General features: G+C 48.2%; 1 protein-coding gene across 1 annotated transcript; it reads right to left on the bottom strand.

Moving 5' to 3' along the window:
* Nucleotides 1-8445: 8445 nt before the first annotated feature.
* Nucleotides 8446-103455, bottom strand: IGDCC4 (immunoglobulin superfamily DCC subclass member 4). Its single transcript, XM_082004902.1, has 20 exons — nucleotides 102567-103455; nucleotides 67585-67914; nucleotides 60056-60197; nucleotides 54390-54523; nucleotides 36623-36757; nucleotides 33809-33964; nucleotides 32869-33279; nucleotides 31955-32119; nucleotides 30693-30830; nucleotides 29086-29259; nucleotides 28255-28488; nucleotides 23189-23296; nucleotides 22466-22649; nucleotides 21649-21776; nucleotides 20547-20717; nucleotides 19900-20037; nucleotides 19354-19459; nucleotides 18099-18333; nucleotides 10887-11051; nucleotides 8446-9071 (listed from the first exon to the last, which is right to left on the bottom strand). Exons 1-20 carry the CDS (start codon nucleotides 102670-102672, stop codon nucleotides 8541-8543), a joined length of 3891 nt encoding a protein of 1296 aa, XP_081861028.1. The 5' UTR covers nucleotides 102673-103455; the 3' UTR covers nucleotides 8446-8540.
* Between the last annotated feature and the right edge of the window lie 273 nt (nucleotides 103456-103728).

Here is a 103728-nt window from a genome sequence, read left to right as displayed (position 1 = left end):
CCTGGCTGGCCCCGCCATGCCCAGGGGATGGCAGCCAGCACCAGGTCTGCCTTCCCGAGCTCGTGGTAACGATAGTGGAAGAAGTTTCCTTGCTCTCTGCCCAAGGGCCTCTCTCCTGCCCGTCACTGCTCAAAGCGACCCGGGCGCAGGCCATCCCTGAGCCCGTGCGGCTGTGCCCCGGGCCGCGGAGCTGCCCTTAGGGATGGGACCAAAAATCTGGCATTAAAACGAGGTAAAACACTGATGAGACAGCACAACTTCTGGTTGGTTCCACCAAGCGTTTCGCTTTCGGGCTTTGTTTTGAAGACCAAAACCACCCACCACAGCAGCCGGCAACGCCCGGAGGTGACCGGTGTCCCCAGGAAGCAGGGTAGCAGGATGGCAGAGCGATGGCCATGAGGGAATCCCACATCCGGGCAGCCCCTCAGGACAGGAACGAAGAAGAGCTTGGCTTGTCCCACCTCAGTGCTCCTTATTTTAAACGCTATTACAAGGTGACTTACCTGGGTCAGTCACACAGATGTTGGACCAACCAGCTCACCCCTGAAGAGGCCCCAGGGAGGAAGGACCTGGTAAGGGATGAGTCTGCTCTGAAATCCTGCCACAGCCCTCAAGATGATTTTGTCTGCCCTGCTGGCATGAAATACAGGTAACGCGTCCCCCCGCAGCAGACAGCCCTACCACCCACGTGGTATTTTTCTGCCTCCAGCTGATCCTACCCAGTCCCTCCATCCACGTTCTCCGCCAACACAACCCCTATCACCACCATCAGCAGCAAAAGTCACCCCTGCAATGGCAGTTCAGTGTCTTGTGGTGTTTGCTGGTCGAAAAAACAAGTAAAAAGAAAAAAAGTGGATCCTAACTAACTTCTTTTTTCAGAATAAAAATAGAGCTTGATGGACTCCGTTACTAAACCCTGTAACCATGCCCAGAAACCTGGTGCAAAACCCTTTGTAAAGAGGAGCAACGCGTGGCTCCCCTGGATGGTGCAGCCTGAGCACATTGGAGTCAGCTAAGGAGGAAAGAAGACGTCACTACATCTGCTCCACATTAAAGCTTCCCTCATTTAGCAGAGGGCTGAGCTGTGCGAGGTTGCTTTCAGCCGAGGAAGAATTTGCTCTGGCTCCATCAGCCTCTCAGGAACATCTGAATTTCTGCGCTGTCCCTGACCTTTTGGCACCAGCCTTGCTCCGGTTCCCCAGCCGTCTCCCCGGCTCCTGCCGCGGGGCCCCACCAGCGTTTCTGTAATGCTCGCAGCCATCGTGGGCTCGTGGCAGCTCCCGGGATGTCACCGGTACCGAGGATGGCTTGTGGGAATTAATAACTCCAAGGGAATGAAGCGCCATGTGTTTTACAGGGCTTGTTTACCCTGGGAACCACAGATTTGGGGTGCTTTTGCTCCCATGTGCAGTGGCAGGACCCAAGAGCCAGGGGAAGCAGCTACATGTTTAGGGCATCACCAAGTTCAGCCCAGCATCTTGCAAATGACACTGGCAACGTCGCCAGTGTCGCATTCAAAAATCACAAGTGCGGGTGGTCCCGCCAAACAACGGGACTCACCTGAAAAGGCATGAGACTTTTTTAAAGAAAAAGTCAGGTTTGGGGCTCTTAGAGGCACCTGAGAGCAGGAATCCAGAGCACTCATGTTTTTCTGCGCTCCTCTGTAACCATGAGGGCTTAAAAAAGTTGCTTTGTACTGGAGACAGGAATTTGCTTATCACACTGCGAGCAGAAATTGGAGCCCTTTGAAAAGCAGCGGGGTTACAGGAGTGATGGTGCCCAGCCCCAACCGAGGCTCCAAGCCCCTTCCCTGCGGAGTGGTTGTGTGCTCCATCCCTCCTCCGTCCCACAGGGGGCACAGGGTCTGTCTGTCCATCTGTCCTCCCTCCCCACAAGGTTTTCCTCCACGAGAGCTCACCCACCACTCCTTGCACAGCGAATTTCCATCTGCTCCAATAGTGCTCCTGATTTACACCAATTAACTGCAAACTGAGGTCCCCAAGACACCATTAGTAGTTTCAGCAGATGAAGTGGGGCATTAACTTGTCTGAATTCAGTCCATTTGTTATTCTATGTGTAATTGTGGTTTCCCTGTCTTCTAACAGCCTGGGAGTTTTTCGTTTACGTATATACACACAGGGTTTTAGCATCTGTTTCGTGGTCAGTGAGCAACAGGGAGGGGAGCCAAAATTGTGGTACCCACCTCGATGCACCGAGCTGCGAGCCATCCCAACAGTGGTGGGACACCCCGGGACATGCTCCTGGAAGCTGCTTTTCCCAGCAGAACTCCTTTTCCACGCACTTTTGGCTGTATAAGGGTGCTGGTGTCGTGGTGGCAGGGGCAAGCACTCGTCACCACACCGAGGGGATGCCACTTGGCTGCCTGGCTGAGGAGAAGCATTTCAATTAATTGAGAACATTCACACCACTGATCCGGCAGTTTTGCCATCAGTGGAAATGAGTGTAGGGAACCAGTGCAAAAGATGAAACCCACACAATTGTACCTGCCATGCAAATCATGAAGTCTTGTGTGCTTTGCCGGAGGGGAGGCGGTCGGAGGAGTCCCCACAAAACACAGCTTCCGCCACTGGTGTCCGCAGAGCATCCGTGGAGCATCCCTGGCTGCCTTGCTGCATCACACAGCCCATCGTCTCACACTGCGTCGTTTCCCAGAGAGTTGAGCTGGGCAACGCGCCACACCGGGTGCTTGTAACTCACAGAGTTACCCGAGACCACACGAGACCCCAGCCCCTTGTAGTCATAGTGCCAGCTGCATCATAGCACAGCGTCCTGGGGCGATAAAGCCTGGGAAGAGAAAGAAACGCAAACAAATGCCTCATTTTTATCTCCACTCCCCCATGGCCCCGGCTCCCCTGCAACTGCTGTGTCCGTCCCTCTGCTCTGTTCACCCACGTGCTGCCCTGTTTACAGCCTCCCACCAGCGCCTCATGCTGCAAACTGGGAGCTGGAGTGGGATTTGCAGTCACCCGTGTCCCCCCAGGTCCTTCCTCGCTCATTTGTGGAGTTACCTATCATTAGGAGAAAGACTCATCAGTCTGACAGAGTTCCCTTTAACCACTATCGGAGAACACTATGCTAAGTGCAGATTTATTACCTCTGTAATGCAGATAAAATGAGATTTTATGGCTCCGTAGTCCTGGCAGCATAACGTAATAATGGAAACTATCTACTCAAGCGGGGAATGCATCCTAGAAAGAAAGGGAGATGCATGGGAGGTTAATAGAGTGTCCTCGGGCACTGCCAGATATCCTCTCGCCAATCTTGCTGGACGCAAGCCACCGAGCGTCCAGCCCACAGCGCCATCCAAGAGAAGTCTCACCATTCATTTGCTAGATGCTTCTGCTTATTTTTCACGTTAAAAAATTCCCCAGAAAGATAAAGCACGCAACTGCTCAATTTTTTTTTTCTTTTTCTTATAAGAATCAGTTCAAAACTGAGAAATGATCAAGCATCAAGAAATGCCTAACGAACCCAAACTCTGCCCACACCTGAAACCCGCAAAGTGATGTCCAAGGAACCAGGCACACCCCATCGCCCCCCATTCCCAACCTCCACGGTTATGAGCTCAGGCACTGAACTGGCACGAGCGTGAATCCCGGGTCCTGCTGCCGCCGCTGCTTCCCGCCAGCGAGGTACCACCTTGCCGTGGAAGGTGCTCCACCAGGCAGCCCCGGGTCTGTCAGCTGCAAGGTCTTGTTCAGATCCACCCAGAAGTGAGTTACTCAGGATAAGGACGAGGCTGGATTGCAGCGGTTCGGCTGGCACTGCCTTGCAGGTCCGTCTCTAGCAAACCCGCGCAGGCAGAAAGCTCTCCAGCCATCCTCCCCGTGTTCTGAGGGGCAGCGAACAGCCCGGCACCTAACAGCAGATTTCCCCGGGTCCAGCCTGCCATGACAACTGTCCTTCAGAGCAAGAGCTGTCACAGACTGAACCGTGAGACAAATTCCACTCTTCTTTTAAAATGTTTTATTAATAACCCATTAGTTAAGGAATATAAGGACAATGTCTTCTTACACTTTAACACTAAAGAGTATTTGTGGAGTAAGAACAGTCTCTGAAGAAAGTAAGTTATAATTAAGTACAGCATGGAACCAAATACAGACACACTCTTCAAACGAGATCAATTTCTGGTTACACATCCTTATGCACTGTGTAGAAAATGAAGTGAAATTTAATTTTAAAATATTAGCAAGGGAATACAATAACAGAACTAGATGGTAGATTTCTGCAGGACTAAACACCTCTTTTCTAACAAAGGTATTGATTAGAAAAGACACGATGATGCCTTCAGAACATCTATTTCTAATGAGATCAAAAACATAGAGTGCTCTATTAAAATGGTTGTTTCCTTACACAGCGTATTTCATGGGCTAATCTCAGACTGTTAGCTAGTAATCTAAAAAGTCCTCAAAGCCTAGACTGTAAGTTATCTCATTTGAACTATTTAAACCAGAACTTTGCTGTCCGCTAAGTAAGAAACCAAATCAACTAAAAGTTGAAGAGATTTTTATCCGAGTCATGTGTTTCATGTAACAAGGAATTAAAAGAAATAAAAGGATGAGAATTGTGACTCTCACAGCAGCACGGGGAATATACAGTTGTGTAGCCAAACGATAACATTAATACTACAAAATTATGCCAGTGAGACAGACCTGACATTTTAACAATGTAAAACAATATACACCAGCAAAAAGTTGAACAGGAATAATCTTTAGTGTTACGGAAAGGCAGAAAAAGGAGAAAGGAGCCTGATGCGTAGGAACATATACTATGTACGATGGGTAATTAAAGGTATCAACAGTTGTGTGTCTGTGAGAGATCTGCAAGATAGATACTTATTTCATGATAAAAAAATATATGCACTGGTTGTTTCAGCTTTACACATAAAATGTGTATTTTCTGTCTTCTTCCATTCATTTCCAGCTGGGACTAGAAAGGTCCCACGTGCGTTCAGGACAGGAGGGACCTGGGGCACAGCCGAGTCAAGGACAAGGACACCCAGCACTCTGCGTGAACGTACAGGACGTTCCCTTGTACAGGGAGCAGCTTCGCTGCTGCCCATCAGCGGCGATCTCTTGGCTCTGAGGGAACTGCCTTGATTGCTGTAGTTGAGGTCTGGCATCCCAGCCCACGGCCACCACCCGTACTTGGACATCCAAACGCTGCCAGTTTTCACACTCTGGTACAATTTGGTGGGGTGTAATGAGATCAGAGTAAGCCTCAGTACGAGGAGACAAAGTATTTTTGTGATGCATAAGCAGAATTGTTTGTATTCTGCTGCATCTCCCCCAAAGTTCTCGGAGGACATAACTTGGTGGTTTCATAATTGGCCCAAGGTGATCCGGGTGAACGGTGCCACACCGCGTCTGCTTGTGTTGGCTTCAGTGGCAGGCAGGGATAGCTTTTAGGCAGATCAGCAAAGCTCACCCCGTGGCTAAAGTCAGTACAGACAAAGCAGAGGGTGCACGTACAAAGGAGCACCCCAGACACTGCCGCACACTCCTACATCAGTCACTGGGCTAAGCCTTCATCCCCACAAACCCCCTGGATGGAAAGCTCCGAGCTGGTACATGACCTGCCCCAGGTACCCTGTCACAACAGAGAGCCAGGAGGAGAACTCAGGTGCCCTGGTCATGACTGCTGCTGGCCAAACTCCTCCTGGTGCTGCCCGCCGGCAGCCCAGACGCTCAGCAGCGGTCCTTCGGCACAGTGTCATGGTTGCAGGCAGATGACTTGCTTTGGAGGTGAAAGGAAGTCACCAGGGGTTCCTCTGCAGCGAGCTCTGTGGAGAAGGGTCCTTCTCCCTTTCTGCATATCAACGGGGGCAACGTGGCGCGTACAGGGTCTGTTCTGTCACTGGGGAAGGGCAAGGACTCCTCCGTGAAACTAACTGTGAACTGAGATCCAGCTGCAGAAATCTCCCCCCCGCCCTCCACAGCTAGTGCCCGATACTCCCCAGCCAGAGGGTTTATACCTCTGCAATTGCATCCGCTCCCATATAACTGTGAATTGCCCTTATTGCCTGCAATAACACTTCACTGCCTTATCTGTAACCCTGCTAAGTCATTAGTTTCAAAGTCTTGTGGCAGTGAGTTCTGGAGGTTAATTACGTGCTTCCTCTGCCCAGTTACGGTTTCTTGCCTTTCTAGCTCCTTGCTCCGGCAGCGCACACACACTAACTCCTGCCTAGTCTGCTCACTGGCACCGACTTCCAGTCTCTGTGCCCCAGCCTTTCAGAGTCATTGCGCTTCAAGAGCATGGAACAGCATTTCTGAGACTCCTCAAAATACCAAGCAGCAGCTGCAACAACAGAGCAAGTGCAGCGAGTGGAAATACAGCCATTTACCAGAATGGTGTGAACATGCTGGGAGGAGACGCTGTAAGATAGGGAGAAGTGAAGCTCCAATATCCTTCCCAACAGGGTACATGGAGGCTCAGAGGTACTGCTCCGCTGAAGAGACAGAGCGAACAGGGTTTGATGGTGGATTGCAAGGACACAGGCTGGTCCCGCTCAGCTCCAAACGCAGGGCACACCGAGATGTGGCTCTTCACAACAGAAGTGGGAACAGGATGCTGGCACAGCAAGGTTCTCCTTGGTGCACGCAGTGGTATCTCAGTCCAGATTTCACCACAAAAAAATAAAGACAAAGTCTACAGCCTTTTACAGGATCTCAGATCAGCTCAAAGCTCCTCATATAGCTTTGGAGGAATTTTGGTAGGAGAAGAGGGAGATGGGCATCTTTTCCCTCATTTTTGAATAAACACATGGCCAGATGTCTGAATCCTCCAGGAAGGCAGAGCATTTACCAAACACCCAATGAACAGAATCACCGACCCTTGTTACCCCCGAAGAGCTGGTCCAATCTGTAGCGTTCACGGTCAAACTCTGTAAGCCTGGAACAGGGCAGAGACAGGCTGAAGAGAAGATTGAAAAAAATTCATCCAACACCAGAAGCCTAGGCTGAGAGACATGCTAGCAGTAAGCAAACAGTTACCAGCAAGGGTCACTGGATGATTTTCAAACATTATCTATAATAAACCCAGACTGACTGGTATGAGAGCAAAGATTTTATTTTAATTTTTAAGCTCTGGTGGTGCTCTGGTCTTTAAAAAAAAAACCGCAAGAGCACTTTGGCCAGAACTGTCAGAAGCAACCAGAAAATTTCACTTGCTTACAAAAGGCAGAGAGCTGCTCTCTGGAAATCAAAATCATCTGAGATATTTCTACTTGGGCACAAAAAAAGAAATAGATGTCCCCAAGATCACAAGTTACTTTTGCATTCATTGGTTCTTTTTTCTCTTCGCTAGTATAAGCTTCTTAAGGAAAGATGGATCAGCATCCCGCCAGCTGAAGCGGCCTCCTTTGGCCAGCTCCTGCAAAACACAGTCCTACAGAGAAACAACCCAATTCTCCAGCTATAAGGAAGGTGTCCTAGAGCAATACTTAGAAACAAAGCAAGAGAGACATCAGATCTGCAGCACTATGCATTAAAAAGAAGAGTCAACAACCAGTGCAAACATATTCTTTAGAAAAAGGCAGTATAAGAATAAGTTAAAACCTATAATGGACTATAACAAAAGAGTAGATCTACTGCTTTTTTTTTCTCCAACAGACATGAGGTAGTTGTGTTGTTAGGGAGGAAAAAATAACAAAAGAGAGAAGTAGTAAAAATGCTACTCTACACCACACACTACTCCACTTTATAAAATTAAATAATATAAAGGTGTTCCAAGGAAATAAAAATACATGTTGTACATTTAAAGGACAGATGCGTACCTAAAATATTAGGTACAAGAACCTACATAAAACAAAGTCCAGGCTAGTGAAATGACCCAGACACTGAAGAAGGTTCTATAGTACAAGTTGTTAGAGGCACTCTTAGAGTGTGTAATAAAAGGCCACTACATCAGCCTGCTAGTAATGGTTACTGCGGTAGTGTACAAAGAGCGCCTTATAATCCTTTTAACCACGGGAGGGCAGAAAAGGCTGGTGGTTACAGCTCACTGAACTTGTTTGTGTTGGCTTCCACCCCCTTGTGGGACTCCTCTGACAAAATACATCCCAGCGCTGCGAGGCACTGGGTAGTGCCAAGGGGCTCCCTGGTGAAGAGACAGTGGTGAAGAACCGCTCAGTGTACCCTGCTTCTTCCCAGCATTAGAAGACGTCTTCCCAGTCGCCTCGAGGACTATAGCGAAGTGACAGCCCCAGTCTAATGCAGAAGGCTCTGTTCTAGCTGTGGTTTCACGTCAGACTGTGGCAGATGGCTCAATCCTGCTCCCATGAAGACCAAGTTACTCATCAGCTTCAGCAGGAAGAAGATGGGCCCGTACCAATCTACCTACTGATTTCTTGAAGGCAATATGTACAGCTGACAGGTCCGAATCCTGTTCTGGTGAGATGCTGCACCTTCTTAGCTCCTGCTGGGCTCAGTGAGTCAAGGGCACGCAGTACCTCACAGGAACAAGCCCTTACTAGTGCTTCTAGCTCTCCCATGATCAAAATCAGATTAGTTCACTCTTTAATGATTGTGGACACATGCCATGTTCTCAGATGCTGAGGATGAACTGGTTAAACCAGAGTTACTACAGAAGGCGGCCTCCTCCTGGGCCACGGAGGGTGACTGGCACTTGACTGGCTGCACATCCCCCCTGCCCTCCTGGATGGAGTCCGAATCTCCACTCTCCACTGAATCCAGACTTTCCCCGTGCTTGTGGAAGCCATTGGTGAGCCCAGGGACGCAAAGGGCCTCTGTTCTGTTAGTCTTTCCGTCGCTACATAACCGCTCGTCCTGGGCCTGAGCCTCAGAATTGCCCGTGCAGTCCACCAACACTTGGCTAGCATCCTGCTGAGGGCTGGGAGCGCTGGGAGGAGCCGGCTCTCCAGAGGGGAGCTCTTCAGGCTCCTGGTCCTCAGTTTCTGTCTCTTCGCTCTCCAGGGCGTGCAGCTGGGAGTTGTAGTTTCTGTCAGAGGCTGAAAAATCAGAATGGACGATGACCTCTGCTTCCACTTGGTGAAGGCTGGCTGGTGGGCAGCTTTTCTTTGCTTCATTCTGTTATCCAATGGGAAAAATTAAAAAAAAAGAGGAAAAAAAAAGGTAAGGTAAATGAAACTCAGATAATTGAGGCTGTGACCCAACCAAGCACTGAAATATATTTCTTTTTAATCCCACAGAGTGCAGTGGGATGTACATGTGCCTCCATTAAGTATTATCTTGATATGTTTCTCAGAGCTAAAGTCTTAAGAAGCATCTCAAATCACTCCAGGATCATTACTCCTATTTTATACTTGAGAAAGCAAGTCCCAAGGGAGTGAAGCAATTTGCCCACGGCTTCTTGGCAAGCAACCATTCCTCCAAGCCTCTGTCAAAGGCCACGACTTTCAACACTCACCAGTCTGTTTCCATATTAAGGGCCAGATTTCTAGAGGGCGAGTGGGCAGCACTCTAGAAAACTGGCTTCTGAGACAGCTCATGATATAGAGCCACAACTAGATACCAGGGCTCCCTTCACTTTCCTGGTCTAATCTTGGCTTCATATCACAAAATGTTTGTTCGTTAGAGCCCTGATCACAGCTTGCAAAAGTTGGTGTAGATTCAAGCACTTTAGTTCAGAAAGAAACCAACTGGTTCTCCTCCGCAGTGTTTAAGCGGACTTCAGGCTACATGTCTCCACAAATCTGGCTAACAAGCAGGTCATTCTGTTAGACTATCGTTTGACAATTTAACAATTTTGGAAGCTGACAAACAGCTCTCTAGGCAATCAGCGCTCAGATTCTGGGCTGAGTGTGATCTAGTAGCAAGAAGACAATTCAAAGTATGGGAGTGATATCCCACGTGTTATTTGTGCTTTCTGTTGAAGCCAACTTTGTGCATCATTTACATATTTTAACACTCTTCTCCTTTTGTTGACAAACTCTGATGGGTAAGCTGTGTTGTAAATGGTGCCCTGTAATTGGGTTGTAAAACATTGTCTTAACTCTATCCACAACGTTAATTACATCCTGTGTATAATTGATTTTCACACTACTATCTAGGAAGGAAACATAGGTAGGTTACTTAGAAGTATTTGCTGGGGGTGGGGGGTGAGCTTTTTAAAGCAATAACCAGACAAACCTTCTGGTACAGAGTCAAACTGAGCAGGTGTCAGCTTCCTTTGCTGAGACTGTGGCACAGACACGACAGTCCTTGTATGAACTCTCCCAAACACGGGAGTGCATATTTATTCTGACGATGCCATATTGGAAACAGGATTTCCTCTCAATCTATGCAGCCACATAAAGACAACAAGTGGAAAGTGCTCTACCCTATCAGGAGAAGGAGTTTAAATCAAGCCTTGATCTTTGACTCCTTTACAGGCAGAAATGCAATTCCTCCTTCAGGCAAGCACACTGTAGATCTTAACGACTGTGCCAAGTGTCGCGGCTCCTAACTCATTCGGCAGGCTGCTTGCTGCACGGTCACAGCAAAGACCCAAGGCAGACTGCCGGTGCCTGGCTTCAGTTCCTCAGGAACTGGGACTGCCACAACCCTGCTGGCAACCGAGCTGTCTGACCCCACTTGACCACCACCAAAACAACAAGCCCACAGCACAGGCCCTCAAGGGCTGGCAGAGTCAAGACAGAAGATCAGGGGAGAGTTGAGGCTTCAAGCGATGCTTTGTAAAAAGCTTTTATTCAAATCCCATCAGCCTCGCTGGCATACACTCCTATACTGAGGAAAAAAAATAAAGCCTGTGATCAGCCAACTAAAGCTATCTCAGAGAAGAAAACGTTTTCTCCTGTGCTGCAAGAAGGAGAAAAGGAGATGGGGAACATAAAAGGAAAAAACACATCAGAACATGCAAGTCACTAAACCAAAGACACCCACCATCATGGCATCGTAAACCAGAGCTTGTAATAAAAGCTTCTGTCCTGCGCTGGAAGGGAGCTTCAGCGATCCGTTCACAGCAGAGAGAGGCTCTTTTGTGATAGTGTCTCCGTATCTGGCTATGCTGTTTGTCCAGGGCTGGCTGGCTGATTTATTCCATGAAGACTGCAGAAGAAAAGTGGGAGGAGAAAAGATCCAATTATCACAGATACAAGATTCTTATCCTCATAAACCTGAAATGAGAAACAGCTTGAAAAAGGAAATTTCAAGTTGGGGAAAATACCATGGTGTTAGAAGATGCAAGTGAAATGCAGAGATCGCTTCTGATGGCATCGAAATAAAAATGCTTGCAAGGACTCACACAGTCGCCCCGTTACAACAGGCTTTATTGCTCTGTTACATGGTCTGATTCATGGCAAGTGGATAAAAGTTGCCAGATGGTTCACAACCAAAGTGGGCTTTCCACTGGTTCTCAAATTTCGAGGCCAATGGGTATATCACGGCACAGGACATCACTTAAAGGTCCACTGAAATCAAGTCCCTGCAAAGCTGCAGACAACCCAGAGCAGTACGAGCCTACTGAAAAATACTGCAAAGCGGGAAGGGAACAGGGACGGTGGATATCTGGAGCAGAACGCTTACAGCATTTGCTATGGCACAAGCGATGCTCTGCAGCATGGAGAAGGACCCTCACCTGTGTGTACCGGCACGTGTGCTCTAGTAAGAGTTGAAGACAATGCTAAACTGCTCGCTCTGTGGTGCAGACAGATTTCCTGCTCTAAACTAAGGCTTGGGTAAACACCCTGCCATTCCCCATCACAGAGGCACAAAACTGGGGGCCTTTTTTTTTTTTTTTTTTTTTTTGCAACAGACCACCAAGCAATTTTTAGCTCAGCTTTAAATCCCCTGGGCAACCAGTGTTACCTTGTTTGTAGATCTAATTAAATTATATGGGCTGAACGCAATTTGTTCTGGGTTCTCTCAGCTTCCCCTTGCAATAAACTGTTGAATGCACACCTCTGTGTATGGGAAATGTGTGCCTTTAAGAGCTGAAGTTATTTAACAGCTCAGACTATTAGTTCACAGGCAGAAAAGTATTTTCTTTCCAGGTTTTGATTTTATTGAGCTGTCCTGCATTTACCTGAGCTCAGCCTTGCTACTGACTCACATACATATATACACACGCATGCACTTAGATTTAAGGAACACACAAGCCAGTTATCTCTGGGCTCGTTCCACAGATGTTACACGTTGCCTGGATAGAAGCAAGAGGACGACACAAGGCTGAAGTGAAGAGAAAATCCTGACACACCGTGAGCGTGCACGTGCATACAGGATACTGGTGGTGTGAGCACGATGACTGCGCAAGGCGAAGATAGGTTGAATATACATCTATTGAAACTCACTACTGCTCACTGTCACGCAGGAGAAACCTAGGTTTCTGCTCTGCATGAGTGGCCGCTACTTACACAGGCCAGACCTATTCCAACAACAGTCAACATAGCACGAGTCCAACCGAGATGGCAAGGAGATTTCTGACATCAGCCTGACCTTGTGTGAGTCATTTGACCTCCTTGTGCCTCGGTCCATCTGGCTGGAAGTTAGGTAGAAATACATGACCAGATGTTGTATGTGAGCCAGGCATTCCTAAGTCAGCTATTTAGCACGAAGCAAATGCTATCTCGTGCTGTCAATGCTGGCAGAAGGCACATTAAAGCGCTCATGTATGCACTAAAGAGCTGCCTGAGCCTCTCCCGAGCGCTCTTGGTCCACCCAGACGCAAGCGCCAAAGGAGCTCAACTCCTTGTGGGAGGCAGAGCAGCATTACATCCCAGTGCTAACGCCAAGTCAGAGGAGCTTTGCTGCTGCCTCAGCATCAAACCTTAAGAAAACAAGTACTAAAAGGCCTCATTTATATGACAGCACCCTGCAGAACAGTGACGTCCAAACCCAGCGCTCTGGATATCAAGCATGCGCTAATTTCGAAGTGGATGCTGGAGGCAGCATCTTTGCCATTCCTCTCTCCACAATCCTCAGCAATATATTCTGAGCCAAGAGCATTCCCTAACTGCTCTCTTTCTAAGTGGACAATCATTAAACTACACTTTAATAGCAAGAAATCAACCAAGCGATCGCTCACAATAAGGAATATCACTACATGTGCGTACTCAAGGAATGTGTTCAATTTGCTTCTGCTGCCATCTGAAAGGCTTTCTGCAGCTACGTCGCTGACTGATGGCTTCTGTGCCTTTTCCAAGGAACATACGTTACTGAGCAAATACTGCCTGGAAATTTCAGCGTTGAACCTACACAAATATGCACACATGCAGACAAATGTGTGTCCTATTATAGATGCTTACATGCATATTTGCCATCAGAAAGATCTGAGCATCGTACGCATATACACACAGAGCAAACTTGAAAACCTTCTTGCAGGCATCTTGTGAATACCAAAAAACGTGGAAAGAAACAGGCAGCTCTACTGCAATCCCCAATGGACCATCTGTTAGCGGAAATGTCAATCTGCCATGTTTACATAGGTTTTGATGACTCTGGGAACAGCCTGTTCAGCTCTGGCTGAAATTGGCTGCAACGAAGAACAAACTTGTTTTGTACCAGTTTGCAACTTTCAACAAACAGAAAAAACCATCAGCCACACAACATGGCCTATATCCCACATGTTTTTCAAACACATTATGATTGAGAGGGAGGGGAAAAAAATAAATCCCTTTGGGGCTTAGTCTCCAAGGTTGGGCAGCGGCAATTAACTCTAGGTCTGTTTTCATCACAGACCTGAAAAAGACCTTGTGAGCCTGAAAGCTTGTCTGCTTTTTTAAGCAGTATCTTTTGGTGTAATAAATGATACTGTTTCTTCCTACTCAAGCTGGACTAGTGAATGGTTGAAGGAAGACGAGGAAACATTCTCTTGGTTTTTACAATAGAACAACGAAGTCAAGGAGTGTCAGTCTAATACTAATTTAAAGAGGGAAAAATCCCTTTGTCAGTTCACTGCAAACACAAGAATGAAAACTAATAAAAACATCTTCCAATAAAAGGTGTTTCCATTATAGCTAAATCCTTATCAAAGCAAACAAGCTTTTTCATCTTAGCCTTTTTATAGAAACTCTTGACTGGTAAAAAATGTGCCTAGATCATATTACCTTCTCAGTGACAAGTAATGATTTCATGCAAATATATGAGCTGAGAATGAACATGTAGGAAATGTTGATCTTGAAACCCTCCTTGTTTTATGAGGACGGTTATTTAAACTAGCTTGAAATCCTGTGCAGAACAAGGCTGGGGACATTTCAGATGTGCCCAGCATTTAAGGGCGTCATAGCAGAGAAAAAGGAGCTGAAGGGCACCACAGCAGCCGGCGGGAGTGGGAAAGCTCCATGTCATGCAACATACAGGCATCCCTGCCCACAGCTGCGCCTCTAAACAAGATGCAACATAACACAGACCTCTCCCCCACCAGATGAAGGAGAATCTCTGCTAGCTGTCAACAGGAACACAGCTCTCATCTAAGACTTTCCAGAAGACATTGGGACTTCTTTTTCCATGCAGAAAAATTTCAACACGAAAATTATGACCCCAGTAGATCCACGTTCCCTGATGCATTACAGCTTTTGCTCTCAAAGTCACAGGGAAGTGCAGTCCCCACGGGGAGGAAACCCACAGAGGCAGCAAGCAAGGAAGGTTCCAGCTCGCAAGAAGCACAACGGCAAACGTTTCCAAGACAAAACACTTGGGTTTGGCTTCATTCAATGAAAAGCTGAAGTCTTCCATGGAAAGCAGATGCTTTTTAACATTCTCCCCCACACCCTAAATTTGCTTGGCCCAAAAGCAGTAGTGACAGAGGTGTCTGGAGCAGAGCCATTTTACCATCCTCGGTCCATCTGTCAGGAAAAACAGAGCTGCATCACCACAGCCTGTGCGTTACGGTGTCATTTATAACACAGGCTACTGAGGGCACCAGTTTGGGGGGTCACTTGAAAGGGGAAGCGAGTAAGAGGAAAACCACTTGCCAGTGTATTTACAAATCCTCGTGTGTGACCATTGGGAAATGCACTGAAAGAAAAGGGCTCACTAAATGGCTGAGCGTACTCCTGCCTAACGGAGCCGTCAGCCATCCAGAGCAGCTCCGTGCCGACAGTTTGGCTGCAGTAGCACCTTGCTGTCCTGAAGCAGGGGCAGGGTGGCCAGAGGGCTCCTGTGGGCTGTCCAGCAGGAAAGACTGTCCCGCCTTCCACTTGCACCAACCTGCATCCCCAGCATTACTTGAACAGCTCAAGAGTAATCACGGCCCTACATTTGAAGGAACTGGGGATCTTGACTCGAAAATGTACAAGGGGACTCCACAAAGCCCCTGCCCGTGATTCTTCATAGGAGTCAGTTCAAGTCTCAGTGTTGTTAAAGACTTCTTGCTCTCAGACTCACTCTTCTCCAGTCTCCACACCTGCAAAGTGACATTCGCTCACTTCTGACTGCTTCTGGCACGGGGATAGTCCCTGCTCTGCATTTGTACATCTCCTAACACTGAGCCTCCAATCTCTGCTGCAGCCTCGGGGTGCCATAAGAATAAAAACAATAAAGAATAAGTCATGAAATGCTACGTAATGAGCCAGCATGTGAAAAGCCTGCAAGTGTGGGAGCAGCTATCATGGCCACCGCTAATGGCAAGCGCCACTCAGCCAACACGAGACAGCCTTCAGGAGCGTAACTTGAGGACAGAGAGGCAAGCAGGCATCTGGAGGTCACACAGGTCTGGAGCTGCCAGCTCCTTGGCACCACAGCTATGCAAACCTGCCCAACAGTGGCAGCAGCGTTGGACTAAGAGTCTGTCCCAGCCAACTCCCATGTGGTGACATGATACGCTGTTAAATAAAAGGGATCCTCGAGGCATTTCTCACTCCCTTTCTTTATTGACTAGGACTGCAAGTGATAGTACCTGACCTAGAGCACCCTGGGGAGCTTTCTCTTGCCAGGCTGGACCAGGAATTTCCTTCCACAAGGAATTCCTTTTTCCTATGGCTCTACCACGTTCATTGCCGCTGGTTTTCACAACCCCAACCACACAGAGCATGAGAGAGTAACAGAAGGTAACAAACACAGCTCGTCATCCTAGGCTACAAAGCTCCTGGCCATACTCAGGCAGGGTCTGGGGGCGTTTGGCAGCCTAGCTGAAATGGCCACTGGAAGAAGCTATTTGCAGTGTACAAGACAACCCAGAGAACATACAACCCACTCCTGGGCCTTGGCTAGCAGCATTTTGTCTACAAGCAGGGAGATGCACACCCCCCTGGCTGCACCTCACTCTGATTTACATCTGTTGTGGGGACCAGGCATGTGTGCACCAGCCTGGTCATGCTTCTGAGACCTGCCCAACTCCCTGCCCACCCAGCCTGGTAAAATCACATCGCCATCCGGACAGGTGGCCTCCTGGCAACTGCAGCATAAGAGATGTTTTTGACCTGAGTCTTTTCACCCTTGAATATACACCTCAGAGTACAAGGAGGATGCTCAGGGCGGGCTCAGGTGGGACTTCAGCAGGAACTGGACAGTGGAGGGAATGGGGTCTCCTGCGTGGGAGCACATCTCCCTCCAGTGCCCACTCCCAGCAACAACATCCTGTTGCTCCCAGACGCCACTCCAGCTCTCCTTCCTTCACCTGCAGGTCATCCTCACCGGGCGGCAGGGGTGACAACTGCTCTCTGGGTGGCTGTGTGCGGCTGCTCCTCACTGATCCTTGCTTCCCTACCCACATCCATCAAAAAAACAAGCTCTATTCTGCTGGCAAAAATCCTCAGTGAATGTAACTCTCAGTGGCCTTTCCGCATCCAATTAGGGAGGCAGAGACACTACAGCCAGAACTGCTCCTCTCCCCGAAGCTCTGATCTCTGAACATAACTCTGCTGCCAGCCTCTGCCACAGACACTGGGGGCCCCATGCTCTCCAGCTCAGCCCTGAGCAGCCGGGCCCTGGCACTGCCCTCTCCAGGTCCTGCTTTGCACCCACGAAAATCTCGGTGTAAGCCTTTGCAGACAGGATTGCTGCTTTGCAAGCGAGACCTGGATATGCTGCCCCCAGAAAGGCCTCCCAAGGGAGGGAGCTTCCCCCACTCCGACCTGTTCTCAGGGTAAGTCACCATCACTGAAAACATTTGTTCCTTATTTAACAGAAAGCTGTAGGAAATGCCTCACACTCTTCGGCTTGGGTCCAGACAGGCAGCTACATTCCACAGAAATCCAGAGATGCGGCTTGGCTGCAAACTGCCTCTCCTTCAGCTGAGCGCCGATCTGCCACGGCACTTGGGGACGGCCAAGAGTACGGCTTCGGCTCACAGGACTCTCAAAGCCAGCAGAAGTCGTTGCGTTTCCAAAAGACCACACCTGCACCACCACAAGCAGTGAGGATGGGTCTCGCCATTAGCCAGGTATCCTGAACTCACCTTCCCTCCAGTGACACACGAGCACATCGTCGATGCAAACCTGAAATCCCATGAGCTCACAATACATTTGTTTTACTGAACCTCCTAATTACTTTACATGCTCTCCCTGGGCTACAAAGAGAGACATAAACAGATTAACTAAATTAGGCCAATTAAAGGTTCCCTAATGGAATGAAATGTTTCAGGCAAGCTTGAGAGAGGAAATGGCCAGGGTGGAGTGAAAGACAATGCAATGTCAGGCAAACCAAGCAGGGCAGGAAGAGACTACTTCAAAAATAAGGTTCATAAATAAAACAAAATTTCACCTCTTGTGTATCTTCAAGGGTATTCGAGCAAGCACACTATTTATGGACAAAGCTCCTTCTGCTCTAAGCAAAAGAGTATGCTGGAAGGCAGAACACATACTCTAGACATCACACTTTCTCACACCATCTATATGCCACAGCAACAGGAATAGTGCAGCTTTCTGCAGCAGGAAGTTTGGCAGCTCCTTCTCTGGGGATGAAGGGTCACCATCCCAGGAGATGAAAAGGGGTGGTAGATGGCACGGTGATCCCGAACTTAGACCTGACAGCCAACACTGAGCCAGTCAGTTTTACAGAGAGGTAAACGCATGGCTGCCCAGCACCAGCCTGCCACCAAGACTACCAGCACCCTGCAGAACCAGGACAAGATCAGATCTTGGCTTTCCAGCAGTGACAGACCAAACAAAGGCTCTTGCCTAGGGTGGGAGCCCAGCCACCACATGCATGGGTCCTTACCTTCCTCTTCCCATGGACGATGTCCTCAGGGAGGCTCGCGTGGATGAGGCTGTGCACTTCCGTCAGTTCTGTGATGTCCCCCAGGGGCATGGGTGCATCCTCCGGGAGTGGGGACATGAGGGACTCCAGCTCATGTGAATCTGAGGTAGCACTGGGAGCTGCCACCCCTTGCCTGCTCCGGTGGTAGTAAGTGTGGTTGCTGGCTGCCTGGGAATCAAGGCCTGGCAGGGCGTCCCTGGGGGTAAAACAAGCAAGAGCTGACATCTCTCACGAGCCTTGCTTCCCTCTGTCCTGAACAGCCAGAGAAAGTGATCCCCTCTGGGCCACTCAGCCTGCCCTTGTAGAAGCAACCAGGCCCAAGCCCCTGCCCTACTGCTCCTGAGGAAGGAGATCCTCTATCCACACCCTGCTGCAACAGCTTTCGCTGCAGTAACCCCCCCCCAGACACATCTCTTCACCACCTTCACTAACCCTAAAGCTCACACACAAAGCACGGTGCTGGATGCCAAGCCCTCCCCTCACCAGTCGATCACAAGGGCAGCAGACAACGTGAGTCCCAACACTAGAGCAAGCACTCTTTAGCCCCTGCCCATGGGGAGTTGTGTCACTCCTGGCATCTCTGCTTTACAGATAAGAGATGGAACAGGACAGAAAGGTTTCGTGGCCACATTAGGATGAGACTTTAGAAGTTGCTTGTTCCTAGCCCTGAGATCTGCCTCCAGCTCAAAGCTCTTCTCAACAGCTAAGCTGGTTTCTGATCATGGTCTTTCCAAATGCTTGTGGCTGGATTCAGCCCCCTGGGATAGCAGCGGCTTTGGGCTGAGTCCAATCCTCCTTAAACCAGCCTGTCAGTCACTGGGAAGTCTTTCACCATTTTCCCAACTGAATTTTAACAAACCCTTTCCAAACATCCTTAGAGCTGTCCAACCTCAGAAGCAAAATATTGCCCACACTGACAGACACAGGTAATAATCTGGTAAATAGTGTTTTTTCCCTTTTCTTGAATTTTTTTTTCCTTTCTGAAAAAAAACAATAGTCTAACAATACAAATTAAAGAGAAACTACTAAGAAAAATCAGTGAAAAGACTGTACTAAATATGTTCCTTAGCCAGCTAGCACTCTCAGGACTCAATCTTTTTATTAACTGGTGTCATACCTCGCATCCGAAACAACCCAGCTGAACGTGGAGAAGCAGCTCACAGCGTATTTTGTCTCCTTCCGTATCAGCCTCCTGCAAAGGCGAGGTGACACCTACCTCTGCTTGCTGTTGCGGAAGCTGGCACACATGCAGAAGAGTATGCAGAGCAGCCCCAGGCAGACTCCCACAATGATACCCGTGACGGAGTGGATATCCAGAACATCTAGTAGGGGAAGGACAGACATGTCATTTCAGCCGCTGGCAGGAAGAAGGTACAAAGTGTCTTATATTCAGAGAAGCACCAGTTTCACCAAAATCAATAGATAATGCTTCTGTACACATAAAGGAAGAAGATTACTTGGCAGTGACAATTTAGAGCAGCTTTAAACAAGCTGGCATTCATGCACATTCATTAATTTCACGCTATACAGGCCTAAACAGAAAGGCAGCAAGATGCAGGTTGCAGGTGCCCTTCCACAGGAGCTGAGATGGGGAAAAGATGCAGGGAAGAGATGTAGAGACTGGTCTACACAGAGTCACGTCTTGCATCCTGCACGGTGACATCAGGCAATTGCTTGGCAAACAGAAATGCCGCTGCTGACAAATTGCACTCTTCAGCAATGCAACTCGCTTCCCACACCAGGACAAAGGGGACATTCGTACCAGACAACTTCTCCCGGAGGGTGTGCACATCCTTAACGTTTGAATAGGGACCAGATCCCACGACTGTCTTTGCTCCCATCTTGAAGAAGTATCTGGTATCACTTTCCAGGCCATGCACTTCAGTGCTGAAGATATTTCCTAATCAAAACAAGTCAAAAGAGGTTTAAAACGTGCAATTTCAAGAGTATTCAGAAGCCGCAGCAAAGCAGCAGTGGAATTCTGTTGGACCTTCAAAAGCGAGGGATTTTGTGTCATGAGGTCTAAGAGGTAATTCATACACCTCTTTGGTATTAATGAACTTGCTGCTTAAAGAGCTGATGATGATGCAGACTGCACGTGGTGCTGCTGGCGTATGTTCTCCTAGGAATTACTGGCTGCCAGCCGGTATCTGCAGGATAATAATGTCTATTTCAGCCCTAGACATGTATGATTTCGTGTCTCTCAGTAGTTGTCTCCCTGGACTCTGCTATATGACCAGCAGGAAGGCCCAGCATATGCTCCAAGAAAGCTGGCAGCATGCGCTCTTGAGCATTTATGTGTGTGCGCGTGAAGTGAGGCAAAAGTCAGGGCAGCAGGACTGACCAGCCAGGGCTCTGCAGGCAGCAGGAGGACCTGGTGGGGTATTACAGTACCTCAAGGAGGCTCACCTTCTCGTGTCAGCAAGGTCCACATGTCATCAGGCTGCGTGTTGTTGGCATTGTACAGGATGAGGTACTCCACAATGATGCCATTGGGCTCGACAGGGGGGCACCAGTGCACCTGGACAGCGTAGGGGTTGAGCGGGTGCAGCCGCAGGTCAGAGGGAGGAGTCGAGGGACCTGGCAGAGACAAGTAAAGACCCAGCGTGAATAGCAGAAAAGAGGAGAGCATTCAACCTGCAAGGCATGACAACTGCTCTATGTCTTCTCTGCATCCTTCTCAGTGGTGCTGCAGCCATGCTTGCAAGCATGAAATGATGGGCAACCTGGGGCCCCAGGCACCTCATCCAAACAAGCTGTGGAGAGCGCAGAGAGGAGGCTGCTCAGCCCAATACAGGGCGGAACTTGTGCATCACGGCCAACCAGCCAAGGGAAATGTGAGCGTGCTGATGAAGCCACGCAGCTCAGTTTGAGGCTGTGCAACATTGCTCATCTTTGAGAGGATACTCCCAGCACACTCTCACTTGCTTTCTGCTTCATCTCCCCCAAAGCCCTGCTTGCACCGCAACTAGTCCCAGCTAGGGGCACGACACACAACACCTCCAAAAGCCATCGCTGCTGCTCTGTGAACCTGAGCAGAGAATTTGTCAGAGTAAGGAGCTAATCCACCGCAGCTTCCAGGATCATCTCTACCTCCCAGCCTTCAACAGGCCTGAAGCTAGGAGGTGAATGTCTTACTGGAAAACCAGGCTGGGCAAGGCACTCTTGCTCTGACTGTGACATTCAGCACTGCAGAGGACCTAGCAGTTAAGCAATGCATTATCAGCTCTCTCTAATAAGCAGGATTTCTCTGAACCCAGAGGCAACCCCACAGTAACAGCAACCATTGCCCCAATTCTCTTTACATGCTCCTCTCCATTTACAAAGCAGCACTCCTTTAATGGGCTTGGGAAAGCCACCAGGATGCTCAGCGGCTCTCAGCATGTACTCAGGAGCATCACAGCTTAGAGGTGTTCTGAAATCACATCTCTCAGAGGCACATTAAGAGGGATTTGACAGAGATTCAGGGAAAGCCAGGAGAAATCAGGATTCAATTCCCATAAATACTCACGGTCAGGAAGGGTGAACCGCTCCACCACACTGCCGAAGGGCCCATCGATGCCAACGCCATTGGACTGCACAGCAAATTCATACCTGGTGTAGGGCTTCAAGCCACTAATGAGAATGTCTTCATCCGAGCTGCCAAAGAGAATACATTCCCAAGACCATGAGCACTAGATGGTTCTCCCACCCACTGTCACCTTGATACCTTACAGGGAACATTGTAAGAGATTATCCTAACTCCTACAGTATTTCATTTTTAACCTAAAGCTTCATCTCCTGCAGTCATGTGAATACAAGAGGACTCAGCTCCCAGATACAGAGCAACGTAGATTCCCAGCCTACAGGACCACTTCTGATGTACTTCCAGAGAAAAGCTTGAAATCACAGCCTGGTCATAGGCTGAAAACCTGCACAGGAATCTAGATTTAAAATACATCCCCAAATTATTGTAACTGCTTAAACTCTAGCAATTTTTAAATCAAACTTGTGAGGACCATCTCACAAATCATGAACGTTTTGACACTGGCCATAATTGTGCCTGGCTGTGTTAACTACAGGGAAAACAAGCATGTAAGGTCTGATCAGAGCAGGAAAGATGCAGAAACCAGCCAGTACATGATCCCTTGGTATTTAAGTCATTGACAAGTCTCAGTGCCACATTTCTCCAGCTCTGAATGTATCTGTGACCAAGGCAGACTTCTCTAGCATGTGAAACACTCAGGATTTTGCTCAGCACAGGAACTTCCATGAAGGTTCCTCCTGTCCTGCATTTGTTCCTGACATGAGCAACACATGGCAGATGAACCCTTAGCATCCTGCTTTACCTTGTGTAGTATGTAACGAGAGAGGCGTTTTTCAGGCCCCAAGGGCTGAAGCGCACAGTGTAGTTGACAATCTTGACTGTGGTGAAGTCGGGTTTCTTCCACCTGAGCCATATGGAAGTTGAGCTGTTGGACTCTGCGTAGACTTGGACTGGAGGCAGTGGAGGACCCTTCTGCACAGGGGGATCTACGGTGCAAGACAAAAAGAGAAGAGAGATGTGGAGACTTACATGACAGTTAAGGCAAGGGACAGACATCACGGACACAGAAAACAGAATAAAATAGGTGCAGGCTTCACAGCCTAGGCCGATACGCTGGCCCTCCAGCGCAAGCCTAGATGCCCAGCTTAGCCCTTCTGTGCATGCAGTGGTCCACGCTTTTCCTCACGTGTGGGAAAGATCATGATGAAGATCCACACATCAAGGCGGTGGAGCACAGGAGGCCAGCTTCAAAGCTACCCACCTGACAGGCCCACACCAGGGTAAGGAGGAGCCCAGGCTGTTCACCATCCCACAACGGACTGGCAGAGCTGAGAAATGAGCCTAGGTCTTCAGAGCTTTTGTTTATAACACTGCAAAAAGCCTGGCATGCTGCTAATTCATGTCCTCAAATCTTTATAACATAAGCAATGAAACCCAGGTTATTTGGCATTTCCAGGACCATCCCTTCCTTTGAAGCCACATGCCAAGTAGAAGAGACAGACAACAAATGAAGGGCATTCCTCACCTACTGCTGTTGCAGGTGCCTTTTCTGTTTTGCCCTTCCAAACCGCTGCGTAACCATCTTCGTGCTTATTAAATGCCACAAGCTTCACTTCATAGAGTTTCCCAGGAGCTGGAAAGAAATCAATCAGGGTTTGTCTGACATTATTTTCATTACCAACCTTCCCCAGCTAGACATGTTTTCTTTGATCTGACCAACTTTTCTCACCATCCAAGAAAATAGCTCGAACAGAGTTGTATTTGCTAAAAATACAGCAGGGAGTCCCCCTTCCACATTCAAAGACTCTCACAAGTGGTGCCCATATCATCACAGGTACTCTCTAGTTCTCCCCTCAATTTTTACAGAAATTATCAGCAGCAAATGGACTTGCCCCAGCCACCAAGGGTTAACCAGTGTCATGGCCTGGAGCACATCACCTCAGGATTTCCTGATCTTTCTCCCTTGCAAACTGCTAAAGAAACCTATGCACAGTGACTCTGCTCTCTCCCCCATGGAAGTGGATGCACTGTATCGTTTATTCTTGAGGAGTGAGGACATCCTCTCCTCTCCAAAATGCACCTCCCATTTCTAAAGTCCTTTCTGATTTATTCACGGATGTGAGGATCTTCCAGCAAGTCCTCACACACCCTGTTAAGTCACTGGCAGTTTTTGTTGTACAGTGACTATTTTGCCTTCACAGCAGAGTTTTTTGATGTGCAGTTAGAAAAGCTCACACAAATCCCACAGCAGAAACCTGAGAAAACCTTCCCATCAGACAGCCATGCACTCCATGGGGAACCTCACACTTGGACCTTAACTGAGCTGCAGGACAGGGTGCTCTGTCTCCAAAGCAGTGCTGCCCGGGTCCAAAATTCACTTCCCTCTTTCCTCTGGCCTTTCATCAGCTGAAATACTCCACTGCTGTGTTAAGTAATATCTGAGGGTTTTTTAATGGAGATGTTTAATTGAGGAAACAACTTGGGAGATACAAAGTTCTCAAATAAGCAACTCGCCAGCTTCTCCCTTCAGCAGCCAGCCCATTCAAAAGCTCAGTGAGAACAGTCCAGACTGTCTTCGATTGCCTTGGCTGCGGAGCATTGATGAATTTTGTTAATTTGGGATGTGCCTGTTCATTCCCTGCCCTGATAGATCACTGCTCTCTTTGCCAGACAATGTAAGCAGAATAAAACCTTTCTTATTGATGCCAATTTTATTATTACTGCACTGATTACGCTCCCAGAGGCTAATGGTACCAATTACCAAAGGCTTTCTCTGCTCCACAACACATGTTCGCGCTCAGAATATAAAAACACTTCAGCCACATTTTTCTCCCCGAAAGAATCCCAAAAGCAAACAGAGTTTTGTCTGCCTCCAAGGCAGCCTGATCTGCATTTCCACACTCTCCAGCCACAGGAAAACATTTCAAACCCACACAAAGGGGGATGAGACCAAAGGGCACTCAACTTCCAAACGGCTGGGACCACAAGCTTGATGAAACAAAGAACCCCACAGCCCATCTCTCGCCAGCACACTCCGCCTCCTGCCTGAGCATTTGGCTGGGCTTCACTGGGACACGAGCTCATCGTGGATGATGCGATCCAAAACAATGAGGAAGAGTTCACAGATGTGATGCAGCTGCGGGCAGCTCCTGTTGAAGAATGAAGTGAAGGAAAGGACAAGTCCTCCATCTCCATCCCTGGGTAGGATCAATACAGCAGCCACTTTCACGTGAAGCCAGAGGAGCTCTACTACAAGATCAAGCAATTCACATTCTGAAAATAGGGTTATTTTGGATTTCTCAGTGAGAGGCTTGGCTTCAATTTTTATACACAGGCCCAGATGTTCAAGCTCTTAGAACATGCAGACATAAAGCTCTATCAAGCTGTCAAGAACCTAGTAGGCAGCATGAAAACAGATGTATTTCACTGCATTCCATCATACATTAAATATAAGCAGAATAATCTAGTCCAGATCATTTCAAATCACTAATCTGGATGACTGCATAATTTATCCAATATGCTAAATATGTTGTTTTATTCAGTTTTTCAAGGTGTTCATGTTGGCCAGATGCCATATGCCATAATTTCCTCTAAGTGGGAAAATACCCTCATCTCCAGGGAGTCACTCTGAGAGGAATGCACTCTTCCTTCATGGGAATGTGGAAGATGGGATCAGAACCTTACCATTTATTTTTCATGTAAATTGCGGCCCTGGTAGTTACACACCGTTACAGAGAATAACTGCTAGAACATAGATGGAAATGAATGAGAATTTCTCAGGGAAAAGCCCTCCTGGTGATTCAGGACAGCTTCCTTTTCATCTTGTGGGCTCATGAAATGGCTGTATTTCTTACGTGCCTTTGAACAGCTGCCCACCTCTCTTACAGGATTTCAGCACGTAACTCTCAGACAAGATACAAGGCGTGTGGATGTGGTGCTTTGGGACGTGGTTTTGTGGGCATGGTGGTGTTGGGTTAACGGTTGGACTTGATGATCTTGAAGATCCTTTCCAACCTTAATGATTCTGTGATTCTGTGAGTGTCATTAGCGGTATCACTCTAAGGAGACGTGGTTTGCTCCAGAGGTTATCACGAGCATTGGAGAAAAGTCTTCTTTCATTTTGGACAGCTCAAACGGAGACAGCTGGGACACTACCAAAGGCAAAATCAAGAAGGCACATGCTGGGGGTAAGGCAAAGGATGAGGAAGCCTGCAGGACAGAGAAGAGGTGGTGGACAAAGCTGACACCATTTTAGCAGCGGGACCAGCCAGTGCAAGAGAAGACAAAAGAAGAATCTTGCACCGGACCAGCACAAGGACCCTTACTGCAGCGTAAAACACGGCCTGATGTTACAGGAAACTAGGGGAGGGAAACGTGGGCAGGGCTCTTTGCTGGTCTAATACTTGTGCTATTGCTGTGAATAAAGAACAACTGCTCAAGAAGCTCTGTCCAAAGCTGCCTTCTGCACCTGAGGCATGCCTCGAAAGGAGCTGCCTCCCCCCAGAAAGCACTTGCCTCCTTGCCCTGCTGTGCTCCTGGAAAAACCAAAGAAAATCAGGAAATCAAAATCAAGCTATGCAGGAACAAGCAGCGGGACAGGAGTTTTTTCTCTCTGGCCACATCCCAAACCAAGACAAGAGGCAGAGCGTTGGCTTCACTGACAGTGCGGAGGTGTGGAGCAAAGGGGCATTTAGTGACTGTGCTGCTGCAGCACGTAGCCTCCAACGGGGACCACGGACCTCGTTTGCACTGACAGAGCATGCAACCATGCCTGAGCTACAGCCTTGTATTCCCAGTGCCTAACCCTGGGATTCCTGACACCTTATCTCTTCAAGTTCTTGACCCAATTTGTAGTTTCAGCCACGACACCTCTTTAACAGCCCACCTCCCACAGGCAAACCGCACCTTCCCACCAGACAGCACCATTCACCACATGCAGCCCCTTTACCCTGAAGCCAAGAGATGCTCCCAAGAGACAACGTTGGGTATTTTGTTTGTTTTTACAGAGGGATCTTAGGAGAGGTTTCTACTGCTGTGCTTCCCAGGCAGACATCCATGAGCTGAGAAATCCCCCCAGCCGATTCCCCATCAGCCAATGTGCAACAGCACGGATCACGTTAGGGCTTCCCACCTTTCCTAAGACTGCGACTCGCTCTGCCTACAAGACCCCTAATGCAGATGTAAGTACCTGCGCAGGGTGGCTCTCTGCCATGAACCTAAACCCCCAATTCTAAATCCCAATACTCCTCGTCCTGGTTTCGTGTCCAGAACCCCTGCCTTTCTCCACACAGCCAGATTCCTGACCCCTTCCTTTACTGTACGCGTGCAGGACCACGTCATTCAACAGCATAAGGGGGAGAAAAGAGAACATCCATTGCTGGAAGAAACCCAAGACTCTCTTCCTGACACAACGATAGCTGATACACAACCACCAAATCATAAGGAAACCATTAAGGCTTGACAGATGCCCAAATTTAAGGAAGTAATTACAGAAGAACAAGCAGCCTTCTCAGCATCATTGTGCCAGAGCATTTGGAACCAATTCAGCCCAATCCTGAGTCCCTCTGCTAACTGACTTGCCAGTGGTTAGTGCAGCGCGTGATGATGTTCACATGTGGTTTCCTCAGTGCAATAATTACAGACCTAAATTCTTCAGAGAAACTCATAACTGTTAGCACCCTCTCAGTGGCAGGATGGCTGCAACATAGCTGGAAACCCACTTAGTGATGACACAAACTGTCTTTCCAGGTGCTGCAGCCTGACCTTTACACCACGCATAAAATATACGCTAGACGTGTAAGATGAACCAGCATGAGAAACGCTCGCCCTGCAGTCTCCGCTCACTGGGCAGTAACAGGGATGAAGTGGGGGATGGAAGCAGAATCCTGTTTCAAGGATGTATCTGCCATGACTCTCTTCTCTCTCCCCATCCTGCATCAATGGGCAAATCAACTAATTAGTACGATCAGATGTTAGAAACATAACTCCTTATGGGAAACGCCTAGTGCAGTTAGGCAGGCAGGCAGGCAGATCTGACCGTGGTGCAGACTTGCTCGCCAGCCACGGACACTCATTCTTCTATCCCTTTTCCCTCAGGGGGAGGTGAAGGAGAATACTGACCCGAAATTAGCATGCTACTAATTACTCATCTCTGCATTTTAATACTGAGAGATTTCCAATAGCATTCAATTATGGAGCTGCTTAGAAATACATAGGGAAGGAGAGATCATTGTCCTGACTGGAGATTTTAATCTAGGCACTCTTTATAGTGACAATAAAAACCACTAATTGATTTAGATCTACTTATTAGCATATACTAAGTACATTAGTAGCCCTTGGTTAAAAATACAATCTCTGCTACACTTGCATGAGAAATTTCTGTGTTTTAAACTCTGCTTACAACAAGCTCCAGGAGCCCCACTCCAGAAATGATTTTGGGTGCTCTTTAAAAAGTTCGCACAGTCCTGGTCCTCTGTATCTGCAGCCAAGCAGATAACTGAGCCTCTCGGAAGCATCCAGGGACTTCTACAAAGTGCAAGAGACATACCCTGGGTTTCCACACCAACTGCTAAGAAGATGTAACCAGCTAACCTAGTCGAGTCAGCTCGTACTGCTTCACTTTCTTCTTTAGTTTTATGGGTCCTACGTCCCAGCTCTCATCTTCAGCGGCATCCAAAGGGCTTTCGTTGCTGGACTCCTCTGGGCCCACTTCTCGGTAGTAGAGCTTGTACCCAGATATCTGGGCATGGTTGGCTGGGGGCTGCCACGTTATCAGGAGAGACTCCATCTTTGCTCGAACTTTTAATTCTGTCGGGGCAAATGGAACTAGAAGAACAAGACAAGAGAAGAAAGTTCAGCCACTTGTCTCCATCTTCCTGCTCTACTGAAACCTCCCTGCTCTCAGCCATGAGGCAGGGGTGTGAGGAGAGGCCATCCTGTGAACAGGACATCTCCACTGTCTGACAGAATGGTGCAGTTACTCTCTACCATGACTCTCCCAGCTGGGTGATACAGGAGAAAAACCACCACTATCACAAAGCCATTATGGGAGTTTCTCAATGTGTTCCGAGATACCACCATCTTTAACCATCGCTGGAGTCTGGGAGTGGATAGACAATTCTGCCAAACAGAGCTGTGCCCAAGCCAAATGCCGTAACATTGGGGTTTGGGGTTTTTGTTCATTTCTTTCTTTCTTTTTTAAGAATTTTCACAGCTGCACATGGAGGGAGGAATGACCAACTGCCCAGACAAGCAGCAAGACATACAGGGACTGCTCAACAGAAAGATAAAGGTGGGTACTTCGGTCTAACCAAAACCAATGGTTATAATTCCCTAATGAAAGCAAGTATCTCTGATTATGCCTCAAGTTCCCCAACGTCCTGCACACCCTGCCCAAATCCCAGGTATCATCCATCCTCCTACCATGTGTCTGGTTGTCTCTGTCAGGAGTACGATGCTGGGTCCACTCAGAAGGTGCCCCATAGCCCACGCTGGTGCTGGCTGCGATGCGAACTTTGTATACTTTGTTGGGATGGAGCGAGTAGAGAGTGATTTGTGTCTCATTTCCACCCACTTCAATGGAGGTAACCTGATCTGCTGGAACCAAGGTGACACCATTGAAAACATTGTTTTCCCAGTCAATACAACCAAGCAGCCACAAAGCCCAGCTACACCCTGGTGGTCCGCACGCTTTGGGCTGGCTTGGCTTTGCCCAGTGCAACCTCATACCACCAAGAAAAATTAGAACTAAAGACTGGATAGAGCTGATATCTTGACTGACAAACCCCTTCATCACATTTAAAACTGCAAGTTGCCTTCAGCACCATGGAGTCTGCCTGGAGGGGAGCTGTCAAACCTTGCTGTTGCTGACGGGATGGTAGAACATGAGCACAGCCGATGGTAGCGGGTGGTATGTTCCAGTGCTTCTCATTGCTGTATTTAAATCCTCACCTTAATTTGCACCAGAACTGTCCAGCAGCCCTGCTTTCTGCAAAATTCACACCTTCATCCACGCCAGACTGAGGTTTTATTGCTCCCTCTTCAGCCCACCCCAGTGCATAAGGGAGATAACAGGAAATTTAAACTGAGAACGGCCTGGGATTTTCACTGTAATAACTAATTGGTCCTGCTGAAGATTCATATTGCCTGTTTGGTGAATGCAGAGGTCTTGCTTTTCAGCTTTACCTGGTGTAAACTCAGCTGGGAGCACCATCCCTGCTACGTAACAGTGTATTGCTGAGTGTGATTCCTGGACAGCAAAGGTTTCCAAGGTTTTACGATGCCACAGAGCCACGTCCAGGCTCAGGGCAAAAAACCAAGAGCCAGTACTAATCCAGATCAAACACAGGAACATGTCCAGCACTTCATCACACTCCCCATCCTTCTCTTGGTAAGAATCATGACCCTGGGAAGTGAGAAGCTGAAGAGCTGTGATGGTTTTAAGAGCAAATACCCAGAAGGATTTGCAAAGCAAGCACACATGGAATTGGAACAGCCACAGCCAGCACAGGCAAACGTTACCATCCCTGCTGAAGGCTTCTTAGAGCATCTGACAATATAAATAAAAGCCGGATAAAAGTCAGCAATAGAGCAACACAGCCTGGCCAGGATACTTGCTTTTTTTTCCACAAGGATCACTTTGATTAGACTCTGTTTTAAAGGAATCAAATGCATTTACCCTTCTTCCCCAACCAGCATAAAGCTCTTCCCCCAAAACACACAGTGCAAGATGGCACCAAAGGGTTACTCATACAGACGCTCATGGGGCAGCACAAACACGCAAGTGTCAGGCCATTCCCCCGGGGACACAGGCTCCTCCACAATCACAGAAAAAGGCACCTCGAAGCAGTGCGAAGTAGCACAGTACCGCACTGACCACCACCAGCACAGCCAGGCTGAGAGGGGACTGTTCTTTTCCCCTGGGTAAAAAGGGGTCCCTCCCATTTTCAGCACCTCCTCCCCTCAACATGACATGTTGTTAACACTGCTGGAGCAGAAGACTCAACCCCCCCAAATGGCATTTCCCTCACCTTCCTTGAGGGTGCAGTAATCGATCTTGTACTTCATTATCTTGCCGTTACTCAGCTCTGGAGGAGGCGGCAGCCACGTCACACGGATGTCACCAGGAGTCATGCTCGACAGGGACAGCTGAGGGGCAGCACTAGGAACTGGGCAGAAGCAACAGTGAGAAGTCAGCAAAGACCAGGGCAAGACCTCAACACATCTCTGTCAGCTCTCCGAGTTGGCGGGGAGGCCACTACCTGGTCTTGGCCCTGCCACAGCCACTGGTGACATGCTGCCTGTCCCGGGGGAAACCAATACCCCACAGCTCAGAGCATTGGTGGGGTGTCTGGGGAGGGGAGATGGTGGGCTGCTCAGCTTCATCAGGCTGGTCAGAGCCTGCTGGCCCCACCCACACTGCTCCCTAGAGACCCCGTGTCTACTGCAAACTGGGCACGTTAGCACAGACCAGCTAACCAGCCTACGCTGTACTGTGGAGCACGAAGGAGACACTAAAGCAAATGGCTCACAGATCCCAACTTCAATCCAGGAATCCCCACTCCCTCGGGAATCACAGCTCTGTGCTGCAGGCAGCTTGCATGCCTTCATCTCAGCTTTTCAGGCTTCAGGCACATACACGTAGGATCACGCAGCTCATGACGCCAGGAGTATTAAAAGCACATAATGCACCCTGCAGCATAGCAGGGGCTTGCACAATGTCTGCCAAAACCATCGCTTTTTGCCTCTGTCCTGTAGTCTCTTGAAAGTTGTACATGTCCTCCCCTGTTGGGCAGCTGTCCTGGCACTCTGCCTTTACAGCTCGCAAAATGCTACGTGATAAATGGTAAAATCAACACAAAACTACCGGCTCCTAAGGGATCCAACCTCAAGGCTGCTCCCACCCTTACAAATTGCAATAGATGTCTGTTTTCTGAGTTGAAATCAAGTCTGGCCCAGAGTCAAGTTTGGAGCAATATCACATTAGCTAGGTGAAAGCTCAGAGGAACTGACAGCAGTTCCTACAGGATTCTCATGGGCCCTACTGTCAGCTAGGTCATTTTCATGCTCTTCATCACCCAAGCTGACAATCAGACCACGGTGCTTTTGGTTTTGGTTCGTTTGTTGTTTAGGGTGTTTTTTTCTTTAAAAGGGCTCTGACAAGAAGCTGTAGGAGCAGCAAGCTGGTTTAGGTTTCTAGGAGCTGATACTATTCTCCATAGCATATTCAAGGCTCACCATGAAACAGGTCAAGAACATTTTTAGGCACCAGTACCCATCTAATTCAACGCACCATCCTCCAGGGTCTGAACAATGATGGAAGAGGATGTCCGGCTGGCTCCAAGCTGAGAATATGCGACCACGTAGAAGACGTAGTTGGTATTGGGTTCTAGGTCCTTGACTTGCAGCTCAGTGGTATCATTATTGACAGCAAACTGGTATTCCACGTTATCTGTGCCTAGAGCCAAGCAAACACTGGTCAGCAGGTCAGTGAACTGCCAGGACACTCCTTGAAAAATCACTTAACTCAAAAGGTCCATAGTGTAAATACACCTTAAAAATCACTATGTCTTCTCCGATTTCCCCGGTGCCTGTACAAAATCCATCTTTCATGTGAATTCTTTGGGCAGAAACATACAATGCCTCAATATTAACATTTCCATTTTGACTCATGCGCCTTAATCCATGCTAAGGCAGCTGAAGTTACCAGCTTGATTTTCAGAGGAGCTCTGGCAACAGTTCAGCAAGATTATTGGCTTGCTGGCTGTTGGGGAAAACAGACCCCAAGAGGCCCAAGTGCCTCACTTCAGATTCCGGGTGTGAATAATTTAGTGATTACCCCTGTACACAATGTAGCTGTTTAATGTCTCCATTAATAATCACACCCTTTGCATATAAAATCAATGAGTTGGAGGAAAAAGTAAAGAACAGAAATAAATATCCAGAAGTGTCTGATCCTATTAGAATCCAGACAACTCAGCTATGTGGACATGCTATTCTGGTCAAGAAGTTAGTATGTCGGTTAATCCACAGGTGCTGTCACAGGCTGATGCTGACTCCCAAGACAAAATTCCTTTACCTGCAATGAAAAGGGCTAAACTAACTGGAATTGCCTCACACTTGTCACTAGCTGGGAAAGAAAGTCAACCTGTGCCTTGTGTCTTGTACCTGCAACACAGCTGTGTTACAGAGGCAGATAACACCTACCCACAGCCCGCTGGTAATGTAATGAGAAGCCAATGATCTGCTCGCTGTTGTACTCTGGCCGCTCCCAGGACACAAGGACTGTGGTGCTGGAGAGGGACACGGCTGACACCTTCTTGGGAGCGCTGGGCAAACCCTCCCGCACGATCACCGAGAGCTTGGCAGTGGCACAAGCCATGCCCAAGCTGTTCTCAGCCACGCACTGATAATAGCCAGCGTCCTCCAACCCGATCTGATTGATCACGAGGCTCCCGCTGCTCTGCGCCTTCACCCGCCCGTTGGAGAGGATGGCCTCGCCGTTCTTCAGCCAGTGAATGGTTGGGGCTGGCTCGCCTTCCGCCTTGCAGACAAACCGGGCCGTGCTGGCTCGGGTGCGTGAGATGGTTTCAGGAGCCTGGGAGATGCTGGGTGTAGCTGGGAGGAGAGAGGACAAATTAAAGGCAGGAAGGAGGAGGAAAAGATAGCAAAGAAAATCCCTTCTCCTCCCCACACAGTGCTATGTTTCATTCAGTAGCAGCTTTGCTTACAAGATAGGATTTGCCAAGCAGACTCTAGAGGCTTAATTTAGACTCTGTCCAAAAGGAAAAATAAATTCTCTATCAATCATGTGCTGCGTTCCCTGATCCTAGGCTGTTCTCCCTGCTGGCTTCCACAATACTGAAAGTTAATTGCTGATACAGATTTCCACAGGGGAACCCTGGAGAACAAGAATAATGTAGAAAATGGTTCAGTAAACACAAGGAACTAAACCCCAAATTAAAGAGGTGACACTCCCACCGAGAGCTATCCCAACCCAGGGCCTCCTGGTCTAATCTGGCTCCCATTCTACCCAGCACGGGCCACAGACACAACTCCTAGGGGATCTCCTGGATTTAGGTCCAGGTAATCCACAGCTACTTGGTCAGCGCTTCTACCTGGAATGTTTATCCTGTTCTCTACTCACCAAGGACCCGGAGCTCAGCTGCGGCTGTAACAAACTGCCTGGTCTGGGGTTTGTTAGCACGGCAGACATACACCCCTGAGTGATGGGGCTGGCTGGAAGGAATGAGGAGATTTGTCCGGCCCAGCACTATCACATCTGTGGAAATGGGCTTTCCATCTGCAGGAAGAAACGTGCACAAATGTGGGAGAGAGCCCCAAGCTGCCCTTTAGGAGGGCTTGTAAATAACGCGTCTACTAGAGCCAGGATCACAGCTGGGGAGCAGAGAGACCCCCAAATCCCAGCCCAGAGGAGGATTCCTGCTGGGACACTCCTCAGTGCTTGACCGAGTGTCAGTCAGCCCAAGCCAACATTGGCCCAAGTTTTAGTTTAGCCTCTAATGACCGAAAAAGTTCTGTTTTGGATCAAAATAGTCTCTGATACCTAGGGTGTGCCTGCAATGAGACCCCCTAGGAATAGCACGTTCAAGAGAAAGTTATGCTAAACACACAGTTTGGAAAAGCTGCTGGATCTGCCTGCTGACCCCCGTGCACGAACACATACACCTCCTCCCCTCACACATTAATGCAATGTCAGCGAAAGCATGGAATGACCCTCATCTGGGTCCTGGATGTGAACCCAAATTTACTGAGCTTCCCAATTCATTCTTTGGCTCCAGTTTGGCTCCAGTATCAGGAAGACACCTGGTTCTCCTTGGGGCTCTGGTGCTTGGGTAGGAGACATGGGCCATGAGCTACCCTCTCCCTATTCTCCTGGCTAGATGCTCAGCACTGCTGAGTAGGGAAGGAGGAAATGGTGGCTCTGCCCTCCCAGGCAGAAGCTGAGCCGTCCTTCTACAACTTCAAATAGCCCTAGGCTCCTCAGCACAACATGGACAAAGCAGCATGCTGGTGCTGGGCACTGGTTATTCTCAGCACTGCTCTGACGTGAGAAACACGGGAACCATGGCGTTGGTACCTCTGAACGAGTGTCAGGGAGCAAAGCCAAGAGCTGGGGACAGAACATGGGCAAGCACAGTCTGGCTGAGCAAAGGCTCAGATGGGAGGTCAGGAACCTATGGCCAGCTCTGACACAAGTTAGGACTTTGGGAGAGCCAGCCAATTTGTGCAGTCTCTGTGCAACACCAGACCTTGTCCCTCTCCACCTGCAGAAGCACGGGTAGCTCTCAGACAGCAAAAACCCAGCTCTCGCCTGCCTTTGTCTCTCACAGATTCAGCTGAGGCTGTATCTCAAGACAGAAGCAAGCTCTCCACCTCCACTGTGAGCAGCTGCCCCTACTTAGCACCATCAGCAGGAAATGCAGCTGAGATCAGATCCTTTGCCCCCTCCATCCATTTTGGGGGTCTTTAGCCCCACGGTTCAGTGGCTGCACATTCAGAGGAGGAGAAAATCTGTGCATCCCCTTTGCACTGGAGCCATTTGAAAATCTGACTCCAGATGGTAGCAATTAGCTGACACCACCAAGGCTGGCAAGAGCCAAACTGGCAACCTGAAGGTACAATCCTCAGTGTTACCTACATGACTAATCATCCAGTAACACAGCCTGCTCCTTAATGAAGTCTTGGAAAGAAACATGCTTGTATAACACAGAACTGCTAGCACAGTTAATCCATCTTTTCTAATTTGAAGAGTCCACATCAGGAAGCAGAGAGGGACCAAGCAGACACTTTAAAATAAAGCGTGCAAAGAACTGTTTCAGGAACCTTTCCCTCTTCTCCTTCCTCTTCCCCCAAAATCCAAAAAGGTCTCATAATTAATTGATAATTAATGCTAATAATATCTACTCTACTATGGGCATCAGTAGCTCTCAGTAAAACAACGGATAAGTGATCTAGCATGGGAAAGTTGAGTATTTGTAATTGTGAAATGCACAGGATAAACCAGAAACATTTCTGCCAGAACATTCAATCCTTGCTGATTTTATTTCCAAAGTTGCGTCCTCTGATTTTTTTTTTTTTTTTTTTTTGCTCCTCTTTGTGTGGAAGAGGAAATATTTGTATCCACTAAAATTACTGCCTGTGGACACGTCTGGGCTGATGACCAACCACAATAAATGGTTACAAGGGAGAAGAGTATTAAATTGTGACCCGGATTTATGAAAATGACAGAGAGCCTTTTCTGGGGGAGCTTTTACTCCTGAGCTGAGAACGTCTTCAGTCAGAGCCGCTGAAACACATCTGATGGATGTGACACTCGGTGAAACGACACTAGCATTCTGCTCATGACTTAGGCTATCAGCCCTGGGTAACGTATGTTAGTCTAACTCAGTTGTACACCTCTGAGGAGACCTAAGCATCTTCTCAATCATTCCATTACCAATCTGACCACAGTACAATTCGTAAATAAAAACCTCCCAGCAATGCTCCCAGCCACTCCAATGATTAACAGATCTCATGTTTTATAATCCTGCAAGATAATACAAGTTATTTCTCCAATGCAGCAGTAGATTCCACAGAATCCCCACTAACCTCTAAGTCCCCAGAGTGGCATAGACCATGTGACCCCATCTCATGACCTTCACTACTCAAGCTCATACAATGAGGATGACTAATTTAGATCAAAAGGCACCCAGGCACTAGAACATCATATATTTCACATGTCAAACAGCTATAAAGTGAGCTGCATGCTTTGTAACCTTCTAGATTTAATTAGTAATTCCGGTTTAGCAAGGACACCCTACACTGTGACACCATCTGCGTCATCAGGCACGGATGTACCCTTCCTGTCCCATAGAATTTTCCGTCTTTTAATATTAAAAATAAAGTGTCCATAGGTTCCTCTTGACAACAAAAGCTTATTTCTGTTCTTCACACTCACCCTGTCGTATCCAGGAGACGAAGGGGGTGGGATCGGCAGCTGCCATGCACTCCATCACCACGCTCTCCCCGGCCACCACCGTGGTGTTCTCCGGAGCGGCGATGATGGTGACATCTCCTCCTGCTGCCTGGGCACCTAATGTCAAAGATAAAAAGGAAGGTCTGTGCTTCCAAATTGCAAAGTCCCTAGAAAAACACAGAACATAGAGCCCAGACACCCCAGCTGTGCTTCCCGGGGTATCTCACATGTGGTAACAGCTCATGCATACTCAGAAGAGAAAAGCAGGTCTTGCTTCTACGTGACTACAATATTTTTGCTGAAGAAATGAACAAAGGGGTGCCCTGCAGATTCACTCTAATCATGCTGGTCCTAGTAAAAATTTGTATCAGGATTTTCACATGGAAAATAAGTCAGCACCTTCATCGACTGCTGCTAAATGGATGTTTGCTAATGAGATGAAACGAGACACTGATATCCTGAAACAGAGCAACAGCAACACAACGCAGCCTTTGCCAAGGCACTGTAACAGCTCAGAAAGAATCCAGTAACTTGGTTATAGAAATTCTAACATCCAGACGCTATACTGAAAACTGCAACAAAGAGGTCAAGCCTCTGGGTCCAGGCCTTCACCTGATGGCACAAAGACTAAATCAGTCATTACACATCTGGAGGAGAGAATGCTCTCTAGCTTATACGTGCACAGATGAACAGCCAACAAGTAAATCAAGCAACATTTACTGGAAGATCTATAGGCTGCATTACGCAATGTCTTGAGAACGGCATGGGGATTTTTCGCTTGAAATGAACATTCTGCCTGTGTTTGCCCACTGCGGAGCAGAGATTAAGGGAAGGTTAAGGAAATGCCTTTGCAGCAACCAAATTTCTGTTGTCAGATGAAAACAACCAGAGCACTCACGAGCAGACCGGCTTCTTCATGACTCTCCACAGTAGCAACCCTGTTCTTCCAGCTCTCCCAAATATGTGAAGCTCTGAGGGACACTTTCATTGTTGTCCTCACAAAGGGAAAAATAACTGCAGAGGAGTCACACAGTACAAGTCATTCTTAGGCCTGGTCCAGGTGCTCCCATGATCTGACAGAGAAAGTTGGTGGCAGCAGGTCTCAAACAAATAAAAGCGGGACCCTGTTGCACATTACAAACTCACCGTGTCAAGATGCTGCAGAGTTCAAAAACCAAGAGGTTCAGACAAGCTCATGAAGAATACGTTTACCAAGATTGTTAAATACAAAGGTCTCACTGCAGTCCCCAGTCCAAGATGTTGCCACATCACTGACTGTCAGATGCTTAGGGAGTTGTCCAAGGAAAGCACCATGTCCTCCCTGTGCAGTTTTTTTTACATACTTTCCTCTAGCAACTGCTGTGGTCACTTCTGGAGATGGCACTGCAATGGCTGGACCTCTGGCCTGACCCACACTGGCCATTCATGTGGCAGCCAGGCAACACTCATTCATACTTGACTTTCTTGCGAATATAAACTAGAGAAGCTTTGGCCTCAGCACGCTGGCCTGCCCTCGTGGCAGGAGCCTACACATCACTGCACCGAACACACTGCGCTCAGCCCATCTCCAGGCTCGTTGCCATTTACTCTAACACGTTTGGCAAGAGTCTCCATTGCCAAAGAGAACTGGTTCAACACTCAAATCTTCCTGCAGCCCATACATGCGTGAAAGGGATTTTCATCTGCAGTATTACGTGTGCACAGTTTAAAAGGAGCTAGTAAAATCCCCAAGGCACTGAAGGAAAAGGGGAGAGAGCACGAGCCAGTGCTTGTCCAGCAGATGGAAGCAGAGACCTAGGAGCACCCGCAGTGCCCTACCTGGGGCAATGGCTGGGCCAGACTAAACTGCAGCCCCAGCCCTGGGCAAACACCAGCAATAAGAGCTGCTATGGGGCACGAAGGAAAAGCCAAGCCAGCTACTGTCCTTGCAGTGGAACAAGTACGCTACACAGAGGGCCTGATGTGTACAGGCACGTACAACCTTCTCCTGTGCCTACAGCTCCGTGTGGGCTGGCCAGGGCTTTGTACATTCACATACATCCGCTGTTCACACTGTTCATGCCTACGGACACTTTCAGCCTCACAGCCATCACCTCCTGTCACAGCAGAGACAGAACAGGGACAAGAAGAAGCCACATCAGACTGCGGATTCAGAGGCCTCATTGACAAACAGATCAAAGTCCTGGCCGCTCTTAACTGCGGCGCCAAGGCTGAGCTTGAGAACTACTGAGACAGAAAATGGGCTTAATGCAAAAACAGGCACGAGAGCTTCCACAACAGGCATGTAAGCTGAAGGATCAGAGAAACACAAGGCTCTCTGGAACAGCAGCTTTCTTTTAACTCCAGCTCCAGTTCAACAAAGCACTAAAATCCACAAGTAATCATTAGTCCTGCAAAACAACTGAGCGCAGGGACTCCAGTGAGATCCGGCTGGAAGGGCGACGCTGCTCAGCACGTGGCTAATGCGAGGCCTCTGCCCTTTCTCTAGCCCATACGGCAGAGAGGGATGAGGCAACATCAGAGAAAGAACAAGGAGACAGAGCTTTCCAGCCAGGCTTTGGAAGGAAACACATGAGAAAGCGCCAGAAGCAAAGGAAGGGGCTTTTATAGCAGCCATTACAGGGAAGGCCACAGTGCTGGGAAGACACTAGAGAACCCAACAAATTGTGATGAGGTTGTTTTTAAGAGTGAGCTTGGGAAAGAGGTGCAAAGGAGCCAGGTGAGGAGTTGTTCTCTGCTGAAGGGCTGGCAGCACGGCTGGACATGGTTGCACATCTCCACAGACCACAGGCTCAGGCCCAGTTCACCCTGCACAGGGCTCAGCAAAGCGTCATCTGCCCACCCTGGAGACCCACTACCCATTGTGGGGCCACAGCAGCTTTTGATGAAAATCAACACGGGAGCAGCCCACACCCCAGGTCCTGGGAGCAGGAGTACACAGGGACAGACTTCCAGCCCACTACGGGCGTGAGCTTCTCCACCCAACACCACCAGCTGCTGGCGTACCTGCTGGGCAGGACATGGCTGAAACACGTCTGTGTGCATAAAAGCTGTCCTTTTCTGCAGTGCGGGCGGGGGGGGAAATAAAATCTAGAGTAAAAAAATAACACCAGCCAGATGGCAATATATTCCCTGCCAGATTTCCAAGCAGCCTTCTCTACCAAGCGTAGGGCAGAAGAAGAGAGAAAGCTCCTCAAACCTGACTTAAAGAGTCATCTGTTGCGTTCAGGTGCATGGCCCCAGGTGCTGGCTGGCAAAAGCACCTTACAGGTTATAGAAACTTCATGTGAAGGCACTTGTCCCATATCACTCGGTCCCTCGATAGCTGCCTTGTAGTGCTGTCAGTCACTTGGAGAGGGATTTTATGAGCTGCACAAACCCTCACTCTGAAACAGTCCCAGGAGCCATCAGCCCAGCTCTGCAATCTCCTGGTTTAGCAGAGCCGCCATGAAGCACTGCTGTAAAGGCACAGCCTGTAGCTTCACCTTTCCTCGGGGCCTTGTGGTTCTCCTGGCTGGGCAAGGACCAACGAAACTCTTCATCACCCTCATCCTAAACAGTCCCACAGCAGCACCGCGTGCTGCCCTTCCGCTGGTGCTGCCCGTCCTGCACCCTGGGCGCTCTGGAAGGGAACGAGCAAGGAGCTCGCTGATGGCCAGGTAACCAGTGTCAGCAGAAACCAGGCCCAGCGACCCAAAAGGGCTGACGACTAGCTACTTATCAGCTCCATACTTAATCTGCAGAAGGTACAAAGAGAGCTGATATTGGGTCTTCCTGACAGTCAAATCCAAGGGCACAAATCACTCAAGGTCTCTGAAAACCAAGAACAGGAACAGCCACAGGGATCCATAGCTCAAACAGCTACAGATTTCTGCTTCCTTCTCTCTCAGCAAAAACTCTGGTTTCAGTCTTGAAAAACTATTGGGAAAACATTAGCCCAGACCTCACAGCTGTTTGTCACTGATTATTATTGAAATATTACAAAAACAAACAGTTCTGCTTGCTTTCCCAGTACATTCCTGGGTGCGTGCATGGATGAATGCCCCATACACCTCTTGCACACACAAACACATTTCTCTCCAGCTTTGTGTTTCACTGTGGGTCTGTCAGGGCAAGTCTACAAGCCAAGCTCCTCTTTAAACTGAGCCCCCTTTAGAGTACGTTTTTCACCTGCTACCTCAATAGGCTGCTTGGATAGCACAGATCACAGGTTAACTGCTACGCAACGGTGAACGTTTTGTTTGGTTTGGAGGGTTCCCAAGAACAGTACTGAGCTAACCAGGAAAACCTCCACACAGCGGATTCCAACAAACATCAAAGCGTAAAACCAACGTGAGATTTTTGCCTCCACTGCCATTAAGATAATTTCAGGTCAAGAGGGAATATTGTTAGAACCAAAGGAAAAAAAGAGCTGCAGTTTCCAAGGCATCTTTCACTGCCTGAACAAAACAGGTCACTGACTGCACCTGCGCCATGCTGTCCGCTCTGTGGCACTAAAAGCTTTCGCAGTGCTGCTATTTAAAACTTCATTTTTGAGATGTCTCTCCTACCACCCCAGCTTTGTTTTGTCTCGCCGAGTAGCAAAGCTACTCTAGGCAAAAGCTTTGTACAGCTGAAGGCACAACCTGTGAATTCGTATCAAAACTCACGGTCACTGATGGCCTTTGTGGACTTCTTGCCTTTCTGAATCAGATGGATCCATTTTACCTTCTTTTCCTGATAAAACGCCTGTAGGGTGCCCAACACAGCTCTGGGATAACTCGGAGTAGCGTACTAGGACTGAGAAATCCTCTGGGCACTGAAAGAGTTAGAGATGAAGGCTCTTTTCCTGCGCAGTTCATCAACCTGCACATATGCTTGCACTTGCACAGGGAGACGGCAAAGATGCCAATACAGAGCAAGAGACAAGACTTACTGATAATCTGCAGAAATATTTCAAAATATTCCCTCAGGTTTTATTGTTTATAAACAACTCACTACAGCAGACTTCTCAGTTATGTGTTTTTCCCCTTTCTTATCATGAGACATGAAAGTCAGGCCAAATTCGGGTGCTCCACTTTTTTGTACCATTGCTCTCATGGGCATCTCTCAGCATCTGGAGCTGGGTTCCAGGAATCGGTGGTGGGCAGGCACAGAAGAAATACAACAAATGGCATAGGATCAAGTGTAGTATAAAACCAAAAGGAGGCGGGGAGGGGAGCACAGGGAACCTTGAGACAGCAAGTGAGCATGCCAGACAGATCTCAGCACACAGGCTGCCTAACCTCTAAAAATCCAATCTGCATCATTTCAAAGCAAAGGAGAACTGTGAGCAGGGATGTGAAGGGAGGCACCATGGGGAGCTGCCTGGGACAAAGCTCAAAATGTTTATTTGAAGTTATAGCTTGAGTTATAACATACACAAATGATTTCAAACTCCAAGAGTTTACAACTTGAGTCTGCCTCTAATGCATCCATAATTCATCAGCTATCCTCTCCTGCCTCCCTGCTCTTGTTAGTGCAGAGTATCAGCAAAGCATTCAGGCAGTGCAACAGGAGGAAAATGTTTTTTGTTCAGCCAATTTGTGATGGTCGTTTGCAGTGACAAGAGGATGACTTCTTGGACGGGAACTAACACCTCTCTCCCGACTCCATAAACACCCTCCCTCAGCGAAAGTGCTGGAAGGTTAAACATGACTTGCATGGTGACACATTCAGCTCTCAGCTGTCAGCAGTTCAAGATTTGGAGATATCCAACAATCAAGCAACAATCTTCTGTTCTGCGAACTTTCTCACCCTCTCTGGAGGAGGAGCATGAAACCTTATTCATCCCTGTGAGCCTCCTCCGGGAATAGATTCTAGCACCGAGCAGCTGTTCATTAGAGAAAGTCAATGCTGTCACTGCTGTTATTCTGCAGACAATAAAGGAGCAAATTACCCATTGCAAAAAACACACACCTTCAAAAATGCAGGCACTGTGTTTGCAGAGCATGTCCTACTCCCACTCCTTAGCTCTCTCCCTTTCCTTAGACAACTCAAGAGACCTCCTGGACTGTTCAGGGAGAAGAAAGCTGACGGCAACCACAGAGGAGAAAAAACACCCTCCACCTGCCTTCCTCCTCCCTTTACACTTTCCTGGCAATTTATTTACAATTTATTTCTACTTCTGGGCTAGACCTAACTAGGTCTTAACTCGCGTGTAAAATCTCTAGGGAGGACACTTGCCTAACTGTATCCTAACACTTTGGCACATCTGCTTTGGGGGCAATATAAACAATGTCAGATCTCAAACCTGAGCATGCTTAGCAGCAAGCACCACTTCTTCTGTAACTGTTCTCATCTGAACACAGCAATGCACAGCTTTGCAAACAGGAAAGCAAAGCGGTCAAGAGAGGACCAGCACCAGCGATTTTTCAGAAGTGGCTAGATATGTTGAGCGCTGCCCTTCCAACACCCTACAGTTCAGGCCTCCCTGAAGTATCACAAGCCAAACACTGGCTCCTCTTCTCCCCAAACACAGCTCTAGCAACCACGCATCCTTTCTGAAAATTACCATTTTCTTTTCTGGGTTTTTCTTCCACTTTTACTATAGCAGTCCCTGTCGCAGTTTGGATCTGAGTTCTGTTTTCCTCTGTTACTGAAGCTGGGGAGGGATGACTTTTGGTTACAAGATCATGGGCTCAGTTCACTAAACACTTGCTACTGTTTTGATGGTTCTCAGCATTGAAAACTCCTGCTCTGCAGAGGATCAGGCTTTGGTTCACAAGACTTCCAGGAGATTTTACACGTATGCCTCAGCAGAAACTCCAGCACTAACAATGCTTGGGTACTGGAACTGCAAAAGTTGTGCCAGTGCAATCTGGCAGCACCAGTGCCCACAGTCGGCGTCACTAGAAATGCCCCTTTCTTTCCCTTTTCAGGCAGCTGCAGCATGCCTGGGTCAGGGCACAAGTCAACTTGGAAGGGAGGCTGAAAAGGAACCCAGCTTTTATTGCACGAGTGACACCGTATTGGCATAACTGTTTTTTTCTGCCTGATAATATAAATGAGCTCAGTAAATCAGGTTTGTATTGCCTTTTTACCTCACATCCTCAAAATATTTTGTAAGCAGTTACGCATTTGTCGATGCAAAGATTTAATTGAAAAGCTGAACAGGGAAGAATTTATCTCAACATTTTGGAACGGGGACAGAGTTCCTCTTCCTACTTATTAAGTTAGTGCTGCAGCAGAGCAGCTACACATCATTTGTCATCTTTAAAGCAGCATACAAAGAAACATGCATAAGTGATTAAAACACAGAAGTTCAATCACTTTCTTAGTGCAATTAAGAGACCTCCACATACAGCACTTGTGTCTCAAACTACCATCACAAAATCCCCATCAAAGTCAGCAAACAGATCCTGAAATACACGGTGTAACCTACACTTCTAATAGCAGGCACAAAACCTGCTCCTTACATGTTTGCATATATGTAAATGCAAAATGGAGAATTTAGTAGATGAAATAAATTCCTATGAGTTAAAAAAAAGGACAGATTAATGAGTTTGGATGAGTGTTCATTTACTACCTGGACACGCTCCTCTGACCATCACCTGCCAAAGGTTCTGGGTTCTCTCCGCAGAGCACGGTACATGTCGAGTGTGGCAGGAGGAGCTGCTGTAGGAACTGCTTTTCACTTTGCTTGAGAGAACAGCCTGTTAAACACTTTCCCCAGCTCTATGTTGTGTGTCTGGAAGCCTGGGGAGCACAGGGATCCCAATCCAGACAGGCAGAGGGGCCATCAGGTAGTCTTCTTTCATTCCCCTCAACTTCTTTATACAGCTAACAGATTTCAGCTCAGAAATTAAATCCTTTCATGTACTAGCTGAGCCATAAGTTGACATCCTGAACTACATGTAACCAGAAGCCTAGAAAGAGGCTGAGCAGTGGCAGGTTTCCAGGAATTGCCTTGGATTTTTAGGAGGCTCTTTCCCCACCCCCAAACCCTTGATCCTTCAGGATATGGAGTTTTACATGTCCAGAGTACGTTTAGCTCTGCTGCAAAGCAGGCAGTGTACTCTGCCCACCACTCCACCTCCTGTAAAGCTGTCAACACTGGCTCTCTGTTTGCGTACATGCGTTTGGAAACGCTCTTCATCACGCCAAAAGGAACAGGAGCCAGACTGCACAATGAATTCCTGCTCACTTCCCCAGCAAGCGCTTGGAAGCGCCTACTTTCGCACCGCTCCGAGCAGGAGCTAGGCAAAATAAACACGAGGTGCCGTGCCGACGGCCGTGCGGCCCTGAATCCCCACTGCACAGCGTGAGCTGCTGCTGCTTACAAGAATTAGGGCTCTTCTGCTTTTTTCCTGGAGGCCCAAATTAGCCAAACGGCTGGAGACCTCAGGCCACGCATCCGAATCCTCAGCAGCCTGCAGATACATCACAGAGTTTCTCGGAGGCAGACGCAGCAGACCATGAGCTGGAATGTGGCAGAGGCAATAGGAAACCCAAGCCTAGGGCACAGCAGACATCGAGACCTACCAGAGGACTGTGTTGGAGCAGAATTGATAACGTCATCATTTTAGATAATAACTACTAATAATTAATAAGCCTTTAACCATTCTTGGCACATTTTCACAGACCTTAGTGCAAACAAACTCCTTAAAAGAAAGTCACTCAGTGTACACTAGAGTTAAGCCTCTAGATCAGATAAGAGGCTGACAAAAAGAAGCGAAGAAAGGAGCAGATGTACCTCAGCGTCTCTGAACCAGTCTGGAGAACAGCAGAGCAGTCTCCCTGCCCTAACCCTAAGACCCAGACAGCTTATGTTGTTCAAGCCGAGTCCTTAAAGCAGTGCAAGCCCCAGCCACTCCCCAGCAGCTGCCAGAAACACAGATGAGAAGGATGAGGGCTGCAGGAAGATGCTTTGCACAGTTATCGCCACAACAGGAACGCCCACACTACACCAGGCATGTCTCACAGCTGACAACACTGATGCTACTGCAACACGCTGTTCTCAGCAGCAGAAGGGCAGAGCCAGACCCCATCCTTCATGCAACCTGTGCTGCTCCAGTCCAGTCCTTCAAACTTCCTGCCTACTGTGGGCACCGATCCTCCACACAGCTCCAGCGCAGTGCCTCAACCCCCACCAGCCAGGACGATATCCCAGTTTCCCAGCAGCGCCAGGCTCTGCTCCAGTGGTTCAAGAGAAAGACTGTCCTCTGGTCTCTGCCACTAACTCACTGTGCTGCTGCAGGCACATCTCTCGGCATCTCCATTGACTCCACCTGCTCAGAGTTCGTAACACAGCTAGTTCATAGAAGTGAAGGTGCAAAAGTAATAGCCAGAAAGCATCAGAAGACCATTAACAAAAGCCCCAGTATCACAGATTTAAATATAACATAGACACACACCACAAATCCATAAACACCAAATGACCCTGGGGACCTAAGCTTGCCAGCCTCTGGGATTCAGTAGAAACATTTCCCATACTTCTTTAACCATCATTACACCAGCGCTCTCTGTCATCTTCCTAGGCCAGCACATCACCTTCCAGGATGATGCAGGAGAAATCTCCAAGAAAAAAGCTGTAAAGCAGATAAAGATACTCTGTTACCTCGTGCACAGAAATGAGAGAGAGACATGGTCAACAGAAGACCCTTCATGGCTCACAGGTCACAAGCCCTGCAACTCCTCCTTACTCAGTCACCTCACCTTGTCCCAGTGACTGGAGCCATTTCACTCCAGTAATGTCCTCCTTGCGCTCAGAGGCTGATGTTTCCCATTGGCTGACACCTATTTCATCAGATCTATTTGCAATTCAGATTTATTTGCAACATCAGATCTATTTGCAATTCACGTACGTCTAGCGACAGCAGAGAGGGAACAGGCAGGAGGCCCTAGGCTGTGCAGAAGGACACAACCTGCCTTCTTTGCACCAGGGCTTCTGCTCTGTCCCATTCTGTCTGCCAGAGATGGTCATTCACATTACTGTCATGCACAGCTTTGAAAAGAGAAACATTATGGCAAGCCACCTCGTAGTGTGGTCTCCCTGATGCCAGGTACACAGAATGCTTCCTATAAGCTATGCTTTGAACACACAACATGCTGGGAGCCTACAGTAACACAGTCTGGCACCAAATTAAGACTGCCAACTTGGAAGGAAGAACTAAAAGCAGATGGATGCATCTGCATTAACTCAGGACAATGTGAATCTGTTTTTCTAGGAAAAGTCTGGAAGGAAAGCTGGCTTTCCATGGGGAAAGATCATCAGTGATATCCACAAATACTGTCAAAGCCCTTTGGCTGGACACTTGCTGAGTGCTGCAGAGGGTCCAGATCTGTCTAAGGCTATGCCTGAAGACACGGTGTTTGGTAACACCGCCTGCCCCTCCTTATCCCACCCTTCTTCTCTTTTCTGCTTCTCACACTCATCCACAATCCATATGCCATTGCTCCTCGGCAGCACTGGAAACACAGAGTTGGGCAAAAGCACCTCTCAGTTACCTAAGGCAAACTCCCAGCTGTGTCTTGAGTGATCCATGGCATCCGAGATACCCAAGCGAGGGCTCAGAGCAGCACAGCTCAGCTCCTGGCTCAGCCTCCCCCATGATCTGGGCCAACTCACCCCATTCTTGTTCCTTAGCACCTCCAGGCCTGTTGACACTGGTGGGTCTTTGGGACAGGGAAAAGCCTTCTCCATATATCTGTCCCATGTCTAAAGCAAAGGGACCATGAGCTTTGCTATGCCTCTGGACACTTGCAACACCTTCACTCCAGCTGTTAGGATGCTGTAAGCGCTGCAGGGCACTGCTAGCCCTCGACCTCAGAGAGCTGCTGAGGCTTTGATGTAACAAGGTGATTAATAATTAACAAGTGCCATCAGGAACCCGACCACATCAACCTTCCTGTCCCGCAGCCCATTGCAAGCTGGTGACCTAATTATGATCTCTATTCTTAGCTCCCTTCCAGCCTCACCATGCAGGCCCAGCCTATTCCATACCACCTGGGAGAGGCCTGGTGTGATCCCTGTACTGCAGATGTGCTGATGCACCCCAGGGTTATACCACCACCAAATCACTCTCAGAGAAGAGCTGAATGAAGCCTGCCACTTAAACCCTGCTTCAGTCTGAGCCTTACCAAACACCAGCTCTTATTTCAGGAAGCCTCAAAAGGGCAGCAGATCTGGATTAATGAGAAATGCACGTGGAGAACACCGGAGGGCCACAAACCATCCCCGAATCCAGCCATCCCTAGTCTTCAGGAGTTGGAGACAGAGCTGCCTGTAACACACGAGCATGGCCATTTCTGACAGCTCCAAACACCATGGACAGCCAACGCTGCGTGTGGAAGAGACCAGTTTCCCCTCAGGACCTGGAAACAGCTCACCTATTCCCAGCTGTACATCCCTTGTTCTGCTCTATTATCCTTGACACCTCTGTTGCCACTCACTTCTGTGCCAACCTCAGGCTTAGCTGTTCTGCTTAATAGGAGGTGAGGGCTCTGAATTTTATATCAAATCCTCTGTCACCACAGGCTGCTGGAGCTGTCAGGAGTGCGGCATATCATAGTCCCACCGAACTTCGCAGACAGCTGAGCTGAAACTCCCCCTTCAGCTCCCGAGAACAGGCTGTTGACACTTGAGCTACGAGAAGCTTTCCCTCAGCAACGTGAGTGGTGTGATGCATGCTGGCCCCGTACGAACTCCAGCCAAGGAGAGAGCTGTGTGTTTGGGTGGGTGCCTGATGCATGTCTGCACCAGCCTTTCACAAGTTTCACCCAAAATCTGTAGTCTCAATCCTGTTTCATGTGTGCTTGAAATCACTAGCATCGCTAGGCTCAGTAAAAGGGAGATGGAGTGAAAGTTTACAGCTCACATAAGGCAGAATCCTATTTCTAGCTTTAAAGATCTATTTATTAAGCTAGAACTGCTGTGTATCTCCTCCTTGATCTTGCCATTCTCTAAATTCACACTTACTGTGGTTTGCTTAGCATCCTCTGCCACAGCGGAGGCTCATGAGCATTTTTCACAACCCAGCAGATGCATCAGGCAAAGAGCTTCAGATACCTGCCGCCCAGGAAACTGGAGCTTCAAAACACACATAAACAGAGTCCTTGTGGCTGAGCTTTTGGGATGTCAAGTGGAGAGCAGTTCCCTCCTTAACTACTAGTAAAGCAAGAGAGCAGAGAGCAAAGAAAAACAGGATGCTAAACGAAGGGAAGGAAAAGTGCCAGAGGTCTGTGCCCAGCCAGAAGAGGCACAAGGAACGGGGACACAGCAATTGCAGGCTGGAACTGGGATGCCTCCTTCTCCAGAGGTGAAGCATCACTTGCTAGTTAAACCAACAACTCACAGTAAAAATACAGCTGCCTTATCCCACCGCATGTTTTGTCTCCCTATACATTTCCATGACTCTCTTGCCTCCCAGAAGCACAGCCTTAGGCAGTCTCCTGCGCCCACAAGCACAGCTGTGGATAGCTCTCCCCCCACAGCTCTGCCCCCACACCACCACCAGCCCCTGCTGCCTCTGCCACATGGGTTCCTGCCAGAGGGAGACCACCCCTGACCAGATGGGACCATCACCCCACTTTGGTTGACACTGCTCTTCTCCATCAACGGCAGCACACACAACGGCATCAACACCCAGCTGCAGTCAGGGAGGTCAGACCAGAGCAACGCTGACCTGAATCCGAACTGCCCTGTCCCTAGATTGCACAGTACCCGTGTTCAAAGCTGCGACGGGAGCACAGCACGTGTCGTCAGGGCTCAGGCTGAGAGCCAACCCAGCATCCAGCACGTCATTCGCACATGCAGGGACTGAAAATCCGCTTGTGGTAACAGCACGTCTGTTTCTGCGAGGTGGTGGCCAACTGTGAGTGCTGCTCACTTCATCACCACCTTCCCCCCCATCCCCAAAGCTCATCCCATTCAATAGCTGTATTCTCTGACAACCCTTCGGCACAGGAGCCACCCAGGTACCAGCACCCAGAGCCAGGCTCTCCCTTGGTACCCGCAAGCCACTGCAATACAAACAACAAAAGAACAAAAAATGTGAAGGTGTTTCAGCTGCCTCCAAGCTCTATCCCTGTTATCATATTTCATACAAATATTTGGCTGAAAAATACATTTCCTGGGACACTGCTGCAGCAAGCTGTTACAACTGTCAACGTAAATGATGTTCTGCCAACGGCAATCTCGCAGTGACATCTCTAATAACACAGTACTAAATCCCAACTCACAGGGGATGTGCTCATCTGCTGGAAGACTCTTCCGTGGCACGCTCAGCCCAGACCTCAGCCCTGCTGTACCTACATCCATCGCCCTGATCCGTTCTCCCCATTCCTGCGCTTCTTGCAGCACAGGATCACGTGGAGCACGCCTGCGAGACCACCGCACGGACTTCGCTGTGTAGACGTTTTGTCGGTGCTGGGGGAAGGCTGTTGCACAGTCTGAATCTTGCCAGCCTGGTCTGAGGCAAAGGTTTTACCAGAGCAGTATGTCACAGCAATCACGGCTACTCTGCACGCACAGATAAGGAATAGGGTGCAGAGGACACAAGGGAGAAAAACCCTACACCCACAGTCAGGTACAGATCAGCATCTTCCTCTGCAAGCGCACCTTGATGGCCAGCTCACCCGAGCAGACAGATCTCCGGCACCAAATGCCCATAATCACTCTCCAGACTGACCCATCAATTCTAAGAGGGCAACTCCAAGCTTAGTACATTATCCCTATTTACAGAGGCAGAAATTAAAGTGTTAAGGTACTGATTCTCCTCTGCAGCCCGACCACAGAGGGGAAAGGAGAACCCAAGAGTCCTGGCTCCCAGGACCACGCTTTGTTGACCCTTCTGCAATGACCTTCCTGTAAATGTGAAAAGATCCAAATGCTGAAATCTACAGGAAGGAGCTGTGGGGTCAGGATCTCAAAATGGATGCTCTTGTTTTAACCTCTTGTACTTCTGCCAGCCCAGTCAAAATTCTATTACATTCTAAAATTACTAAGATCTTTAACTTTCTCCAGGTAACTCAGGGGATACCACACTGCCTAACCATACTCAAAGGGATTAAAAACCAAGGAGGAAGGAGAATTTTTTCCAAGACCCCTCAACATTATGCAACTAAAAATAATAGGATGAATTGCGGGAAAGTGAAATTTGGGTTAGTTATGGAGAAGAGAGATCCCAGTATCCATTCAATAAGGAAGATGAAATCAGAGTTCGGGGGAGACACACTCTTTGTGTCATTTGAAAACAGAATGGATGAAGTCCTTGCAAAAATGTACTGTGCTAGCAGCAGCACAGCTTCTGACGGTTATTTGTGCCACACTGGGGGTGCGAGCCACATCGCACCAAACGTGGGGCAAACACATAGCAAGAAGCAGTCCCTACCCCCAAGAAAATACACAAAGAGCCACGTGCACAAGGAGGGGAAAAGTGAGGTGACTGGCAAAGCAACCTGCTGAGACCACACAACATCACGTTCCCCAAGCCTTTCTGCTAAGTCTCCCGAGAGCCGCTTTACGAAGCGTGGCAGCACTTGTGTATGTCAGGGACCTGGGAACACGACCAGGACACACTGAGAATTGACTCCTCATACACGAGTCCAGAGCAGGGCTCCAGAGCCTACTTCCAGCAAAAAGAGCTACAAGAAACACCACACAGCCCCGCCGAGACCTGACCCCAAGCAGAGGCAGCACACACAGACAGAGCGCCTGGGAAAAGCATCCTGCAGCCAGCTCCTAATGCCCCTTTTGGCAGGGAGCGCAGCAGGGCTGCAGTGTTCATCTGTCCAGGTGAGGGGTGAAGTGACGGAGCTGCCAGATGTGTTTGGCTCCCTTTCCACTGGGGAGCAGTGGAGATCCAAGGGGAAAATCCAACTTATCCCTATTTACAGCAGTCTCTGTTTCAGGGCTGCAAGACTGTATCCCGCTCTCCGTCTGCTCTCTTTCCTTCCAGCTCAAAACACTGCTTCCCCAGGGAACGTCTGGAAATTTGCACCATGAAGTCTGCACAGCCGAAACATCTGCAGCACTTACAGGACCCCCGTGCACTGCCGCCTGTCTGTGCAAGGCCAGCATGTGTTTAGCCACCAACACGCAATACAGCCTTCCCCACGTGATGGGGAAGCAACACCGCCAAGGGAAATGACACTTTTGGGGTTTTTAGGCCATGCAAATATGACAGAAGGGGGTCATGCTAATTGCTGCCTCTACTGGGAAAAGGCCTTTCATAAGGGAGATGGAACAATTCCCAGCCATCAGATCAGGAACAAGGGGGAGAAGGGGGAGGAAAAGGACAACTGGGCAGAAGAGCTATGGAGAAACGGATTCTTTTGCTATGCACAGCCAGTTCAAATTCAGCACTGTCTGTCAGGGGCAAAGCCACGAACACAAGATGTTCCCAGGCTTGAGGGCTGGCAGCCCAGTGCAAGTGGAAGCGTTTGCATTATAACCAGCACGGCCCCAAAATCCGTCACGAGGAGACAGACTCGGTCATCATCACACAGCAGTTGCCCAGTGCTACCATTGGGACGCCAAAGCTGCAGGCACAGCTGGTAAGGAGACACTAGGTCCCACTGTACAAACCTTTTCCAGGAGCCTTGGCCGCGCAGCAGGACTGAAAAACTGGACTCCAACCCTACTTCAGCACCAATGACTCACAAGCCACCAGCAGGGAGGGAAGAAGTAGTTTAGTTGCTCCTGTTTGCAGACACATAGGAGTTTGGTCCCTGAAATTTCCACATAAACAACTTGAGCAACACAAAATAGCTGTGCTTCAGGCTATTGTTCTTTTTCTTCCCCCCCCCCCGGGGATTTTTTGTTTGGTTTGCTTTAATTTGGTTTTATTTTTTACAAGTGGCAAAGGACTTCTCCCTGACCAGTTCACTCCAACTACTATTAGCTGCTTCTGAACAGGGAGGACAAGACTCCTCAAGACAGTCCATGCACCCAAAAATGTGCCTCTGATGGTGAAGTGCTGAAACAAAAAAGGATCAATACCATGCCAGTCACTCATGGAGAAGTTTGCAGCCTGCACAGGTCACTGCAGTTTCCCATCTGTCTCAGAAATACTTCTCCCCAATTATAAAAAACCCCAGAGATTTAACAGGCATGTTTTTCATCACTATCAGCTCAATCTGGTGCAAAACTCAACCTCGCATATTTGTTTTCGCAGCCAGCGGGTGGTGTGGTGCTGCAGAAGCGAGATTTGGGTGAGAACTCCAAGCAGAAATCTGCTCGGGCCGGCTGGTGCTCCAGAAGGAACGTTTCCCATTTAACCTCTTCTATTGCCTCCATTTGCAAAGCAGATTAAACATTGCAGAGTTACAAGATACAATTATGCAGAATGAGTTATGATGCCAAGGACAGCATACTCACCTTTGCAGCTTGATCAATATTACTTATCAATAGCAAACTAGACCTAACAAGGGAGCCGTCTCCGGAGTGTGGATCTGCCCGTAGCAAGTGCTCCTCTTGCCTCCCTGCTTCGTTAAGCACACAGAGGATCTGGCAGGGGCTGGCAATTAGATACTAAGCATTCAACTGCTTACGAATTCTCTGCAGATTCCACACAGATTACCTTCACGACACAATCCATTGATCAGAGGTGTATTTTCAGGCTCCACAGTTAATTACACTGCCTGCTGATGGATGAACAGCAAAGCCATCTCTGTGAAAATACACTAGTAGCAGAATGCCAAGCAACACAATCCTCAACAAAGGCAAAAGGGGCTGGGAGAGATTTCAGAGCTTTCAAGGTTAAAGCTGCCTACAAAACATACTGGGGTCAGCATGAACAGGAGACAGACGTGGCAGGGGGGCACAGTCCCGCAGAAGGGACAGCACAGACAGACTCCCAGCCCCGGTGAGTTTGTCCACTTGCAGGATGGGGATTATACAATACTGGGGAGGCAGCCAGGCATGCTGGGAAGGATGCTGGAGCCTGGAGAACCCCACTGCACATATGCTCTCATGTCCAGATTTGCCCACTGCACTCTTGGTTTACAGCGAAAAATGCCCTCAGAGACTGAGGTGCATACTCGGAGGCGAAGGACAGCTCACACCCAAAGCCTTTCTCCAACAGTCTGTGTCACCAGAAGAAACCCCAGGTGAGACTGTTCCCAAACACCACAAAAAGATCTGGAGCCTACCCAACAGCTCAGCAAAGAGTCAGCAACACAGACACAGAATGCAAGTCAGATGTCACTGTGCCTACCTCCTCCAGACCCTGATAGGCAACCCAGAGTAGACACAGCCCTGCCAACTACTCCAGCCTCCAACTGTTTCTCTTGCTAGCTTAGGCAAGCGTCTTCCTGCGTCCGCGCCAGCCTTTGCTTGTCTTGCCATCCATTGCCACTGGAGATAAGACTGCAACAACCTGCACTTCCCCAAGGTGCAAGCAGGGTGCCTGACCCCTTCCAAAAGCTCCAGAGCATAAAAGAGACTAGAGTGGTTAAAGTCTACCTGCTGCTACAATCCACCTGCAAAAAATCCGATGGCACAGAGAGGAACAACCCCGTAATTACTGTCAGCCGCCTAGTCCTGGTGCTGGGCAGAGCAGTCAGCTGTGACTCCCAGGTGGCAATACCTCCCAACCCAGCTTCCTTAGCCTATCAGAGTAAAGAGAAATATTTAATATCTTCTCTGCAAGTTTTAACCAAAGCCTGCCATGTGCAGAGCCACACCAGCAAAAGAGATTGTCACTGGTATTTCAGCTCAGCTTGCCATCACACACAATGGCTATCCGGCAGACATGCGCAGCCCAACACACTCCCGCCCGTATCTTACCTTTCAGGACACTGAGGACTGCATCATTGCTGTAGCGTTTTCGGGCAGTGTTGGTTGCCACGCAGTGGTAAGTCCCAGCATCACTCTCCTGCACATCCACGATTTGGAGGACACCGTTTGGAAGGGTTATAAACCTAAGTGACCAAAAGGAAGAGTGTGAGACAGGCTATGCCTTACCTGAGCTATTCATCAACTCAAAGCCCTTTTATCCCTTCCTCTTCTCCTGCAGATGCATCATGTGCAGGTCCTGGTAACCACAGCAGAGCAGGACCAAGAACCCTTTGAGCAACCCAACTGGTGGTTCTTAAAAGCAGCAGGTACAGACCTATCCAACGCCTCGGAGTCTTCACAACACAGGACAGCATTTTGGGAGACCAGGCCAACAGGGCTTTGCTGATACAAACCAACTGTATAGTATAAAACAACTACACACACACACACACACGTATATTTCAACATACAGATTTGTAGGCATCTCCAAGTGTACAAGTGCCTTTGCAGACACTACAGCCAGTTTCAGCACTTGGTTTTCAAAAAGGTTTGGTAGCCAGCAGAAGAAATACATGCAAAGAAGTCTGAATATCAGCTTCTTCCTGCTGCACCTCAAGTACATGAAGGGACCAACTGATACGCAGCTACACCTCCACAGCCCAAAGCAGCCAAGACCAAGACACAGCTGCCTGAAGCTGCACCATTCCTGCAGTGTGTTAATTGCTTTTGTTCTTCCAAGAGTTTCTGGCTTTCACAAGCTGACAAACTTATAGCCGGGCATTCGGTATCCCCCCCATTTGCCCATGGGGTGCTACTGGGCAACACTTCGATGGAGTGAAGTGGCTACATGGCTCATAACATGAACACAATCCTTGCTGCATTATACTGAACAAAGCAGATGATTAGCAATTAGCATAAAAGTAGGCGCTGGCTGTCAGCTTCTCCATTTTCTGCCTGGATTCCTAGATGGCAGCCTCTTTATTCTTGAATGCAAGGCGCAAAGCCTACGTGATCCTTTTTAATTATATATGAGATCCATTTTTAATTGCAAGCCTCCATAAACAAAGCTGCTGAGCTTTGACAGGCAGCTCTGGGTTATCAGTCTTCATTATGAAGAGGACACATTCAAAGGCAATTGCTAAGGGGAGGGATAAGCTAGTCCACAGGAACAGCACAAAGACAAGTTATAACCATGAATGCCAGTCCTTCCATTCACAAAGATCCCAATAAGTGAAACTGTGGTCCTCCAGCTGCTGAGACAGCTGGATTGCCACGAGCGAAGGTCATGGAACCAGGAAGACCTTACGAGGTCTGTGTTCAAGCCAAGGTCACCGATAGCACACCTGCTGCTGAAGACATTTGTCCTAAATCTTCAGTAATGGAAATACCTCCCTTGCCCTAAGCAGTCCATTCCAGAGGCAACTATTCCTGCTGTGAGTCTAGTGCCTATCCTGGACCTCAGTTGCTGCAATCTGAGCTCATCACTTCTGGTCCTCTTCAGAGCTGAAGAAACAGAAGGGCTAACAGAGCTCCTCCAGTGGCCATACTGTCTCTACTAGCACAGTCCTACAGCCTGATTCATGGACACAGATTTGCTGAAGCTTCCCACGTGCACAAGAGCAACTGCCCCATAGCCCTAAAGCCATGCTCCTGCTACTTAAGAAGACACTTTTCTCAGGATCAAGCTCCAGAGACCTCAGAGGAGGTGGTACCCAGAAAGCCCTCACCAAGATGCCTCATCAGGACACAGGAGAAAGGAGACAAACATTTGCATCCTCTCAGCTCTGCAGAAGGAAAGCCTCCCACGGCGATAATATTTATTTTTGTTGTGCATCTGCTATCTGAGTCTGTAATTAATATCAACATATTTCAAACACTAGGCGAGGCATCTCCCTGCCACAAAAAGACACTCCAATTATGTATCACAGATTCATTGAGGCTGGGAAGGACCTCTGAAAATTGTCTATGGTCTTTCCCCTCTCAGAGCAAGGTCAGCCAGACCAGGTTGCTCAGGTCTATGTCCCCGGTCACACTCATCCAACACACTCGGCTTCTCTTGAGGGAAGAAAACAAGGCACTGTGTTTCTAAAGAGAGCAGGAGCTGGAGGGAAGAGGGGGTGAGGAGACTCAATCGACACATAGCTCAAGATGGTCCCTTCGGCGAGGCCAGCAGTAGAGTTCTACTTAATGCAGTACATCCTGTTGGGAAAGCACGACAGAAGTGAGCACTGCTCTCCCAGGGAAGCAAGGAGGGAAGAAAGGCAGAAAAATCCACAATTTCTCCCAGCTGTTCAAAGAGCCTCCAGCTCTTCAGGCTCGCCGCAGCCCTGCACCAGAAGCCTCCAGGCAGCCCGCACCGGGCATTCTGCTCCATCCCCGGGCTCTCTGCAAGGAAGCAAAGTTTGCCTTGATGATTCAGAGCAGACAGCTGGCACCAGCTTTCCTTCCACACAAAAGGCAGATCTTTTTGTCTGCTCAACTTCACTACAGATTAAGCAAAAAAAGACAAAAACCAAAGGACAGACAGACAAAGGTCCTGGCAGAAACAGAAACGCTGGCACCTCAGCAGTCTCAGGAGCTTTGCTGTTGACAGCCATGGCGCCAGGATCTCACAGGAGACTGCCTTGAACGGGGCGAAAGGCAAGCCCCCCCACTCGCAGCAGGTAGCTGGTTAAAGGGCAGCAGACTCAGACCAGGGCCCAGCAACCACAGGCACAGAAGGCAGCAAGCTGCAAGGGCAACAGGGCACAAACACGCAGCTGTGCTCCTCCCTGCTCCTCCCTGGGCGGACACTACACAAGAGCACAGAGGGGCCGACGGCTGCCCACCTCTTCAGTCACAATCACCAGGGCAGTGCTAAAGAACCGAAATCAAGCACCGCTGCCTTGTGTCCAAACCCTGCAAACCCTACAGCTCCGTCTGCTGCACATCCTGTGTGTATAGCGGAGAACGTTCCAGCATTAACAGTCCAATTCTCTTTCTTACTTTTTCCCTGATAAACTGCTGGCACACTCTTCCTTGCAGTCTTTTGAAGGTACACAAAATATCCCGAGGGCTGCTGCTTTAGTCTAAGTTAGGAACCTGCAGCTTTGGTGCAGACTCAAAGTTTGCAACCCCTTTTGCTCACAGCTCAAGAGCCTTGTACATGAACGTGAGCCATATTAAGGCACTCCTGACACAACAAGAGTAAACTCTCCACACAGATAAAACCCTCACTTAGCCAAAATGTGGAAAAAGATACTGTGATTGCAGACCATGTGATCTGTAGGGTATGTGTTTATGTGCAGACCTCCAAAGACCTCCAGCTCCTAGCAAGTACTCATCTTGTCTCTAGAGAAAATAACAGCAATTTGGAGCTTCGTGTGAAACCCAGCCAGCATCTAAAACAGAGAAGAGTTTACGCCAAGAGATGTAGCATGCACCCCAAAGCAACTGCAATCTAGAGAAAAATCTGCAAGAGCCACCTCTCAGCAGCTGCTGCAGATTTATGACCATGTTTTTTAGAAGTACTTCAGAGCCAGAATTGCAAAATACTTTTGTGCCTTACTCACATATCAAAGTTAGACTTTGTCCTGAACTACAGCAGGGCAGGAAAGGTATTCTGAAAACATCATAAGCACTTCTCTACCCTTTGGGTTGTCTTAAGTATTTTTAAGCTCAGCCTTCAGCACCTTCAAGGTGGCACCATCCAAGACCAACACAAAAAAAAGAAAAAAACCCACAACATCAGTTTCCCATGATTATTCTATCCCTCTTAAAAGAAGTCATAAACATTGACATAGTAGCGTTTATCTCAAGGGTTGTATCTACAGCTCCAGAGCCTGATTTTGTACGTACACCTAACCATGCTATTCTGGAATATGAAATCATCATCCTGACGCCTACCTATCCAAATGATTGCATTTTCACAGGCTCATCAGATGTGTGCACAGGAGGGAGTCCACAGTAATCAGGGTGGCCTGAGATTTGGTCTTCAGGCATGATGCAGTAAGGATAACAGAGCTCTGGTTGGCAGCCAACGTTTCCTGGAATTCACTTAATTCCTTCGAAAGCCAGTTATATTAAATCCAACAACAACAACTAGACAACAACAAAAAAGAAAATCCTTCTGAAAAAGCATGTTAGCTAAAACATGATTTAAAAAGATCTGCAGCCAGAGATTATGGTCTGGCTTTTACAAGGAAAACAATTTTCAGGCTGCCCATGTTGAAAGCAATCTCCGAGCAAGTAATTTCAGAACATCCATCGAGCTGTCTCATTAAAAAGCTATTGCCCTATCTACGGCACATTTCCCTCTGCAATTCCTTCTTTTTTTGTTGTTTTTTTTTTTTCTTTTTTTAATTAATTAATTTTCTTCTCATTACAAAGCAACAGCCTCTTATATACCTTTAGACGCCATACTTGAGACTCAAGGATATAAGCAGTTATTCTTACAGAAACAGCCGTTGCTGCAAAATTATTCCCAAACCTTACCCCACCCATCTTTCCCTCCTCTCCTCCTGCCTCTTGGCTTAACTTCCCTGGGAGGGGAACAGCTCCTTCTGCAGAACAGAAAATGAGTTTTTAAGACCTAAAGGACAACGCAGTCATTGATCCCTTGCAGGAGTGACATCTACAGACCAACTAGCAGCCAACTAATGGTTTATCTTCTCATGCCTGTAACTGACTTTCATTAAGGAAAAGGGATCATGCTGCAGGACTCTCATCTTTGCCCAAACAAAAGAAAATCCACGGTCTTTTACTAGATGACCTCTAAAGTTGGGAATAAAACGAACAGAAAAACCTCCCAGGTTACTGAGCACACAGAATACTCTAGAAGAATCACTAACCCCGAGACAAATCTGTGCGGGAAAACAGTGAAGAAAACAACCGCCCCTAAAACCACAACCAAAGCGAAAGAAAAACCACACCGTGGAGTTCAGTTGGGTACACCCAGTACCCCCAGTGCTGTACCCCCACAGGCAGCTGGAGGAATATACCTCATGCCAGGCTCCAATCCCCCAAAGACTTCTACCTCACTTAACTTCACATGAGAAGATGAGCCAAAGCCTGTCCACGCCATAGCCCGTGGTGCCTTGTTCCATACACACACAAGTCTTCACAAGGTGCAGGTTCTGTGCTGTGAGAACTGGCAGAATTTCAAGTTTCTCTAGTCACTTTTATGCTGCTGTCTGCCCTTCTGTATACTCTTCTTGGTTTCCCTCCAACGCTCTGGATGAGGAGTAAATGGCTTATGTAAACTGTGCTGAAATTGGGCATCTTTGCATACAGACCTTCCAGGCCACTGGGGAACTGAAACTTGAATCTCAATTACTTTATTTATCAGCCAATTTCTAACCAATTTAATTTCCTTTAAAAACTATCTTTTATAGAGTAAGCACTTGGGTCCATCATGGCAAAGGTTCTAGAACAAGAAATCAGTAACAATCAGGCCTTTTTTTTTTTTTTTTGGTGGGTTGGATGTTTGGGGGAAAGTTAATTTTATTTAGGTGTTTTATGGACCTGTTTGCATGAGCCCCTTGAACACCTTCTCTTACATCAATTATCAGTTCCAAACCTGGTCTTATCATCTCTCTCTTCATTCTACATTTTTATGAAGGATTTCCACATCCTAAATGGTCAGGGTTTGTTTTGCTTTTTTTCAAGCTGACCCAGGAAAGCAATCAGGGAATCACCTGGGTTCTGCTGGAACAGCTTCATGGTCCTTCTCCCACGTGATGACAGGGGAGGGCAGTCCTTCGATCTGACACTCAAACCGGGCCATGCCATTTTCTTCCACTGTCTGCGACTCTGGCTGTTGGAAAAAGCGTGATAATGCTGGGGAAAGAAGAAGGGAAGGAAAGTTAATAACTTAGTGTTTCTGCTGAGAAGTACAAAGCTGTTATAATGCAGGAGTTAAGAGGAAGGCTCTTCTCTCCTAAAGATAGCCTGAAATGTAATTCCTCACTTTCCCATGCCCCACAGAACCTCAGCAGTCCTAACAACAGTAACTCAAAGGTCTCAATGTGCAAATTTGCTTCTTGCCTCATTTTCTCCTTTGAGGCAACAGTGTGAGAGAAAAGACAGGCAATTAGCTGGTTTCAGCAGTTGCCTTCCTAAATTGCTTCCCTGTCTGTTCACTTGCTCCATTTGGGAAGGACAAGTAGAATGAGAAAAAGAAGAGGGGAAATGCCACAACCCTGAGATGAGAGTTTCCCCTTGCCCTGCGGCACTGCTGCAGCCACAGGAAATTAAAACAAGGCAAGAGGAAGAACAAAGCCAGATGTCAAGTTACTTACACAAAACAACTGCCCACAGGCTGGCAATGCTGGAGACTAGGGCGAGAGACCACAAGAGTTACAATCCTCCTTCTCCACAAAGATCAGCTTTGCCTGCAAAAACCAACTTCATCCTACTCAAGCAGATGAGATGCAGCCAAGGAGATACAGACACAGCCACCTTGCTAAGAGGAGGAGGACGGATTCCATACATGCCAGGACACTCGTCTGCTCTCCAGGGCTCACCCCTATCTATATGCTTCTTTCTCTACTGAAGAGGCTGAACTTGCTTCAGAGACAAAGCACTAAAATTTGTGATTACTCTTGGACCGCACCCTTCCCATCCTTCATAGGCAGCTGCCTGATCTTCCTCCCCTTCCAGCAGACAGCAAAACCCTGCTGATTTCAGCCGAGCAGAAACCCTCCCCCTGGGGCTGTCAGCATCTGTCCTATCAATAGCATAACCCCAAGGCATCTCAGTCACACCGTGGGGTTTTGAATATGCATGCAGGCTCCTTGATGGGGGCAGAAAGCTTGTATTCTTCTCCACCAGAAGAACTGGCTCTTGCTTTCAATACCTCTCTGTTAAACCGCCTTTGCTGTTAAACCCACCCTGCCGTACAAATTCATCCAGCAATGCTGTAACACAAGTGCCAGAAATCCTTAACGTGACACAATAAACATAAATTTCAGGCAGAAAACAGGTTTGCCTGCTGGGCCAAGCACAGCACTGTGCTTGTAAGGACCGCAAGTGACCTACTGGTCCTCCAACACAATTATGTGTTTGTCCCACCACCGCTTCCCAAGAACATCCATCATTGCTTTGGATTTTATAGGACTCCAAAACTGAAGTTTTCCTTGCATCGCACCCATGCACACACACACACACGCAAACTTCACCGCAGTGTTAGTTGGAGAAAGTATGTACAGTTTTGAAAATTAAATGCTTTGACATGACCCATTTTAACCTCAGCGTATTCTCAGCTGTCATTAGTGATTTTCTTTAATTTAAATAGTTATCACATTTTTAAAGCAACTCATTGCTCTCCGCAGCAGCTACAGACTGAATTCTCCCACCAGCTGTCCGCCAAGTCTAGTTTTTCAATTCAATACAAATGGCAATGAAAAATGTTTTCCTGGAAAAATCTGAAAAGGACATTAATATGTAAGGCCCAAATTCAGCCAACTGCTTTTCAAATACACACTGCAGACCACTTTAACACAGAGTAATTTCTGTGGATTCCAAGATCTTTTAAGCGCATGTTAATAAAACTTGCTGAACCCAAGAGTTTAAAAGAAAATCCATCAAATGCCAGCGCATATTCAGGATGGCACCATCAAAACAACCTCCTCCTGGCAGCAGATATCCTTAATGCTCTTTCCTGTTATTCTCTTTTTCATCCTAGAAGTGTAATACTTCGGCAGGCTCTGGAGGGTCATGTACCCGGAAGAGTCACAATGGGAGGTACAAATCCTTCTAAAAAGATGAAATACGTAGGCACCTCTGTTCCCTCCGCTTCATGCCAGGTCACCTGTCTCTCTTCTGTTATTAACTGGCATCATCTAACCCGATATGATGAGGTCCCAAAGTTTACAGCAGCTTTAGACCAGCCTCCAGAGACCGGACCTAAGTAGCATATGGCATGCACAAACATCAATGCCACTGTCACCAACAGTGGTGAAAAGGCTCTGTAAATCCCAGCGGGCAGCTCCCCGCTCTCTTTGCTCTCCCTCATGGCTGCATGCATGTATATTTTGTACAGGCTGGTAAGAGATGCAGGACGTTTAGCGAGCCAGGCTTACCTCTGCACGTTTTGGCATGAAGTGCAAAGGGGTACAAAAGGTGACAGTGCCTCTCGGGCTCGCCGGGGTTACCTCAATAATAACCTGTCCCAAAGCAAGGGGCTGCCAGCTATTCCTCCCCATCACCTGCCAGACCTGCAGGCTTGGAATTCCCTGCTGAGAACCAGATCCTGCCCTTCACCTCCAGCCAGCCCCATCTGCCTGCTGTGCCAGGCTCCGGAACGGCTCTTCAAAAGCAAACAGCCAAGAAATGCACCCATGACAGATTTCTCATTAGGATGTGGAGGAGCGTGACTAAACAGCGACCCTGATTAGGGAGCGGAGCGTCCCTCCAGCTCCAAGCGGCACACAGGAACAGCGAGGCTTCCCAAGCAGAGTCACAGCTCCCTAGCACAGCCAAAGGCTGAGATTTCAATGGGTGCCAAAGGTTCAACCCTGGCAATGCAGAGCAAAACTTGTTTGGCCTGTTAGTGCTTTCTCATGGTAACTCTTGGCATGGGATTCAGAGGCTGAGCAGCTCAGTCATCTTCTTTTTACATGATCAGGATATGGATAGTGGGAATCACTGAGGTCAGGCTGAAAAAAAAAATCACCTCTGCAAGCTCTGAAAGAAGCAGCCTGCAGCCTCTGCAGTGAAGGAGAGGTCAGGGAACATGAACAGGGATCTTTTGTGCACAGAAAGCAACACCAAAACAAGATAAGAATGGTGAAACTGTTTCTTTGATGCAGGACCAAACAAGAACCCTGGATCTCAGCACCAATGAGGCTCAGGCAGAGACAGACTTGCTGGCCAGGCTCATTGCTGCTCCACAAGCATTAGCTTGGGGCTAAGACCACAGTATGCTGTGATCCCTTGTGTTCCTACTCTCTCATCCCAAGGGGTACCACGGTGGAACGGAGGAGGCAGAACATGTCCAGCATCTACAGCGTGACCCAGCATAGGCTCAGAGCTGTGCTGCAAACACTGGGCGGAAAGAGAATCAGCCAGAGCAAGGCAAGCCTTCCAGGAGGAGAGGACTGGAAAGCAGGTCCTGCTACTCTGACGCACGCACTGCGCAGGCGTGCATGCAGGTCACGGTGAGCGCAAGACAGGCTCCGACACACTGCCTGCCCTAGGGCCACAGGAATCCTTAGGAGGGGCTGGTCTCCTCCGAGAAACATGTCCTGATGAAGGGATGACTGCAGAAGTGCTGCAAAGTGAGAGGTTTTCATGCAGGGAGGCAGGGAAAGAAGATGCTTGAGGGGAAAAGAGAAACAAAGATGACAGATACATACGCGACATTATTTTCAACTGCTCACTGAGGGTTTAGCTTGCAAAGCCATCCTGAGCCCCAAAATACCTCCCAGCCCTGTTGCACTGATTACCCTGAACACCTTAATAGGCCACTCAGTAAAAATTATCCACTGCAGCCGAGAAGGTGAAGAGCATTACAGCAAATTGCCCTCAGCAACATGCCAAAGCACCAGGCTCTGCGCCTCCAGGAATGGAGCATGCAGCTCCCTCCCCACTGACACGTTAAACCCAGCTGGAGCCAAGCCGTTGTGCACCAAGGCTTTTAGCCCTGAGCCCAGGGGTGACTGCAGTATGGTGAAACACAGCACCCTCCCCCTCTCCCAGCAGCCTGATCTGTGCAGGAGGCCATGAGCTTGGAAAGACTGCCAGCCAGCAACACTACACCCCAGGCAGAAAATGCAGTGTATGCAAGGAATTCAGCCTTCTGAAACGGGCTTGCTGCTCTCTCCCACAGCGCTTTGCCCCCAGACTCTCCATGTGTTCGTCCTCTTTGTACCTTTTACAATTATTAGTAGGTATTCCTAAAATGGGGGCAACTTTGGCCCCCACTGAGATCACATACATTGCTCAGACGATCTGTCTCTGACCAGCTTACCTCTGAACGGGCCGGGGGGGGGGGGGGGGGGGGCATAAGGGAAACCGAATATATACAGAAAATCACAGAAGCGATTTGCCATGGCCCCACAGCACAGTGGAGCCACAGCCAGAACAGCGCTCGGCCTGCAGGGCCATGTGGCAGCACCAGACCTGTGCTGCCCAGCTAACCTGTACAGGGCTTGCTCCGGCCAATTCACAGATGCCGGTTCCCCACCTACTCGAAACAGGATCTGAAAGTCGCATCCGTGGATGATCCGGAGCCTGTGCAGTCATCTGCTGGAGGTTTCCCTGCCTACAGTCACCGGCCTTCACTCACCTATGCACCTAATCCACAAAATAAATAGTATAAAATCCATAAAATAAATCCTTAAGATACGAGTAAATCCCTGTCTGCGTTTCCTCAAATCCCAGGCACACTGTGTGTCACAAAGAGACACTCTCCTTGTGGAGAGTGGATCACGAGAGCCCGTGTGCGTTGATTCCTGCTGTCGCCTGTCCCTCCAGGTGCAGCAACACACCAAGCCTCTCCTGTGCTCACTGCCAGCAGCCACGCAACACAGGCCCATTCCCTCCAGGCACAGCAAACGTCTTCATCTGACAGTCATAATTACTGTAATTTTCTAGAGCCTCCCTCGCACAAAATGTTTAAGCTAAATTAACAGTTTTAACAAATCTTCACAAATGTAGTTATTAACAGGCAGAAAGCTACACCTTCCCACAACTAAAATAACGCCCCTGGTATTTCAACGTGGGAGCACGCAGGGCTTGGAGAAACCCACAAACCTAATACATCAGCCTGAGCAGCTGCTCACTTAACGGGCTCGCTCACACCAAAAGCCGTCACAGACTTGCTCCTCGTTTGCCATGGCCACCACTGCCACGAGGTGTGGGTGGCTGACTGCAGATGGATCCCCAGCCCTGGGAAGGAAACACACTGCAGGTCGGAGTCACAGAATCGTTCAGGTTGGAAAAGACCTTCAAGATCATCAAGTCCAACCATCAACCCAACACCACCATGACCCCTAAACCATATCCCGAAGCGCCACATCCACACGTTTTTTGAACACTTCCAGTGATGGTGACTCCACCACCTCCCTGGGCAGCCTGTTCCAATGCTTGACCATTCTCTTGGTGAAGAAATTTTTCCTAATATCTAATCTAAACCTCCCCTGGCGCAACTTGAGGCCATTTCCTCTCGTTCTAAGGAAGGACGAGAAGCACAGAAGCACAGGGTGACGGCAGGGGTAACATTTCCCACCTGCTGAACAGGTTTTCTTCTGCTGCTCCGTACTGATCAGCAGTGCCCACGGCAATCGGCACAAAGAATAATTCCATCTACACGTAAACGGCCTTGGATAGACTACTGTATTCAGCAGCAGGGGTGGGGCGGGGGAGGCCTTTACAATCCTCATTTGCACCAGCTGAATGCTAATGTAGTAAGTGCTTCTGCCCAACCCACAAAACAAATCGAAGCGAGAGATGCATTTCATTAATCAAGTCCATTGCTGCTCTCCATTCAGAAATGGGTATGTCAGGTGCCTGTGTGCGCCACAGAACCAGCACTTTCCCTGTGCAGATGGTACTAAAAGGAGACATATGAGTATGCACAAGGAGAGAGTTCACCTGAAATTCCCTGTTTCTGGGAGAAACTCAGAATGGGATGGAGAGACCCGTCACCTATGTACTGTCCTCTGGAAAAATCCAGGGGGAGGGAAGGGCAATTGAAGTCAAGTCTCCTGGTTTTGAGATGTCTCTACTGTTCTCACTCATGAGACTCCAAAAAATAAACCCAGGTCCATAACAGAGGCACAAACCATTGTCACCAGGCAAAAGGCACAGTGCAAACTTCAACACAAGCCACACCTAAAAGGGAATATATCCTAATTCTGGGTGGCTGGGATTGGGGCAGGAGCAACCAAATAAATCGTCCCAGATTAATGATGCCTTTTCTACTCCAGATCTCCCTCCTCCCCAGAGAATATTTGCGTGCAGGATCCCTGACTCCATCTTCACAGCCCTCAGGGGTCCCTTCACTTCATGAAAGACTGGAACCAGCTATTTATCTGGAACTACAAATCACTTAAAGGAGGGAACAGGAGCAACGGGTAACCAGCAATCTGTGGGTGCTGCTACATTTTCTGAGCAGAAAAGGAGGACATGTTGCAAAAGTCAAAGATTTTCCACTGATGTGGCAAAAGCTTCACCTGCCATCAGGAGTGCTGGCTTCTACAGCACAGTGTTCACAGACCAAAACATGCACTTGGCCAAACTGGGATCACCCTGCCTGTGGTACCAGAGGTTAAACACAGCACAGTGTAAAGTCGGTGTTAGGACATCCACTCTGCATCTTCACCTACCACAGCTCTGAGCAAGTGCAAAAGCACCTGTGCCCTCATGGTGTGCTGTGCATTTACGTAAGTCACTGTACTAGGGAGAAGTGTTACTGTACTTGCATTATTTTCTAACCTCACTTGTTTGGTAGGTCAAGGAATCATTTATTGGCACTCACACACTTAAATTAGCTCCGGGAGCCATTCCTGAATACAAAGGAATTTTATTCTTGAACCTGCGCAAAGATTCAGCGGTTCAGATCTTGGAGTGTCGTTCTCAGAGACTGAAAGGAAAAACAGCCTGAAGAGCTCTTTCTTTCATCTCTTCCATTATAAAGAGATACTCATCTCACAAGACAGTCCCCTGACACCAAATGGAGCTGCAGACTCTTTGCCATGCAGACAGCCGTCTGTCCCAGCCTCCACACTGCCCTCCGCTGTCTGCAGTTTCCCCTGGAGTTCAGAGATTTGTACGGTGCGAATCGCCTGGCTGCGTAGCTTTAGCCCGTGCTCACAGATTTAGGGCAGTGCTCCTTATCTATGTCACTGGGGTAACAAGCCCATCACGGCCTTGGCCAGGAGAGCCAGAGCTGTCATAGCCAGAGCTCCACAGTCACTTCCCCAGGCAGAGGGTGCTGCACTCAGGGCTGTGAAGCGTCAAGTTCTCTGAAAAAACAAGCACTGTCTTTTAGAGAGTGATTTTAAGTCATGGCTGATAGCATTTACCTGGGAGAGTCATACATGATGTTAAGAGTGGGATAACAGAAAGACACCACTGTGGACTATCCCAAATCCCACCTACGCATCATTAATAGAATTTCACTTCATAGACACTTTATCTCAAACGCTCTGGGAGGCAGATGGTCTGTATAAACACCAGGAGGGGAAAAAAAGAAAATCAACAAAAAACCCCCAACACTTACTTGACAATCTGACTGTAGCCGTTTGACTGGTGACAGCCCCTAAGGAGCTGTGAGACATGCAGGAGTAATTACCCTCAGCGCCAGCCCTCTCAGGATATTTACTGTCCTTTGCCACAGCCTGGGATGAGATGAAGAGCGATCCATTCGGAAGCACATGGAGATGTTCCTGCTCCACTAATGGAAACCCATTCTTCTTCCATGTGATATTGATCACCTGCTCAACAGGGGCCAGGTTACAGTCCAAAACCACGACTTGGTTTGGCTCCAGTATCACCTTTGCAGGACCAGCACTACAGCTCAGCTCCAGAGAATCCCCTTCCAACAGCCTCCCTGCAAAGAAAAGACAGCATTGCAGTGGGGGGTTGCGTTCCTTGGTTAATCACATCCCAGTTTTACACAGCAAAGGAAGCACAGTTCATGAGTGTGGCTGGAGATAACAGGTGAAATTCAGCCCTGTTAGGTGACCAGCACCTCCTGTTATACTTGTGCACTACATTCTCCATCACACATTCTTGCGGCTGCAAGCGCAACCTGCACCACCTCTGCCAACCCCAACGGTGCCCAGCAGCCACCATTTCTTATCCACACTTGATTTTTCCATGCTGGTTTAAAGCAGAGAAGAACAACCAGAAGAAAGTGAAGTGATGACAACAGCAGCATCAGGCACATAAGCTGCAGCAAGGGCCCCAGCCTCTCCTTCACCTGCCACAGCTACCCATGAGAAGCAAGGGCTCCCTCTCCCCTGCCTACCAAAGCCTCCCTTGAGGCTGGTCAACCTCCTCAAGACAGCTAAGCACAAGCAAAGATGACCAAGCCCAGCTTGGTACCCCAATGCGAGCACCCACAACTTGAATGGTGCAGCGCTCTCCACAAGTCCCAGCCTGCAGCTGCTGTAGTGAGCCATGGTGGAGCGCAGTCATGGTCAGAAATCCCAGCCAAGGAAGTAGGCACAGCGCTACAGCGGCACAAGCAGCTGCAAGGCCAGGCCAAGGCCCCATAATCTAGGCAGCAAAGCAGCAAACTCCTCCAGAGGAAATGTAGGATAGGTTACAACACCCTCAGGGGGAACCAGCAGTAAGAGCTGGAGCCCAGTTGGGAACCCAGAAAGGCAGCGTCTGCTGCTGACGTTCATGTAGTGAGAGACTCATTTCAAAAGGAAAGCCAACAAAAGAATGGCTAAAAACGTGACCTGCTGTCTCTGAGCATTTTATCCTGTATAGCTGAATCCAGAAGGAGAATAGATGGATGCATTTTCCCTACTAGAAGAGAAAGGATATTCCAGCTGCAAATGGACAGTCACTTCATGTCTTACCCAGAACATGCCCTAGGCAACCTTCCTGCTGTAGCCAGAGGCCAGAGCAGTGACCAGCAGTGAGCTTAAGCTGAACAGGTCTTGGTCTGGCCGATTTCCAAACCCACATACTCGTAGGAGAGCTCCACCTCTGAAACAACGCTCAGCATTTCCTGAAAGAATATTGCCATTAATAAAATGCATTCGCCGTTAGAGTTCTCCAGAGACACTAAGTCAATGTTAGCTGGCAGCACTGCTTCCACACACCAGCAATTTCAATCTCTGCTGAGCTCAAACCATCACCATCCACTCTTTTTATGGCTCTGCTCCAAATTATTTTGTCACTGCTCCAATCAGAAATGTTTCCTGCCTCTATAACAAGTTTATCAACACTGGATATGAACCACATGGCTCCCTGCCCGTCTCCTATCGCAGAAGGCTAGAGATTAATTTTATAGGAATTCAAACACCCTATTAAACTTGCTACTACCTACTGCTGATAAAAGGGCTGCATTTTAAAAGAGTGTGTGTTAAGCATGCAATTAGGGGCAATGACACGCAAAATTACACATGCAGGGAGATGGAATTATTTCAAGGCATGTGCCGGCAACGGCAGGTGCCCCTGGAAGGAAAGGCCTAACCCTGCCCACATGTGGGGCTGATTCGGTGCCCACCCAAGCCCGTGGGAACGGGAACTTGTCAGGTTTGCCGTCATTGCTGGTTTGCAGAATGACCACTGAAAACTTCACATTGGCCACCTGTGTCCCTTCACTGACAAGAAGGCTACACAAGAATCCTGCCTGTCCCCTGTCTGTTGATTGCCATTGTTACGGGACAGAACAGACCCTGCCCCGAGCACCCTCATCTTCACTAGGAGGTCCAGGGGACAGTCTCCCATCCCTCAAAGCCAAACCTCAGCAGGATGCGGTGATGCCCATTTCACACCATGCTACGCAGCCAGCACAACAGCAAGGCACTCCACGACAAAGGGGCAGCTACCATCAACATAGAGCCACCTGTGAGTCCCTGGATTTGGGGTTTTCCTGTATGGATGCTTCCACTGGGCTGCAAACTAGATGTCTGCAAGAAGGAGGCACCAGCAAAGAGCAGCAGATGCCATCGAGCTCCCAATGTGCACGCACCACAGTGTAATTTCTGGATTTGTCAGCACAGCCCTGGCAGGCTGCTTGCTGCCTGGCCCCCTCAGGCCAGGGAACAAGCTGCAGAATGCCATTATGTGGGGACTGTCACCAAATGCCCTCCTGTAAAGGAAATTCAGCCCGTTCATATCTGCTAGGGAAGATTAGTCCCTTGACGATCACAGCAAGCTACAAAACTCACTGGCTCCACAGGAGACTGGAAGTAGGGGAACATGAAGCTGAAAGGCTGCCCCAGATGCTCTGGAAAGACACGCCACTGGAAGCCTTCCATCCAAGACAGCCGGTACAAAAAAAACTGTATGAAATAGGGAGAAATAAAGCACAGAGCAAGTTACCAGCAAACACAAGTGCAGAAGGTGACGTGGCCAAACACAGGAGAGGGTTAACAGTCTGAGGCTGGAGAAAACCCAGCTGAGCTCACAGGAGGCACACCCAGAGCTGCAACTGTCCTGAGAACCCCCATCCACGGAGGAGCAGCAACACAGACACTTCTCTGAAGGGATCTCCCCATAGCAGCTGCTCCTGGCAGCTCGTCACACAGGGCTCGGTCAGCCTGTGTGCATACACCACCTCCAGGGAGGTAGAGCTGCTGAGGCAAGGCTGAGGCATGTGATGCAGAGCTTATTTCAAATGACGTTGAAACTTTGTTGGCTAAAGTCTTAATCCTCTGCTTTTCCTTAAGTTTTTGTTGTTAGAAGCACAAGTAGAAACTGAGGAGACAAGGAATTAACACAGGTCACCCTTAATCAACAGCTCCAGCATCTCTCCCCTCGATTCCTCTTTTACACGTCACTGCTGGCAGTGACACATCAACGTGCCTTGGACAGCTCTTGTGCAGCATCAGCATCATGAGCACCAACGCTGCACATGCCTGCTCTTACCCTCCTTCAACACCAACCCTCCCGTAAGGCAGCAGGGCTGGGCGAGCACAGCCACATGGAATCAGCCGGCTCTGCGTGCCGGGCATCCCGCATGCCCCCTGCCACCACACACACGGGCTGTCCTCCTGCCTCCACATTCTCCATGGGCTCCTGCTCCGTGCCAGGCACTCCTGTTCATCACTTGGGGAAACAGCTTGTCTATCTGTCCTGTTTTCTACTTTCTTCAGACAGCAATCAAAATGGCATTTTGCTGAAAATACTCCTCCTCTTCAAAAGGTGAAGTGCGAGGGGACAGCTCAGGCAGCCAGGAATAGAGCAGAGATCTGCAGTGCAGCTTCCCACGCCAGCGCAGGTCGGTAAAAAGCTATTATCAGCCTCTCAAACTTCAATCCCTTAGAAATCAACTCAACCTGTTTGCAGCAGAGTTAAGAACAGACAGCTCCATACTTTGCACCACAGTAGAAGAAATACTTGTTTTTTAAAAACATGTAATGATGTTTCTATACCCCTAAGTATCACCCAGCTCTTTTCCCCAAAGTCAAAACCTACCTGGATCCAAGATTCTGGTTGGTACGTTAGAGAAAAAAGGGCCAGTTACAAAACTCAATGTCAGACTGCAGAGCTCACCCACACCAAGCCTGACAGCCTGGTTCAGGTCTCTCTCTGACATACCACAAGAGGAGAAACAACCATTAGAAGGAAATGCACTTGAAACTGCACTTCGCAGGCGACTGTTCTGCCACGGCCCAGGAGCATGCTCACCAAGGAACGTACCAACACCTGGAACACAGGATCCTCCACGAGCAGCCAGAATGGTCTCTTTCCACCATCAGTATTTGGTGCGCTTGCTGAGCTGGTCATGACTATGCCATCTCACTGGAGAGCGACAGGAGGAGGTTGACTTCTTTCATGCCTTCACACCAATAAACACGATTGCACAACATCTTTAAAAAGTGATAGTCACTCCTTTCCTGGAAACCTGTTCCAGCCACACAATCCACCCAGTAACAGCAGAAACCATTTACAAGCAGCCAATCTCCAGGTTATCAGTATGTTTCTACTGACAGGTAGACTGACACTAAGCTGCTCTAGTAGGTAAGCACAGACCTGCCCCAAATCATCCAGCACTCTTTCCTGCCCCTTTGGCCCCAAAATACTGCAAATTTTTGGGGACAGGCCCTTCACACATACAGAGGTTGGAGCAGCAGGGCCCAGGACCCAGACTTGGAATCGCAAAAAGCCCCACTATGACTCTTGTCCTAAGATGTTCAAAGAACTGTATAAAGACTCCCTGATTAAGGAAAAAATACCTTCCAGGCTCTGGAAACGTAGGAGGAGGTCTGGTTCAAAACACCGCACTAAATTAGCAAGCCTGACAATGAGATAAAAGCCCCTTCAAGGGAAAGGATCAGAAGAGAGTAAAATTACTCCAAGTGAGATCAAAGACAAATGAAATCAGGAATGTTAAGTGCTTACAGAAGCTGCCGACTATTTCCAACCTCCATTCTTCATCGTATACGGACACAAATGGATACGACCCTGTTTAAACAAACAGCCACACGCTCACGCAGCCTCCTGCTCACCTTCACCCCCGACGGAGGTCATGCTGTAATGAACGTAGTGAAGACAACCCAGAACAGCCAACAGCCACTTGCCCTCACACAGCAAATACAGCTACTCCAACAGCCATCGATAATAACATGGAGGTGGGCTTCTGAGTCAGATGCCAGAAGGTCTCTCCACGTATCAGTTCAAGGCAGGTGTTTCAGCTACAGATCTGTGCTTTGGAGTTGGAGAGCTTTTTGCCTTTTGCTCCTCCTGGATGTAGCATCAAAGCCCAGCAGAACTGGAAGTTTTCAGCTGATGGATCTCTAAGTTGAGGCCAGGGAACCCTGTACAGCATTGCCCTACGGAGGGCAACATCACATATACATTCAAAACAGGCTTTTACAGCCCAGCAGCCAAAATCACCTGTCTACCAACCACCTAGAAACAACCCAACACAACTGAGAACATCTCAAAATACCTCTCCAGGAGAGAAGGGGCCAAAAGCAGAGCGGTGGGTTGCGAGGAGAGACAAACAGCACAATCTGTGCCCATACAGTCCCAGGTAACCAGCAGAGTTCACACTGAACTCCATTAAGCCCAGCAAACTGCTGAGCTATTCCAAGACAGGCAGTAGCGGCTTCGAGATTATAAATGTATGTGCAAATACATACTTACATATATACTGCATACGTGCATGCACACACTGAGTTCTGGGGGAATGCAGATGTATTGAAATGTACAGCATGCGCCGAACTAGAGGGTCTTTGATGCAGCAAGTTAAAAGCATTTTGTTCCCATGAAAATTATATTTTCTGACCCAGGCTCTGCAGGGTTTTTTGTTTTGGTTTGGTTTTTTTTTTTTACTCTCTCCCATGTTGCTAACCCCTAGGCTACATTAAGCACAAAAACAGCTCAGGAGAAAAACATTCTTTTTCTCCCATCTATTTCCTCACTTCTATCAGCCAGCCAGCCACCTCTGGTGTCCAGGCCCAGCAAAGTAAATGAAAAAATCTCCTGTTGAGTGGCATAAAACCCAGGGTGTTTCAGATGAACAAAGGTTGTAAAATCTTCAAGGCACAAAGCTGTCCTCTGCCCTCCACAGGAGCACAGCCCCTGCCAGCAGCAGGCCTGATTCCAGATCCAAAGCAGGCATCTGAAAAATCCACATTAAATGAGCCAACGTCTCCCTTCCCAAATCACACATCTCAATGTACAGCCAAAAACCACTCCTATGATCTCCTCTCCCCTACATCAAATAGAGGCAGGAATAGCACAACTTACCACTGAGCAAAGGGGAAAAAGAATCAATTCTCTTTTGTTTTTGTAATTTCAAAACTATAAATAACCAGGTGAAGTGTGAGCTAGCAACACAGCAAGGTTTGGCAGATTCCTGACACTGCAATTACTTGGTCAGAGGCAAGACCTTCAGAGCAGTGTTTTCCCACCCAAGACACGCAATACTCCGAGACCATAGATCTGCTGGAAGCTCGCACTCCGTGGCTGAGAATGGCACAAAACCCCGCTTGTCTCCTTGTATATAGGGTTATTTCCCTTCCCTTGGATTGAACCACTTAAATCGAGCAGGAAAGACCTAGACAAGGGATGCTTGTTCTGGTGAAATTTTGGCTATCAGCAGTAAACATGTCCTTGAGCTCTGTTACACAGCACGAGCAAATAGAAGGTTACTGTTCAACAGGAGACAAATGGCTTTGTTCAGAGGAGGAGTTGTGTTTTTGTAATTACTTTAAAAACAAAACATATAAGCATAAACCAAAACGGATGCATTTCTCTGTAAGCCACTGGCATATCTGTGATTTTTTTTTTTTTTGTGCAGCACCTAGCATAACTGGAACGAGCTGATCCACAATCCCTAGGTAAGGCCCGCAAATAAGCTTACTGCCAGCTCCTGAATGGCACATCACCACGCAGACACACAGACGTTTATGGCCCAGCTCCAAACGCGGCACTACCATAAACTCAGCAGATAAGCCCATCCCAGTTACACAGCTCAGCTCAGGCTCTTCTCTGGCTGGTGCGAGGACAGCCCCAGCAGCTCCCCATCACACCTCTCCTGGGAGGACAGGCTGGGAGAGTTGGAGTTGTTCAGCCTGGAGCAGAGAAGACTCCAGGGAGACCTTACTGCAGCTGCCAGGACTTAAAGGGGCTTATAAGAACGATGGGGACAGACTTTTTAACAGGGCCTGTAGCAACAGGACAAGGGGTGGCAGTTTTAAACTAAAAGAGGGTAGATTGAGACTAGATATAAGGAAGAAATTTTTCACAATGAGGGTGATGAAAGCCTGGCCCAGGTTGCCCAGAGAGGAGGTAGATGCCCCGTCCCTGGACACACTCCAGGTCAGGTTGGACAGGGCTCTGAGCAACCTAATCTAGTGGAAGATGTCCCAGCTCACTGCAGGGGGGTTGGACTAGATGACCTTTAAAGGTCCCTTCCAACCCAAACTATTCTGTGATTCTACGGTCATGGCCACAACCTTGTCACCAACCAAGCCACCACCCAAAGCAGCTGTCCCAAAGGCAGATAGGAAGGTAGTATTTGAGGGAGATGTACTACCTTCTCTTCAACAACCTGATTCTGCTGGACGAAGACAAAGAGATTTAGGCACATACAAGATCCCAAGGCACAATCATTCCTCCAAAACCCCAGCCATTTCCTCCAAACACCCAGTCTGGCAATTACAATTCCTAGACCTTCACTTCAAGGCAGAGGAGGTCCATCTTTAACACAGTTGAGTGAGGCCCCAGGATCAACTCTAGGACAGGACCCAACCCAAAGCAGCTAAACCACTGACAGCTTTCAGTGCCTTCACACGAAAACCCTCAAACACTTCCAGCCCAAAACAAATAAAGCTACACCGAGCCAGACAGGACGCGTTACAGCACAGGCCTTGGGAGATTAATACTTCACAGAGAGCAAAGTACAAGGGTTTCTAATCTGACACACTTCCAGAACTGACATCACTTCTAGTTCTTGGCAGCCAGAGATTTTCCTGGGGAGCCGCTGTTGTGCTGCAGGTCCCACAGCCTGGAGCCCAGCCAGCACATTTCCTATTCCACACACATCTGGCACTTTGGAACTGGCTTGTGCACCTTGCGGAGCTCCAGCCAAAGAAAACCTTCCCGGGAGCAAGGAAAGCAGCTCAGGGAAGGCAAGCAGAGCGCTCCGTCGTCTTGTGTGTTCTGCAGGATATCAGACGGTAAGAGGAAAGGGCTCCTCTCTCCCCTCCACATCCCACAGGAGGTGGCAGGAATTCAAATTGCAGTTGAGCCTCTGCACTGTCGCCTGTCTTAATTTATGTATTTATTTTGGATGCTGAACTCATGGAACTCAACAGCACAATTAATCTCATTTAATCGGGAGTGAACAGCACTGAAGAAAAGTGGAGTTGCTACTTCCAAAGGGTTTTCCTACCTCTCAGCAAGGCAACTACTGTGCTGTTGTTCTGCTCAATGTAACCTTCTGCCAATGCTCTTCAGACACCCTTAGAGCTGTAGAAAATCTTTACATTCTCATTGTCTAATTCAAAGAGTGACTATACTTCAGTGTGTCCCCATTAAAGCAACACAAAGCCCTCTTTCTTCTTGGAAACTTTACACACTGACAATTAAAAGTCAATAGCTTGGTCTCAGCCTGATTTTAGGGCAACTGCACTTGACAAGTGATGACCCAGAAAGAAATCTGGACGGAGGTCTCTGACAAAGTTTGCATTCTGGGTGCTCAGCAACATCAGCACTGAAAGCAGAACCAGAGGAGCTCTGGGGTTGGAGCACCCGACTGCCATCACTACAAAACGGGAGGCTGAACGACGAGCTGGGCACATAAATCCCTTTGTGCATCAGGTCTTCAGTCTCCCTATGGCACAATAAAACAGGAAACATTCTTCCACTCAACTGTAACAACGCCTCTGAGATAGAGGGGTCAAGATCCCTACATTCCCTTCCCAGTTACCAGATGTTACTGGAACTTTCCACTGTGTAATGGCAATATGAACAAGCTATGAATAAGAAAGTTACACCTTCAGCCTGCATTTAGCCTTTCTGGAAAAAAGGCTCCTAAAGCTATCTCCAGGGCTGCTGGAAAGACCATTTTATTAACAATCGATATCTACACACAGCAGAGTGGTTCCCACACTGAGCAGCACTCGCCAGTGGAAGCAGGACTTACTCTAATCCTGCACATATGCAAGCTAGACGGTTTATTTAATAATGCAGCATCTCCCATTGCTGCAGAAATATTTATCCAGCTGGCAGCAAGGGACTCTCAGATCATCCCCTGTCACTAGCCAGATCCCAGCCTTTCATGAGCGGCTGGGTGCCAGGCCAGGACTGCGTGCAGGAAGAGACTGCACTCAGACTGTCACACCGTCCCCGCGTCAAGGGGTGCGAGGCCGTGCCAGGAGTGATCCCCTCACACCCTGCACAGACGCGGCGGCAGGGAAGGCATGTGCAGTGTCATGGTCAGTCACCAGCTTGGGCCCGGGAGCACAGCAGGGTCCCTTGTGTCCCGGTACGCGTCGGGACCCAGGATGAACACTGGCAGGGCAAGCTCAGCTCCATCCACACACAGCCTAGTGGAAATTCCCTGGAGCTGGCTGCTGCGCACTGGTTTGGCCATCCCATAGCCTAGGTCAGTCTCAGCAGCTACAGACAGCTCTAGACAGAAATACTTTGTAATATGTGCTCAGGATGACAGGCATTGCTCTAAAGCTTTAGGAGGTCATGGTCCAAACACCCTCCTGAGCAAAGCGTCACTTGAGTCCTACCCAACTGCATCTGTCTAAGCAAGTGAGCTGTGCATCCCTGGAAAGGTCAAAAGGGAGCCCAGTTACAGCAACAAGACCAGTGGAGTGAGTATGCTGCCAACACAAAAACACCCTCTTCCTACAGCTCTACTTCACTTAATTATAAAGATCTTTGCATCTAACAGATCTTTACGAGCCTTTGTGGCTTTGGGACATTGATCCAACCCATTCACTTTACAGTGGTCCATTATTATATTTTCACATGTATACAAAGCTCTTCCATTTAAAAGTTAAATTAATCATCATTTATCGATTTGTTGTAGCATGCTTGAAATGCAGCTCTCCCTGAAGAACAAGGGTGGGCAAGAGACTCTTGTCTTTGTTCTGCTCGAACCCCCAGTTAAAAACAAGAGAGTAAAAGGGATGCCATGAAAGAAACATTATCTAAAATACATGCCGCATCACTGTTTATAGGCCATACCTGAAAAGCTTGATATTATCTACAGTTGTAATTAAGGTAAATAGGTTAATGACTAGGCTCACTTAGATAAAAGCAAAGGCTGCCAAAGCTCCAGGTAATTGAGTATATTTGTGTATAAAAACAACATACCAGGCATCAAGGAAATAAAACAGCTGAAAAGGTCTCTGCCTAGGTATTTTTAAAAACACTTGTGATGCTACTAATGCTGAAGCCAACTGCAGCTGCTCATTTCAGCCACTCAAGACCACTGGAGCCACCAACTCATGGCTGATGTAAGCCTGGAGACTCCAACCCAGTAAAGTATCAACTGATTTCTAAGACGGACTAAATGCTCTCATACTTGTACAAGCATCAGGTTTGTCCAAGCATCTTATCTGTATCTATGGAGGACGCCTACCAGATAGGGATAAACACAAAACCAGCTCTCAGGATTGAGTTTAGTTGCATTGAGATGTGTGTTATTCTGATACATGCCCTGCAAACAAACGGTCCAGAAAGTTGAAACAAATCAATAGCAGTAATAATTTATTCATTGTGTTGAATTGTCAACGGCAATCATAATGGCAAAATGCTTGACTTTCACAAAGGTTAAGCCTTTGTATTTTCTCCCCTCTGACCCCAGAAAGGCTTCTGAAACAGCAGCTAAAGTCTAGAGGAGGCCAAAATCTAGACTTGTTAAACTCAGCCTTTTTCAGGTCTTCTCCCCGGGGTGTCTCGCACTACTGAGAGCAGAACAGGGAGAGCTGGCCCTGCATACAGTCAGCACTAGCCTCCTTTGCATTGAAGGACGCTTATTCAAAGTGCCAAAGTGACTTAAACACTGAAATTGCTGAAAACCTCTTCACTGTCCTCCACGCTGCCCATCCCAGAGAGGGCTGAGCTGTTCCTGTCCCTTTCCCACCTGCTCCATGCCAAGCACACCAAACTTCAGGCTTTGCTCTGAGGAAGCCTCCATGTCCTAGCTGTCATCCTTCCCTTCTTCAAAAGGCAACGAGGACCAGCTGAGACATCTTTGCAGAAGCTGCTGCAAGCACAGGACGCACGGGGAACTCAGGACAGAGCCCTGGGTTTGCATTCATAAACTTACAGTGTAGAGGCATATTAAAATTACAAGCTTGAACAAGCGCACTGGAACAATAACACATCAGAGTCCTGTAATTGGGCCCTGAAATACACTTAGTGAAAAATACAGACCAGCTGCAATGTTGGAAATGCTCCTAATGCAATCCAAGGTAATTATTGGTAACAGACCATCAAACAAGTGCATTAATATGCCCTGATCAGAGAGAGAATCAGATGGACAGTCTGGCACAGCAGCTTGTACCTGCAAATTATGTAAATTATTTGAAAGAGCAAAGCCCCAAAGCCCTAGAAACACTAACTCTAATGAAAGTTATTAAATGCTATTTTTATTATCTGCTGGTGTTAACATTAGAAGGCCCATTTGGCGCAGCGACTATAATTTTGCTGCTGAGCAGCGGTCCGAGCTGAATAAGCCTGATATTTGCCATTTTAAAGGACCACATCACTCTCAAGTGACTGGCTTAGGCTTGCATGATTTCACAGACAACATTTAAACACATAACGACTTCCTGCATTTTTCACTGATGTTGGAAAGGAAACCCAGTCATTTTGCTTTTGTTAGATGCAGAAGTTCTCGATATCATTTCATGCATCATATACATACGTTTGATTGCTAACAACACAGGAGAGTCTGAAACAAGATGTCCTGTGACAATGTTACCTGTTTTTGCCCTTGAACTATTTAAGTTTAGCATATTTTTAGGATACACTTTCATCTCTCCATGCCTGAGAAAGCTATAAGTATGCAATATGATACAAGCTTCAGTATTATGTCTCTTGAGAATAGTCACTTAACTAGAAACTAGTATTACCAAATAAAATAGACAGAGATCCTTCACCTGTGGGCTACAGTTAAAACTCTTGAGTATATTTTTGTAACTCTTTCCCCCTCAGTTAGTGGCTTTGTATATTCCAAAGATACAGATAAAAACACATTAAATTGAATAATATTCAAATTATTATTAATATTCAAATCCAAATCCAACAGTGAATATTTCATCTGTCCATTTCTCACCCCCTACAGAGAAAAAAAAAAAAAAAAAAAAAAAAGGGGCATCATACCCAATTTCAAACCTTGGGAAAAGGCAATGCACAGAGGAATGAAACAGTGTCCCCACCACAGGTCTGAAATGAGCAACAAAACTTCCCAGCAAATAAATCCCATCCTCTGTACCAGACAATTCTTCAGCCTCTGCAATTCAAACTTTTAGATGCAAAATGCAGTGTAAAGCTCGGGAGCAAGCTGACAGAGCGTGTCCTGCCCCTCTCTCATTTTAAAGGCCTCCAGAAACTTCAGCTGCACTTTGTAATTTCCAAAGAAATAGGCCGCCTGTAATTTTGTTTTATTTTTTTTTTCCCCACATTGGAAGGCTGTTGAGAGGGGGATGGAGAGCCACCCTGGTGGAGTGGATAAATATTAACCCTGTGATAAGTAGCCTGAGGTTGCAATGCGAGGATGGCTGCTTGAGCTATCCTTAACAAGATGGACACGCTTCCAGCTTTAACAGAGGACCCAAAGACTCATCCACCTCCAAGGCACGGGCTCAAACCCAAGGAGAGCCAGCACCAACCCCAGTGGATCTCATTGCCCATTTTGCTTCCCGGCAGGTCAGCCATGTCGTGTGTCACCAAGGTCAGCGAGAAAGCTCTGCAGCAAAGGAAAGAGGAAGATTGGGTTACGGGGAAAGGAGGATGCGACCCCGCTGACTCTGCCCCGGCTCGGGTATATGAGGCTTGTGCTTCCAAGTGTCGGCTTGGCCCAACTGCCCTAAATCACCCACCACAGCAATATGCAAAGAAGAGAGGCGATGACAACAGCTGCTCTAATTTATTAGTTGTTTCTGTTCACGCTCACCAACCCTGCACTGGGTTGTGCAGCTCCATTTGCAAGCAGACGGAAACGACGAGTATGACTCGAGGCAGCGGGAGAAACACTTGCCATCACGTGTACTTTCCTCTTCACAGGCTCTGCTTCCAGTTGTCTTGCCTGTCATTAAAAGGAACTCACAACACGCCGCTGAATGATGTACTGTAATCAATACAAATAGCCATGAGAGCCCCTGAAACGGATGTGGAAGTACAGCTCAGTAGCGATATTTATGAGCGGAGGACACCGCAGACCAGAACAGTCCCAAGTCTCCCGAGTATTTCCACTATTTACACTGAGATCAGAAAATTAAAATGATATTTTACGCTTAATGGTTCAAACAAGGCCTGTGAAGTCCTTTTCTCAGTCCCATTTACAACACAAACGCCAATGACAGAGCAGCAGATGGTCAGAAACACTCCCCTAGAATATTCAGGCGATTCAACTTGAATCTGTGCCCAAATCATTTAACTTTAATGGATTCTTTCATTAACAACCAAAGAAAGGGAATATGGTTGCCAGGACATTAAAATCACTTTTTCAATTATACTGTTATAAAATCGAACAAATTAGCTGTAATTCTTAGCTGAAGCCTAAATGGAAGCACAACTTTATGAAAGAAATGAAAATTGATTTGGATTAGTGGGCATCAAGGGCTTTTTAAAAATTAACAAGATTCTTATGACTTCATGGCACGGATGGATTAGCTGGAGGTTTCACTGCCCTGCGTTTGCTACCTGCCAAAGCACAGCAGCTGGCTTCACAGCATTTGTTACAGCGGGTTTTAATTAGACTAAGAGAAGAAGATGCAAGGACTGAAGCTGGAGACCAAGTTCTTGAGAAGCTGGGTGGTGTCTGAATTCACCTTTTGGACCCAGCCCAGCAGGGTCTTGGCAAAAAACAGGGAAATCAGAACCTCAAAGCTTAAAGCAGGATAGAGTCTGCAGACTGCATTATTTTGCTTGGGGTGGTCTTGCTCAAAGATCAAGGCAAAACTGCACCAGATGCTTCACAAATACAAAATAAAAATCAAGCTCAGGATGCTTGCTGCAAAGAGCACACAACTTTAATGAGGCTATTTAAAAAAAACAAACAACCAAACACAAAAACCCAAACCAGGTAAGGATAACAATGGAAGCAGCAGAAAAAGCAATTTATAAAGGAAACAGGAGCTGGAACACTGGGCACCAGATGCAAGGTAACTACAATACAGAGCAATGGGGTCACACTAGGAAAGAAGAAAAATGTCCGTTATATTGTATAATATGAACTTAATGAAAGAGACGTTCACTGAACGCAACTTGCACTGATCCTACAGACCAGGAACCCCAAGATATATTTTAGCGAGCCGTCCCCCTGCTAGGGAAGGTAGTGATTTGGAACTGCCGCCCAGAAAAAAAAAAAAAAAAAAGAAAGAAACTGAAAACCAAGCCAGGGACTTGTACACCTGCACTGGACAAAGCCTTTTTCAAATTTTTTTTTTTTTTTTTTTAAAAGGCACTACTGGGAACAATCCTGTTTTGACCCCTGTGAGATGGACAGGATGTTCTAGCACACACGCTCTACCCCAAACTTCTCCAGGATGATGCATTGCTGAGAACACCTGCTGGCTAGCAGACCTGGCTTCTCTAAGGTAAATGCAGCAGAACATTTCAAAACTATTTTCATGAAATCTTGCAACACAAAGCACTTTAGATGACTCCCCTTTACGAGTCAGCATTTCATATTTAGTTATTTCTAATTGCAACACAGTGATTGACAATCTACATCAGTAAAAGCTGGCTTGAAAAGTTAATCTTTCTTTGGACAATCCTGAATATTACTTCTTTGCCATAATCATGCTGGTTTGTCACCCTGTATCTGGCTTTCAGATAAGCCACAGAGTATAATTTTCCAATAAACCAAGAGCTGTATCCTTTGAGCCATATAGCAACTATAACAGTAGCAACTATATAGGCAAACATAACACACACAACCAAGAGCTTTGTCTCATGTAGGGTAGTGATCTGAAAAGCCTAGAGTTCGAGTGCTTTAAGAAAGGACACACCCCAGAGAAGACTATCACTGATGGTGATCTTTCTGCAAGGCAATGCAGAAATGGGCCTCTCCAAACTGAAAGCTGAAGGTGACTTAGGCAATGTCCTTTTACTTTTGCACCACTGCAACAGCATAGGAGCATACACACACATCAAATTTCTGGGCTTCTGCTGAACGGCAGCAAACGCCAGGGTAGGGAACAGTAATTTCCAGCTAAAAGCATAGGAACTGCCTGACCCAACCAACCAGCACAGATAAACACATTCAACTGTACCTGTGAAATCTGGTCTCCAGGCTCGCTCTACTCCCAGGCAGAAGCAGGCAGAAAACTGGCACTTCTCACCATGCTGTACACACACCAGCACCTTCCTGTCCATCAGCTGTGATTTAAAAGTACCTACGGGGACTTTTGAATATCCATTTTGACCAGTCTATGAGAAGAAGCTTACTATTATAATAAATATTAGTAACAATTATACAACTATTATATATGTTAATATATGTCAACAGAATATTAATATATTCTCTACAGGGTATTCCACAGAATTAATGATATCTAGTAATGAGCCTAACCTCTCTGACATTTTGCTGACACTTATTTCTAAGCGCGCTACTAAATTCAGCGTGCGTCTGCTCAGGCAGCGCACTGGATTGCAACTATCTCAATAACTGTAGGTCAAAAGGACGTGAACGCTGATGAACAGAGGTTTGTGCCTTGCTCAAGGCATTGATGGAAAAGGGAGACATGCATTTTCTCCTGCTACCTGTGTTACCAAGCTGGTACCCTCTACCTCAGGGACAGGCAGCTCTGAGCAGGCGAGTCTCAAACCACCCCAGCCTTCTGCTGCAGCGAATGTCCATCAGTCCCCAAGAGCTCTTTTTGCCATTGCCACATCAATTGAAGTACACCGCAGGGCTGTCCCTATCTCCAGTCCCACCTCCTCTCAAAGACCTTCAAGCCTGGCAGTGCTGCAAGCTCAGGGTGACTCCCGTGAGGCTGCTGTTCACGACACTGTTTTGCTAGTGGTCTTCGCTGGGATGCAGGTCTTCCCGTCACCCTCAGGGGCCAAGGAAAGAGAAATAAGCTCTCTCCAATGCACTGGGAAAGAGGTCACAGGGCAGTCGTAAAGACAGTGAAATGTGCGCAGGATCCTCAGAGCCAGCGTGTACACCAGGGGGGTAGATGAGGCAACTTTTGTGTTATTTTGCATCCTACCTAATCTCCAAACTGGGACTTGGGAAGAGCAGGTAACTCACATTATTTCAGCAACAAACCCTAAAAGTGCTAATTCTAGCGTAGCGAAGTCAGCAGCAGAATTCCCACAGACAGCGCAGTGGATTTAGCCCTAGAGAAGTTCAAAACAAAAGCAGCATCTGTGGCTCACCATGAGACCCACAGCGCACAACAGTGTAAAAATTACATGCACGTGGACCTGATCCTGCTTCATGGATAAGGACTCCGGAGCCTTTCTGCTTGCAGATCCCATCTCTGAGCATGCTTCTTGCCCTCTTTTGTTCTTTATAGGCTATTTGCATGGAAACAACAGCTCCATTTCTCAGCTGCTCCTGCTGTCTATCCTTCCCCAACAGAAGACAGACTTTACAGAGAGCCTGTTTTCATGCAAATAGCCCCAAACGACAGCTACAGAAGAACAGAGCACCCAAGCACCTCTCAGAGGCAGTGTGGCAGTCCTTGCTAAGGATACCCCATAAGCACAGAAACCACCTCACCACTTTGCTGACAAAAGCTGCTGTGTGCCTGGGAAGTGTTCACTGGGAGGCTGTCAGAGCATCTTCCATGGAAGGCAAGTCTCTTCGAGACCATGACCAACTGTCTAGGATGCAACGCCAATGAGCAGCCAGGAAAAGCCCTGCTAACCCATGGTATCCTCAAATTCAACCCTAACATGTGGCACTAGGGAAGAGGAACTGTCGATATGAGACTCAGACTCCTTCAGAAAAAAAAAAAACCACAACAATTACAGGAGGTTCAAGTTCTGCTCTTGTCCCGGAATCTTCCTGTGATTTTTTAGTCATTTATAGCATATTATGGTTATTCCAGTGGACTGGTTATGTGGAAAGCCTAACCAAATGAGGGGAGCTGACAGTGACCTGCCCTGGGTATCTAACTCGGAGCATGAGCCAGACAGCACTGTCAAAGGGCAAAGAATACACTGTGGAAACAAAACCTCTTTGTTCCTCTAATTTTGTTCCAGTTAAGTCAGTTCAGCTGTTCCATATAACCAGTCAAAAACATTCAGCATTTCCCAAAGTATTTTAAGACTTCAAAGTTGTAGGTTTTATTTTGACAGTTTTAAAGCACATAGCTTTTTTTTTTCTTTACAGAATTTTTTGCATTAAAAACAAGGCTGTTTAATAAATTAAGCTTTACAACAACCACTGTCACTCTGCTTTTATCATGGCTTCAATTAAAATATTGTTTCTTGAAGACAGCTAACTGCTTCTGAGAGAAAAAAAAAGAGGGTGTTTCACTGAGAATGTTTTCAATAGACTCAATTTGTTAAAACTTGCGATTAAAACCAAACACCAACTAAGGCAGGCTCAAAACCAGGAGTGTTTTAAATTTGTCCAAGTTGCTGATCTGAACTCAAAACTTCACAGACTTAAATTATCACACTCGCCTAAAAAGTAAACTCTCCAACACTTGCCAATGAGGAAAATGTAGGAAAAATGTAGGAAAAACACTGCTTAGACCAGTGCCTGGCAGCGCAGCAGGGACGGGAGCTGATCAGGAGCAGGCTGTTCCAGAACAAAACCTTTCCACACAACCCAGGCAACAGATCTGACCTTTTCATCTACAAAAAACAGTCAGCCCACCACTGAACTCATTACCGTGGGAGATCTGCCCCTCAAAACTGTTTTGTTCACAGTCTCGGGGCCAAACCTGTTCTGACACCGATTGCCTCCCATCAGGAAAGTGCTGGAACAGCTCGGGGACAAGACCTGTGCTGAAACCAAACCTGTCTGAACTCTCCTCGCGTAACATGAGCTTCACACACTCGCGCTGACATTGTCACGACACCGAACGGGAGCCAGGCAAGCAAGCGAGGGACTGGTCTCTTCAAAAGCAAACAAAGGAGAGTTATAAAACTAATTAGCTGTTCGCACTCACTACTGAGCTTCTCTGCAAAGCCATAATCACAGCAGTCATTCTGAAGCGAGTACAACCTCCGAAGGCTCCTTACAAGCAGCACCGAGATGGCCTGGGCTTGGCCAGCTTCACGGTGCCAGCAGCACAGGCCCTAATCCCCCAGTTTTGAGGCCAAAGCACCACTCGCACAGTTCACAGTGCAGCCCACAACCAGCTGTGTCAGCACAACCAAGAAAGCAGGATCAAGCAGCCATGGGGAGGGAGCTTTTAAGCCTGCAATGCTGCCAAATGCTTCGTATCACAGCCCTGCCTATTTGCATTTCTGCCTTGGGCCCCATCTGTAGCTTCCCATCCATGTAAAAGCTGTCCCCAGGGAGAAGAAAGGCCACTGTCCATTTGTTCAACACATCTCAAGCGCATCTAGTTTCAAATGAAGTAAGTGGTAAAACTCCTAATGCTAATCTTCTTAATGCAATTCTGAATCTCTTGTCATCTGGGGCAGGGAAGATCAGAAATGGAAAGAGCTGGTCCAGCGGCCCCGATCAGTCAGTGCCAGACACCAGTTCGGCTCCCAAGTCCTGCCTCCCAGCCCTCCACAGCAGCACCACGTCCTCACCATCAGCACCACACACACACTTGATTCTTTTCTCAACTTTAGACAAAGTGATCTTACAAAATAGGTCACCAAATGCAGTATCAGTTAAGTCGCTTAGCAATAACACGTAAGGAATAAAATATCTTTAAAATATGGTTACATCCTGTTCCAGAGTGTTAATGGGCCATATTTTTAGCCCAGGAACAACCTGAAAGCCAGTGGAGACATGCTGCAGCACTGAAACTATGTCACTGCAAAGCTATTTCATTACAAGCCACAGCCCTCTTTGCAAAGACCATTTCTTCCAAGGGCCCAACTAAGCTGGTACAAGGTTTTCCAGCATGCATATGTGTGGGGCAGCCATAAATAAGCCAAATATATCATGTAAACGTTGAGAACCAGGAGAAAGAAACCAAGAAACACAGGAGATCAGTCCCTTTCAACACACACGTCTCAGCAGAGGTCACTGCAATGACTTTGAGCTGGAGGAGGGCCAGGCCGCCATGCATGCATCTGTTAGAGATCCCACCCAGGCATCCTCAGACACACGCTAACTGCAAGACCAGAGGAAGCAGGAGCTCAAGCTAAGACCACCCATACTCTTGTGCCTCTCATTACCTGCAGTGACAAGCTGCCTGGCACAGCCAAGGAGGTAACGGCTGGCAGAGCTGCACAAGAGAACACAGACCCTCTTCAAACGGCAGCTATTTTCAGAGCTTCGTTCACAGCCAGGTCAGCACACCACTGAGCCACCAACACCTGGAGGTGACAGACATATGGAAGACAGAGGCAAGACCAGGCATCTGGCACCTCAACTTGCTTAAGCTCCATGTAAGCAGCTATAGAAAGAAAAGGGCAGATGGGGTACAAACCTGGGTCTCAAGAAGATCCAGAGATGTCTGTGCCAGGTACTCTGAAGTGATTTCTGCTCATGCCCAGAGATTTGAAGAATTCAGCAGCCCCCACAGCAGCCCAGTCCCAAAGCCCCTGGCTTGAACACTATGCTCCGACTGCCTGGGAGTCCTGCAGGGCTCGTGAGCTCAGACAGGGCTGAGGAGAGGCACCGACACAGTCCCCACCTACCGCCATTCTGGGGGGGGACACTGCATTGCTGTCCTATTCCCTCTAAAGGGCAAACAGGTCACAGAGACACCCCAAGCAAATGTTGGGGGAGCTGAGACCCTGTTTAACTCAGAGGGGCAGCGTGAGACTTCGGTGGTGCTCAGACTATGGAGAGAAACTGTGCATCTTGTGGAAGCTGCTCCTCCCAGCATGATCCTGGAAGCAAGCTGCAGTAAGAGAACACCCATACAGTCCTTATCTCCTTCATTACGAGGAAAAAAAGGTGCCCAAGAATCTAAAATTGGCTTCTCCTCTGAATCAATTCCAAAGCTATCTCAGGAAAAGCATGTTATCTCCTACCAGCCCAAACCACTCCTATTCGTTACAGAATAATAAAGCCATTAGTACTGAGCAATCACACTATTACACTGTTGTTTTACATGGCTATAATTTAGCAGTTCCTCACTGTTTGTTTTAGGAAATTATTCTTGAAAGGTCTATAAAATTATGAACTCTTGCTCCAGCTTGAAAACATAGGCATGAGCAGGGATTTTTGTTCTCTAATAGATCACATTCCCCTTACTAGTAAACACCAGCTTATAAGAAACACCTTTTGTTTATTGAAAGTAAATGGCACGTGGACATTTTAAACAAAAAGAAGGTGGGAGGCTGAGGGAAATAGCCAGATTATGTTTTCATTTTCCCTTGTGTATAAACAAATGGTTCCTAACAGCTTTGTTTTCCAAACCAACTTTCTCCCAGCTGCTCTCTGGAACCACAGAAAGGGAAAGCGATACTCAAGATGTGCAAGGATTACTTCACTTTGCACAATCATTTTACTCAGCAATCAGTGTTCTGGATATGCAAGCCACAGCGAGTGTTATTAGGACTAAGCCATAACCTTGTAGAGACCGGTTGGCTTCAGCTACAAAGCAGTACTGGGAGGGTTTACTTAGACCCCTCAAGCCATGCAAGAGGGAACCAGCATTTTGCCAAGCTTTTGTGACAGGTCAGCTTGCCACAGGAACTAACTGATCCATTGCCTTCCACCCAGCCACAATTCCACATAAGCTTGGAAGATGCCTCTGAACGCCTATGACAACGGCTAAGACACAAGGTCAGAGAAAACAGCTCTTACAGGCTCCTCAGTGACCAGTCACCTGTAGCATCTGAAAACGAACTACGACCCTCAATTCTTTTTGGCCGTGGTCATGCCTGTTCCCATAAGGTAAGGGCAGCACAGAGATACTGACCCAAGGACCCAAGAAACTACGCCAGTACATTCTAATGTTCCTGAAATTTTCATCATCTTGGAGATCAAAGATCTTAATCATCAAAGATCTTTCTCATCCCCCTGCCTTCAACTGATGATCAAGGCATCAAATATTCCTACACTCCTTTTCTTTCCCTTCTTGCTACATGCAGTTTAGTGTTACTTAGACCATATCTGCCTCGGAAGTTCCTTGCCTACACAAGAGATGTGGCAACACTTTGCTAAAGCTTCAGGATGGGAACAGCTGGAGCTAATAATATTTTGACCCATTTCACTCAAATAGCAGAAGATTCCTTGTATCCAAGCATATATACAGAGATGTCTCTATCAGAGTCTCAGAAACGATGTGCAAATACATGGCTCTATCTCAGCCCTCCCATACACCACTGAAACTTGCTACATTTGACCCACCACCTTTGTAATTATACGTCACAGCACGCAAAACTATGCAACAACCAAACAGCCCCTCCGTAGAGAGAGGGGTAACAGGATGCATCTCCACAGCAGCAGTGAGGCACCCACATTCATGGAAGACCTCTGTGAAGCACCCGGCATTTTCTACCCAAGTCAGAGGGAAAGCCCCACTGCCACCTCGCTTTGGCCCACCTTGACACAGAAGAGACACATCTACATCAGAAGCGAGGATGGAGCTGCCCAACTCCATGGCTCCAGGATCTTGCCTCAGCTCCCCAAAAGAGGGCTACAGCTGTGTTCTTTTGGGAACATCCATCTTGGTTTTGCTCCCTAAGTTAGTTTGTCAAACTGCTTCATGTAGCCTCAACAAACACCTCTTCTCTTCCTGGGTATCTTTGGCCATCTCCTGTCACAACCCATCAGCTGTGCCCTGTCCAGTTGTTACTTCCAGAGATGGTCTCTGGCTATGCTAAGAGAGTTTGCAAGCCCTCATATGCTCCGTAGACCACTGCCCCCAACATAGCTCCTTCTGCTACTACCTTTCTCAAGGTTAAAGTCTTGCTCTGCATCCCTCTCTCGTTAGAAGTGAGCTGAACAGAAAAGAGGGAAAAATCCAGTTTGCCAAAACCCTCCATACGTAAGACTGTTGGTAATTATGTGAAGGTACCTAAAACTTCCTGCCGAGGAAGCCACTGGGAAGTCACGTACACAGGAAACGGGCCTGAACCTTCCCCAGGGACAGTAGATGATGCTCAGCCAAATGGCAGATTCTACATAACATTAATCTGCTTTTACAGTCCTGACAAAGAAAGAACTCAACCTTGCAAGCTGGACCTTCACCAGCACTACCCAAATGAACTGCAGGGACATGGATGGAGTCTGGAACGTGGTAGCTTCCCACCTGCACCTCATTCACCTCATCCAGGTCTCGCAGGAAATCCCCCAGGACCTGTACAGCTGGAAGGGGCAGGCAGCCGGAGCCAGACCGCCCTGTCAGAGGTAACCCCTCTGCACAAGCCCTTTCATGAGGCCTTTTTCTCCCACACCTGTACAGCTGGCACAGTAACTAAGCTTACCTGACAGCACATGGATTTCACTGCTACTCACAGCACAAATAAGATAATTAAGCTAGAAATCTTCAAAGCCCTGCCACTGCTGTTGGTAATGAGGTTCTGCAGTTCACCTGAAAATAAAAATGGGAGGAGGAGAGCAGGTAAAGACCCTTCTCCACCAACAGCTTGAACTCTAATTGTGAAACCATCTGTCAAACAGCTTAGTCCAGCTTCCATCAAGGGGTACTTCCAAGGAGCTGCGAAGTCCACATATGAATACAACCCTTAAAAAAAACAGAGGAGCGTTTGTACAGGGAAGCCAGTGGCATGACACATTTGCCAGTTAAACACAAGCTACAAGCACAGAAACTGTGATGTTTTAATCAGTGACAGCCCTTTTATTTTGCTGTGTGCTGACTTTCTCCTTACAAAAAGGGACCAGATCACATCTCTGTTCCTACCTGAAATGCCATCTGCAAAGAATAAGGGCAAAGAAGCCTTCTGCAGCAGTGACACTGCTCTGACACACACCCCAAGACATGTTCACTTCTCAGACCAAGCCGAAAACTTTCACAACAAAATCTCCTGGCACGTAGTTAAAACTATTTATTGTATGCTTTTGTTTTTTAAAGTTAAGCAAGGAGCCTCCCTTGTTTACTTGCATATTCTTGACAGGTTGGGGTTCAAGTCTGGAGTGTCTCTTCAGGGCAAGGTGTAAAGTGCCATAACACACAGCAGATACAAAACATCAAGCACGGCTCTGGTTTCAGTCATACCAGGTACCTGAGAAATCTGCACATATAGCCCCTCTCTCTGCTCCTTGTGCTTTCCAGCTCCCTTCAGAACAGCCATCCTGTCCTGCAGAACCCCAGCAGCAATGCCTGGGTGTGCAACTTGCCACTCCAAGGAGACAGGAACCAACTCTCACATTCTGTATCGTTACAAAGTCACCTACCCTCATCAAATTCCTGCCAACTCTCCTGCATTTCCCAGGTAATTGTACAAACCATGAATTAAAGAGAAATAATGAGCCAGCACACGAGGGAAGAAAAGACAATTCAGAACAGCAACAAAGAAAACTAATGGGAAAGTATGTTTTAACAGCTCACTGCAGACGACTGTCACATCAAGCCTGCATCACCCCAAGAGAGGTTTCACTTCTCTGGGAGGACACAAGGACTGCAGAGCACACACACTACCCATGCGGCACAGGAACACAAGCGAAAGGGGAGGGGGACTTAGCCCAGGAGTTAACTTTGCAGAGGAAAGACAGCGTGGCAGTCCAGACAAAGCATCAGACTCTGTCCGGCCACAGGTTTGTCGCCATCCACCACGCAGCCTCCAAGAAGTCACAAAACCCATCTGTGCTTCACTGCCTAGCTACAGGCTGCAGTGCCCGACACCAGCTCCCTTCATGGGTGTGTACTATCTCTGGCTTTATCTTGCCATGTTTTATTCCTTTCTGTTATCACTTAACCCACAAAGGTACGTTATCAATACAGCTAACCAACCAGCCTTACTTGGACAATGGCAGATAAGAGGGTAGGTTTGAGAAGGAGACAATGAAAATAATAGAACATGCGATGCTAAGTGTTAAGTCCAAGGAGCGCCCACAGCTAGACAATGCAATGATCTCACCAAGGACTTGACCATCTCATGACTTTGTATCCTCCTGGCATAACTTCCCACCTAGTCCAGTTTTAAAAGACAGTATCTGATTGTGACCTGGATACTCACTTATCACTGAAAATGCAAAGTGAACTCTTACAGCTCAGCGATTGCGCCAGGAGAAATAGCAAGATAATGCCCATATCCATGGCTATTGGGATGCACTTGAAGGTAGAGGAAAACAAGGAGCAGTACCACCTCTTGAAGATGGTTAGGACGGAGGGTCAGAATGGGTGTGAATTTGCCCTCCCATTTCCAAATTTAACCTTACTTCTATGATAACAACAAGAAGAAAACATATTTCATAGCCTATGTTCCAAAATCCCTCACATCTACTTGGCTGTTTAACTTTCCAACGTCTACAGTGCATTTACCCACTGTCAGCACAAGTTTCTTTTCAGAGCACATAAATCTTTCCTTTTTCCAAAGCTGTAGCCAGCTGCAACCTGACAGTTTGAGGACAAAGCAGTAAAAGGACTGGGTCTGCTTCCAAATGGTGAAGGACATGCTTTCAATGCTATGGTACCCAAGGAGCAGAATGCCTGTGGGGACCATCTCATCACCCTGGGGCCCTCCTGCATCAACGGGATCCAGGCTCAGATGTGATGCTTCTCCTTGCTGTCTTTGGGCTTCTGCTTATTTCACCAGAACACATCTAAAACCAACACCCAGGCTTACACTGAGATTTAAGCAAGAACACCCAAATCACACTTTTTTTTTTTCCCCGCCACAGAGAGGTTTTGCCTCTGTGCACCAGACTGCCGGACAAGCATTATAGATGGTGGCTGCTTTGGACCAAGTTAACACAACCTCATTTGTTAGTTAAAACATTTATTTCCATTAATATAAACCAACCACTGCTGCTCCACTTTTAACAAGGTCCTGTGTGCCTCAGCACATAACATCAGCACAAGAGAAATCCTTGTTTTCATAATCAGGCAATTTTGGGCCATTTTGAATACGTCATTCTCTAGTCTGAGAAGGAAATGATGAGAATGATGCCTCTTCCGAAGAACCGGTTTCATTTTAGGGAATGCTGTGTGATCATTCTCATGTTCAGGTCAGTAACAGCCTTGCAAAATCTCCTTGACTTTATCCAACTTTTACTACTGCTGAGCAGGGATTAACATTAACTGAGCCCACCCCATATTAGCCAAGGATTATTTGTTAGTCACCAGCCTATAATCACTTGCATTTTCCAACAGAGACCGTCACATCGCTCAGATAGCTAGCAGGATAATCCAAGTCACATTTTTAATGAAACCTACATAAAAACAAAAATCCACACCCTTGTCTTCCCCCTTCCAAGATACCCAATTAGTTCAGCTTAGGAAATGCCATAAAAATTAATACTGTGAAATTTCCAGTCTAACAAGTTTCTGGTGAGAAGAAAATATTCCCTACAAGGGCAGCATTTTTTTAAACCCACAAACTTTAAAATATTTAAACAAGTAATCAGGAATTTTCATTTACAGGCCTGCACATACCATGTACACAGCTCTGTTTTCACACTGCACCAGCACGTATCTGGTGTGGACACACCACAAGCAGGTAGGCACAACCACATCTGCACAGCCACATATACAGATGCATTTTGGTGTACAGCAGCATTAGGTACAACTAGCAGTACAATAGGCGTACAGCACCTATTCCCCCTTCTCTACAGGCTTCTACATCCAAAACACACACCTGCAGCACACTGCCCTGCAGCATCTGGACACCTCCACCCTAAGTGTATTCATGCTCAGTCCCTCAGACAGGAATTTCTAATACCTCATTTTACAAATTAAGAACTGTGGTGCAGACAGAGGGTTGCCTGAAGCCACTCTGAAGTGTGTCATGCAGCAGGGAACCAAACATCTCCATCCTAAAGCCCAAGAGTCCTACTATTGGTTTCCTACTTCTGAAGGCTCACTGCTGCTTCGTGGACACAGCTGGGCAGAGGTTGGAGGCATTTACACAAGGGTATAAAACCCGCGTTGCATAGGCAACATGGAAAAGGGCAGAGGCATCTTTATGAGTGGAAGAAGGCAAAACTCCACACGCTCTACCTGTACTTGAAGTGCTGACAGAGGACGTGGCTGAGATGTTACTTGGTGAAAGCTGCTCTAAGACTAAGACAGTGTTTTTCTATGCAAGTGTAACTACACGGTGTGATTCCGGCTTATATGGCAGCCTTTCTCTTTAAAAGCTATATGGAAACTGCACATACATGCCCCATCCCAATTCTTCCTTTGATTTCCTGCGTGTGAGCATCCTGCTGCAACACCCAAAATCTGCATCAGCAGCAGCTCGGCTACTCACGAAAGAGGCGCTCTCGGAGCTGATGGTTTCTTTACGTTTCCCTCTGCTTGGCTCCAATCCCGTCACATCTGGAAAGTCACATCCAGCACCAGCTGGCCAAGCTGAACGGCGGCTCTGCGCTGAGCTACGGGGGAACAGGTGCCCCCAAGGACTCACTGGGTCCAGATCCAAAAAGTCGGGCTCTGAATCAAAGCAACTAAGAAATTTGCTCTGCTGAGCAAACATCTAACTTCGAGAACAGCAGGGCTTTTACTTACACTAGTGTTAGCTACAGAAGGCTGAGATTAGGGGATGGAAAACAGGTGAAAGACTCAAGGACCTGCACATATTCAGCTCAGTGAAGAGCAGGTTACCAGGAAATTCGATCAGTGTACACATACCCACAGGGAAGCTTTTCATACCAGTACCTGTCTTCATATACACCTATAAACCACAGCTAGGTAAATTCATACTGAATGAAGGTGCACATTACTGAGTGAGGACATTAAACCAGCTTACCGAGGGACTGTGACAGACAAGCACCCACAAGACATTTTTAAGTCAGAAGTGGGTGCTGCTCTTTAGGAGATGCTTTTGTTCAAGCACAACCATTAAACCTGAAACAAGAAATGTCCTCAGCTTCCCGCAGTACACTAAGCCAGCGCAACCTCGCTAGCCTTAAACCTACAAAATTACCCAAGTGCCTTGACTGGTATAAAAAACAAAGAGCAAGAAGACTTATTTGATGGCTCAGCCTCGTGCCCGGATGCTGAAGTGTTACTAAAGCCTTTCACCCCACACTTAACTTCCTCTGCTGCTAAACAGAAATTCCTGGCAGCAGCCACAAGCGTGAAGTAAATGGGAAGCTATTCTCTGCCAGCAGCTGGGAGAAACTTCCTTCTCTCCTCACTTTGCACGTAAAGAAAACCCCACAATAGTACTCGAGGTAATGCTGTTAGCCAGATTTTTCAACTGACAGACTCTTGAGGAAAGCCTCCAGATATGAAGTCTGCTCCTAAGGACCCTCTTCAAGCGGGTGACATTTGACTTCAGGAACGTGCGGCTCATCTCCAAAGGTTCGCTTTGTTTTCAGTACAAAGAAAAGAGCACAAAGGAAGAGAAAGAAAAGTTGCATTTTCTGTGACCTAGGAAAACAGAGCTAAATAATTTTGATCAATATTTTGATTTCTCTGACAAAAGCCGCAATCAGCGCTGACATAAACAGCTGATTAGCAAGCCTGGGGAGGGGCAAGAGGGTAAATCAAAACAGAGTTTCAAGACACTTATCTTTCCATCACAACAATTGCCACCAATGACAGTAATTTACATGGCTAATAGGCAGCATTATGTTTACAAAATCATTCTTGGGAAGGAGAATCTAAACAATTTTTGCCAACCCAGCAAAGGAGCTGGTATTGGATCAGATGCTGGGTTTCTTTTTCCCCTTTTATCTTCTATGCGTATTTTGCCACGATGCCTTGCTACGCAACAACTCTCAGTGCCTTCCAAGCGCACACAAACCTGTGGAGCGCATGATGGCCCTCCTATGACAACACAAATTCTTTCACAGCAGGGCTGCCTGAGCCTCTACGGCAGGGGGAAAATACCTATCAGGCAGGAAATAATGGAGTCAAACCGGCAGCCCCAGATCCTCCACCCCATGCCACACTTCTTACCCCACTGCTGGAGATAACCTCAAACAAGCCCCTGCAACTCGTACACAAGCCTTATCTCCCATACAGCAACAGGTCCCATCCCAACACCACAGGCTAAACCCCCCGAACATCAGCCTGAACATCTGCTAATTCTCTGCCCTCCCTTACCCTTGTCTCTTTTGGTCGTGAAAAGCTCCATGTCTCCTTTTTACACCCTCTCTCAAAGCTTTGCCAGGAGTCAAACAGGCGTGCGGGACTGGCAGGGCACAGAAATGGGTTGCAACTAGCCCCATCCCTCTGGGTCACCAAGACTAAGAGGGCTATGCATACCATCCTTTTAAAGAAGCACTGATATTTCCAGAAAGGTAACAGTACCTCACATCCGCCCTACAGGGAACATACTGAAGTTTTTCACTAGACCATCTCTAGTGAAAAAGGGAAGAAAAATGGGACAAAGATTTCCGAAGGAACATAAAAACTGTCTCAGCTGCAATAACAACCAACCACCAACAACAAAAATCAGTGAACAGTTGACCAGTTTTCTTCTAGTATCAGGCACAATTCCACTTTTCTCTGGAAAATACATGCACCCATTCTGCAAACTGGATCCAACCAGCCAGCCAAGAGACACAGAGAGGACAGTCTCGCATTAAGTGCAAAATTTTAATTTTAAAACCTGTAAGCACTGCTGATGCTTTCGAAAAAGAAGATTTATCAAAGCCCTGAGTGCACTAAGAGCCAGGTTTTGCCAAAACCCTCAGTATATTCACACAACACGGCATGGGAAATCCACCTCATTAAGTAATGAGCTTTTTGGTCACACCAATTAACTTGATCATCTATTGACAGTCAATTTAGAAACTATCAAGGATGCACATTTCCCAGCACAGACAGTGAAACATAAAGCAGGACCTTATCACATCCCCCCAACCCACTGCCAGCCTGGCATCTCTTCTGCATCCCAGGTTTGCTCCACCTCTGCTCCAAGTTCTGCCATCCCAGCACCTTTCCCAAGAGCTCCATTTTAACTGTTTAATTTCCCAAACTCCTACATTTAACAAGGTGCTAAGCCATGCCAACTCCCAAGGGAATGTGGCTCAAAGACCCAAGCAGAAAATGAGAACAGGGAAGTCAGGCAGAATAAGGGAAAGGGCCACAGCAGACTGAGCACAAATGCAATAGCTTCACACACTAGATTTTAATTCTCCCACCAATTTGGGCTGAAAGCAACCTCTGGGGATGCTCACATCTCATTAACAAACCTTTAATATTAAAGATCTGTCTGCAAGAAATCCACAAGAGACCTTTTAAAAAAAATTACAATGTTAAAAAACAAGAGAGCACAGAATAAACCAGGTTATTCAGTAGCTCAGCTGAGTTTAATACAGCAGCAACAGGCAATTGCGTTTAAAATGCAGACACAGATTTTTAAATAATTTCACAACATCTGATACGAAAGTTTCAGTGGAGTACAGTAATTGCTTGTCATAACCACAACAGAATATGTTTCTTACCCACAGAGATACCACACTGCATCTGCTGGACTTCTCAGATAAAGCACAACAGGAGGATCCCATAGATTAAGAGCAGGAGAGGATCTGACTCAAACAGATACCAAAGGGCAACAGTGATATGAATGAAAACACATCCAAAGGAGAAGCACCACGACCTACACAATCACAAGTAAAGTGTCTTGACATCTGCGAACAGGAAAGTGTTAGATAGGCTCAATCAAGGCTGATGGCAAGTGTTTGGGTTCTCCCAGGGAACTTCTCTTCTCGCAGGGAATTTCTCTTCTCAGCAGCGGCAACTCTAGCAGGTATCTACCTTCCTGGAAGTAAACACTGACCAGCTCTTCCCCTCCCCATGAAGGTTCTGTTACGCTTCAGAATTAGGAAGATTCACTGGTGTTTCAAGGATGACTTCAGCATACCAGTGAAAGTCAGACAAACTAGGAGCTCTAGAAAGGTTTAGCATCTCCAGAAGGGCTCATGAAAACACCGCTCAACTCTGATTTTTATGAACACAGCAGATTCAGTTTTAACAACCGTGGATCCTCTCACCCAGGAGCCGTTAAGTCAAAAAAGCATAAGTAGTACTTGGAAGTCACTTACTCATGGGATTTTAATAAATGCAAGAAGGGTACTTAAAGTGACAGTCTTCTCCATATGTTTACAGCATGCAAGAGCATCTTCTGTCCAGCTGGAACAAATGGGGAAACTGAGGCAGAGACAGCAAGTGACCAACACAAAGACAACAGAAAGAGCCAATGTCACAGAAGCTCCAAGTCCCGTGTTTGGAAAATGCTTTCCCAAGAAGAGAGGAAAGCAAAACAGCTACCAAGACCTGTGACGTGAATGCTGGCATATCCATAAAACAACAGCATATTTTAAAGCATAAAAGACTTCAAAATGAAAATAAACAAGTGGATACAAGGACTCAAGATTGTGATTTCTTGCAGCTTTGTGTCTTGTGAATGAATTACCCTGTCCTACCCAAACAAGGTGCAAACTCTGTTCTGCTCTTCCTGCAGCTCTTCCTTCAGGTTCCTCCCCTAGGTGGGTTTTCCAGTGCCCCTCCTTCAGTCCATGCAGAAATTGCATCTCTCTCCTCTACTTGATCCCTTATTTTCAAAAACTCCAAATTCTCCATATCCACACTAGCTATGACTGACCAGCAGGTCCAAGAATTATTCGGAAATAGAAAGAGAGATGGACAGACAAACAGACAGCATGACTACGTCAAGTCTCTCTTCCTTAAAAAACTGCGATAACAATGCTGTAGACAAGCGGGTCCAGTTCTTCTCCAGAAAGTAATGAAATTGCACCAGAGTTGATTTTGGCCCAACATGCACTTGGCAAATACTGATAACAAGGATTTACCATATCCCCTCTAGTATTACAGCTGACTATAAAGCAAACATTTGCTTCCTACAGATAACAAAATGGCTATGATCTCTCCGGGTTTGTAAAGTTTAGGGTTTCTGCCATCACCCAAGGCAGGCCTATAATTCTCAGTGTCCAAGCAGAAAATCCCCTACGTGTAACACTGGCCTCAGTTTTGCCTCAGGTACCCACTCACCTCACACAGAGATACAGTTTGGGATGGATCCAGCAACAAATTACAATCAGATTAAATATTAATTCCCATCTTAATTATATAACCATGACTAGGCTTAATGGCCAGGCAGCCATTTAAACAGGAGACGAGCGTGTAAATCGTGCAAGTAGCACCTCTTACGCTGCAAATGCCAAAACTGGTTCACAAGCACTTGGATTTTTCCCTGGGAGAACGGCCAGCCTTTGGGCAGGCAGCTCCAAGGGAGGCAGAGTTCAAATCACCCAGCAAGCAGTACGGTATCAGGAGTCACGAATTCGTAAGCCAGCATGGGACCATGCAGCACCCTGCCCTCAGGACAGCTGTACGCTATATAGTGACGAAGATTATGTGCGTGCCGAATACTTATTGATGGATTTCATCCTCACTGATGGATTTTATCCTCTCAACACCTTCAGAGAAGCGTGCAGCATCTCTACTTTTGCCTAAAGATGGGCCCTGAGGATACCAGAGCAGATGAAGCCAACTGGCCCAGGATCACAGCGGGCACTCAAGCGAGATGTCCCATATGCCACGGCAACCCCGAGCCCACCCCAGCAGCTCCCCAACGCAGCTGGCTCTGGTGCCCCTGATGCAGAAACCTGCGCTGTACCACAGAAGCTGCCTCCAGCTCCAAATCACGCTGCAAGCGCGCATGCAGGGAGAAGCGTCTCCTTTCTTCCACAGGGAAAGGCAGATTGCCAAACATTTTCTTTTTAAATTATTACTTGCGCCACTCTGAAGCGGCTCGCGTACCATCAGCGATACACCCACCCCGCGTGGGGCCCCCGGCAGCAGATCAAACTTGCTGCAGCTGCCAGGAGAAAGTCTGCTGCAGAAGCGGGGGAGACATCAGAAAATTAGCAGGTTCTGCTTCACTTTGGACTTGAAGGTAGTGAAGGGGGGGGGGGGGAAGTTGGGGAAAACAGGGAAAACAAAAACAGAACCAAGCTTGAGCAGTTTCTCCTTCAGCCTCATGCAGCAGAAGAGAAACGGAAACGCCAGCAGAATCTTTGCCCGCTTTCAAGCAGCCTCTGCCATCAGGGCTTGGAGACTGGCTGTCACGACAGGCACGGCACAACAGCAGCAAGCTCCCGCGTGAGAAACCTGCCCCTGGAAACACGACAGGAGCAACACCTCGCTAATGTGGCGCGCACGAGCGTTTGGCACTGTCAGTGCCCCCCATTTCTTTGGGACTGTAAGATACACTCCTTCCCTGCACCGCTCATCCTGCCTCCCTGCAGCCTAGCCCATGGGCAAGCAACGCCACAGTCAACTGGGCAAGTGGTTCTCCATGCAGGTGACGTCCTGCGCTTCACAGGCGGCGGAGCCGCGCGATCCCCGAACAATGGCAACACTGACGTCCCCAGGCAAAGGCACTAACTGCACGCAGGTTACGCTGCAGAGACGAACGCGACAGGAAGGGTAAAACAAATCAGAACTGAAGTTAGGTGATGTCGAAAAAGGAAATCTGTTCTGCAGCAAGAGGACTCGACCACAAAGCCAACTGACATAAACCCAGATGGATTTCAGCTGATCGTTCGGATGGAAAGCTCAGCCCGCTTCCCACCAACACGTCCCCTGTAGCGAGCCCCAAGGAAAGCAACCAGCACAACCCCCTTGCCAGACTCAACTGAAGAGGGGTTGGTGTTTTTTTTTTCTTAAACCTTTTCCTTGCTACTGCAAGTCTCAAAACAGAACGGGCAGGCGGCTTTCAGAACACTGGATCACATCCCCAGCTAGTGTAAACTGGCATGGCTTCCACCAAATCCAGAGAGTGGGGAAGGTTTTCCAGTCTACTTCTCTCCTAAGTATTTCATACCCAGCGAGGCTTGAATTTTGGATCAAAACACGTGGGCTTTGGGATCAAATGCAGACTTTCCCAAAACCATTTCAACCCTCTGCCAAATTAATTTCAGATTGAAACAAGTCCATGTTTTTCTTTTCAGAATTAAACCCACCTGTTGGAAAGCACATCTGCATGTACCAAGCGGCACGTCCACAGACTGCGCGGATGCACTCACTACCTCTACACAATACGTGGCCCATTGTTAGAAAACAAACAGAAACAATTTTCACTAGTTGCCTAATTGCTTGCAAAGAAAGCAGAGAAGCCACAACTGCAAATTCCCGCAAAGCATTTGAAGTTTTTTGTTGAAGTGGGTTTGAAAAACAACATCCACTCCAGCACCCCCCTTTTTTCTTTCTCTTTTGCCTTTTTTTTTTTAACCATTGCTCTCCATTACAAGCCTTGGGATCCACTTAGCTCTTTGCTCAAGCACGCAGGAGACACAGCTCCCACCCACCCCAGCTTACCCACCCGTCTGCTGGTGGGGTCACAGGCTGCCATCCATCTAGAAAAACCCACACGCACTGATGACAATGGGCCATTTACATGGACCATTATCCATTTCTACACGCGGCCACCGTAACACTGCACCTATATCAAATGATAACCTACCCCTTACAGGAACTCACAATGTTCTGAAAAAAGGAAAGAAAAACAACCCTGCAGCCGCCCACCACACCGTATTCTCCCCCAAAAAGGCTATTTTCGAAGCCATAAAGACTAAACGTCCTTTGTGCTGTTATTATGTTCTGCCAAACCTGAATGCATCACAAAAAGGAATAAAAACGTACAATGACACAGGGATGGCTCCTCCACCACAACCCCCCTGCTTAGGAGGCTCTTTTAAACAAGAGCAACTCCAGGGCACATCCACGGCTCACATTTTTCGGTGCAGCTCCGCCAGCCTACACCTTCCCAGCCCCTTTCCGGGGATGCAGACAAAAGCTTTTGCGGGTCAGCGCAAGCACAAGGAACGAGCCACGCGCCCCACAGTCCACAGCTCCGACAACCCTCGACGCAAACTTCGACGGCAAACGCCGCAAGTCGGGCCAGCGCGACAGGCGTACGTGTAGCCGCGCACGAAGCCGTTTGCGTAACCATTGCAAAACGGGGGGTGCGAGAAGCATGGCTATCCCTGGGTCGCTTCCTTGACCAACAGGACGTTTGCCCACCCACGCGTCCTGCGCTGGCGGGAGTGGGGCGAGGGTCCCCACCATGGCCCAGCCAGACACCTGGGCCTGCTCCAGGCCAGCCCCATGCCAGACAAGCACTTCATCCCCAGGCCAGCCTGGCGCAGCAGCCGACCCTCCAGAGGGAACGCGCCGCTGGCACGGCGGACGCCCACTGCTCGCTGCTGCTGGCCCGCCTGCCCCCGCCCCACTGAGGGGGGCTCCCTGTGGGGGACGCCCTGTGTCACCCCCAAAAGGTGACCCCAAAGAAGGCACTATCCAGACACGGGTTGAAGCCACGAGTGTGGCCGTCACCCAACTCAGGGGGACGAAAAGCAGGTAGGGGAAGAGAAGGGGATGGAGAGGGGGCGTGTGAAAAATGGTCACGGGGCGGGGGGGGGGGTGGCTACTGAGGGGAGGAGAGGGCGACTGGTGGGGGGGGAGAATGGCCACTAACGGCTGCTACGGGAAAGGCGAGAAACGGCGGGGGAGAGGGTCCCGGCCGAGGAGCGCATCCCCGCGGGGAGCCGGCTGCTGCCCACGGCCGAACGGGGTGCGGCGCGAAGGCAGGTGGCGCCGCGGCCCCACGCGCGACCGCGGCCGCCCGTGGGCACAGACCCGTCTCCCCCCCACCCCCCTCACCCACCTTGCACGGCCAGGACGGCGAGGGCGGAGAAGCAGAGACAAAGCAGGTCCTCCAGCGCCATGTAAGCCCCGCCGGGCGCCGGGAGCAGGGGCCGCCGCGGCCGCATCTAAGAGGGGAGCGCGCTCTCCCGCCGCCCCACCGCCATCTTGTGCGAGCGCCCCAGCCCCGCGCTGCCCGCCGGCGCCGCCGGGCCCCGCTGCCGGGGGCGGCCCTGGCCTGCCGCTGCTCCGCCTTTGTCAGCGAGTTCGCCGCCGAGCCGAGGGGGGCTCCTCCCGCCCTCCTCGGTAGCGGCGGGACCAACAGGTTGCTGCCAGCCCGCGGCGGGGGGAGCGGCCCCGTTTCCCGAGGGGGGGGACGGGGAGCCGGGCTGCCGCGGCAGGTGCGGGGCGCCTCCGCCGTGCCGGCAGCTCCCCAGGCCGGGGAGCGGGGAGTTATAAACATTTTATGTGCTTTTTTATTAAATTTTTTCTTACTCTCTTTAGGATATTTTTTTTCCCTTTTTGCCGCAGGTAGCGTGGAGGACACCGCGCTGCCACCACCCGCCGTCTTCCCCCTCACGGTGCTCCGGGGGGACACACACCCTCTGCCTGCCCCTCTGTCCCGTCAGGGCTGCGGGAGCCTTCCGCGGCGTCCCCCCTTGGCCGCCCGCCGCTCTCCGCTGACAGGCGGACGGGCACAGGGCAGCCGGCAGCTCACACCGCCGCGGCTGCCCGAGGGCCGATGGCCGCGTTCCCGCCGGCCCCCCCGTCAGCGGCTGCGGGCCTGTGGCCGTCGGGAGGAGGTGAGGCAGCCGCCCCGCACAGCCCGGCCGGGCTGCGGGGGCAAACACACACCCGTGACCGTTTTGCCATCACTTTGCAGTCCTTCTGGGGCCCATTTCGAAGCTCAACTCTTGTCAGGTGTATATCGTTCATTGGGCTTTTCAGGTGTCAGAGTCTAGCCTATGCTTCACAGCTGCCTTTGAAAATAAATCCAATTAAATACACGACACAGCCTGTCCGTGCCCTGTCACTGCGGGGGAGGCAGGGCCCACCCGCCAGCCAAGCCAAGAGGTGGAAATGAGGCAGGGAGCTGAAAGATGGAGACCCAGACCGCTGCCTCCCTGGCTTGGCTGGGTCCCAGACACAAAGTCAGGCTGCGCGTAAAGCCGCAGGTGCAGGTT

The sequence above is a fragment of the Phaethon aethereus genome (genome assembly GCF_964289735.1).
Source record: "Phaethon aethereus genome assembly, chromosome: 12".
NCBI classification, from domain to species: domain Eukaryota; kingdom Metazoa; phylum Chordata; class Aves; order Phaethontiformes; family Phaethontidae; genus Phaethon; species Phaethon aethereus.
This window is presented reverse-complemented; position numbering and strand designations above follow the sequence as displayed.

Coding starts and splice junctions, on each gene's coding strand:
- IGDCC4 (XM_082004902.1), bottom strand. CDS start 102,672: ATGCGGCCGCGGCGGCCCCTGCTCCCGGCGCCCGGCGGGGCTTACATG. Junction 20,038..20,546: donor GACCTTGCTGACACGAGAAG/GTGAGCCTCCTT, acceptor TGTTTTGATTAG/GAAATATCTTCAGCACTGAA. Junction 19,460..19,899: donor CCTCCGGGAGAAGTTGTCTG/GTACGAATGTCC, acceptor TTCCCCTACTAG/ATGTTCTGGATATCCACTCC.